Raw genomic sequence first — 140,694 nt, forward strand, 5'->3', positions numbered from 1 at the left:
GTACATATTTTAGTTTTCTAAATTCTACAAAATGGAACACATCCATTGACTAAATTTCATTCCTTTGAGTACTCTTTGGGTTACTTCCTACAGGTAGTGATGTTTGGTTATATAAAGAACAAGTAAGACATTTTCTTATAATTTCCTTGGTTTGTGCCACATGATGGAAAAGTCTTTTTATTTATTTATTTATTTATTTATTTATTTATTTATTTATTTATTTTGAGACAGGGTTTCTCTGTAGCTTTGATGCCTGTCCTGGAACTAGCTCTTGTAGACCAGGCTGGCCTCGAACTCACAGAGACCCGTCTGCCTCTGCCTCCTGAATGCTGAGATTAAATGCATGTACCACCATTGCCCAATGTGTTCCTCGTTTTTTTTTTAATGTGGGGAAAAAATCTCTCCCATTTTAACCAATTTCTCCCTTTAAGAATTCCCAATTTTTGCCGGGTGGTGGTGGGGCACGCCTTTAATCCCAGCACTCGGGAGGCAGAGGCAGGTGGATCTCTGTGAGTTCAAGGCCAGCCTAGTCTACAAGAGCTAGTTCCAGGACAGGCTCCAAAGCTACAGAGAAACCCTGTTTTGAAAAACCTAAAAAAAAAAAAAAAAATTCCCAATTTTCTCACCAAATCTGCCACTGGTGATGATGAAGAAGATGTGTGACTTATTGCTGCTGTGTAGACAGCAAAAGCCTGACAAGGCCACTACCAAGCTTGGCAGCAGTCTGAGAAAGGGGTCCAGGGAAAGCCCAGGGAAAGAAGAAAGGAAAACCTAGCCAGCAGGGCAGTGATTCCATCTGTGTGCAGCTCTGGCCTCTGTTGGGGGCTACGAAGCCTTTGTGAACTCATATCCCAAAGGTTGGGTGCCTAAGTTTACTTAGTTTTTGCTCATTTGTTTGTTTTGGTTTCTTTTTTTCTTTTTCTTTTCTTTTTTTCTTTTTTTGAGATAGGATCCCTCTGTGTAACCCTGGCTGTCCTGGGTCTTGCTGTGTAGACCAGGCTGACCTTGAACTCACAGAGATCCGCCTGCCTCTGCCTCCCGAGTGCTGGGAATAAAGGCGTGCGCCACCACGGCCCGGCTTTTTTTGTTTTTGTTTTTGTTTTGTTTTGTTTGTGAGATAGCGTCTCTTAGGGTGTCTATTGCTGTGAAGAGACACTATGACCACAGCAACTCTTATAAAAGAAAACATTTATTTGAGCCTGGCTTCCAGTCTGAGAGGTTTAGTCCATTATTGTATGGTGGGAAGCAAGGCAGCCTGAAGACAGACATGGTACTGGGAAGGAGCTGAGGATTCTAGATCTAGATCCACAGCAACAGGAAGTGAACTGTGTCCCACACTGGGCATAGCTTGAGCACATGAGACCTCAAAGCTCACCCCCACAGTGACTCCAACAAGGTCACAGCTCCTAATAGTGCCACTCCCTATATATAGGACAGGCCAAGCATTCAAACACATGAGTCTATGGGGCCATACCTATTCAAACTATACAGTGTTTCTCTGTGTAGGCCTGGCTGTCCTGGAATTTGCTCTGCAGACCAGGCTGGCCTCAAACTGACAGAGAGCCCACTGCCTCTACTGGGATTAAAAGCGTGTGCCACCAAATGTCTGTAGTTTGTGTCACGTTTACAAAAACGAAAGCGCTGGCCTTTTGCACAGATCTAAGTTAGCTGGTTTGAGGTACAGCTTGGAGTTTAATAAGAGTCCTTGTAGCTCTAATGTGTAGCAAGGGTGCACATTGGCCAAGCGGGAGAGTGCGGATGATTGGAAGGGCTGAAGGTTGCAACTTTCTGCCTGTCCTTGCTGGCTTCCACCTTTGGCATCACATGCTGCTCAAGAAACCGAGGACCCCCCTCACCTATGGTCTTTTTAAAAGGGCGCATGTGGATTAGAAAAAGCTCTCTGCCGTCATTGCAGGTGAGTGGCTGCGCACGAATCTGAGGGCGGCGGCCCAGCTGGGAAACAGTCCTGAAATAGGCCCCCTGCCACCCCCGCTGCCTCCTCCCAGAATCTGTTCAGGTGAAAACAACTCTCTCCATCCGGGTGCTTCCCCTCCTCCCACTCCCACGGGCAGCTCACACCTGGGCCTGGGTCCTGCTCAGATGTAGATCAGCCGGAGGCCGGCCAGCGCGTGCAGTAAGGACACTTGGCCACGGGGCGGCGCTGCAGGCCCGCGATGAGAGCGCATCTAGGCTCTGCTCGCGGGCACCTAAGCGATAGCTTATTTGAGGGTGGTGGTGTGTGGCCAAATGGGACTTCATCCTGTAGAGGACGCTTAGAACAATTCACATGCTGCTATGGGTACAGGAGGAGAGGGTTGGGACCCTGCAGACTCCCCCCAGGTCTCTATGTTCACCCTCCGGCTGCTGCTTTTGGTACACTTCCGCACTTTCTGAAGTCTAAACTTGGTGGGTACAGGAGTTAACCCATCCACCATGCGCAGAGATAACTGAAATAATGTCACCCTCTACAAGCCAAAGAAACGGGAGGGGCATATAACTCCATCTGCGGGAGGAGAACCACGGACTTGGGTACCTTAAAATTTCCACTTGGGCCTTTAAAGTTGGGGAGAAATTTGGGGGTGGAGAAGGCGTCTGGACAGAGGGTGAGGAGCCCATGTGGGGCTTGAAGACTGTGAGGCTGTGGGAGTCGCTGGGTGCAGCCTGTGGGTCAGCCCAGCCTAGGTTGTGGAACACTGTTCCTCCTCCTCAAACAGGAGACCAAGGCCAGAGAGGCCTGGAGGAGACACAGTCAGTGGGCCTGAGTGCAGGTGGGCTGTGCCCTGACATAGGGTCTCCTTATGTAGCCCAGGTTGGCCTCAAATTAGGTGCTCCTCAGTCCCTCCTGAGCCCCGAGACCACAGATGTGTGCCTAAGTGGCCCTGCCCACTGAGTGTCCCAGGTTCCTTGGGCTCTGTTCTCACGGTCAGGGTTGTCCCCTCTTCCTGGAGAAAGCCTATGGCAGCCTGCACCTGGGCAGGGAAAGCGACTACCTCTGAAAAGGCTTTGGGGTCAGGTGGGGAACCAGGAGGGTCTCCAAGACTCCTGCATCCCCAGGGCAGCCTGAGCACTATACTGAATGGCTGCATGGCTTGGCTTTTCTGGGTCCAAACACGCATCCGAACCAGGAGGGGAAGTGCCGTCTCGGAGGCAGGGAGGGCTTCAGTAAATCAGGTGTGGGAAGTCAGCCATGCACTGGGGTGTGGTGTGGGAGGGCCCTGGTGCTCAGTGGACCCCTTCCTAGGACCCAGGGTGGGTCTGTGTGCCACACAGGCCTAGTGACTTTGACCTGGCTTCGGAGCATCTGTATCTTGAGTGGGCGGTTACACAAATCCCCTGCTGCAGTGCTGCAGGTTGTCAGGGAGTGGCTGGTTCGTGTGGTCTTAGCAGTGCACCCGAAAGCACACAAACTTTCTCTTCTGGTACCCAGTGATACAACTGTCCCAACTCAGCTTCGTTCCATGCCCCTCTCCAGCTGGTTGAAAGTCTATTAATATTTCAGTTTGATGAATTAGAGATTCTTTCCTACCCTCCTTCTGATGTCCCAGGAGGGAATTAAGAGCGCGTCCGATCCAATCAAATGCCATTAGAGTGCAGCCCGCGGGGCAGGCACTGGCAGCGCAAGCCTTTCCTCCCCAGCCTGCTTTGTTTGGGGTCTGCACTGTGGCGGGGGGGGGGGGGCGGGGGGGCGAGAGAGAACCCGGAGGGGTAAGGGAACTGTGGCAGGGTGACTGAGAGGCAGCAGCCGGAGGCGGGAGGAGAAAGAGGTTATCTGGGGCTGGTGGGGAGAGGGTGTGTGTCCCTGCAGCTGTGACCTCAGTCCCTCAGCTCTGCTTCCTGTCAGGACACAGTACCCTCCTGCTCACCTCCACGGGGATTTTTTTCTGGGTCAATTCAGTGTTTCGTGCTGAAGGTAAGCTCTGAGCAGGGTGGAGAGCTCCAGATAAATCTGGATCGATGGCCTCCTCCAGGCTCTGGCAGTGAGCTGTCTCAGGGGCATTTCCAGCTTTCTGTCCATCCTGGTCCTCCACACAGAGGGAGCCACTGTCCAGCAGCTTCCTAAATAGGTCAGGGTTGTAGTGTGGTGGGGGCAGTTGACAGAGGGGGCCCCCAACCATCCATTGGCTAGGCTGTGTGGCTGGAGGACAAGGGTCCCCAGGCCCAATCATGGGGTCTCTTATGTCTGTTCCTTCCTTTTCTCCCCATGCACCACGTGTGTGACTACATCACGACTCCCAGTTGGTAACCAAGGCTGGGCCGGCCCGGGAAGGGCAGTCGGCCTACAACAGTGCTGGGCTGGGAGACCCGATGAAGGGGACTTCCGTGGTGCTGGGAAGCCAGGCACTGCTTCCAGGTCCCTCCCTCTTCCCCACCTTATCTGGCAGGCCTGTGCATCATGATAACTAGGAGGCCGGATGGTGCTCTCTTGTGCCCGTCACCTGGTAGCTCTCTTTGGTGCCCAAGGCCCTGTCACTCAACCGAAAGAGCCACAGAGTGGCTGGCCACCAGGCTGAGGGCGGGAGGAGCTTTTAAATGTTAATTGTATTTTGACATCTGGGCTTGTGACATCCATCCTAATGACATTTGGCTCGCGGCTGACAGCCCCTGGACATGTGGGGAGAGAGAGAGAGCGATGATAAGTAGTTTTAAATTGCAGAGTGGCAAAGAAGCTGGAAAATCCTGAGTCTTGAGAAAAAAGAGAGAGGGAAGGCGGAGGCGAGCAGAAAGGAGCAGGGTAGGAGAGCCGCTCACTGCTGAGCGCCACCTGTATGCACGGAGCACCCACTGTAGAACTGAATGTTGGCAGAATCAAAGGCCTTTGGAGGGTTCAGGTGTGTCCAGCTGTGTTTGCCACACCCTACATCTGGAGCTGTTGTTTTCTTAAGCCTTTGCATCTTTCAAGGCCTCATTCAAACTCTCCCTGCTCCTGAGGCCTCTCTGTCTTGGGAGTCCCCATTCCCAGAATCCTTAGGTGTGAGACAGTAGACCTTCCATAAAAGGTCTAGGTTCTTGGGAGCCTGGGGACCACTGCCTCCTCTCGAGATCTCACTTGGTCTTCTCTAGGCCGCTGTGCCATGGCTGCTGAGGCAGGCCACCCCTGCTCCCAGTCTCCCTTGCTTTTCCTCCCTCATCAGAGGGAAACTGAGGCTGAGGAAAGAATCAGATGCCTCTCTTTCAGACCAGGAGACTCTGGAGCACCAGTTGCGGGGAAGTGCTGGCCTGGGGGCCCCTTCGCTCCCCTTGCCTCCCTGCCCAGAGCTCCTCCTACCCTGGTCCCTGTGCACAGTCTTCTTGCTAGTGGCAGCGGACACAGGCCCTTGCCACCCCTGACCGCTGGTCCTGCCTCCCCTTGCCATGCTTCAGGTGCTAAGGGGCACCTGGCACATTGCTTAACTGCAGCCCATCCTGATCGTCCTGTGGTGGCTTCGCAGAGGTGTGTTTGACACCTTCTTGTCCCACCTTGTGCTGTTAGCCAGTCAGAGCAGATGGAAATTGTGGGTCTGAGTGTCAGGGGCACACTGGGAGCCTGGATGGCATGTTAGGGGTACACAGGCATTTAAGGGACCAGGCGGGACTGGAAGTTGGAAGGCTAACATGGTGACAGTCTATGGGAGACCTGTGGATGGTGTGTAAGCCATGTTGGTGGCACTCCTGTCCTGTTATCACGGAGCTGCAGGAGGCTCAGAGAGCGGCCTTCAGCCGGGTTCTCGTGTCCTGCGAATGCCTCTGAAACGAACAGGCAGACTGCAGCTGGCAGAGTGGTTTGGATTTGGGAGTTACAGAGAGGGGACTATTGTGCTCTGGAGGATTCCGAGAGGCTGGCATGTCTCAGAGCAGATTGCTCTGGGGTTACTCACCTTGTCCCTTCCTGGCCCTGAGACTGGGTGAGGGGAGGCACTGCCTCCTGGAAAGGTATAAGATGAGGCTTGACTCGGCAGCCTCCAGAGTCCCACCAGCCATACCATGTCAGGAAGGCTGAAAACTCCACATCCCGTGGCTCTCGGTACAGGGGACCCAGCCCTGTACCCCTCCCCTCCAGTCTGGTCCAACTCTGAGGTCCAGAGGGTCTGCAATTGGTCTTAAGGGGCAGCAGTTTGAGTGCAGGCCTTGGAGATGTGGGTCCAGCAGAGCCCGCAGGTCACTGGAGGTCACTTCCTTCAAGGTGCCTGGCTTCCTGGCAGAAGCCACCATGGAAGTTCTCTGAAGGGCATGTTTGTCTCTCTCCATGACCAAACCAGTCAGCCAACTGGGGCCCATGTCTGATGGGGGAGTGCTCTGGGCTTTGGTGGTCTGGGGTGTCATGGCTACCAGGCAGATCTCCTCTCTGCTGGGGACCTGTCTCTGGCCCAGCCACAGACTCGGCATCTGCCAGCAACCGTTTCTTTTTTTAATCTCTGAAAAAACCCATAGCCTGCCCAGGCTTTAGCAACACAGCTGGTGGCGGATGGGGAATAATTATGGCCAGAGTGGAGGCAACACTGGGGGCAGGAGTAGGGAGTGGCTGATATAGTAGTTTTGGGTCTATTAAACCATAGCCTGTGTTATTTTCAGTTCTGTCTATCCGTCCAACCAAAGGAGGCAGGGATTACGTTCTGTGTAGGAAGTGCTGTGGCTCCCGCTTATAGGAGCCCAGAGAGGCAGCCAGTGCAGTGGCCTCAATTCCCTCTATGCTGGCTTTGTAGGAGGGCCTAGGGCCGGGACAGCTTGGAGATGGGTGCCTGGGTACAACTGGAGCCTCTGACTCCAGTTCCTCACAGACCACAGCCATGCACACTTGGCCTCGGCGGAGCTCCACCGCCTTTGCATCTGTGGTTGGAGATGCAGGCTGCTGAGGTCACCAGTGGCTCTGTCCGCAGGGGCCCTGTGAGTGAAGCAGGGTCCCTGGTGTCAGTCACACACAGACAAAGCGAAGATGAATAAACAGTCTGGATGCTTCCATCAGAGACTCCAGACTGGCTGGGCCATTACCTGGGACAGCAAGGAGAGAACACGGTTTGCCAATAGTTACTCATTCACCAAACACTCCTGAGCTCACCGTGGTCCAGGCTCGGTGCCAGGCACTGCGTGAAAGATGGTTAACAGATACAGCACGGGCCTTCTTCAGAGCCGGAGGTGCAGAGCCGGCACTAGTAGGGACTCAGGGAGGGAAGCAGACAGAACACAGGGGCTCAGTCCTTGCTCTCCCCAGACTCCCTAGTGTTCCTCTAGAGTCTTTAGAAATCAGGGGTGCAGCAGCCAGGATAGCCGAATGCCCCAGGTGGCTCTCTGCAGGAGAGCCAGGGTGAAGGAGGCTCCTGACCCTCCCCAGCTCTGTTAGCCACCCTCTCCCCAGTCTCCCCAGGACAAGGCTGGGCACTTCTCCGGGCTCTCAAGGAAGCCGGCTCTGTACTCTGGGCCCAGCGTTTGCCGCTCTACAAGGACTGCTTGGTTTGTCCCTGGCTTCCTCAGCCGGCCTCTGACGCATCCTTTCGGGATCACCAAAGCCCACGCGAGGAAAAGGGGGCAGCCAGCTGTTAGCTTCTGGGGCTGAGGGACTGACTCTTCTTGGGGCTAGCTCCAAGCCACCTGTTACACCGTGTTCAGTGGGTCCGGGCCTGAATCGCTCCCCTGGTCTGACTAGGGCTTCTAAGAGTGCTCACAGCCCATGAGACCTGGGACAGGAGCTGCCTCTCTGGGCCTCAGTTTCCTTCCTCGGCATGCTTGTGACAGGAGTGTGTAAATGAGCATGCCACAGGGGGGCATATGCCACGTGTGTGCTCGGCTATGAGAAGCGGCCCTGCGGGTGGGGGTTCCAGTGACGCACCGGGTGGGTGTAGCGCGCCCCTCTGCGTCCCTGAGCTCTGCTGTACTTTGCCGGGTGTGCGCAGGGAAGCCGGGCTCCCTGACCTTCGACCTGTGGGGGTGAGGAGGGGGTCTCCGCCATGTCTTTGGGGTGCAGGGGGTGGTGAGCTGGCGCGCGCATGGGGCTGAGGGGTGGGAGGGGAGGCTTCCTGGAGCGGGTGACAAACGGGTGCGGTGGGAGCGGGAGCCGCGGGCGGGGCGGGCGTGGAGGGGTGGCGAGTCCCAGCTTCCGGAGGTGGAGGTGCAGGTGTGTGTGTGTCGGGGGTGGGGGGGGGGGAGAGCCCGGGCGCTCGCTCTTTAAAAGGCTGGCGGAAGTGTGGCGCGCTCTACCCGCACTCGCGGCGCAAACTTGCGGGCTGGGCTCGCGCGTGCGGTGCGGCAGGGCGGTGGGCGCCGGGAGCGGTGCGGCCCCCTCGGCCCTCGGCCCGCGCTCCCGGCGCTCGCGCCCCTCCCGCGCCGCCCGGCTCCCCGTGCCTGGCTCGCACGCTCTCATTTTCTCCCCGCCGCTGCCGCCGCTGCTGCCGTCAGGTGCCTGCATCCCGGCCGGCTGCGCTCGCTCGCTCCGCAGCCCCGAGCCTCAGCGCACGCAGCGCCCCGCACCGCCTCGCCCGCGCTCTCGGTCTCGGCGGCGGCGGCAGTGGCGGCAGCAGCAGCAGCACGGTGGGGGCCGCTCCCAGCTCCAGCTTCCCGGGAGCTGCCGCCGAACGCCGCGCGCTGCTCCGGGGCTCCGGCCAAAGCGGCCGCCAGCTCCTCCCCGCCGCGCCCGGGACTGCCGGCGGCTCCGCGCCCGCCGTGGTCCGCAGCGTCAGCGCCGCCCGCCCTGGCCCGGGCTCCCGGCACCGAGAGCAGCTAGCGGCTGTCCTCCGCCTCCCTGCGATTCCCGGGCGCAGCCGACCCCTGGCCGCCGCGTTCACCTCGCCGATGCGCGGTGAGTTGTGGTCCGAGAGAACGGGCGGAGGGGACTATGCCCTCCGGTCTCCGGGAGCGCGGGCTGCGGTGGGGACCCCAGGATTTGGGGAGGTGGCCTCTGCGAGCTCCCTAGTTCCGGGAGGAGGGCTCGGGACCCGGGTACAAGGGCTCCTCTCCGGGCTGGGGCCGCCTCTCCGATGCCCCCTCGGGGATGGGGCACATCTGTCTGCGGATCTGGGGGAAAGTGGGGTGGGGGCTGCCCTGATGACAGGTGGAGTTGCCCCAATGGGGACGGCGACACCCGCGTGCTCCCTCTGCGGAAAGGCAAGGTGGTGGGGGCGCGGGCCAGGGTGTGCGCCTTTGCCCCGTGGTCCTCGGCCGGAGGGCAGCTCCAGCGCAGCACTAAGGCTCCCTTCTCTGAACCGCGTCCGGCCCCGGCACCACCTTCGCCACTGGCTGGAGCCCGAGCACCTCCCGCCCGCAACAGCCGCCGTGGTTTGCGGTGGCGCTGCAGGTCTGGGGTCTCTCCACAGCTCCGGGACCTGGGGTCAGGTTTTCCTAACACTTGGGACCATACCATCCCCGAAACCCCGGTGAACCGAGAGTCTCTAAGGAATCTGTGTGAGCGCTCGTGTGGCGGGGGAGGTCCCTGCTCCGGGGTCGGATCCTCGAGCCCGGGCAGCCGTGTCCCCTCCCCGCGCGGGGGCGGGGCCGAGGTGGAGGCCCGACTGTGCGCTGCGCCCCCGCACCTCGCGCTGCGAGGCTGTTTGTGCTGAGCTGGGGCAGCAGCACGGCGGCGGGGAGTCCTGAGCCCAAAGGACGAGCGCCCTCTGGCCCTGGGCGACACTCGCAGACAATCCTTTCTTCAGGGGGCACCTGGTTTCTTCTTGCTTCGCTTACTACTCCTACCCCTGACTAGGGAGAAAACTGGCTTTTGGTGGCACCCTCTGAGCTGGGCTTTTAGGGCTAGGGTACCCCAAGTCACATGTGTGGCAGTGTGGTAGCCATCCTGCTGTGAGTCTGTCGGCAGGCGTGTGTGTATGTGTGCTCACAGTCACCCACTCTACTCTGGATGGTTGGACTTAGGGCAGACAGGCAGGCCAGTACTCTGAGGGTGTCCCTTCTGAGCACCTAAGGGCGCTGGAGCATCTCTGCAGCGGAACCTAACATCTAACCAGCCCTGGGGAGAGGACTTTCCTTCTCCCTTCTCATGCCAGCTCTCTACCTCTCAGGGTGTCTTGGTCTTGGCCCTTTTTCCCCTGGGCTCAGTTCCCCTGTGCACGGGAGGAGGTGACAGGCCTTTGGTGAGGAGCCGAGAACTTGGGAGCTTTCCTGGGCTTCCTATAGGAGCTCAGAGATGGGAGGTGGGGCAGGGGACAATTGGATTACAGAGGACCAACACAGGCAGGGTGTGTGTGGGGGAATTACAGAGGACCAGGACAGGCGGTGGGGTGGGGGTCACAGAGGATCAGCACAGGCAGTGGGGGGGTCACAGAGGATCAGGACAGGCCCTGGGCAGGCTGTAGGGGGCTGTGGACATTAGTCCTCAGCAGAAGACTGCATCCTGAAGTAGGCCCCAGCCTTGGTCAGACTCTTGTCCTGGGGGATGGTGCCCTCCCATCTCTTCTCAGCCCTGAGCTGCATGCCTGCCCACCCCCGCCCCCTGGAAAGACGGCTACCATTTTCCTGGATTTTTCTCACCTGCCTCTCCCGTACCCTGAAAGTTGGCAGTGGTTAGCCTAGAGGGACATCCCATGAATGGTGGGTTTCCAGGCAGGTTCAGAGAGGGCTCACATAGAACAGACCTGCAGCAGGAAGGGCTATAGGAACAGGCCAGGAGCTGGGCAGATTTCCTGGTCTTGGCCTAGCTGAGGAATCTCCCCTCCTCCTCTGACCTGTATCATGGCTTCTGCATCTTTCTGTTGGAGGCATGGTGTCTCCAGGAGCTTGGCAGTCAGCCTATGACTGAATGGTTTGCTAGCCAGAAGAGCCTGGAAGGCTCTGCACAGCTTTGTCCCTGTCCTGAGGGCCCCACAGCCCAACCTTGGGGCTGCTGGGCCATCCCTACCCCACCACAGGGGCCAGCTGCTGGGAAGACGTGGATCAGAACCTATGGACCCCAGAGCCTATAATTACAGCTGACAGGCCTGTCCTCTTCCTGTCAGCAGCCCCTAATTACCACCCACCCCAAGACATCTGCCCACCCCTGCTGTCCTCCTCCTCGCGGCCCAGAACCCAACTTTCCAGTGAGCAGGCCCTGCTGGGAGACTGGGCAGCTCCTGCTGCTGGAAGGTGGTTTGCACACTTCTGCTGAGCCCACCTCGTGCCTCCTGGAGAAGAAGCAGAGGAGCTTGGGGTGGGGACAAAAGCTTCCTGTCACTCCCAAGAGTACCAGCTCTGCCCTAGTCAGCTGGGGTTACCAGGCAATGGACTGTCAGGAAGCAGGAGGATGGCTCATTTGGCAAGCCTCAAGTTCTGAGTTTGGGTGCTGGCACCTGGGTGAGCAAGCCATGTGGTGATGTACCTGTGATCCGGCACTGGGGAGGCAGAGGCAGGTCATGGCTCAGCCAGCCTAGCCTAACCATGGGCTTCCTAGTCAGTAAGAGCTTGTCTCAATGAATAGGGAGGAGAGGAACCGAGGGAGACAGCTGTCGTCCACGTCTGGTCTCCATATGTGCACAAGTGTGCACGCGTATGTGCACCATCCATAGACAACATAGATCACTACTGCTCTATGCGCACAGCAGGACTGGGAGATGTCCCTGCCTGGGCCCTCGGAGAGCAGGCCGCCTCCCCCGTCCCGTGCACCTGCTCTCAATGCAGCAACACCTCCCTCCGACCTTGCCCTTTGCTCCCTCCCCAGGCTCTGGTTCCTCTCTCTGAGCAGCTTTGCTCCTGCAGGGAAGGCGGTGAAGAGGACCCCAAGAGAAGCAACGACTGGGCTAGTCAGAGCAGCCATCCTCTCTGAGCCCTGTGAGGCTGCAGGCCGAGAGAGGCTGCTCTGCCTTGCCCCGGTCCTCTGGTTTCTGGATAAAACCGGCACACCGAGGAGAGGACAAGTGACCCCTAAATGAAAGCTGATCCCTCCCATCCAAGTGCCATCCCACGAACGTCACTGCACCTCAGTCTCATGGTGGCAGCCAGGTGTTAATATGTGTGTCCACGCAGATATTAAATGAATTGGGTAACTTGGTGGATAATGGCATTATCAGGACCCTGTTCAATTAAAGCAGATAATATCTGCAGTAATTGGAAAATGACAGCCCATAATGACAGCCTATGCCATTTTAGGCCTTCGCGAGACAGTCTAGTTAAGCTGTTCCTCTCCTGGAGAAGGTAAGGCCACAATCATTGGGCTGAGAGTGGTAACTACGAGGCCAGGAGAAACCAGCGGCTGCTCCTATGGGTTGTGCCAAGGCTGAGTGTGTGTGTTGGGGGGCTCTCTGGCTACCTCCTCACATTGTTAGGTGACAGAAACCAGCCCTTGTACCTACTGATTGGGGTAGGACTTCTAGGTAAAACAAAAATCTCTTCCCCCGATGCAGAGCCATCTTTAGGTTCAAATATAGAGATGAGAGTCAGGGACTCAGCCTGAATTCTGCAGCTGCTGGCAGGCACTGTCTGTCACAGTTATCAGCATGGCCACTTATGGTCCATGGCCTTTGTGTGGCTGGCCTAGGGATGGAGTCTTGTCCTTGGATGTGGCCATGTCTGAAGCTCTACGGCAGGATGATTCAGATTGGGCTAAGCACCCTGCTCCAGGCAGTTCTTGGGCCTGGGGCATTGGGTTTAGGGAGAGGACAGGACAGGGAGGGGGCACTGTTAGGGCCTTGGCAGCACCAGCTGTTGACTCAGACACCGTGCGCTTGGGTCTTGTGCAGGGAAGGCTAGGGACCATGGCGAGGAGATGGGGAGATGAGTCGGGGAGGAGAGGGCTGGGCAGTGGGTCCTGGGCCTGAAGGTGGAGGAGGCAGCGTGGACTTCAATGCCCCAGAGAAGGTGGCACTGTAGGCAGGACGGATGGCTGATGTCCTGAGCTTTGGTGACACACTGAACTAGAATGGCCCTTTCTGCTGATATGGGCAGCTGTGGCCTGCACAGGTGGCTGTCCTAGGCCTCAGGTTTCTTTCTCATCTTGTCACTGGGTTCAAAGCCCCCATTTCTCTGTCTGAACAGTGGCCGTGGAGTCTGACTTGACCTTAGCCAGTCACCCTCTCTGATTTTGTGTCCCCGCCCCCCCCAGGCAATCCCTCTGCTCCTTCCCTGCCCTCTGGACCTGCTGTCCTCTGGCTCTTCCTTGACAAAAAGCTAAGCACCAACCGTGGGGCCTTTGTTCCTGTGGTCCCCTCCTGGCTTCTGCTCCAGAAGCCCACAGGGCTAATCTGTCTCTGTTTTACTTTCTGTTTGAATGCAACTCAGAGAAAGTTCCCCCATGATCCTCACCCCAAAGGGCTCTTGCAGGTACCTTCCCTGGCCCCCTTCAATGCTGTGTGGCTCTTGTGGGTACCTTCCCTGACCCCCCCAAGTGCTACGTGGCTCTTCTGCCCCCCTCATCTCCACTCAGCTGCACAGGTATGTGTGCCTGAGTCTTAGCGGGGCAGGGCATCCTGACTGATGGGATGGTCATGGCAGAGGGGACTGCAGTCTGTGCTTGGCCACACATGAGGGTCCCAAGGGTTTGGTTGAAGGGCTGAGTCCCCCTCTGTGGACGGCAGGCGATGCTGCAGACTGTCCTGGGCTCTGCCTCAGTGGAGCTGCATGGCTGACTCTGGGCGGGGACCTGTCTCTGCCTGTCATTGATTGAGCGTGTTATTTTGTCTTCTGAACCGTGGATGAAGCGCAGGAGATGTAAAGGAGCTGGTCACATGGGCCCCGAGTGTGCCACAACCCCCAGCATCAGCCTCAGAATGAGCAAGGCTGTAATATCTGCTTCAGGATTTCCTGGGGGAGGAGGGCTCTCGGCTGCCTCTGGAGGGCAGAAGTACAGGACCTCGGATACTATGTTTTCCTCTTCCCAATCCCCACCGTTGTTAAGCTGAGGAGTTACTTCCTGTGTCCTCTCCACCCCCTTCCACACACGTTTCTGCCGGGCTTTCCGACAACCTCAGGATCAGACCTAACCTGAACGGATGGGTGCCTGTGGGTGTGGACTTTTCTAGAACTTGGTGGGTTCCCAGTCTGGGGGCTTCAGCTATTTGGTTTGGGGGCTTCTAGAGTTGGGTACCAGCATGACACTCTCAGTTGCCAGCCTGTGGGGATGCTGAGGCACCCAGACTTTCTTTAGAATAATCTCGGTCAGCTGGGTGGGTGGAAAGTTCCAGTTGCCTCGATGCCTTGGCCTTGCCAGTCAGTCCTGTTTACAGCCTAAAAACCCACCGCAAGATCCACCTTTAGAACTAGCAGTGTTATTGTATTATAGGGTCTTGTGAATACAGAGCCGGGCCCTGGGGAGCAGTGCAGGCCCCTTTTGTCCCTTCACAGCATCCGTTCTTCATACCATGCTGAGAATATAGGGCTGGTATGCCAGGGAGCAGAGGCCATGGAGGGCACAGCAAAACTGTCCTCAGGCAGGCAGGGTTATTGTGGACTTTCTCACTGCTGGCCAGGGGAGATTTTGAATGGCCTGCTTCCTGTGTCTGGGCACAGGTCATGTCCCTTAGGGAGGGTACTGACTCACAAGCTGATCCTTTGCTGAGTGGTGGAGAGAGGCTCAGGCAGCAAGAGGGGAGAGGCCTCTGGTTCCCCTTCATTTTGCCTGTTTGGTCCCCGCTCAGCCATTCACAATCTTTAGCTTTCTGAGCACCTGCCTGGATGGAAACCAGAGGTATCCAAGGTGGGGCAGGTCACGAAGTGATGGAGCAAGGCTCAGGAGGGCTGACGGTATGGAAAACCTCTAGTTTTCCCTATGGCGCCCCAGGGACGGCTTGGTCCTCTGAGTGCTCATGTCTTTCTCAGGGCACAGCCCTCAGAGGATCAAGTATAATGACTCCCACCCTGTCTTGTGACGAGGTACACGGTTACCCCCATTTCCTGCCCTCAAGTCTGGTGTTTGGGTTTTGTTCTGTTTGGTTGGTTTAGAAAAGTGAAAGGCAGCTCAGTGAAGGACGTCTGGACTCTTGGTGAATTCTGGTTCTCCTGGCCTGGTTGTTGCTCTGTGCCCCAGTTCCTCCATGCCTGGGCCGGAAGGACTGAGATCAGAACAGCATGATGGACCTGCTTTAGGGGACTCTGCACTGCTGATGAGACAGGGTCCTGAGTCCCCCTGGTGACAGAGGCCCTCAGTTGGTCCTCGCCCCTCCTGTTGTGCAGCCCACTCCAAGTTACCTTTATACCCCCATTCCCTGAAGAGACTGCTCTGGAAAATGCCTGACCATTGGCCCGTGAGCCAGTGCTCCACGGGGGAGGACTCTCTGCTCATCCTCTGGTACTGCCACTGTCCACCCACCCTGAAACCAGTGCGAGGGAGTAGGGAGGACTAAGCCAGGGATGGTGGGAGGGGAGAAGGGGAAGAGGAGGAGATGCTGAACTTGCAGCCATCCTGGTGGCTCCTTCTGCGGGGAGGTGCCCCTTGTTGCTCCGTTTGAGCTTCCCTGGCTATTTTGAAGTGTGTGTGTGTGTGTGTGTGTGTGTGTGTGTGTGTGTGTGCAGAATCTGAGGCCTGGAGAATGGACTTCAAAGATCCCCCTTCCCCTGCAGGTGGAGACAGATGTCCCCAGGGATGTCTCTGCCTCCTTTCAGGGTATTTTTACTTCCCCCATGTTCCTGTTACAGCATCAAAAGATGGTGTGGACGCTGAAGGGGGTGCGTCCACCAATCCCCTTAGAGAAACTGCAATCTGCCTGGGGACCTGATATGGCCAGAGAGGAAGGAGCCCATGGGACAGGTCCGGCAGCTGGAGAAGTTGCCTTTGGGGCTCCCGATTCTGACCCTGCTGTGTTGGGCCTGCTTCCCTCATGCCCTGATCATTCCCACATGTGGGCGGTGCACTGAGCCTCCAGGAACTGCAGTGAGCCCCCGGAAAGGGCTTCAGGCCTGTTCAGGACTACTGTCAGAAGCTGTGCCTGCATCAATTGGCCCTGGTGTGGCTCATATTCTTTCAGGGTGCTGACACTCATGGGAACGGCTGTGAACTCAGCAGGCCTGAGGAACTGCCCGCCACAGCAGTGGAGTGAATGGAGACACTAGATTCCTGGGCTCTGTGTGGCTCTCAATCTGCAGCTGCTCCCTCTGTGGGACAGGCTGAACGTTCCACCCCACTGCAGGGCAGTGTGCCATGCTCCTCCACTGCCCTGTGGTTGTCTGAACTGTGGCAGTTGCTTGGCATGTCCGTGCCCTGTTGGCACGCAGGTCATTACCCAAGGGCCAGCATGGTGCCCAAACTGGAACCTTGCCCAACTGACCCCACTTACATATCTAAACACAAAAGAGACCCAGGGAGATGTGTCCACCTGGCAGGGCAGGTCAGGGTTCTGGGACCCCCATGGTGACACCAATCTCTGTCCAACTGCTTGTAAACTGCCTAGTGCCCATGAAGCCATTCCCACAATCACCTCGAAAGTGAGAATAAAGCTCTTCTCATGAGGGGTGAACAGAGATAGCCTTGAGACCACCCCAACATGCTGGCCGTGGCTTTAGCCCTGGGTCCCTGGGTCTTGGAGAAGGTGGATCTTCCAGGTTCTCTATGTGTCTGTTTCTAGACCTACGTGTCTTGATGAGAGGGTTGTGGGATGCCTCTGGGCTACCAGAGAACTGGCAGCGTGGTGCTAGGTGGAGTCCTTGCTAGAGGCTTGACTGCCGAGGGCTGTTGCTGATGGGAGATCTAAGGTCTGGTCTCATAGCTCAGGGGTGGAGAGCTTGCCTAGCTGTGCTAGATAGACCCTGGGTTCAGTCCTATCCCCAGTGCTCACTGTGAGGCTCAGAAGCCGAGGCTGTAATTGGGTCTGCCTCCTTCCATTCCCTCCCCTAGGGGCTTCAGTAGGTGAACCGATGAGTTGTGAAGGGGAGGCTCCCAGACCCCTGCTGGGCCTTGATGGAAGCACCCCATTTCTAGGGGGATGTTTTCCATCCAGATTCCAGCTCCTCCAGTGCATGGGAAACCGAGGCACAGAGTAGTCAAAATAACCAGCCTTCACTTGACAAACCCTTGGAGAAGGGGGCGGGGTTGCCTCCTAGCCCAGCCCTGACTCAGCTATCAGCCATTTTCCTGGTGGCCCCTGAAGTAGAGGGGGAAGGCTGCTGGCTTTAGGGGGCAGGCTGGGGGTGTGCACAGAATTCCCAGGGGAAATTAGCCCAAATTAGCTGTGAGAGTGGGGAAGAGCTCTGTTTTATCCTCTACCCTGCAGATAAATATTTAACCACAACAATAACAACAATGATGACAACCGGAGCCCCACTGAGGCAGGGAGGGGGACAGGAGGAGGAGACCTGACTCTGCTTGGGCACTTGTGTGGCTGAAGTGGGGGACTGCCTCTGAACCCCAGATTCCCCCTTCTTCCCAATCTTTGGAGTTGCAGCTCCTGGGCTGAGCCCGGCCAGCACTCTAGCCTTCTTGGGCAGGCCGCTATCCTCCCGGGGTCTTGGCTTTTCCTTCCAGGACTCTGGGTCCCCTCAAAACCTCCATGTTTCTTATTTAGGGCTAAGGTGAGAAAGAGCTTGAGATTTGGCACAGACTTCTGTGGGACCTCAATTTCTTTCTTTCTTTCTTTCTTTCTTTCTTTCTTTCTTTCTTTCTTTCTTTCTCTCTCTCTCTCTTTTCTCTTTTCTTTTTTTCTTTTTCTTTTTTTTGGGGGGGAAGAGGGTTTCTGTGTAGCTTTGGAGGCAGTCCTGGAATGGAACTCGTTCTGTAGACCAGACTGGCTTTGAACTCACAGAGATCCACCTGCCTCTGCCTCCAGAGTACTGGGATCAAAGGTGTGCACCACCACTGCCTGGCCAGTTTCCTCATTCCTGTCATGAGGTTGGATTGACAGAATAGGTATCTTGCTATAGCTTCCCAGAGCATGCTGAGGAACCCATTACTCCCCAGCCATGCTTGCTGTCCCTAGGAGTACTTTCTCAGAGGCCTGGCCTCTGAGGGCGATGGGTCCTGGCCAGCGAAGGTCTTTAAACATGACCCAGTTTCAGCTTCCAGCTCTGCATTTCCTCAGGAGCTGGGCCGCAGCAATGAAAATCAAGTGGAGATTTATGGCGTCTTTGGCGATAACCTCTGGGCTCCCTCTCCCAGTCTCCTGATGAGGAATCAGAATAGTAAATGTCTTCCTCGGGCTGGGTTGATAGTCTCTCTCTCTTCCCAGGTTGGCGGCACTGGTCGGAGCTGTTTTCTCCTTGATGCTAAGATCCTGCCAGGATAGGAGCTCACCTCCCTTTCCACAGCCAGAGGAGGCGATCCGGCCTGCAGGACATGGGGCAGGGGTCTGAGACCTCCTGTAGCTCCGGCCACTTTCTGTCATCTGGGGATTTGGCCTGTGTAGGCCACTGAGCTCCATTCAAGTATCAAAGAGGAGGAGGACAGGTCTTTGGGATGGGCCAGTCCATTGGCCATCTCCAGCCCCCCTGCTGCTGAAGCTGCCCTGCTCATGCGCACCCAGGTCGTGGGACCCAGGGCCTGCCAGGGCTAGGAGTGGGGCCCACTCTTCATGGGTCTCTAGGCCTTCTCGACATGTCTGGGAAAGGAGGCTGGGGCTGGTGGTGGGCCCGGCTGCCCCTCTGCCTGCTCCTTAGCCTTTATGGCTCCTGGGTGCCTTCATCCCTAGGGAAGCCCAAAGGCCACCCCCACATGAACTCTATCCGCATTGACGGGGACATCACTCTGGGAGGCCTGTTTCCTGTCCACGGCCGAGGCTCTGAGGGTAAAGCCTGTGGGGAACTGAAGAAGGAGAAGGGCATTCACCGGCTGGAGGCCATGCTCTTTGCACTGGACCGCATCAACAATGACCCGGACCTGCTGCCCAACATCACGCTGGGCGCCCGCATTCTGGACACCTGCTCCAGGGACACCCACGCTCTGGAGCAGTCACTGACCTTCGTGCAGGCGCTCATCGAGAAGGACGGCACCGAGGTCCGCTGTGGCAGTGGCGGCCCACCCATCATCACCAAGCCTGAGCGCGTGGTGGGCGTCATCGGGGCTTCAGGGAGCTCAGTCTCAATCATGGTGGCCAACATCCTCCGCCTTTTCAAGGTTAGTGTCCTCCACGGCCCAGGGTGCCTGGCCCACGACTCCTTCCTTCTCCTCTACCTGAGAATGGAGGCAGCCCTCTTGGCTCTGGAGCCTGATCCTGCTGTGGCGTGAGGGTGGAGCTGAGGGATGGGGCTCGGCGCTGGCCATGGTTCTGAAGCTGCATCCGCTCGGGCTCTGAACCTTTAGCCCCTGAACCTGGAGTGGGGCTGGAAGTGCGAAGGACACCAGAGAGGCAGACAGACAAATGGAGCACAGGTGGATCGATGGAAAGGCAGACAGACAGAATGTAGGATGGAAACCACAATGTTGCAGATTGCCAGGGGGATAAAGCAAGGCTTCTGTTTTGACATTGTTTCCAAATAATTGCAATTCCCGAGAAAGATTTGTTTTCTTCTGGTTAGTTGAGGAAGCCCCTGGTGGCCCTCCCAGCCCGCCCTTCAGTTCCAGCTAGAGAAGAGTGTCCTTGTTTGTTGGGGGCGGGGTTGTGGGTACAGCCGGGGATGAAGCGAGCAAGGGGAAGCCGGCCTAGTCAACCTTAGCCTAGTTACCAGAATCTAACCTTGGCCTCCCTCCCATCCTCCCCTCTGCCCTCCTATTTTACAGTCCTTCTCATCTTCCTCCCAGCCCCTCCCTGCCCCCTCCACCACCTCCCTCCTTCTCTTCCCGGGGCAAGAGCTGCTGATTTGCAATTCAATTGGAGCCAAGTGCTTGCTAAGCTGCTAAAACAACTGAAAGCTACTGGGGAGAGGGAGAACGTTACGAGCATTTTACCAATAATTATGCACCAGCTCCCCCCACCCCCGAGCTTGCCTCTTTTGATCGGTCTGTGGTGTGAGTGGTGGGAGAGGGGGAGGGGGAGGAAGGGATCAGAAGAGGCCACTGGTCCTCTCTGACTCTGACATCTGGGTCCCTTTGCCTTGGTCTCCAGAGCTTGCTGAGGCCTGGGAAGGGCTGTTTGAGCCACTTAGGGTGTGGGGGAGAGGAAGCCAGTGCCTCTCACCCGGATCTCATCTGTCTCAGTACTGGGGATGGTGTGCTGTGTGTACTCCAGGAGGGGAGAAGAGAGAGGAAGGTCCCTTTTGGTGGGTAGAATTGAGCCATGACTGGTCTCAGATACCCCACTACAGACTGCATGCCCTGCCTCCCTCTGCAGCCATCATAAGTGTGTGTGCACACACGTGTGCACCTGCTGTGCTCCCAGGATGGCCTTTTCCTGGGTGGTTTTACTTGATCTGGTGTAGGAACAGCAGGAACCTCTAAGGAGTCGATGTCCCTGCAGGGGACATTTCAGGGAGTCCCTAGGGACCTCATGATCCTGATCATCTCGTGGGTTCTCAGAGTACTGCGTTGGAGTGAACAGCCTGGTTGGGTCTTCCCTTGCCTCCAGCCTCAGGGAGAGGAGGGGACAATGGGAAAACTGGGGCTGGCTGTCCCAGACCTGTTCCACGGATGGCTGGGACAGCTGAGTCATTCAGGCCCTGCCAGACCTGGGAGGGAGGCAGCCTGGGCCACCCAACTGTGCTCCCTGTGATGTTGGCCTAGCCCCCACTCATTGCAAGTGAGCCTTGTATGAGGCTCTTCTGGTGCTCAAGAGAGAGCCCCCCCCCCGACTTTCTGTGTGCTGAGCCCATAGAAGGGCCTATCTGGGTGCTAGACTTCAAAGTACATTCACAAGACCACATATATCTGGGGGACAAGATGCTCAAGGCCCCCCGAGGTGGGGGTGGCTGGTATTTCTGTGCTGTTCTGCCCAAGGATGGCACAGTTGGTGTGACAGGAGCCAGGGCTCAGGCCACCTTGGTTCCTGGTCAGGTGTGAAGAGGCCTGGCTGCCAGGCCTGCGCCTGCCTTGTGAGGTGGGCAGGCTGCATTGATTGCTGGTCTGGAAAGAGAGGAAGTGGGGGAGGGGAGCAGCCAGAGGTTGTGGTCAGTGTTCCCTGGGTCCCTTTTAGTGATGTCAGTGGTCCAAGCTGGGAGAAGTGTCTTCTTCGCTAATGAATCTGACAGAGCTGAGAGGCTGGCCCAGGAACTCAGAAACCATTTACAGAGGCAAGGAGGTTAGCTTGGGGAGGGTGGGCAGGGCAAGCTCAGACCACACCAGTTGGCCTTCCAGCTCTGGGGCATGTGGGTATCTGTTCCCCTGTGTGTGGAAGGGGGGTGTCACTGTCTGACTCTGCCTCCCCACCCGATGCAGGGGGACCTGGACTCTGCTGCTGTGATCAAAGCTTTCCTCCCCTCTGGAGGGAGTTCCCGGGGCTAGAGTGCCTGGAGGGGGCTATGGGATGTCAGGGGCAGATCTCTGTGCTTCCTCTAGACGGCTTGCTCACACAAACCAGTGCAAAGTGGGATGGGGGCCTGGCCATCTTTGGGGAGCAGATGCCTGACTCTGGGAATCCACAGGCCTAGCAACCATTTACATCCTGCTCAGTCGGCCTTGGTTTGGCCTGTTCTCCCTCGGACACCTTGCCGAGGACCCACAAGAGGACGTGGCAGAGGCTGTGGACACCATGTAATGGTGGCAGCCTTAGGCAAGGTCAAGCCTTAGCATTAATCCTTGTTCCTCCAGAGTCATTACCACCCCACTTACTGAAGCAGCCATTGACACCAGAGTTTGACTGAGCCAGTAGGATCTTCTGAGGACAGACACTGTTGAGGGTGGCCAGAGCAGAGTGCAGGCTCCAACCTGTGCCCTGGAGAGAACTCAGAGGAGCCGACCCTCTCATAGGAGAGTGTTGAGGCCTGGAGGAGAGGCCGGCCGGGCTGACCACTTGGGCATGCTGGTTGGCCTTAGCCTGCCTTCCTTTACAAAGTGCATAGACAACTGCCCCAACCCCCTCAGCCAAGTGGATGGAATTAGGAGGTGAGGTGTGAGCAAGGTCAGCACAAGGCCTGGCACACAGTCAGCCCACGGGAAATGTCACACCCAGCTTGGAGCTGGGCCTCAAGTCAGCGTGAGACACTGCTTCAATGCCCAAGCACTGGGAGCAGGCAGGCTGCAACAGACGGTGACCTTTGAGGCTGATCCCGGAGAGTTCCCGCCATCTGCTGAGCTTCTCGTTTCTTCCTGTGAGGGCCTCGAGCTCGGGGCTGAAGCAGCCCGTGTCTCCACGGGTAGTGACAGGGCTCCAGGTGGGCCTAGTGCCCCAGCCTGGCCTTGAGGGTACTGTCATCGCACTGGGGCTGTGAGTGGCCTCACGGCTCGTGGCTGTTGGCAGGGCCAAGGCGCAGCCCTCAACCCCTGCCCAGGGCTCCTGGAAGTTTTGTGGCAGAGCTGAGACCAGATTTACTGTGGAAGAAACACGTGTTTTCACCAAGTCTCAGGTCGTGGATGAGAGGAGCTTTGAGAGTCCCCAACCATTCATTCCGTTGCCATTTATGTTCCCGGAAGGCATGACATGGCCTCCAGGCCCAAAGTTGGGACTTATGGGCACTGGGCCCTTCCTTCTTGTGAGCAGCGGCTTGGGTTAGTTCTGAGCTCGTCCTGGGCACAGCCTCTCCCCTGCCCTCCCTTCTAGCCTCTCCCCTGCCCTTCCTTCCAGCCTCTTGCTTGTCTCTGCCTCATGCTTCTCCACAGGCTGCTAAGTGTTTGGAACTGTCTTTCCCTTACTCCCTCCCTCCCTCCTCCCCTTCAACAAGGTCTCCAGTGGTTCAGGCCAGCCTCAGACTAGCTATGTAGATGAAGACTAACCCTCTTCCCTCGGCCTCCCCAGTGCTGGACTGACAGGCATCACTAAGTCCTGGGTTTTTTTATTTATTTATTTTTTCCCCTAACTTGACACAAGTTAGTTGTCTGGCAAGAGGACCCTCAGCTGAGGAAATGCCTCCATCAGACTGGTCCGGGGGGCAAGTTTATAGGGCATTTTCTTGATTGATGTGGGAGGGGGAGGGCCCCGCCCCCGCCCACTGTGGGCAGAGCCACCTCTGGGCGGGTGGTCCTGGGTGTGTAGAAAGCAGGCTGAGCAAACCATGGGAGCAGCCAGGACACAGCTCTCCTCCTCGGCCTTGGCATTGGCCCTGCCTTGGGTTCTGCCCTGGATCCCTTCAGTGATGGAGTGCTACCCGAAAGTGTGAGTTCACTTTGGTCACAGCAGTGGAAACCCAAGACACACCCTCAGGCCCAGTTTATGCAGTGCTTTCCTTCTACAGTGCTAGGCAGCCCCCACCCCCAGGCCACATTTCAGCCCCCAGAACCTTTCTAGAGCTCAAATTGTGCCCCCTGCCTCAGCGGCTCAAACCTGGTGTTGACTTCCCATTGTGCTTAACAGTGTCAAGTCCTGCTGGAGGCCTGTGTCACCTGATGCCCTCAGCTACATCCTGTCTCTCAGAGAGCATCCCACACCAGCCATATAGGGTGCACTCCACACCGCCATACAGGATGCACCCCACACCAGCCATACAGGGTGCACCCCACACCGCCATACAGGGTGCATCCCACACCAACCATACAGGGTGCACCCCACACCAGCCATATGGAATGCGCCCCACACCAGCCATACAGGGTGCACCCCACACCAGGCATATGGAATGCACCCCACACCAGCCATACAGGGTGCACCCCACACCAGGCATATGGAATGCACCCCACACCAGCCATACAGGGTACACCCCACACCGCCATACAGGGTGCACCCCACACCGCCATACAGGGTGCACCCCACACCAACCATACAGGGTGCACCCCACACCAGCCATACAGGGTGCACCCCACACCAGCCATACTGCTTTCTTCACATTGCTGAAGACATTGAACGGGTTTTCAACTCAAGGGCCTTTGGCCCCATTGTCTCCTCTATGTGGAATCCTCTATTTATTTAGACAGGGTCTCTCTCTGTAGCCCAGGCTAGCCTCGAGCTCACAGAGATCTGCCTGTCTCGGCCTCCTGAGTGCCCAGCTGGCTCTTTCTCCTGCAGCCCTCAGTTTGGGGCTCCTCTCCCACCTGACCTCACTTTGTCTTCAGGGCACTCCTTGCCGCCACTGTCGGGGTCGTGCGCATGCATGCGGACCTTTCTGCCCGCTCTCCCCTTGGCTCCTATCCGGCCTGCCCCTGCTTTCATATGAGTTACAGAAGGTCCTTATGCCCAGGCCTGAGGCTGCATGGACCCCAGAACAGGTACAAATACAGCTGACCACAAAGTCATAAACTTACTGAGACGTCTTGAGGGGCTGCTGTGTGATATTTTGATTGTGTTCTGACAAATAAAACTTGCTTGGAGTCAGAGGGCAGAGTTAGCCACTAACCACCCAAAATGAAGCACAGAGGTTTTAGAATACTCAAAATAGATAGGACAGGAAGTAGGAAGGTGGGCGGAGAGGGATCTGGCTCTGTTTGGAGGAAGGAATAGAGCAGGTCCGGAGGGTTGGTGACTTCTCTGCTTCTCTGATCTTTCAGGTTCTTACCCCAATATCTGACTCCTGTATCTTTATTGATAAAGAATAATTAGAGTAACACGTTCCTCAAGGGACTGGAGAGACGGCTCAGGCACAAGAACATTTGCCGCTCCTGCAGAGGACCAGGCTCAGTTCCCAGCACCCACATCAGGGGGCTCAGAATCACAGGCTCACCACTTCAGGAGTCTCGGTTGCCTTCTTCTGAACTCTGTGGGCACGCATGCATGCATGTGCACGTGCGTGCACGCGCGCACGCACACACACACAGAGATATATAAATAAGTAATAAAAATATATTGTTAAAATTATGGTATTTTGGGTCAGTGGGATGGCTCAGTGGGTATAGAGGCACCTGTTGCTAAGTCAGATTGCCGGAGTTCAATCCCCAGGGACCATATGGTAGAAGGAGAGAACTGACTCCCATGAACTGTGGTGTATACACACTACCACACATACACATACACACACACACATACACACAAAATAATGTAACTTTTTCTTTTTTTTTAAATTATGAGGCTTGATCTCTGTGAGTTCGAGGCCAGCCTGGTGAGTTTCAGGAGAGCCAAGGCTACACAGAAAACCCTGTCTTGAAAAAACAACAACAACAACAACAAAATTGAGGCTTAAAAAACAAAAACCTCAATTGCCTAGTTATCGTGTGTGCTCTGCTGTGTTACCATGTCCAAAGCTTGGGTATACCTGGAACCCCCAAATACAATGTGTCATGACGTGACAAAGTGTGAGACACAGCCACAGCTGCCGCTTCCTGCTCCTGACCTACAGCTTCAGAGCTGCTGAGGTCCCACTGTGGAGCTGCAGGGCTCCTGGAGGGAGGGGAAGTCTGAGTGCAGCTGAGGTCTGAGTAACTCCCCTGGAAGTTCCTGCAAGGGGAGGGGGTAGCTGAGGTCACCACAGTGCCTCACACCAGGGTCACCATCTGGCTGTGCTCCTCCCCCAACACTCCCTCCACGCTCTTCGTGTCCCACCCAACTCCTGGTCCCTGTGGAAAGGGCTCATGGCCATCTCTTCATAGAGGTGGGTTTCGATAGGGTTTGCTCCGTCATAGCTCAGGGTGACTGAGATAAAGAAAGGGTGCTCCGAGGGCAGGCACACCAGCCTCAACCTGGCCTTCTCTGCGGTCATCCCCCAGTCCCCCAGCAGCAGGCGCTCAGGGGCTGCCCTCCTTTAACAGATGTGTGGACAACTAAAGAGTGTGCTCAGTGTCACACAGGTGACCTGGAGAGCCTGAGTATGCACTGGGCACCTGGACCCAGCTCAGGCCCCTCCCCACCATCTCCTGCCCCCGAAGTGGGTGTGGGCGGCTCGCTGGCAGAACCTGCAGTGTGTGCCCAGAGCTCTTAATGGGGTCTGGAATGCTGGTGTCCCGAGAACAGGTTTATGGATGTCTTACTTTTCTGTTGCAATGAAGAGACAGCATGGCCAAGGCAGCTTGTAAAAGAAAGTGTTTACCTGAGGGCTTCCTCACAGTTTTAGAGGTGAGGCTGACCATCATTGCAGGAAGCATGGCAGCAGGTGGGAGCTGAGAGTCCACATCAGATCCACAGCAGAAGGGGCGAGTGTCAAGCCGCAGAGTTGACCCCCCCCCCCCGTGACACACCTCCAACAAGGCCACACCTCTTAATCCTTCCCAAACAGTTCCACTGCCTGGGGACCAAGCATTCAAATGTATGAGCCTATGGGGGATGATCTCATTCAAGCCACTACAGTGGATGTCTGGGCTGCAGGGGAGGGCAGTGGAGGATGAGGTTCAGGGAAGGCTGGTGACCATTGGTGTCCGGGGGCTCCCGTAAGGGGACCAGTTAAATGGACCCTGTTGTCCTTCCCACAGTGGCTGGCCCTGTGAGGGGCTGGTGACACTGCCATCTCACTGTGGTGTCCCAGCTGCTGTCTCGGGAGCTGAGGGCATCAGACTAGGCAGGCCATGACCCCGCTCCTTAGCTAAACCGGGTCCATGTTTTCCAGAACCAACCTTGGCCGTCTCCGCTCCCTCCTGGGACGTTCCTTTTGCCATCCGATGGGCTAGCTGGTGTTTGTTCAAGGCCCAGCTCAACCTGCTAGAATTTTTCTGACTCTTCGCACCCTCAGCACGTTAGGTGGCAGGATGGAGGCAGCTTTTCCTGGTTGTCCCTCAGGTTTCAGCCCCTGACTGGAGACCAGCTGATCAGTCAGCAGGCAGGGATGCATGGTTTGCAGCTGGGTCAGTGCCTGGCCTGGGTCTTCAAAGTTAGGGCCAGTGCCTCCCTGTCTGCCTCCTCTCTGATGATGTCCGACCTTTCCATGCCCCCAATTTATTAAACTAGCATTTTTATGACCCGCACGTGCTGGAAAGGAAAAGAAACCGAGGTCTGCTCGATGTAATACTTGACCTTTCCCACAGTGCCACTGGGGGTCTTGGAGGGTGAGGGAGATGAGGGAGACGTTGTGGGAGGGGCCGGGAGTCCTTTAACCTCACCCCCCCTCTGTGTGTCCAGGCCTCATGCCTGGCCCTGCCCTCCATTGTTTAAGTGACTCAGTTCCGGGCCATTTCTGGGGTGGGGCACCCGACTCATTTGTACTCCCTACCATGGCTCAGGACACCCCTGATTCCTGTAGCTCCAGAAAGTTCTCCCAGCTGGTGCCTTTGGGGCTGCCTGGATGGCTGTGGAGGGGGATGAGGCTGAGGCATCTGTCCCCAGGTGAGGGAGACAGGCTGGGCCCATGAGCGTGGATCTGCTTGAGGAAGGGAAGCTGCAGCCCGGGGTTTGAATCCTGGCTTTGCTACCAGTTTCCAGGGCCATGAGCTGGGAGAGATGTCATGGCTCACTGCAGTAGAAAGACTGGAACCCAGTACCCAGGTATGCAGGAGAGCCTGGGTTTCCCTGACCCTCTCCTTCTGGAGGCCCTGGAGCCAAGTCCTTCCCAGGCCTCAGTTTCCCTCTGGTGCTGGCGAGAGCAGATGCCCTGTGGGACAGGCCAGTAGCAGCCATGGCCCATTTTGTAGCCTTCCCCTAGGGCATGAGGGAATTTGAAACTTATCCCAGGCAAACTATCCTGAAGGGACAGGAGGCCCACCCTGGAGGAGAGTGACAGGGGAGTAGTGGGGCTCCTGGGCCCAGACAGTGGAAGCTGCACCTATGTCCTGTCCCAGAGATGGTCCAGGAGGGGGAGGGGCAGCACTAACTCTGCCAGGGTCTGGATGGCATGGTACACCTAGCTCGCTCTCTCTCTCTCTCTCTCTCTCTCTCTCTCTCTCTCTCTCTCTCTCTCTCTCTCTCTCCCTGGGCTGTCCTAGAGATCACTGTGTAGACCAGGTTAACTTCAAATTCACAGAGCTCCACCTGCCTCTGCCTCCCGAGTGCTGGGATTAAAGGTGAGCGCCACCACCAGGCCTGGCTTCTGCTGGATCCCTTTGAGCCCTTCATGTGACAGGAGGCTTCCTGTAGGAAGCTGCTGAGAGCGGACCTGTTTACTAAGCGGGCAGTTGGAGGAGAGACGTCAAGCATGACGTTCCTGCCTGGGAGAGCTGACTGTCCCACGTGTGGGATGCTGCCTGGGCTCAGGGTTACGTCCTCTGGCAGCAGGACGTGGGGAACTGGGGACACAACAGACGTCCCTGCCCCTGCCCGAGGGCTGAGGAGTGTGGAGACCAGTTGAGTACCTTGTAAGTGCTTTGATTATTTTAAATTGCTTAAGTGGCTCAGATGGCCCTGAGTATCTTGAGCACCCGGGGACACAGACACAAAACCAATTAGGAAAGTACAACAAACCTAGCAGGAGCCCTCACCTGCCCCACCCCTCAGAGGCCTGGCCTGGAGCTCTGCTGGCCTCTGCTTCTGCTTCCAGCTGGGGTCTTTCAGGCCACTGGAGTACCCTGGGGGTCTCCTGAACAACCATCCGGACATCAGGGAGCTTGCTACAGACCAGCCTGACTTTCTCTTAAAGGGCAGTGTTACAGGGCTGCCTGTAGTTCAACATTCCAGATTTCACAGGAGAGGCCGGCCCCATGGACCCTTGGCTAAGATCTCAGGCACCCTGGGGGATTACATAGAGACTTTCTTCGTCCTCAGGGCTCGAGGGAACCCCTCCCCCCCACACCTGTAGCTCTTATGGGTGTGAAAGGGCCCTTTTCTCTGTGTGGCAAGGTGGCTTCTTGGAACAAGATTTTCTGTCACATGTGCTGGTGACCCTGTCTCCACTCCTGTGCCTATTTCTTTTCTTTTTTTTTCTTTTCTTTTTTTTTTTGGTTTTTTCGAGACAGGGTTTCTCTGTGGCTTTGGAGCCTGTCCTGGAACTAGTTCTTGTAGACCAGGCTGGTCTTGAATTCACAGAGATCCGCCTGCCTCTGCCTCTGCCTCCCGAGTGCTGGGATTAAAGGCGTGCGCCACCACCGCCCGGCTGCTGTGCCTATTTCTGTAGGGCAGTTTTCTCTACACAGGGCCCAGGCTGGACCAGATGGTGCCCGGTGGTGGGCCTTACCTCTGCATTCAACCAGGCAAGGCACTTCCACGTGTGCCCTGTGATTGGTCTCTGTGCGGCCGGAAACAGGGTGTTTTCTAGACCCTTGTAGAATCTAGAGAGGAAAACGGGAGACATTTGAGCAGAAGAAGCAGCGTGGAAAAGCCTGTTTGGGGTACGGAGAGTGTTCTTTCCGACTGCTGGCGCTTCATCAGCCACACACAGCTCCTGTAGCACAAGGCAGAGGAGCAGCCTGTCCCCTTTGGGTGGCTGTACTCCTTTGTAAGTTTCTGAGGCTGTCCCCAGACTCTGTGCCTGCTGTCATATAGGGCTCAGGCACAGCACGTGGATCTGACATGCTCCTGGGCTTCACGGCTTTATTTTTTTCTTAAAGTTAAAAATTTTTGACCTTTTTAAAAATTACTTTTTATTTTATTTTTTTAATGTGCTTGAGTGTTATGTCCAGGGTGCTGGGAATTGAGCCTGACTCTCAACCTCTGAGCTATTTCTCCAACCACTAAATATGTTTTTAAAGAACTATTGTTTTACTTTTAAGTGTGTGTGTGTCTGGGCATGTGCACACGACAGAAGCATTGACTCCCTGGCCCCTGGATACAGACTGTGGGTCTGTCTGCTCTGGGTGCTGGACACTGGACTCAGGTCCTCAGTGAGATGTATGTGCTCCTAATCGCGGAGCCATCTCTCCAGCCAGGGCTCAGGGATCTCTAGTGACTACTGCTGTTATCTGTGATGACATGACGCCTTGTTTTTTATTTAATTTTTATTTATTTATTTGCTTACTGACTTATTCTATATGTAAGGTCTCTATATGTAGTCTTGACTGTCCTGGAGTATGTAGACCAGGCTAGCCTCAATCTCAGAGACCCTCCAGTGTGCTGGGATTAAGGGTGTGCACCACCATGCCTGGGGAAATTATTTGTTTAGAGACAGGATCTCCTGTGTCCCAGGCTGGCCTTGAACTTGTTTAGCTAAGGATAAACCTGGCCTTCAGATTCTTCTGCCTCCAGCACTAAGTGAGTCACAGCCCCAGCCCCCGTGGTCGCTTCTCCATCACTCCACACAACTCACAGAGCCGTCAAGACAGTGGCCTTGTTTTGTAGATGAGAAAACCAAAACCCATAGAAAATGGGGGGCCATGCAGCCAATTAGAGCCACAGCTGGTCTGGGTCAGAGCCTGCTGCTCTGCCTCTGCATGCCCAGAGGTCAAGAGGAGACCTCTCAAATCCAGCACCTCTGTGTAGGTCTGCCCGCCTGAGACAGGATGGCCAGCCCTATGTCTGTGCATGGCCAGTGTCCCATCTCCTTCCTGTTGGGCTTTTAAAGCCTATATATTTGTGGTAGGTTTGGAAGAAAATGGAAGAGAAAGAGCAGGCTGGCCCAGGTTTGAATCCCAGCACCTACATAACTCCCGTTCCAGGGGATCTGACGCCCTCTCCTGGCCTTTGTGGGCACTGCATGCACATGGCAATGCATTAATGCAAACTCTTCCACTCATAAAATAAAAATGAAGCTTTCAAAAACTTGAAAAATATGGTAGAGTAACTGAGGAAGACCTGTCGTATTGATCTCTGATGCTGACAAGTGTACGCATACACCCATGCATACACACATGCACATAATCACACACACACAGAAACAACATAAAGAGGCAAAGAAAGGGCTGGAGAGATGCCTCAGAGGTTGAGAGCACTGGCTGCCCTTCCAGAGGACCCGGCTTGATTTCCAGCATCCATCTGGCAGCTCACAACCATCCATAACTCCAGTGCTAGGGGACCCATCATCCCTCTTCTGATCAGGCATGTACAGATGTCTATGCAAACAAAACATGCATAAACATAAAATAAATCCATAAAATAACAGGGGCAAATAAAGATAGCCAGTTTCCCTTCCAGGTGGAAACCTGATTTGTGCACATTCCCCACAGCCTTCTGTTAATTTAGCAGGTTGAGTTCACATCTGTGGTTAGTGTTTGCACCAACCACGGCGGTGAGCATTTTCTATGTCCTTAGCCAGTCTTGAGACATGCAGTCTGGGGGCTGCTCCTCTGGCACAGGAAGCGTGACAGAATGGTGCCCAGGTGTCTGCGGGAGGTGCCTCGGGGAGGGCACCTATCTCTTGGGAGCAGTCAGTCTTGCAGTTGCTCAGGTGAGCTTCAGGGAGGTGGGATTGAGGTGGGAATGGCAGAGCCTGGCAAGTAGAGCAGAGTGTCGCTGGCAGTGCTTGGGGAGAGACCTCCATATTCAGCTCCTCTTATGAAATGGGGGGCTGATCTAAGGCTGGCAGTGAGGGAGAGGAGCTGAGTACAGGGTGGCTTGCTTGGCGGGAGAGGTGGAGAGGAGGTGAAGTCCCCCAGGAAACCTTGAACGGGGCTAACGTGTTTAGGCATCCCCCTGCAGCTCCCTCTTCTACCTTGCCATTCCCATTAAGGCAGAGCTGCCCCTCCTCTCATTCCTGAACACCTTAGGGTGTGTTGTTTCCATAAAGTGTGAATTGCAGACATGTTACCCCATGAGGTGTGAAGGCGGGCGCATGGATGACCCTTATCACAGCAACTTGTGTGCCCGGGAAGTTCCCTGTAGCCTCTCTGGCCAAAGTCTCTCTCCACGAGGCTCATCTACTGCTGGGCTTGTTTTTAAGCTACTCCTCAGCACATGCAGACAGATGCCTCCACTGTGTGAGATCTGTTCGTGGTGCCCTCCGCTGTGTGTGATCCGTCCGTGGTCCCTTCGCTGTGTGAGATCCGTCTGTGGTGCTTCCACTGTGTGAGATCCATCCATGGTGCCTCCACTGTGTGAGATCCGTTCGTGGTGCCCTCCGCTGTGTGTGATCCGTCCGTGGTCCCTTCGCTGTGTGAGATCCATCCATGGTGCCTCCACTGTGTGTGATCCGTCCGTGGTGCCCTCTGCTGTGTGAGATCATACTGTTGTCTGGGATGCAGCATCTTAGTAATGGAGATGGGTTTCTATGCTGGATCCGTTAAAGTAGAAGCATCAAAAGGCTGTGAGGTAGTTCAGTGGTTAGCGTGCTAGCAATCCAAGAGTCTGGATCAGAGTTTGAATCCCTAGAATTCACATTAGTGCTTGGTAGACAAAATGGCAAGGATCTCCCAAAGCAAGCTAGCCATATTGGCGAGCTCTGGCTTTGATTGAGAGGGCCTGCCTCAGTGATCAGGCAGAAAAATAATGGAGGAAGACACTTGACTTGGGTCTCCACACACATGCACACACATGTATGTGCTTGTGTGTCCCCATTCACATGCAAAGCGTGTACACATATGGACATACCATACACATGTGAAAATGGAAACAATTTTTTAAAAGTAAGGACTCATGGAGGTTTTGGAGTCTGTGGCATTGCCTGCAACCCCCAGCTGCAGTACCCCTACACTCCCTGCAGCACCCCCACTCTCCCTGCAGCCCCCCACACTCTCCCTGCAGCCCCCATTCTCCCTGCAGCACCCTCCTGAAGCCCCCCACTCTCCCTGCAGCCCCCTCCTGCAGCCCCCCCAGTGCTCTCCTTGCAGCTCCCTCCTGCAGCCCCCCACACTCTCCCTGCAGCCCCCATTCTCCCTGCAGCCCCCTCCTGCAGCCCCCCACTCCCCCTGCAGCCCCTCCTGAAGCCCCCCACTCTCCCTGCAGCCCCCTCCTGCAGCCCCCCCAGTGCTCTCCTTGCAGCTCCCTCCTGAAGCCCCCCCACTCTCCCTGCAGCCCCCCACTCTCCCTGCAGCACCCCCTCCCTGCAGCACCCTCCTGCAGCCCCCCCAGTGCTCTCCCTGCAGCTCCCTCCTGCAGCGCTCTCTCCCTGGGCATGTGGCACCAATGCACTGCTCTTTCTCAGCCCGCCCACTCTGTTTCACTGGGCCTCGTGTTCTCATCTGGGGCTAGTGAGTCGGATCTGCTGGGTGACCCAGTTAGCTTGTGACCACAGCAACTGTTGGCTCTCAGCCTCTGCGTCTCCTCTCCGGAATCCGGAATCAGGGGTTTCTGGAATTGGTGGAGGTGATGAAGGCTTCAGAAACCCACCCTGGTGTAAGCCCACTTCTCTGGTGTGGCTCACCTCTTCCCATTTTTACCTTTCCAAAGCCCCTTTTTTCTTTTCGGTTTTTCAAGACAGGATTTTTCTGTAGCTTTGGAGCCTGTCCTGGAACTAGCTCTTGTAGACCAGGCTGGCTTTGAACTCAGAGATCCTCCTGCCTCTGCCTCCCAAGTGTTGGGATTAAAAGTGTGCGCCACCACTGCCTGACTTCAAAGTCCCTTTCTAAGGGCCTGGGATGTGGTTGCTTAGCATGGATGGAGTCCTGGGCTCATCTCCCTACACCACACAAGCCAGGTGTGATGGTGCACCCTTGTAATCCCAGCACTCAGAAGACGAAGATCAGAAATCCAAGCTCGTTCTGACCTCAAGCCTGCTGACACAGAAATTATGAACTATCCAAAGTATGGCTCAGTGCTTAGTGGAAGAGTACAGACCCATTGAAAAGAACCACTTAAATTATAAAATAAAAATTTGTTTAGTTTTTTTTTAAGTTAATTTCTAATGACTGTGACCATCCCTGAGTGGAGGGGACGCCACACCCAGCAATTTTAGGGAGGTCCAGTGGCTAGAGATCAGTCCTACTTCAAGGCTGGGCCAAGCCCCTTGGGAACTGAGAAGGGCTCTTTAAGGCCATTGATTGACTAAGTGGTCCTGGAGGGAGAGGACTGAAATGTTTTGGTGGGCTGAGTCCAGGGTTCTCGACTCCCAAGAATGTCGACCATGATGCAGAAACAAACCTGAAGTGGGAAGCAGAGACAGGGTTGGGGCGCTGACCAGGGTGCTGGCTGCGAATGGAGGCCCTCTCGTCCTACGTCAGTGGGAGTCGTGTGGCTAGGCAGACAGTGTGGGTGCCTTGATATTTTAATTGAAGCCTGGAGACACAGTTGCTCTCTCTACTGTGCTAACAATGTACAGAATAAATAATTCAACCGTGGCTGTGTTGTGCCTGCTGTCCTCGCCCATGGGGGTGGCCACACATGAGCGAGAACACACACACACACACACACACAGAGAGAGAGAGAGAGAGACAGAGAGAGAGAGAGAGAGAGAGAGAGAGAGAGAGAGAGAGAGAGCGCCTCAGGAGTTGGGCAGATCTGCTGTTAGGAGGGAGCCAGTGACTGTGGCCGGACCAGAGGCTAAGCATTTTCATTTTAACTGGGCACCTTTTAACTTTAGAGCCGTGGTTTCTTTTCAGGCAGTGCTTGAAGACAGGTTAGCAGGGAGCAGGCCGCTCGCTCCTGTGCACAGCAGTTAAGTGGAATGAATCTAGAGGCCTGTGTGTCCTCAGAGCAGCCTGAGATGCCAAGTGACCAGGAGACAGGGACCCCCTTAGTGGCGCACCCTCTGTCTTGGGCCCCTGAGATTTAGCAAATGCCATGGGGCTCCAACCGTTGGAGGGAGGTGTGGGGCAGATTGGCAGAGGTGGGGTGTTGGCCAGACTGAATGAATCTGTCTTCCTGGAATGAGGAGGCATGATGTGCTCTTGGATGGTCACTGTGACTGGGAAGGTGTGGGCGGAAGTGCAGTTGGGGCAGAGAGAGCAGCTCTGACGGGGAGGTCTACGGAGGTGGTTTCCTCAAGGTGACTACTCTCTCTAAACAGAGATAAGGCCGGGGCATCAGTGCATGAGGGGCGATGGGATATGTGGGTCTGCTGGGGACACAGCAGGGCTGTCAGGGAAGTCACCTGGAAGGGATATTCAAACGGTCTCAGGTGAGGGTGGAGCCAGGGGACAGGTTCTGTGGGAGGAGAATGCTTGACCTAGCTGAGAGGCAGGGACCAAGGTGGTGCTTCTGGCATATCTTCCTCACTTGGAGCCTGCTGAGCACCAGCCCCCCTCTGATACACCCAGCAACAGGGCCCTCCCCTAAGCCTCCCAACTGATACACCCAGCAACAGGGCCCTCCCCTAAGCCCCCCCCCCCATCTGATACACCCAGCAACAGGAGCCTCCACTAAGCCTCCCAACTGATACACCCAGCAACAGGGCCCTGCCTTAAGCCCCCCCTCCATCTGATACACCCAGCAACAGGACCCTCCACTATCTGCCACCAGCCTTGTGGTTAAGCAAACCAGAGATGGAAAATGGGGGTCCTGACTCTTTCTGCCTGTGTCCCTGTTTGCCGCAGTCCCAGCCTGCACAGTTATAAAGCTGTAGAAGGGCCACTGCCCCATGGGGTGGGGAGAGGAGGGAACAGAGGGCCTGTTTAATTTAATTCCCTGTTTTATTGCTTGTTGGATAAATAACCTTCATTAAGACAGAAAGCGCGGGGCGGGGGGACATGGACAGGGAGAAGTTTGATTAATTTCGAGCTGCTTTCTCATTTGTTAATTTTCTTCCAGTTCAGCGGGATTATTTAAACAAATTACAGACATCACTGTACCCTTCTTCCCCTGCAGGACTGTGGTCCTCAGGGAAGGTCCTGGCTCCCTCGTGATTATTTAAGGGAAACTTGGGGCAGATGAGGAGGCTCCTCCATCTCTTTTGTTCCTCATGTAGAAGAGGCTGGCGAGACAGGACACAGCTACAGTCTAGCGGCTGCCCAGAGCCCACCCTTAGTTCTCTTCCAACCTGCTGCCTCCTGGCCACTGCCCTTCTGGCCCTCACCTACCCACCCATCCCCTGCTTCTGCTCTCTCTTGCTGTCTCCTGCGGGAGAACAAGCTGGGAGGTGGGAAATTACCATCTCAATCTCTCTCTTTCTCCTTTTCTCTTTCTCTCCCTTCCCCACTCCCCCTCCTCTCTCCCACCCCAGCCCTGCCCTTCCCTCCATCCCCTTCTCTACCTTCACTTATGGGAATTGAACCCAGGACCTTGCTCGTGCTAGGCAAGTGCTCTACCATTGAGCTATGGCTCCAGGCCCCCTTTACCCCGTTTTGTGACAGTCTCACTAGTTTGCACAGATTGGCCTTGAACGTAGTCCTTCTGCCTCAGCCTCTTAAGTGTGCGGAATGACAGGTTGTGAACAGGCCTGTGAATCCTCAAAGGGATTGCCAGTTGCCTGCTGTCCTGAGTCTCCGTGTGTGCATGCATGGTATGCGTGCAGCATGCATGCCGAGCAGAGGCATGTTTGTATGCACAGACTGTGGGCGTCATCAGGTTCACCTCTCACAGTAAGCCCGTATGCTGTGCAGAGGGCGCATGTGCGGAGCTCAGCGAGTGTGTGTGCACCCAGGTTCTGGACAGTATGTGAAGCGGTATCTTAGGTGCCCCGCGTGTATGCTCATCTGTATTCTTGAATGTGTGGGGGCGGGGTCTCAGGTGCCACTCTGTCCCTGTCATGCTCTTCTGTCACAGCTACAGACCAGACTGGAGGGAGAGGAACACAAAACAGAACCAGGGAGTGCCATGCCTGTGGGGGCTGGGTAGAGCTGGGGAGTACGGTAGGCCAGCTGTGCTCCCGGTGTGAAGGTCAGATCTAGGACCTCTGAATGGGAGGTGGATTCAGCGCTGAGATGGTGGGCCTGGAACAGACCACCATGAAGCTGCAAGTCACCTGCTTGGAGAAACCCTGTCAGAGACACAGCCGTGGGGAGGGAGGCCAGGGCCAAGGGTCAGTGGTGAGAGTGTCTTTTCAGGGACACGGGTGGGAAGTGCAGAGGGGACTGGGCAGGGCCTTGGGGACCCCTGCTTTTGCTATGCTAGGATGGACTCAGGGCCCTGAACATGCAAGCAATCACTTACCACTAAGCTACAGGGCTCTGGTTTTTCCAGATAGGAGGTACCTGTGTGGCTCAGGCTAGCCCTAAGGACATGTTGTGCCTGTCTCAGCCTGTGGGCTGGGATTCCAGTCGCTGTATTCCGCTCTCATGCTGTCCTTCTCCTGTGATGATTCTCTGAAAGACCATTGTCTGCTGTCACCGCGAGGCCTTGCCATGCCTGCTGCCCATAGCAGCCCCCTAAGCTGTTTCTTGAGCTGGCCTCAGGGGCCCACTTAAACCATATGGGAATTTTGGGGCCCGCAGGGTGAAAAAGGCTCCCTCTGCAGGACATGTCACCTCACACTGGGTGTTGTGGAGCCTGTGGGCACCTCTTGTCCACGCCTACATGATTTGGACAAGACTCAGATGTGCTGGTGGCCTTCATGGACTTGGGGGGAGGCCAGGTGGCAGGGACTGGGCCCAGATCTCAGCAGCAGCTGCCAATGGCACTCCTGGAGTCTCTGTGTCTGCCTTGCGGTTAGTTACAGAGGTGACGGTGGCCGACTGACGGTGACAGGGCAGATTTCTAGGACAGGCCTGAGGTGAAGTTGTGTTGCCTGACTTGGCGGGGACCTCTGGACCCACATGAAGAGCAGCATCAGGGAAAGGGCTGCAGAAGTCTTAATGAGTAAGTCCCTTTGTGGGCCGCATCCTCCACACCAGAGAGGGGCTGCCCGGCACTCTGCCGAGTCCCGGGAGCTGGGGCATGATGGGAGTGTGGCTTGCGGTGCAGAACTGAGTGGCACCTGTGGAGGCTTCCGCAGCAAGGGGTTGGGGAGTAGCAGAAGCGGTGTCCCGTCCCTGGCATTTCTGGCCTGAGGACCGTGCAGGAGGCCTCCTCCCCAGGTCCCAGGGGTTCAGAGGTGACAGAACTCATTCCCTGTGGAGGTGGCAGGTTTTGTTGGCACATGGAGCAGAAGTGCAGGTGGTTCATCCGCTCGCCACCTGGGTGACATTAAACATGATCCTGCACCCCTTGGAGGGAAGGGAGCAGCACCTGTCCCCTTCGGACACTGGCAGCAATTAGTTTTGGTGACAGAATGAATCTGGGCAAATGGCACGTGGCGATGGAGGTCACAACACTTATGGACATGGGTTCTCCCCCACCGTGTGAGCCTCAGGGATCATACTCGGGTTGTCGGCCTCATGGCAGGCGACTTTACCCACTAAGCCATCTTGTGGACGTCCTGTATGAACTCCTCTCTGAGGAGAGCCAGCAAAAGTGGATTGCCGCTCCAAGACACCTGCTCAAAGTCGTTCGTCACGTCCTGGGGCTGTGGTAGGCGGGGAGAGAGGCAAATGGTTCTCCTCAGGGTCTGATGTTCCAGTCGGGAGGCACCCAGTCCACACACCTGTGGGCAGTGTGTGCTGTCGCAAGTGGGAACTCCAGGTAAAAGGCCCTAGGATGTTGGGTAGCACAGCCCAGAGCTGGGGAGCGTGGTGGAAAGGGAGCAGGTGCAGGCAGATCCTACAGGGCCTGCTGGGCTCCTGAGGAGGGAGAAACTGAGTTAATGGGTTTTGTTAGGTCCTTCCAGCTGTAGGCATGCAGGTGTTTGAGAGGGTGAGTTGGGGGGCGGCTGAGGAGACAGGGATCCATCCTGCTAGAGGCATGGGAGTTGGCTTGGTAGGGGCCACAGGACAGAGTTGGTGAGTGGCAGATGGGTTCTGGTTGTTTCCAGAATAAGACCAGCCACACCTGACGCTAAGTCAGGCTAGGGCCATGAGGCAGACTCAGGGTCCTGATGCTGCTTTGGCCTGAACAGCAGGAAGGACAGATACAGCAGCTGTTTTGAGACCTGGCAATTCCTGCTCGGGACCCTCAAAGTCTGACACAAAGTCTGGTGTCCCAGGGGAGGTCAGCTGGCTGGGATCCTGGCCTTCAAGGTTCATCCAAGGGGTGAACAGAGAGGGGCAGCCTGGGCCTTTGTGCTGTGAGCCCTGGGGCACAGGGCTGAGGACAAGGAGGCTGTGGCAGCCGAGGAGGCTGAGGACAAGGAGGCTGTGCCAGCCGAGGAGGCTGAGGACAAGGAGGCTGTGCCAGCCGGGGAGGCTGAGGAGGGCCCCAGGACCAAGTAAGGAGGAGCCATAGAAGTCATCTGCCAAGGTGGGGACAAGCACCATGACGGAAGCCACTTTGGGGAGGGTTTCTGGGGACTCCACATGGACACCTGGCCGGGCACCCCACAGCTGTGCCTGCTGTGCTTTGCCCTGCTTCTGGCTGTCCCCTGCCTTCTCCCAGCCAAACCCCAGAGTCCCAGCGGGGCTTCCTCCTGGCTGCCTGGCCGGTCTGAATATGGCCTGGCTGTGCTCATAAATCACAGGAAGTGATAACTGTGTGACTTTTATCATCTCGTGTGTTCAATGATGTTAATACACCCCATTATATCATCTTATATTAATATAGTGCAGTCCATCACACACACAGCGCTTCCGCTGACTAGGGAGAGTGGTGGGCAGACAGTGGTTCATTTCCTTGAAGGCCAGCCACGCCCCCATTGCTTATACCTCTTGCTAAGTGGACCTCAGGGTATCTGTGCAATGGCAACCACTCTGGGCATTAAACCAAGAGATCCTCCTGGCCCTGCCCCAACTCCTGCAGCCCATGGAGGGTCGCCAGGTTTGGGAGAGGTTTTTATGAGTCCTTGCCTACTGTGCAGCCCCCTCCCTCTGTTCTGGCTGAGGGCCAGGCAGATCATTAAATTCTCACTGAACAGGGCAGGTGCAATGGTGTGAAGCAGACGCTCGGGGTGCAGGGGAAGCAGCAGGAGCGACCCTGGCCCTTATTCAGGCTTCCTCTCAGCCCGGAGATGGTGTGAGGGAAGGGCTGGAAGCTGTGTGTGAACAGCCTGTCCCTCCCTGGTAGTGCCAGGGAGGGACAGGCTGAGACCCCTCAGGGGAAGCCAGACAGACCTGGGTTCAAATCCTGCTGTATAATTTGCTGTATGATCTCAGGACACATTTTCTTATCTGAAAAAGGAAGTAGGAAATAGTAGTCCTATTGTGTGGGGAAGGAAGGAGATGGTCCCCGGGGGGCAGGCACCAGAACACGTTGATTCTCAGTGTGTCACAGGCTCTCAGACTCGGTCACCGCAAACACTGCTCCCCGCTTCACAGGGCTGCCAGGGCCAGGTGTAGCCAACTTCATCTCCCAGTCCTTCCTCCTGCTCTTCCCACTCAACCCTACTCCTAGCGCGGACCCTGGAGTCCTGAGGCCACCGGGCTGGTCTCTGGCCTGGTGACTGGGGCAGCCCTTCCCCTTCTCCACACTGACTTTTCCTCCACTTACAGCGAGGGTTGCCACAGAGAGCAGGGAGGGCCTGCATCCTGTCACCGCATCCCGACAGGACAGTGGTTGTGGCATCTGGGTCCCTTCCCTCTCCCCAGCTTCCTTCCTGCTTATCCTTCTGTTTGCCCCTCACTGTGACCTCCTCAAACACCCGATTCTCATCACGATGCCCACTTCACAGACAAGGAGACTAAGGCGCCGTGAGATGGTGATCTGGGACGGCTCAGTGACCTAGCGACCCGCGTCTTACCTCTGGGGGCTTCGTTTTAGCTCCTTGCACAGAGCCCAGGAGCTGTGGTTCTGAGGGTGCCAAGTTTGGCTTTAGCCCTCCCCACCCAGGCCTCAGCTGCCACCGGCCTCCCCCGAGATCGTCGCTGACGAGGTGGCACAGTCAGCGTGCGAGCCAGCTAAAGGGAGTGTAATTTATTGATCTACATTTTGCTTATGAAGTAGGGCAAGTGCTGATGTGAAGATCTTGTTTGCTCTGGGCCCAGGGCCGGCTCCCCACCCGAAAGCTCTTATCTGTCTCCAGGCCCTGCCTCCGATGCATCAGTGTGGCTCCTTTGTCAGTCGACGCCAGGCGAGCCAGGCGCCCTCCTCCCGGCACATCCCATTCTTCTCAGCTCCCTGCCTCCTGGTGGGGGTGGAGGTGTGCTGGGCTCCTGTGAAAACACGTACTGCTTAAAAGGGCAGGCCGGGACTGAGCACGCGTCTTTCGGGATGTCTCTGTCCAAGGCCCGTTACCTGTGCTGCTGGTTCCCCCCAGCAGAACAATTCATAATAGGAAATTAATCCAAGTGCCAGTGTCCTGTCTTGATAGGATGCTGGGCAGCCAGAGTGGAGGCAGGGGTGTGGGGCAGGGTGTTACTGTGGAATCAGAGAGACAAGGTCCAGCAGAGCCCTGGAGGCAAGGGGAGGTGGGGGACTGGCAATGCCCTGATGTGGGTGCTGTTGTGCGTGGCCCCTTACTGCAGAGGCATCGGGCAAAGGGAGAACTCGGGGGCAGACTCACTGTGTCATAGATGAGGATCCCTAGGGTAGGGTCACATGCACTGCTCTGGGTAGAGATGACCAGCGCAAAGGCCCTGGGGCACAGTGCACCTCAACCCTCAAGGTCTAGAGGGAAGCAGCATGGCAGGAAGCAGAGGCAGTGGACCTCTGAGTTTGAGGCCAGCCTGGTCTACAGAGTGAATTACAGGACGACCAGAACTACATAGGAAAAGCCTGTCTCAAAAAGTGCCCCCCCCCCAAAAGCGAACCCATTCCCGGTTAGCTCTCTCTGCCTCATGCTTGGGGGTCAAGATGTGAGCTCTCAGCTGCTGCTCCAGCGTCATGCCTGCCTGCCTGCTGTGCTCTGTTCTAAGACAGTCACGGACTCACCCTCCAAAGCCGTGAGCCCCAAATAAACTCTTCTCTAAGTCACCTCGGTCATGTTGGCTTCCTCACTGCGACAGAGTAAGATGGTGGCCAAGAGAAAAGAGAGGCCCCACCCATGGTGTGCGCTGTGCTGTGAGGGTAACAGGTGCTTGCCTGACCTGTGGGACACTGGCACTGTAGGGGTGCCCGCACACTGCAGCCAGGCCTGTGCCCTCCTAGAGGACAGTCACAGGCAGGAGCCCCTCTGGCAACCTGGGGCTGGGGTGCTGCTGGTGATCCTAATTAAAAGCTCAGATCCAAATGGCTCGATGATGGAATTTCTAATTAAATCAATTTCATCTCGTCTGGGAAGCAGAGGTTTGCATACGATAAGCATGAAATTAATAATTACGTTTAAAAATTAGCTACTTCTCAAAGCAGACCATTCGCACAGCCCTCTGGGGCCCGGGGGCAAGCTCCACCCTGTCCTTTGTGTTAGAGACAGATGGACCATTTCAGCCCAGAGATAGCGGGCTGGAGAGGCGCGCGGTACACGGAGGAACAGCTTCTCTTTGCTGCTACCTACTCAGTCCTGTGGGAGACACAGGCAGCCACTTGTCACTGGAGGCTATGGCATCCTCGATTTCTATTTAATTTTATTTATTTATTTTTAATCTTTTTAGTTTATTGAGACAAGGGCTCAATAGCCAGACTGGTCTTAAACTCAGTGAGATCTGTCTGCCTCTGCCTCCTGAGTGTGGGGATTAAAGGCGTGCGCCACCACACCTAATTACTGACTTTTTTATGTGTATGAGTGTTTGCCTGCATGCATGTCTATGTAACACATGTGTGCAGTGCTCACGGAGGCCAGAAGAGCGTGTTATATCCCCCAGACAGTTGTGAGTTGCCATGTGGTTCCCGGGAATTGAACCTGTATCTTCTGGAAGAGCAGCCAGTGTTCTTAACCACTGAGCCATATCTCCAGCCCTAGCCTCAGATTCTCCATATGCATGCATGTTCTGTGTGTGGATACATGTGTGTAGACACACTATATACAGAGGAGACTGAGGTTTCACATAGCAATTACTGGTATGGGTTTTGGAGCAAGCCTCTTTGGGTCCAAATCCTGCCCCCCCCCCCAGTCAAGAGCTGTGTGACCATAGGTAAGTAACTTAACCTTTCTGTATTAGTTTTAGATAAGTGAAGATTAAATAGGTCCTCTTATATAGTATACATTCGAGGGTGTTAAGCTTAGGAACCTACTTAGGACAGTAAGGTGTATAGTAGATATCTAATCGGTGTTGGTCTGACAGTGCTCATGAGCCGTGTGTACCTGAGGAATCTAGCTCAGTCTAGTAGTCCCCCACTAGCCTAAGAAGTGTGCTAAGTGTCAACTGGACATTCAAGTTCTAAGGTGGAGAGCCATTATTAATGTATGAGACTCGCAGAATCATGTCACTGCTCACGGTACAAGTCAACACGAGTGAGGTGATGCCGCAGTAACAGCCAGCCCTCAGACCTTCCGCCTGGATCAGTCAGCTCAGGTGAGGCGATGCCTCAGTAACAACTATTCTGCAAACCCCTGGGATTTGAAGGACATAGACTTAGTCACACATCTGTGGATTGGTTAGTGCTTTGTCCTGCCTCAGGAACCTACGTCAGGCTGGAGCCTTGCTGGTGGCTATAGTGGGGGATACATAGACCATGGGGTATCTCTCACCTGCAATGAATGGCATGCTCTGCCCAGAGGAAACATGCATTCCCTGCTCCCAGCTCATCAAGCCGGACGTGTCATGTGATCTGGCCAACGTGTGCCACAACTGTGGGCTGTGATTAGGGAAGCAGCACGTGGCATGAGGTCCCTGTGTGTTCATTGCTTAGGCAGTTGTCTCTGTTTCTTCTGCTGGGATCAGCTTCGCTGAGGTCTGTCCCTGAGTTCATGGCAGGTGAAGCCCACAGCAGGTACTCGGGAAGCCATTACTGAGTGAGTGAGTTAATGAAGAGGCCACCAGGGTGCGCGAGGAAGTGGAGGAGGTGGAGAGTGTGGAGCTGGTGGCCATGGCAGCCACAGAAGCAAAGGAACCTCTTGGATCTTGTGGACCAGATTTACTTCCTGTGACATTGGCAGTTTGGAAATTCCCTTGTGTGCTCCCAGTCACACTGGGGTACCCTGGAGGCCCCAGAGGAGAGAGAGGCAGTTTGTGGAGCTCCCAGCCACACTGGGGTACTCTGGAGGCCCCAGAGGAGAGAGGGGCGCTGTGTGGAGCTCCCAGTCACACTGGGGTACCCTGGAGGCCCCAAAGGAGAGGGGGCACTGTGTGGAGCTCCCAGCCACACTGGGGTACCCTGGAGGCCCCAGAGGAGAGGGGGACGCTGTGTGGAGCAGATTATGGCTCCAGAGGCAGAGGAGGGCCCAGATACGGTGGAGTTTACATGAGAGAGCTAAATGGGACAGGATGCTCCTTGGATAGAGGCCAGGCAGAGCCGCCTGCTGGACCCAGTGAGGCCAGGCTGGGTGTGTAACCAGGCCCAGAGTGGCCAGAGGCTGGGTCTGGCCTTTGTCTGTGGTTGGTGTGAAGTGATGAGGGGCAGGCCAGGTTGGGGGAACCATTCCGGCTGGCCCAGCCTGAGTTCCCCAGGTCTATGGGGAGCAGCTGGTGGCTCTGGTGGGTGTGGCTTCTGAAGGGGAAGGTCCAGCGTGTGGTCATGGAGGCAGGGGTCAGTCTATCTGCCCGTCTGAGGCCTATCATGAGCCTTCCAGAGCCTTTCAGGACTGTTCCTTGGTGACTCTCATCCTGTGGGTCATGACCCCTTTGGGGCCCGGAGGAAAGGGACAAAAGGCTGTTGCCATTCCTGTCAGGTGGCCCTTGAAGGGTCTGTGGGGTCTTGCATGGCTGGCCACTTGGCTCATGTGGAGGTTGGGTGGAGATTTCTCTATCACTCTGAATGATTTTAGAGACTATGGAGACCATATTCAGTGATTCTCTGGGACACTGATAGCTGCTACCCTGGGCTTGATTCTGACACTTTGGAGCCTTTCTCTTGGGCCTGAGCAGTGGCGTGCTGAATTCCCCTGTGTTCTGGCCAGGGTCGGCTTGCCTGGACTATTCGGGGAGAGCCAGACGGCAGCCTGTAGTCCCAAGGACCCACATGCACCCCAACACAGCCATGTGCAGGCATACCAGGTAGGTCCCACTAGGCAGACCAGTCTCCCTCAAATCTGGGATCTGACACCCATGTCACCCCGCTGGGGGCCTTTGGCTCATCCCCTCACACCTGCCTTCTCTTTTCCCTTTTGCCTTCTGATTTTCTTTTGAGACAGGGTCTCACCATGTAGCTCAGGCTAGCCTGGAACTCATATCAATCCTCCTTCCTCTGCCTCCCAAGTGCTAGGTTTTCAGGATTGCCTCCACATCCAGCTCCGTTTGCCCCAGATCTCTTCAGTCCGTCACTCCCCTGCAGGAGACCTGGGGCAGAGACAGGTGTCCCACGGCCTGGCAGTACTCTGCAGTGCAGTGGTAGTGTGCAGCCGGAAGTGTGAAGGGTGTGTCATACCCACGTGCTCAGGAGGCTCGGCACGCTTCTGGAACATGCATGCCTGCACAGATGCCCTGGGATTCCTGCTTAATTGTTGCTGAAGCCCAGAAGCAGCTTTTAATCTTCTTGTGGCATGGACCTTCTCATTATTCCAGGAGTGTGGGGGGCAGAGGGAGAGAAATTTCACTCTTTCTTCTCAGTCCCCTGCATGAATCAGAGCTCTCCTGGGGCCAGCGGCAGACACACTATGCGTGCTCGGCACTCCCTGCTAAGTAGCGCTTGGCCACAAGCGCCTCCTGCCTTGTCTCCTGTCTGCTGGGAGCAGGAGTGTCTGCCAGTGCTCAGGGATGGATGCTCACTCACCTTTACATCTTTCTGCTGACACCGCACAACAGGTGACTTAAACAGGGGACACTCGGTGCTGTGGCAGGCTGAGGGGAGCCTGGAGGAGCCAGGCGGGCTGACTGCACAGTGCCGTACCTGTAGAAGGGTTGGGTGTGTGAAACAGTCCATGGCTCAGGACCTGGGCGTGGAAATGAGCTGTTGAGCCTGGTGGCTGCGATGCTTGTCCCTGTCCCCAGAGTGTAGCATGAGCTGTCCTCAGCACCCAGAACAGAGCGAGCCTCACATCCAGTGGGTGTTTTGCCTAGGACCAGGGCATGGGAGGCTGAGGAAGTGGCAGGAGTCCTTTTGGGCCTCCATTTTGAGATGTGAGTCTCTGAGGAGAATGCTAATGGAGTGTCCTTCCCTCTCCACCTGAGACAGGGAGCTGAGGAGGGCACACAGCCCCATGAATCAGCAGGGCTGAGTCACCTGGTGTGGCAGACTCTCAGATGGGCCCCTTTGCCCTGCAGTGCCCCTGCCCCTCCCCCACATCAGGCTGGGGAAGCGGGAGGGAGGGAGCCTCAGAAAGCAGCAAGCATTCAAGGATGTCTCCCTGGTGGTGATGGGGCTGTGGACGGAGGTGGGGTGAGCTCAGGTAGAGAAGGGCAGCCCTGGGAGGCTCTGTGTGTGTGTGTGTGTGTGGGTGGGTGGGTGGGTGGGTGGGTGGGTGTGAGTGTGGGTGCGCGTGCACGCACGCCCTGCAGATAGCCACAGGCCTGCTCTCAGGAGTACCAGGAAGTCCCCTATTACCAGCACTCCTAATTGCCCATTCTGTAACTGCAGAGCCTGAAGCCTGGGGTGGATAAGGGACCGGTGAGGTCTACCAGCTAGAGAGCAAGAGTTGAGCTCGAACCCCAAATCTCAGCCTGAAACCTTTCTTAGTGGTACTTCAGAACCTGTACTGTGACAGGGAGAAGGGACTGGTCTACTGTCCCTTACCCTGACCTGGTCCCAGGTTAGTATCTGTCCCAGGGCCTCAGGGACTGCTGGGGCAGTACAGCCTGGCTTTCCTGCTGGGTACCATGCAGAAGCCCCATGCAGACCCCCATCTTTGTGGGAATGGGGTACATTCTGTGTGGTAGAGGGCCTGGGTGTGAAGCTGCTGACTGCTGTGGGGGCGGGGCTGGGCTCACTGGGGTTGGGCTCCCAGCCTGACAGTGGGGTACTTGGGTGTCTGTCACTCTTGGCCTGGTTGGGAGGGAGAGAGGATGAGTGAGCAGTAGACTAGCCGTGGGGACAGAGAGTGGGGACCCAGACTTTGGTGCTCATCTGGAGGAAGCGTGGACAGACGGGTCCCATCCCAGTTGTCCCCATATTCATGGTGTCTTGTTGGGGTGGTGATGGGGTTGCAGGGGTTTGGGTTTATTCTGTAGAGCAATCTTTTAGGAAAATGGACATTTTAGATGTTCACAAAGGCCCACATACCTGTCACGGCTTTCACTGAGTGACCGTCAGCTCTCTGTGATTGGTTTGTCCTTCCTCCTGCCCCACGGGGTCCTGTGAGGCAGACCCTAGATGTATCCTTGTCACCCCCCCCACACACACACAGGGTTTCTCTGTAGCCCTAGATGCCTTGCATCTCTAGACCAGGCTGGCCTTGAACACAGAGATCCACCTTCCTCTGCCTCCTGACTGCTGGGATTAAAGGTGTGCGCCACCACTGCCCAGCTTCCTCTCTAGCATTCTCAGTACAAACTTCTAAACATTGGTTCTCGCCTGGGACAGTCGCTCCCCCGGGACCTCTGACCCTCCTGGAGATGTACTGGTGGTCAGTGTAGGATGAGGTGCTCTGGTACATGGGGCACAGGCTGGGTATGGAACATCCATGGGGCACAGGCTGGGTATGGAACATCCATGGGGCACAGGCTGGGTATGGAACATCCATGGGGCACAGGCTGGGTATGGAACATCCACGGGGCACAGGCTGGGTATGGAACATCCACGGGGCACAGCCTGGGTATAGAAGACATTCACAGGGCATAGGCTGGGTATGGACGACATCCACAGGGCACAGAGCAGCCCTGTCTAGGAACCTCTTCCATTCCTAGACTGTGTGGCAGCTGAAAACCCCTAGGAACAGGGGCCTGTGGTCTCCATGGTGTTGGAGAGGAGGGGACTGTGAGGAGATTCACATGGCTCCTTTCTTGTCCTTTGGGATGTCTTTAAACACTAGACGAGGGGAAGGGAGGCAGTGTCTATGGGAGGGGTGACTTTGCCCCATTTATGCGTTTGTCCATGTCCCGCCTTCCCTCTCACCCCTAGATTCCCCAGATCAGCTACGCCTCCACAGCCCCGGACCTGAGTGACAACAGCCGCTATGACTTCTTCTCCCGCGTGGTGCCGTCGGACACGTACCAGGCCCAGGCCATGGTGGACATTGTCCGGGCCCTCAAGTGGAACTACGTGTCCACGCTGGCCTCAGAGGGCAGCTACGGCGAGAGCGGCGTGGAGGCCTTTATCCAGAAGTCCCGAGAGAATGGTGAGTCCTGCGTGGAGATGGACCCTCTACTTCCCGCTTCTCAGCTCTTCCCTGTTTGGTGTCCCCCCCCCCCAACTCCACGTTGCTGTAGCTCCTGCCACGGGTGAAGGCTATGAGGGGCAGCTCTGTCCTTCGTGGGAAGGGAGAGGGGGTGGGGGGCCCTGTTGCATGGCGATCAGCAGGGGGTGCTCAGGGATGGGTGAATGAGGACTGGCGGCTGCTGGGTGCCCTCCACAGTGGGTGTCCGGGTCTCTGCTGCCTTACCCACTGAACAGATGGCTGTTCTCACTTGTCCGGGGGCTCCAGTGGTAAGTGACTGGCACAGCAAGGGTTAACATCTGGATGGGGACTCCAGGGATCAGTAGGGTCCTGAGGGGTGGTGGTGACTGCAGGAGGGTCCTGAGGTGGCAAGCAGGCCCCTGCCCCTGTGGCTTCCTGGGTCCCCTGAGAAGAGGGCAGGGGAGGCCCTGGTGCTCCTGGCAGCCCCATCCTGTGGGCTCTACGTAGCTCGCCGCTGCCCTCGACCTTGGCCAGTGTGTATTTATACCTGCAGGGCGCGAACCTCTAATTGCTTTTCCCAAAACTGCAGTGGCCGGAAGTTGGTGGTGGTGGTGCCCCAGGCGTAATCCTGCTACAGTTCTCTGATAAACCCTTTAATTGTAGTGGGAAAGCTGCCCGGGTTCCACTCTGTGCTGTGGGTTCTGTAATCCCAGGGCTGCTCCTGCCCTGGGCCACAGAGCTATTGAAGACACAGGCTCTGTCCTCCGTGGGACTTGGCAAGACAGAGGGTTTATTCACAGTGTTTAACCCCGCTGTAGGGACCTGGAGGCCGTAGAACATGCGTCACCGCAGGCCTCAGGGGTCACCCGGTATCTTACATCGCGTCACAGTACAGAGGGGCAGGTGTGGCTTCGACCCCATGTTCCAGGGCAAGGAGTGCTGACCCGCTTTGTGTCCCCATCTACTTCGATTTCTGCACACCCTGTCCTCTCGCTGGGGTGTGGCAGGGACACGTGAAAGTGTGTGCGCGGCCTGTAGGCACAGGAGAAGTTGGCGTCTGCCATGTTCAGCCAAAGCAGGGCCGTGAATTGCTTTTTCAAGCACCTAATCGGGTGTTGGGAGTGGGGAAGAATAGTCCACAAAAGATGCTCAGGAAAGATGGCAAAGTCTAGAAAAACAAGAAAACCAGTCCTTCCCTTGCTGGGCCCTGGTTCCTCCAGCCTCCTGTTTGGCAAGAAGTCCTTCACATGGCTACTTCTCTATACTGCCCTGTGCCTGAGATCCAGCTGTCCATCGTAGCCTGACTCTCCCTGTTACCTGAGACCACCTCGTCACTGGGTACCCACCCTGCCCTGTTGCTAAGTGGTATTTGGTTTGGAGGACACCTCATGGTGGGTGGTGAGAGAGAGAAAGGGGGGGGGAGGGAGGGAGGGAGGGAGGGAGGGAGGGAGGGAGGGAGGAAGGGAGAGAGGGAAGGACGGGGAGAGGGTGGAGAGTTCCAGCAGGCCAAATTGAAATCAGAATTGAACATTGGGAGAAAGAGGCTGCAGCACCTTATAGCCTAATCCCCGAGAAAGATTAAAGATGTTTTTGGCCATATATTGTATTGATTTGTCCTCTGAAGTATAAGTCATCTGGGAGGTGGTGGGAGACTCGAGGGGAGGGGAGATAGGGAGGGGAGACAAGGCTCTGCTTTTGGTCACAGGCTGGGACTTCTCATTGTGGTAGTGAGCATGTCAGGCCTCTGCCCTGGACACGGCTCTGGGTCCTTCAGAGGAATGTGATCCCCCCCACCCCCATTTTAAAGAGAAAGAGACAAGCCAGGCCACACAGCCAGATTGGAGGAGCTAGGACAAGAGCTGGAGAATGTTGTCCCATCAGTCTCGTGACACCCTCATCTGTTAACTCATGCTTGGGGCGACCCCATGGTTGCTGGAGCCCAGCCTGTGCCAGTCACCTCCCCATCTCCACCTTGACAATTTCAAATCCTTCGGCACATTGTTTAAGCACACATAGACACTGACGGAAGACTACGTCGGCCCACCTCCCTCGTGGAGAGCTGGGAAGGACCGAAGGCTGCAGGAGAGGGGTGCAGGAGTGGGCACCCAGAGGGGCGCAGGAGTGGACACCAGAGGGGCGCAGGAGTGGACACCAGAGGGGTACTGTAGGGCTTCATCTTTGGGCTCAGGAAGGCTATGATGGGTGCTTGGAGTAAGCCCTGGCTACTCTGTGGGTGGTTCGGTCAGGAGTAGGGGGAGACAGGAGGGGACTGTTGTGGCTTTAGCTTGGAGTATCTGCCTATTTGTGGCTCAGCAGCTTCTGCCCCCCCCCCCCACACAACTGCTTACTCTTTGAGGAGGTAGCCTGAGGCCCATCTTGGAGAATTTAGGAGGAGAGGGGCCCTGCCACATGCCTGTCCCTCCCCGCATCCCAGAAACCTACAGACTGCCCTGAACCTCAGACCCAGCATGTCTTTCATTCGGTGTCTGGGGCCTGACACTGCCCCTGGGACTACCATGATCAGTCCGCTGATCTGCCCGTAGGACAACCATGATCAGCCCTGCTGATCAGCCAGGGGGACCACTATGATCAGCCCACTGATCAGCGAGGCCCACCAGGCCCCAGCTTGTGTCTTTGCCAGGCTGGGGATTGGCAAGGTGTTGGCATGAATGTGGCTGCTGCTGCTGGCCGGGTCAATCCTGTGTGACGAAGATGAACCCCCATGCTTGCACGGCCCGCCTCGGGGACTTTGCCTGTCCGCTCTGATTTCTCTGATGCTCTGGCCTGCAGCAGGGTGTTGACACCTCTCAGGTTGGTGAGTCCCTAGGGCTAGATGTCATCAGGCCCTGGTGTGTGTGCGTGCATGCATGTGTATGCTGTCACTTTCTCTGGTTCTCTCTGCTGGCCTTTGATGAGTGTGCCTTGACAGCAGCGAGAGGAAGATGTCACTTGCTGGGCTGTCCTGCTCTGAGTCTGCTGCCTTCTGTCTTCTGCAGGAAGCCGTGTGCGTGCTGTGAGGAACATGCTGTTTCTCTGTGTAATGGTCCTGTCTTGGAACTCGCTCTGTAGACCAGGCTAGCCTCGAACTCACAGAGATCCGCCTGCCTCTGCCTCCCGAGTGCTGGGATTAAAGGAGTGTGCCACCACCGCCTGGTGATGTTTTGGGGTTTAAAGAATCCCCTTTGGTGGCTTTGGCTTTGCAGTTCACCTCTGGGTGGCTTGGAGCCCAAGTGCTAGGGCAGAAGGCTGAGCTCAGATCCACTGCCTTGAACCTGAACCTTCCACTTCCACTTTGGTCCAACAGGATTATGAATAGTGCGTGCACCTGCCCCTTCCCTCCCCAGAAGCACTGTGAGGTTCCACTTAGAGTCTGTCTGAGCTCTAGACCTGCTGTGGGGATGGTGTGGCCCTGAACTTGTAAGGGTACGTCTCCGAGCCCTAGCTTCTTTGCTGATGTGAAGGTGCGGGGGCGGGGACCTCTGGACTCACTCGGTTGAGTTCTTCCTGTCCCTTAGCTTTCCAGTCTTACCTCACTGGAGGCCAGGTACTGCTGTGACCCTTGGTCCCAAAGCCCAGGTCGCGGGTGCTCCTGCAGCCAGGAGTTCCTTTAGCACCTCCTAATATCTTATCAATCATATCTTTGAATCTCAAAGTCTTTAAGTTTATCTTCTCCCCCAAATCCTCTTGTGTCTTCCAGGCACCCATAGAGTCAGGAGGGGGCTCCTCTAATTGCTTCTGGTTGTTCAGCAGCAGCTGACAATGGCCCAGATCAGTCAGATCAGTGGCTTTCTCCTGTCTGCTAACCTATCTACCCTGGCCGCTCCCTGCTATGGCCCTCCATGCCACCACTAAGCTTTTGGAGTAGCTGCTATGAGCCATTGCCTTGTCCCAGAGGTTGGAGGAACCACAGACAGTTTCCTTGCCTGAGTCCCCTGGGGCCCTGCCCCCTGGCATTGTGCAGCGTGTCAGCAGCATTGTCCTGCCCCTGCCCCATGCACACTTGTGTGACCCTAGTCACACCTCTCCAGGATTGTTCAGATCTTCTTATGTGGGACCAGCACGGGGCCATGTGGGTGCTGGAGCTGTTTCTGTCTGCCTCGTTGTTCTGTCCTCTTCAGAGCACTTGAGGCTGAACAGACTCTGCTGCCTTAGCCAGCCCCTCGAACAGCCTGCCTGTTCTAGACTTGAGACTCCATCCACGGTAGAGCCAGACTGGCATTTGGGGAGAGTCATGAGGGGGAACAGGATGAGGGGAAAGAGGAGGAACCTGGAGCCATTGAGGGCTGTGAACAGAGACGTGAGTGAGGGTGTGCAAGGGTGATGGACTTGTTACACACACACACACCACATACCACACACACTGCATACCACACACACACCACATACCACACACACACACACCACATACCACACACACACCACACCCCATTTTTTTTTAAGAGATGAGGGTTTGTACCATGGGTTCAGATGGAGAGAAGGAAGATGGGTTGTGTTCTAGTCACTGACTGTGGTCTTGGGTTCCCATGGACAGAGGTAGTTGAGCCCAGCCCAAGTTTCAGCACCATGGAGAGTGGCAGCGAGGCCAGGCTGGGCATTCCCGGGCAGCTCAGCTCAGCCGGCTTGGCTCCAGCCAGTAGCAAGCTGCCTGCTCCTGGCCAGCCTGCAGACACCGAGCCAGCCAGGCATCTGCAAGACACAGCCCTTCCCCTCTGCTTTGTTACCAATTTCCTCCTTACCCAAACACATTTATTCCTGGACACTGCTGTGACTAGGCAGGTCTGGCCGCAGCGAGGATGAGATGAAACTGCTGGTCTTCAGCAATCAGTGCGCATGGCTGAAGGGGCTGTGGTTGCAGGCTGGGGAGCCTGGGATGGGAGAGAGCTTCCTTTGGGAGATCCAGGACTGGGCCTGGCTCAGAGGGTGTCCTGGAGGAGCAGGCCAGATGGAGCAGGCTCCTAGGTAGGAAGTGTGCCCAGGCCTGCCTGGTGGCTTTCCCATGTGGTTGGGCCACTGGTCCTTTTGAGCTTTTGGTTTCTCTGAAGAGGTAATTCTCGTTTTTACTGGTTTCTGGAAAAATGATTAAAAAAAAAATAGGCAGACCAGTCTCCATGGGGCCCAGTGAGGACTGGAGGGTGTGGGCCTGCCTCTGTGTGTGCCCACCTAAGGTGAACACTTGATCTCCTGGATCCTCCTCTTCCTGGGTCTCCACCCTCCTTGACTCACGTAGGCTACATCTGGCTCTATTTTACCATAGACAGAACGACCATGCAGGTACTCTAGGCAAATTCTATGCAAATTTTTAACGAGCCAGAAGGAAGCTAAGAGGCCTTGGGACCCAAGAGAAGCCTTGGGGTAGGAAGCAGTGGACAAGGTGGCAAGAAGGGATAGGGAGGGGGGAGGGTGGGCAGGAGGAGCAAGGAGGGCCCTGAGGCCCTTGCCACCCCTTGCCAGGAGGACTTCCTCCTGGCCCAGGGATGTGGGGAGAGGGGCAGGATGACTTACTAGTCACCTAAAAGAAGTGAAATAGAGGAAGGGGCCGGGGAGGGGGAAGGGGCGGGGAGGAGGGAGCACCTAAGTCAGAGACAGAGTGGGCAGAGGCAGTCATGCAGGCTCTGGATCACAGATGGGCTCAGTTTCCTCGTCCACATACCCAGGATGTGAGCTGATTGGGAGGGGCCGGTGGGACAGCACAGGGCAATGCTAACTGTAAGGGGGGCTGTGTGGTCAGGGAGGGTTGATGGCGTGGGTAGGAGGGAGAGAGGGAAAGGAAGGGGGCCAAAGACAGTAAATAGGTAGGGAACACAGGAAGCGTGGGGGGGGGGGAGAGCTAGAGAAGGGGCGGGGCTTCTGAACCACTGTCCAGCTACAACCCAGTTGCTCCTTCTTCAGTATCCACATGCGCTTCGGGATGACCGGGTTGTAGTGACAGGGCTCCTGGGTGGGGAACAGCAAGAGGGAGCTGGGGTGCCCTGTTAGCTCCCTGGAGGACACTCGGGTGGATTTAGGGAAGGGTGAACACAGTGGACTGGAGAGTCGGAGGGGGAGCTGGCTGTTCTGTGAGAACAGGGCCCACAGGGGACGGGGACTCCGTAGCTGGGGCTCGAGTGGTCGGCTGCCTGGGTCTGCCTGGGTGTTAAGGGAGCGCCTGAGGCAGCCTGGTGACACCAGATGTGCACTCCTGGCCCACGCTGGTCAGCCTGGGACAAGCTGAAGTCCCAGGTTTAGATCAGACTCAGGTTTAGATCAGAAAGGAGCTAAAAGGCCGGGTAGTCAGTTCTTTCTTGCTCCTGATGCTCTTAGAGACGTGAGCGATTATCACAACTTCATCTCTAATATTCAGTGTCAGATTCTGGGGAGGGTCCCTCGTGCCATAGCTAGTGCCAGTCTGACACGAGGAAAGTCCCACACCAAACCAGAGGAGCTAGCAGGTTCCACCCACCCCACCCTTCAGGGTGGACATTTAGGCCACCTCTAAGACTGAGGCTTGAAGCCCCTCCCTCCCTGCCTAGCATGTTTTTCTCCTCTCAGGGCTGGTGGCTAGCTTTGGGACTGCAAGCCTTCACCCAACAGCTGCAGGCCTGGGGTAATTTTGAGGGGTCAGTTTCTGATCTGGTTCATCAGTTCTTACTAACTGGAACCCGTGGCAGCCGGGTCTCCAGGTCCCCCCCATAACACACACACACACTCACACACACGGCCTGACCATTAAGCTGGTCAGCTGGCTTCTGCTGCCTGTATCACCCTCATTGCCAGCCACCAAGGTCAGCTGGTTCTCTTTCTGGGGCATGGGTCAACAGCTTCATTTTCCACCAGGAAGCTAAAGCTAAATGGGGTGCAGGGTTTGCCCCAGGCCCCTGGTTCTATTGCTCAGCGGCCGCTGCCCTTTAGCCTGGCTTGCAGAGAGGGCAGGGCTGGCTGGGAGGGCCCTGGAGGACTTCCTTTCCAGGGACTGCTGTGCCAGGCTCAGGGCTGAGCTGCCTGCAGCGAGACATGCTTGGGCTGCCTGCGTAATTACATCTCAACATTTCATTTTGCTTGTCAGTTTCCACTTCCCGGGGATGTGGACTTCTAAATATTTTATCCCAGTCTACAATGGCCCACCCCACTCTGGCCAAACCACAGGGCAGGATCGCTGCTTCCAGCTCCTGACCCCCGCTGCTCTCTCCTGCCTGAATGTTGCTCCTATGGGGAGTGGAATTGACCTGGCACCCCAAGTCTCTCTACATGCAGGAATCTCCAACACCAACCCACTGACTTCCCATCTAGACAGCAAATGGAAATTATTAGTATTAGTGTTATTATTATTATTTTTTTTTTTGAGACAGGGTTTCTCTGTGTAGTCCTGGCTGTCCTGGAACTCACTCTGTAGATCAGGTTGGCCTCAAACTCAGAGATCCACCTGCCTCTGCCTCCCGAGTGCTGAGATTAAAGTCATGTGCCACCACTACCTGGGTGTATTGAACTACTATTAATTGAGCTCCCCTGTCTGATGGGACCTGGAGAGTCAAAGGGAGGATGGTACATCTCTTGAGGGACTCTCATGGAGGAAAGCCAACCTCAGGACAACACAGGGCAGTTTTGCTGTGTTCTTGTGTCAGGCACTGTCCTGTACCTTTACCCGTGTTTGCTTGCTCAGTCTTTCTCTCTTTCCTTATTTCTCTCCTTCCTTCCTTCCTTCCTTCCTTCCTTCCTTCCTTCCTTCCTTCCTTCCTTCCTTCCTTCCTTCCTTCCTTCCTTCCTTCCTTTATTTCCTTTCTCTCCCCCTCCCCCCGAGATAGAGTTTCACTATGCAGACCTGGTTGGCTTTGAATTCAAGGCAATCCTCCTGCCTCAGCCTCCTAATTGCTAGGATTATAGATGTGTGCTACCACACTTTCCTAAATGTCTCGTTCTTCACACTTGATGATGGACAAAATTCAGGGATAATTAAATACCTTGTCCAAAGTTACAGAGCTAAGAAGTGGCACTTGGGACTTGAGTCCTGGCTCCCAGGCTCAGCCCTCTCTCTGATGCAGACAAGTCACACAGCACAAGGCAGGGGTGACCAGTGCCATTAGAGAGGAGGGGCAGGACCAGTCCAAGAGCTGGGAGACTTTTGGGGGGATCAGACCCAGAGGCTTTGTGGGCAAGGTGGACAGGAGGGAGGTAGCGACTGCTTGCCTCAGGGCCGTAGTGGCCAAGACTTGAGGTAGCAGTGGGCACATGACTTGGACGAAGTGGTCCTGTTTAAAAAGCTGGGGTGGGGACGGGGCTGGAGAACCCTTGTGTAACCCTTGTCTGCCTGTTTCTGGATGCAGAGGCAGATGAGAAAGGAGAGGAGGTCTTGTTCTGTGTGTGGTACCCTGGGTGTGGTTGATGGAGACAACCTTGGTCAGACGGGGGGGGCTTTTAGCTACTGAGCCCCCTCTTTGTCCACAGACTGACACTGGTCAGTAGACTGGGGTCTGCACTCAGCAGCTAGGAGTATGTGAGGGTCTTGGGGGAACCCCAGCCCTCTCTGCAGTGGATTTTCTCCATCCATGAACCGTCATTTTGCTGAGGGGGATTTGGGTGGAAGGACATTAGTGGACAGGGCCTCCACTAATTTCTGCTTGTATCCTGTCCCCTTGGTCCCCTCCTCAGCACCTGCCTCTAGCACGTCCCTTTCCGGCCTCATTGTTTCGGAGGTGCTTTGCCTAAATGCATTTATGTTGGCTATTAGGACAGTCACTCAGTGGATTTCCTCCCTAGAGCCCAACACTATGAATAATGAAGCCCCGAGCCTTGCTGTAGGCCAGCCAGGGACAGCAGGGCTTTCGTGGTGGTCTGTGTATCCTCCCTCACCCTGGACACTTGGCCTGATCCAGGCTGGAAATGTGTCACATTTTTACTGCTGGGTGACTTGGCTGTCAGTGGAAGTAGTTGGTGTCTGAGATAGGACCAGGGCCATCTGCGCCCTCTTAGCCCCCAGTGTCACAGTGTCTCACTGGTATCTAATGCCTAGGTTCCTTTATGCCTCACTGTGTATCCCTAACCCCACAGGGACATGGCTCAGTGCCAAGAGAGGCGACAGTGAGGATGAAGGCTTTGCCATAGACCCTGGGGTGCTGTACAGCAGCTCAGATCTGCTCCCAGCTAAGTGCAAAGGCCTAAGCAACGGGACATCTGAGGCCTGTAAGGTGTGTGGGCAGGCTCCAGAGAGCTGCCGTGACCCTCAGCTTCCAGCAGACCCTGGAATGTGTGGGGTCGCGTGGTACCTGGTGTGAGATGGGTGTCCCCCGGGCACTCAGTGAGAGGACCTCCCCGTGAGGAAAGGGGAGAGTGAGTCTACATGCATAGTGAGCATGGGAGACCGGGGAAGCTGTGAGAGAGGGGCTGTGAACCTCGTGAGGGGCCAGGGTGGTCAGACTTATTGTCTGACTGACTAGGGACATGTGTATCTGTGTTGTCTATGTGACAGCGTGTTGTTTGTGTCTGTGTGTTGTGTGTATATAAGAATAGGGCTCCATGCTTGGGTGTCCATTTGAGGCACAACTGTGTGGCCTTGTGGGCTCAATCCATGTCCCGTGGTGTGCACAGCTGTGGTGTGTGGAGGCTGTGACATCAAAGGTGGCCATGTGCCTGCACGTGTGCTGCCGTGTGGTTCCTGCATGAGCTTGCATAGCTGCAGATGGCACAAGGTGTGGCCGCTCAGGGTGTGTGGCCCTGTGTTGGCTCTTCTGTGGGCTGGGGTGGGAGAGCTGTGTCTCTGTGAGGTCCTGGAGTGTGGGACCATGAGCAGTGTGTTGAGTGTGTGCGTGCGTGCGTGTGTGCGTACATGCGCGCGCGTGTGTGCGTGCATGTGTGTGTGCTTGTGTGTGTGCTGCTAACGGCCTCCAGAGAGGATGCTGCTATCACCTTGAACAGCCCTCGTGCTTCTGAGCTGTGGCCCCGCGACTGCCCAGCACCGTGTTTCAGGAATAGCGTATACTGAGTCCAGATCCTGGTCTCCAAAGCTGAGGACCCAGGAATGCTCTGAGGGGCCCTGACCCAGCTGAGTGATGAGTTCCATCTCTGCCCGAGCAGCCCTGCCAACTAAGATCTGCTGCACCTCAGGGTAGTGGCTGCAGTGGGCAGCAAGGGACCTTCACCAGCCCCGCCAGGGGACGTTTGCCTCTTCTCTGTTTTACAGGAGGTCAGAGAGGCTTGGTAACCCATCTGAAAGTTCATGAGCTGCCAGTCTAGCTCGCCTTCCTTTGCCCCGCTTGGTTTCCTTGTTGCATGTCAATGCTGAACACAGGGATTGTGTTCTCACTGTGCACAGACCCGAGTCCACTGAGACCCGACGAGTCTTTCCCCAGGTGACCCACTGCCCACCAGGAGCTGGAGTCATATCAGCCAGGAAGAGGATGGCACCACACGCCCCTCTCTGGCCCAGCTGTCTCATGCTGAGCTGGGACAGCCAAGGGACACTGTCAGCTTGATGTCCTTCTGCCTGCTTGTGTTCCATGTCCCTGTTCCTCCAGTGCTGGTTGCAAGGGAATAACAGAGCAGAAGGCAGGACTGAGAGATGCCCGTGGGCATGTATCTACAAGTGTGTCTAGAACCCATGGGGGCAGACTGTCCCCTTCATGGACATCAGGAACCACAGTGTGCCCAGAGCCTGCGGAAGGCAAGGTGGTAGCTCTGAGGGACAATCACTGTAGGCTCTGGGGGCATAGACACCCCTGAGGGGGGCATGTGGGGCGGCATTCCTCCAGAGCCTGTCACCCATGTTCACCACGGTCCCTTTGCACCCCTGTCCCTTGTTCTTCTAGCAAACACGGACTTCTTCCTTTCCCCAGTGGACCCCTGGGCACGTGTCCTGGGGAGAAGGAACCCAGTGAGGGAAAGGGGCTGGCGAGTAGTGGAAAATCCATGGCCAGTTGGTACAGGGTGCTCCTGGCTAGGGGGGCAACCTGCCCAAAAAGACCCCTTGTAGGGCAGAGGTTGTCAGAGAGGCAGGTCCTGGGAGGCCTGAAGTGAGGTAGCAGCTGCCAACCTGAGCAAGCCACATGGATGTCACCCATGTTGGTGTGTGCGCATCTGCACAGTGTGAACTCAACGGGACAGGTAGGGTGAGAAAGTGAGCGGGTTGACAGTGCCGAGTACAGAGGGGGTGGGGCAGGAACAGGCAGGGTGACAACGGGAGCCAGACCCAGGGCGACCCAAGTCCAGCTCTCTCTCCCCAGCCTCGGGGGTGGGGGGGGGGCGGGATGATCCCCATCCCAAACAGTACTGGAACCCAGTTCTGATACCTGAACTCTACTATCAGAACCCCATCATTTAGGCATGGCCTTGTTCCACGGCAGGACCCTGTCGGCCACCCACCCCTTCAAGGGCCCATTTTCTATCTCTTTTCCTGGGAGCAGGTTTAAGGTTGGGATTGCTGACAGCCTGGCTTAGGAAGGAAGGAGGGGAAGAGAAAGTGGTGTGTGTGTGTGTGTGTGTGTGTGTGTGTGTGTGTGTGTGTGTGTGTGAGAGAGAGAGAGAGAGAGAGAGAGAGAGAGAGATTCCCAACTACCTCCTGCCTGCCTGTTTCCTGCAGGGAGCCTAGCATGGCCTGGATGCCTTCCCCTGCCCTCCCCTCCCCTCCCTGCCCTCCCCTGCCCTCCCCTGCCCTCCCCTGCCTTCCCCTGTCCTCCCCTGCCCTCCCCTATCATCCCCTGCCCTCCCCTGCTCTCCTCTCTGCAGTCTACCATATTCTGTAGCAATATAGGTTTTTCCACTTGACTTCCTAGGGTTTGTCTTTTCATTATTTTTTTTCCGTTTTTTACATTTAAAAGCATTTTTCAGAAAAGGGAAAAGAGAATGAGAGGAGGATCCTGCAGGACCACTACTGTGAGAAACCGAGGAGGAGCTGAGCAGGTGGGGAGGAGTCTGAGCAGATGGGGAGGAGTCTGAGCAGATGGGGAGGAGCTGAGCAGGTGGAGAGGAGTCTGAGCAGATGGGGAGGAGCCTGAGCAGGTGGGGAGGAGCCTGAGTAAGTGGGGAGAAGTCTGAGCAGGTGGGGAGGAGTCTGAGCAGGTAGAGAGGAGCTAAGCAGGTAGGGAGGACTTGAGCAGGTGGGGAGGAGATGAGCAGGTGGGGAGGAGTCTGAGCAAGTGTGGGAGGTGGGACCCCAGCCTCAGGCATTCAGAACACCAGGCGGTGCTCAGCACAGAATGTGGAGGAGGCTTGCACCTGCTAAGTATCTCTAGGTAAGGCGAAGTTTCTCTCTGGCCTTAGATTCTCTGTTCTCCTAGTGTGTACTGGGGTCTCGGGCCCTACGGGCTGCATGTAATCAGAGATCTCTCCAGTGAGAGGCTGTGGCATCTGCCTCTGGCCAGCACACAGAGGCCCTGGCTTGGCTAGGACGCGGGTCTGCAGCTAGCACAAGGTTGGTTCTGGACAGGGATCTGGCAGCCAGGTTCCTGGTAGGAGGGTGAGTAGGACCTGGGGAATGATCTGAGGGATCTCTAAAGGGGACCCATGAGGGCTTTGGGGGGCATGGGAATTCCAGATTCCTTCAGGCCTCTTGGTCGTGTGTCTGCCTATAGCTAGGGACTGGCTGTTTCTTGTCTGTCTGTCTGCCGGCTGCTATTGCTCCATACTGCATTGTGGACAGCAGCTCTTGATGGAGTTCACAGAGCCTGAGGGCAGTGGAGTGGGGAGGGAGACGGTGCTGGGATTGTGGTGTCATGCCACAGAGGAGTGACTTCATGTGGTCTCTCTTAGGTCACAATCAACTTGTGTGGGATGCTCCGTAAATACCATATCCTCCAAGGCCACACACAACACTCAGTTTCCTGTGACTAACATCCCCTTCGATGAGCCATCGCCTCTTCCTCCTCCTTCTTGGCAAGATGAGGCAGGCAGGCCAGGCCAGCATGCACTGGCCCAGGAGTGTATCTTAACCTAACACTTTCTCCCTGTAGGAGATAAACTCCCGCTTCCCACTTCATCCTTGAGCCAGGTGGCCCATCCCCACTGCCTGGACTAGCCTCTTCCTCTTGTCCATCTGTCTCCCCAGATGGGGGAGAAGACACGTCGCCATTGGCCCATTTTCTAACTGGAGAGAGACCATATGGCAGGTTGGCAGGAGCTGAGTACTGCCATCGTTAGAACGCCGCCAGCCAGCGAGGGCAGCTGGCCATTCCCGGGCTCTTTCTGTGGCCCACGGCTGGAAGGGGCGGAGGTCCAGATCAGGACCCTGGGCCTGGTTCCCTTGACCATGTTTGAGACTTGCTGTGTGTCTAGGAGTGATCAAAAGACTACCCGGTCCTGTGTGTGTGTGTGTGTGTGTACACATGTGTGCCCTGGCTGAAACAGCCACCCTCAGTGAGTGCCTTTGCCACTGTGTATGTCTCCCCAGCTGGCAAGCCACCTCCTGCCCTCTCACACACAGCTGTGTCCTCCTGTGGTGTAGCCTCCTGGAGCTGCCACCCCCAGGGCCTCCAGTGTGACTAGCACCTGGGGGCATGGCATCTGTGCAGACAGACCAGGTGGAAGCCCAGGGGACATAGGACAGCAGCTATGGAATTGGCCACAATTTAAGAGATAGGATGCTCCCCAGCCCCATCAGGGGCCTCGAGGGTCTTGTCTAGAGCCCCCAGCTCCTGGCAGGGTAGGGCTGGGCCAGGCAGACTGTCTGGGCTCCAGTTTCCTCACCTGCCCCAGGCAGTGATGACCATAGGTGGCCTTGGTTGCTCTCCACAGGGGGCGTGCAGGTGGGCCATGAATATATGAATGGCATGCACCCACCTGAGAGGCCTCTCCAAGAGCCTCTGGGAACTGACTTCAAAGTGCTCCCTGGTGTCTGCTGGCCACAAAGCTGGGTGTATCCTGGGACACTATGTTCACCCTGGCCCACCCCAGCAGCTGCACATGTAGCCCTGCCCCAGGACCTGTGGGGTGCAGGGTCTCTGGGACAGGGATAGGAAGTGTGCAGACATGGGTGCAGGGACACCAGTGACCAGGGTGGCTATTCTCAGACTCAAGTCTTCAAAGAACCTTCTCAGGTGATACTGATAAAAATAGCTGATGCTTCCAGGTCCTTGCTGGGCAACAGACAGCGGGTTTGCTCATGCTGACTCACAGCCAGTGAACTAGGTCGCCTTCTAATCTCCACTTTATAAATGTGATCTTTGAGACGCAGAGAGGCTGAGCGACTGCCTTGAGGTGATCCAGCATTAACTGGTAAAAACAAGGTTGCAAATAGGCAGTGTGGCTCTTGCCAGCCTCCATCAGGGACACCGAGGTTCAGCGTTCTTCAGTGTTCCACCCACTGCATTCACGCTGTGGTTGGTGTTTGTGACCGTGATGTGGGTCTCTGGGAGTCAAGAGAGGGACCCCAGTCAGTTTCCTGGGCTGTGTTGGAGAAGTGGGGAATCTCAGACTTGGTGGCTTAGGCTGATGGGTAGGGCCTCTCCACAGGAGGCGTGTGCATTGCCCAGTCAGTGAAGATTCCTCGGGAACCCAAGACCGGGGAGTTTGACAAGATCATCAAACGCCTCCTGGAAACATCCAATGCCAGGGCCATCATCATCTTTGCTAACGAGGATGACATCAGGTAGGGTGGCCACCGCAGATGGTAGCCCAGGCATGTCCCTCCAGGAAGATGGAAGGGGCACGGGGTGAATCAGAATGGTTGGACCCCCAGGCTGGAACCAGCTATTCTAGTGGGGCCCCTTCCCCTCTCTGTTTCCCACATCCATCCTGCCAGCCAAGTGACCAGTGGGACACCTAGGGGAGAGGCTGCCGCCTCGTGGACTTGAAACACGCTCCGTAGTCCTAATTCACCTGCTGGAGGTGTGACCTCAGCCAAGTTCCCTAACCTCTTGCTCTCACTGTGGTAGGCGGGCTCCTTCCTAGACCCCAGAATTGGTGACTCTAAGCACAAGGACTGTGGTCTGCCAGTCTCCCGTGTATCCTCCACGCCTGCACAGGGGTCAGGGGTCACCAGCCCAAGGGCTCTCTACCAACTATCCCTGCAGACCCTTCCCAGCTTCCCTCCTTTCCTCTCGCTTCTCACTTGACCCCCGCTTCTAGAAACCCCTGTAGGTCCCTAGGGTTCACCTTTGAGAGAGAACCCTGCTTATGAACAGAACTGAGGGAAGAGGTAGGCCTGATTTCACAGAGGAAAGTGAGCCCCAGGCTCAGTGACCCTCTCCTGGAGCCCCCTAAGGTCAATGCTGGCCCTACTTCCCCCTTCCAACCCATCCCTATACTCTGCTCGGAGCCCTGATTTGCAGCAACACAGAAGACCCTGGGACAATGCAGGAATAGGGAAGAAAGGACCCACTCAGAAAGGGCTTCCAGGCAGATAATGGTCTCACGTGGAACCCTCTGGGACAGAGCAGGCACTATGAACCTCTTCAAAGCACACAGGTCCCCCAGATATTGGCGCCTGAGCTCTCCATGCCCTGAGGGCAATGGTTGCTTAGTGATCGCAGGCTTCTCTGAGTCTTCCCTTTGCCCCCTGGCTCCTCTCTGACACCCCTAGATCCAGCCCTGCCTCCTGCTGTGCATTCCACTTGGGGCCCCCTGCTTCTGAGGGGACCCCAGTTCAGAGAAGCCCCCCATTGGGAAAAAGGGTGATGGTCCGGGTCTTTGTGCCTAGGGGCAGAGCTGGATGGGACTCTGCCGAGCCACATGGGCAGCCTGGCAGGAGGCAGGCTGTTTCTGGAAATCCACGGTGTTTTCAGAAGCGGACTGAGGTAAAAATAAACGCAGGTGATGGCCTGGGTGTGGGATGAGAGCCGTACTCCCCTTGGCTTCTCAGACTCAGGAAGCATTAACAGGACTGTGGCTGAGGTTCCATGTGCCTGCCCCATCTGCCATTAGTGGTGGCCCAAGGTGGGTGGTGGCCTGCTAAGGGGCCAAGACTTGGCAGGGATGAGAGCAGGGACCTCGGGTGACAGTGGGCTGGCTTGGCAGCAGGTTCCAGGGCTTGGGGAGAATATTTCCCCTCTAGAAGTCCAGTTCATACTCTCCCCTAGACTTCTGCATGCCTAGACCTTGCACCCTGGGACCCTGGGGCTGCAGGAGCAGTATCTGGGGTCCTTGTCTCCCACAGGAGAGTTCCCAACTTCTCTCCAAGAGAGTGAGGTCAAGGGATTTTACCCGCTCCTCTTCTTCCCTCTGAAGAGCTGGACTTGAGAGAGACCCAGTTCAAGACCAGTGGAGTGCCAATGGTCTCCTCAGCCCTGTGATGGGCTTGGGCTGTGACCCTTGATCAGTCCCCCCCCCCCAAGAGCAGCGGTTAGGGCTGAGAGCACTGGAGCAGCCCTGGAAGGGTCTGACCTCTGGCGGAGGAGGGTCGGATGGACGAGTACCTTGTGGCATCCATGTGAAAGAGGGTCGTGCTGTGGGGTGGCCTGATGCCGGAGAGCCTGCCTCTGAGAGGATAGGGGTTCAACAGATGTCATCTGGAACCCAAGTGGGGGCAGACATAGATTTGGGGGCGCACAGGTGGTCTTTGCAGAGCCAGATGTAGGCTCACGGAGATAGACCTGGATGAGTAAGGTCACTGTAGTCACGTGGATAGGCATAGGCCAAAGAGCTGGGGACTCCAGGTCTGGAGCACTGGCAGGCAGCAGTGATTGTGAGCCCGGGGCGAGGGGCGAGGATACAGTCTGGGGGTGAGCATAGGCTGTGCGTGGGGTATCCTATGTGGCTGGAAGTAGGGGCAGGCATGGGTTCTGGGCTCTAGAGTGTGGATGGAGGGTCCAGATACAGCCTGGGAGATAGGCGTAGAGGGTGGGGCAGCTGGGCAGCCGTACATACCTGGGCTGGGCTGCTGTGTCCCCACAGGAGGGTGCTGGAAGCAGCGCGCAGGGCCAACCAGACTGGCCACTTCTTCTGGATGGGCTCTGACAGCTGGGGCTCCAAGAGCGCTCCCGTGCTGCGCCTGGAGGAGGTGGCCGAGGGTGCTGTCACCATCCTCCCCAAGAGGATGTCTGTCCGAGGTAGGCCCAGCAGGTGGGGATGACGCCCCGTCCTCCCTCATGGCTTCCTGTCCACTCCCATCCTCTTCTGTCCCCTGTCTTGTCTACCTCTTCATTGGCCTGTAACCGCTTGCATGCAGAGGCCTCTAGCATGACGGAACTGGAGAGCAGGCCCAGGACTGTCCCTGTGGCTTCTTAGCTGCTTTGGGTTGTGGGATAAGCCAGGCATGTGGTCATGACAGAGTCCCTAGCCTGTCCGACTCATCCCTCTCCTATCTGGGACCCTTCCCCTGTCTTGGAGAGGTCTGCGTGGCAGCATGTTTGGGTGGAGCCTGCTCAGGGCCAGTGGCAGGGACTGGGCACCCTGCTCTGTCTTGCCTCCCTTCCTTTCTGCCTTGCCCACACCCCTTCCTCTGGGGTGAAAGCCACAGTCATCTCAGGTCGGAATAAAGCTCTCTGGCCGGAGTCTTGCAGGGTGTGGGGCATGAGGTTAGCATCCTGGTGGTAGTCTGATTTGGTAGCACCCTGTCTCATGAAGGGGAGATGGCTCCCAGGGCCTTCTGGTTACCTTTGTTCTACTCGGTGAAAACCAGTGTTGAGGTGACAGGCCTGGAAAGGACCTCAGGAGCCAGCCTCTCATCTGCCTCTCCATCACTTGCCGAAGGTCACATAGAGTGTCCTCTCTTCACCTTGAGGCCCAGCCAGCACAGGCAGTGGAAAATTCCACACCCCCTCAGTCACACTGAGCCACGATGAGCACAAAACGACTAACCGGTGCCATGCGACAGATGCTGGCCTCTGCCAGGTCCTCATTTGGCCTCCCGGCGGCTCTGCCATTGACTCACAGAGCTGGGATTTGAACCCAAGACTTAAGTACCCTTTCTGTCTGGGACGTTGGGAACATTTTAAGGACACTGATTCTCATCTGTTCTTTTGTTTTTGAGACAGGGTCTCATTAAGTAGCCCTGGATGTCCTGGAACTCACTAGGCAAACCAAACTGGTTTTGAATTTACAGAGATCCACTTGCCTCTGCTTCCCTAGTGCTAGGATTAAAGGTGTGCGCCACCATACCTGGCCACTGGTTCTCCTCTGGAGATATGATTGGTTGTCATAGTAATTGGGTGATGCTCCTGGAGTCTGGTGGGTGGAGGCCAGCCATGCTATTAAACATCCCGTAATAGTCCACCCAACAAAGAGTTGCCCAGCTCCACCACAGGCCAGACTACATTTCCCTCTGTCCCTCATAACTCAGTCCCCTGAGTTCCATTGGGATCCCTGATGGGATGAGCCTAGAGGGTCTCTGGGCAGGGGGAGAGGGCACTGCCCTACCAGTGCCAGCCCCAAGGTAGAGCTGCCTGAACAGGAAGGGAGCTGGGCAGCTTGCAGAGGGCAAGAGAAGCCTGTGGTGTTTGTCGGCAATGGGGATGTTCTAGACTGAGGAGGCAGTGCCGGACCTGGTCTTGTTGTTTGCTCTAAATGACGCCCTGCCTTCTCTGGCCACAGTTTCCTCTATGTGCCCAGGCTGGGCCTGACCCGTGAGAGCATCTCTGCCATGCAGGCTGTGGCTCTAAATTATATGTGCTCCCCGGGACCTAACCCAGCTCTTTGCATTTTGCATGGCACAAAACTATGCCGTGTCTGTTTTTGTTTTTATTTTTTTAAGCTTTGTCTGGGTCCCAGGTCAGAGGATGCTTCTTTCCCTTCCTGGTCCCGGTTATCTGCTTGCCTGGGTGTGTGTGTGGAGGGCAGGGAGGAGGCCCTGACACCCCCATTCCCTGCCAGGGTTCGACCGATACTTCTCCAGCCGCACGCTGGACAACAACAGGCGCAACATCTGGTTTGCCGAGTTTTGGGAGGACAACTTCCACTGCAAGCTGAGCCGCCATGCACTCAAGAAGGGAAGCCACCTCAAGAAGTGTACCAGTGAGCACGCACCTGTGGTGGGGCTGTCGGCAGAGCGTGGGACCGTGGGAGTGGGGATTGCAGGGCGGGGCCCCGTGGCAGGCGGAGCCTGCAGAAGGTGGGGACTGTGGGGGTGGGGGGTGGGCCCGTGGGAGGCGGAACCTGCAGAAGGTAGGGACTGTGGGGGTGGGGTGGGGGCGGGGTGGGGGCGGGGTGGGGGCCTGTGGGAGTGGCGGCAGTGCCTGCTGGCTGCGAGGCCAGATAGATGCTAGGCCCTCCGAACTCCAGCCAATCATGTGGCACCAACCCTGTTCTCTGACCAAATCCAGAAGAGTCAAGAGCCTAACTAGTGGGGCTTAAGGCCTGGTACTCAGAGGCTGCCCCTCCCTTGTGGACATGCGAAGGGAGAGGCCTGAGAGTGGAATTGGTCCGGGCTGAAGGAACAGGGCTATAGCCAGAGTAGGGCGCAGCCTACAGTGACTCTGAGAGCTCAGAGTGCAAGGCCTGCACTGTGTTCCCTCCAAGGGCAGAGCTGGAGGAGGTTTCCCCCAGGTCTCACAGAGGTGTCTCACCGCCTTGGGATTCACTGTGCTGGACTGACCTGCACAGCCGGTTCCACGCCTGCCACTCAGCACCGGGCACCCCCGACCCGCCCGCCAGGGGCTTCACCGATCACTCAGCAAGCCCTGGGCTTGCTCACGGACCGCTTGGGCCTGTTCTTATGGAGGACAGAGAACAAAAGCGCCTGAATCCTCATGGAGTTTTCATTCTAATGGAGAGACAGACGATAAACAAGATAAATAAATCATGGGCTGGGTCAGAGGGAGAGCGCTGTAGAAACAAAATCCATTCGAAAAGAAGCAGGAAGAGCTGTGGGGGAGGGCAGCCGCCCTTCACAGCCACAGGGAGCACTATGGGGGAAACTGAGCCCCAAAGGGATCACGTGGGGGGAGGTCTGAGAAAGGGATCTTAGTTCCCACAGGTGCCAAGGGCCAAGGCAGGGTTTGAACCAAGGCCTGAGGCTCTCCACCCCGAGATTGCAGCCTGACCCTTGCTTCATGTGCATCTGGACCCAGGTCCTGAGAATTCTGGATTTGAGCAGCTCTGCGGCCAGAACCCCCTGCGTGACCTGGGGTTCTGGGCGCTACATTCATGTGGTACCTCACCGAGGGTAAAGGCTTCTGTCTTATGGCCTCTGGAGTGTCCTGGGCAGCTAGTGCGGGAGATGCGGGTGGAGACATGCCTCAAGGAATCTTTGGCCGATTGAGGTTCCCTAGGTGCGGCGGGAGGGAGCTAGATGAAGTGGAGGAGTGGGGGTCGGGAGCATGAGAGATATGCTGCCCTCTGGTGGCTGCAGCCCACAGGGACGAGCAGCCTGGGCAATGTCGTCCTCTTGGGGTCACAGTCTGCAGAACATGTGTGTGGGTGTGTCGGGGGGCAGTGTGTGTAGCTGTGCGTGTGCACGAGTGGTGGGCCTGAGCCGGGGTGCGCGGGGTCTCGTGTGGAGGTTCATGAGTCTGTTTCTCATGCTTCTGCATGTTAGGCTTCTGATTGACAGGATTTCATTTCACCCTCCCAACTCTAGAAACCCTTCCATTTCAAGTGTAAAGGAGGCTATGGAGACTCAGAGAGGCCAAGCAGTGTGAAAGGTTGCACAGCAATGTCAGGCAGCAATCACAGAGGCCGTGCAAGTACGGACATATGGGGCTGGGGCGATGGCTCCGTGGGTAAAGCACTCACCCCGCAGTTGTGAGGACTTGAGTTCCGATCCCTACAGCTCACAGCAGTGAAGAGTGCTTACTGCTCTTGCAGAGGACCCAGGTTCTGTTCCCAGCACCTATAGGGTGACTCACAATTATCAGTACTTCCAGTTCCAGGGCATCCGATGCCCTCTTCTGGCCTCCATAGGCACTGCATGTACATGGTGCACAGACATACATGCAAAACACTCAATACACATAAAACTAAACCATAAATCTAAATAAAAGGAAAAGCCAGGCATGGCTTGCTATCCCAGGGGTGGAGAGACGGGGGGGCACGGGGAGGTGGGAGGAGGTGGTCCCTGGTTTTCTGCACAGCTCGCAAACAAAAGGTGAAGGTGCCCGTGCAGTGACCCCAAGGCTGTCATCTGACCTCTGCACACATGTGCATGTGTGCTCCTCCCCACAAACACGTGCGCACACACATACATACAGAGACGCACATGTCTAGTGACGGGCTGAGCCCTCACGAGCAGGTAGATCACGTGTCCTGTCCACTTGCTCCTTTGTCCCTCTGGGGTGGGAACATTGTGTGAACACCCTAATCATGGCTTCCCAGAGCCGGTTCCCAGGGTGGGTAGGCATGCCTGGAAGTGAGGTGAGATGGACAGTTGGGGCGTCCTGCCTCATCATTAAGGTGAGGATCAGGGCTCTCTGGAGTCCCCTCCTGTCTGTGGGGATTCAGACTCAGCTTCAGACTGAACATGTCTGAGGCAGTGCCCAGGTGCAATCCCAGAGCCTTCACTGCCTGATTGTGGAGCTCTGCTGCGTGCCTGGGGACAGCCCCGTGACCCTCTGGCCTTGGATTGCTCCTCTGAGAAATGGGGCTGATGTGAGCGGCCCAGGGGGGTCTGCAGGAGGAAGGGAGGGCGCTAATGGAAATGCTCTCTGAGCTGGAAAGCGGAAGCTCTGAAGCCTGGCTGTGCATTAGAGCCACCTGGGGAGTGCTGAGGTCCCCATCACGGGTGGGAGTGGCTTTTAAAGCTCCCTTGGTGCCTAAAATGGGGACTTGGGGTGGGGCATTGGATTTGCAGCTTAGTGCACAGGAAACGACCTGGGGGAAACTCATGAATGCTCGGGCAGTCGGGCACTCTATCCCGAGAGCGTCTATCTTGTTTACACGGTCTCTTATAGCTTAGGTTGGTCTCAAAGTCTTGATGTAGTTGAGGGTGACCTTGGACTCTTGACCCTCCTGCCTCCACCTCTCAAGCGCTAGAATTGTAGGCTCCACCACCAGGCCTGGTTTGTTGTTTGTTTGTTTTTGAGTCTCACTCTGTAGCCCACTGGTCTCAGATTTACAGTGATCCTCCTGCTCCCGCCTCCCTACTACTGGAACCACACTATCCGGAACACCAGGGTCTTAAATTCCCCGGGAGTTGTTCTCTGCAGACACCAGGGGCTTTGTGGCGAGGAGGGGGAGGAGGGAGGCACAAGCCGATGGATAGGATGCCATGGAGGGACAGCACCCAGTGGAAGACCCTGGCTATCCCCCGAGTCTGTCGGTACAGATTGTTCTGCTGTAGAAGATGTCATCCTGAGGGCGGGTGATTTAGGCTGTCTCAGGGCTAGAACCCATTTCGTAGAAGAGAAAACTGAGGTCCCTCCCAAGCATCATGGTGGTAGAGTTGGCTGGATGCAGTTTGACTCCGAGTATCATGGCCTTGGAGCCGAAGTAGGCGCCCTACCCTGCTCCATATCTCCCTCTCCCTCCTCAACTCCAGGGCCTCTTTTATCTTCATCCAAACAGCCAGAAGCCTGGTGGGACTTGCATGTCCACCTTCCCACTGCGTTGGAGCCTGGCTTCCAGCCCTTTCCCATATCAGCACTGCTCTGTTCCTTGCAGTGGTCCTGAAGGTGGCTTCCTCTGGAACAGCTTTGTTTAGGATAGGAAAGAAGAGAAGAGGCAGTAAGACAGGACATGCTGGGAACCGTGGAACCCGGCCCTGGGTCCTTGGAGACCAGAGAGAAGCAGTGCTCATTCCATGGGGTCTGTTAAGTGATGGGGCTACCTGGGGGGGCTTGGAGGTCTCAGCATCACTCAAGGGTGCATGGAGGGCTGGCCTGCAGTAATGGGTACAGGCTATGTGGATGCAGATGAGGAAGGCACCCGAGTGCACGGATTTTTCCCAGCACAGCTGTGGGAGCTGTAGACCTGGGTGTGTGTCTCGCCGCCACTTGCCAGCGTGACCTTGAACAGGTCCTCATTTGTAACTGGCATTCTGCCACCCTGCTCAGCCTCCAGAGCCCTGGGACGGGATTGGCCCTCCCTCACAACCTTACTGGGACGATGGGAGCTGGCTTGCTGTGGGTCCGTGGGTTGCCCACACTGACTGAGACGGGTCACGGAGAGGAGCAGTCTGAGGCTGTCAGGCCCAGGAGGGCAGTGCCTGCCACCTGCCTCCTCCGTGCCCAGCCCCTCCCCAGGAGCTCACTGAGCAGGCTTGGGAATTAAAGTCATAAACAAAGCAGATGTGGCATCTGTCTTTTTGACAGCGCTGCCAGCCAGGTGATGGCTGAGTGGAGGAAGGCTCGGTTTATGAGGAGATCGGAAAAATTTACTGTTGGCTGCTCCCAGGGGCTGGAAGTCCGGAGAGGGAGGGCGGGATGCGATGGCAGGGGCTGTGTAGGGAGGCGCTGGTTACCCATCGTGCTAGCTGCAGCCGTAACAGCAGCACAGCCGTCCCTGCAGCCAGCTTAAACTGCGTTCACCCACGTATCATCAAGATCTGCCCTGGGATCTTGTGTTTCGTCTTTAAGGTGACCCACTTCACAGATGAGGAACCTGAGGCCCGGTGAGGTAAGCACTTACTGGCCTACAGTCGTACAGGTGGTAATGACAGAGCTGGGATTTGGACCCTGGGCTCTAGAGATGTCCTGCCTCAGGCTTCTTTAGGATCTTCCTACCTCTTCTCCATGGAGGGACCAAGGAAGTCTTCCTTTTGGGAAAAGTGAGGAAGGACAGTGTTTTGGGAACACCTACTATGTGCCACCTTGCACCCATTGCCAACTCATAGTTGTTCAGACTGTCAGGTGTTTGGTGACCGGAGCATGCCCCAAGCCTTTCTCTGGGTTACACATCCCGGAAATCGCTGGCTTTTATTTAGGGGCTGGCTCTGGGGCTGCGAGACGGCTCAGTCAGAAAGCACTTGCCTTGCAAGCGTAAGCAACTGAGCTTACCAAGCCCGATGTGTGGATGTGTGTGTGCCTGTGATTCCGTTATAGGAACAGGGAGACAGACAGATCTCCAGGCTCGGTGACCAGTCCCTAGCCCATGCAATAAATCTGGGCTGGTGAGAGACCCTACCTCAAAACAGAAACAAAAATAAAAATCCCTATGTGGATGGCTTCTGAGGAATGACATCTGAAGTTGACCTCTGGCCTATACACACACACACACACACACACACACACACACACGGAGACCTAAAAATATGAGCCTATTTTTGCTCCTACCCTGGTAAGTGGTATACTTGATGAAGCTGGCCCTCGACACACACACAGGACACATACATACACGCACACGCACACACACACACACACACACGACAGGGGGAGGGTGAGAGGGAGAGAGGCTGACTGTGCCCGCCTGTGCTCATTGAGCAAACCTGCCTCAGAATGTTCTGGCAGTGTGGTCAGGAGAGTGGTACAGTCTGACAGCTCCAGAGAGGAGAGAACTGGTCCTGGGGACACTGGAGGGAAGCTGGGAGCTCCCAGAGCCTAGATAGCTTGCATGGCTGAGAGAGTGGCGTGTGGTAAGCAGAGAGCGCTCAGGCCAGGTGGAGGGCAATGTGTGCAGAGGGCGGTGTGTCCAGGGGGTGGTGTGTGCAGGGGGCGGTGTGTGCAGGGGGCCGTGTGTGCAGAGGGCAGTGTGTGTGCAGAGGGCGGTGTGTGTGCAGAGGGCGGTGTGTGTGCAGAGGGTGGTGTGTGTGCAGAGGGTGGTGTGTGCAGGGGGTGGTGTGTGCAGAGGGCGGTGTGTGTGCAGAGGGTGGTGTGTGCAGAGGGCGGTGTGTGCAGAGGGCGGTGTGTGTGCAGAGGGCGGTGTGTGCAGGGGGCGGTGTGTGCAGGGGGCCGTGTGTGCAGAGGGCAGTGTGTGTGCAGAGGGTGGTGTGTGCAGGGGGCGGTGTGTGCAGGGGGCCGTGTGTACAGGGGGCGGTGTGTGTGCAGAGGGCGGTGTGTGTGCAGAGGGTGGTGTGTGCAGGGGGCGGTGTGTGCAGGGGGCCGTGTGTGCAGAGGGCCGTGTGTGCAGAGTGCAGTGTGTGCAGAGGGCAGTGTGTGTGCAGGGGGCGGTGTGTGTGCAGAGGGTGGTGTGTGCAGGGGGCGGTGTGTGCAGGGGGTGGTGTGTGTGTGCAGGGGGCCGTGTGTGCAGAGGGTGGTGTGTGCAGGGGGCGGTGTGTGCAGGGGGCAGTGTGTGCAGGGGGTGGTGTGTGTGTGCAGGGGGCCGTGTGTGCAGAGGGTAGTGTGTGCAGGGGGCGGTGTGTGTAGAGGGTAGTGTGTGCAGGGGGCGGTGTGTGCAGAGGGTGGTGTGTGTGTACAGAGGGCCATGTGTGCAGAGGGCGGTGTGTGCAGGGGGTGGTGTGTGCAGAGGGTGGTGTGTGCAGGGGGCGGTGTGTGCAGGGGGCTGTGTGTGCAGGGGGCGGTGTGTGCAGAGTGCCTGAGATGGACCCATGAGAGCCTCTCCCACAGGGCTGAAGCAGAGCAAGACTAGAGAGGGAAGGCTAGGGAGGTCACTAGGCACTCAGCAAAGCCTAGCCAATCCAAGGGTCTTCAACCTGCTGCCTGCTGCCTGGGAAGGAGGCTGCTAGGTGGACGGTGGAGATGGCAAGGAGGCTGGCTGTAAAACAGGAGGGACAGCACAACAGTGGTGAGCACGGGTCAGGTTTCATTGTCAATTTTTCATTGTCACTGCGGAACCTGTGGAAGGCCTTCAGGCCAGGGAAAGAAGACAAGAAGCTGAGGTTGGCCCTCAGCAGGCAATGGAGGAGCAGGATGGAGGAGGAGTGGGCCAAGGACAGGCCGGAGCTTGGTTTAGGATCCAGGGAGGTGTCAGCATACACTGCTGTGAGCATCTGAGTGAGCAGGAGGTTAGGGGAAGGGGGAGGGGAGGAGGGGCTGCCAGAAAATGAAGGAATCCTGGGAGGGAGTGGCCTCACGGTGTGACTCTGGAGGCTGTGCAGCACCCACTGAACTCAGCCAGCTTCAGCAGGCCCCCTCACCTGCGATGTCCTGGAGGTTCCCAGGGAGACAGATCCTGTGATTTCAGCACTTGGAAGGCTGAGGCAGGAGGATCACCCTGGAGACTATCTTGAGCTGTAGAGTATAACCCTATTCCAAAAATCAAACAAAACCTAACTAACCAAACAAAAACATAAACAACGGGCGGGCGTGGAGTCAGGTATAACGCCTGCTCAGCCTGGGAGGGCTGAAGAGGACACGGAAGTGAGTCTCGCCCGCACCTCCTTATGGGGTGGTTCCGTCCAGAGCGAGGAGACTCGTGTGTGTATCACATGTGTGTTTATTTGAATGTCCGTGTATGGGCGTGTGTGTGTGTGTGTGTGTGTGTGTGTACACAAACGTGTGGATCTGGCTGGCGAGGGAACTGGCTCGATTCTGAAAGTGTCTACAGGAATGACACTCAGGATGGTGGCAGGGTGGGCTCACGTGGGGGAGTGGAGAGGAGCTGTGGACTCTGATTATTTCAACCTTGAAAACTCATTCCGATTACAATTTACAACCTGGCGACAAAGGCTGCGGTCTCTGCAGTAACCACCGCTCAGGGCTTTGAGAGAGAAAATCCTCCCCACCTTCCCCGCTGCCTGTCACCCGTGGCTGAGCCAAATGCATCTCTGCCTTACGGTGCCCCGGGACACAATTAGGACATCTTCAAACTGTTGCTGCTGTCACTGCGCCATGTGTCTGGAATTTATTTCCTCCTGTGGCTCTTTGCACGCGTGCCTCACCTCCTCCCAGAGCTGCGAGGCCCCTGCTGGGCCTGGGCTTCTGTGCATCTGTGAGAGAGGACACCTGATTCCCTTTTCTCCTGCCACCTCCCTGCTCTAGACCTGCAGACAGGGGTCCTAATGCTGTCTCTGGCCTGGCTAGACAGGGGGATGGTATGGGGGGGGGTCCGTGGAGCAAGAGGTTCAGATCACCATCCCACTGAAGGGCACTTTAGCCGGTCATTATTACCTTCTGTAGGGTACAGGCCAGGAGTCCAAGGCTGGGAAGGGAAGGAAAAGGAAGGAGAGAGGGAGAGACACAGAAGAGAGAGATGAGAAGGCCCTCACAGCCTGGGCACTCTCGGGTGGCCATTTTAATTTGTAGCTGGGCTAGCATGTTGAGGCGTCGGTGGCCAGCCCTGTGATACTGCCAGTTGGAGAGTCAGGAGGGCTGGGCATGAGTCTGCGTTGAGCCCTTCCACAGCACCCCTGCCGAGACAGCTCCTGGAGGGTGTCTGCGTCCTTAGCATCTCTTTCCCCAGTGACCTATGACCCCAGAGGAAGCACAGAGTGGCCCCGGAGTCAGTGCTCCATCATGATTCTGTGGAAGGGTTCCAGGGGGAGCCAGGGCCAGGAGAGGTCAGGGATATTGCTCCAGAGGGGCTGCTGGCTTGGAGCCACATTTTCTGCTGCCACCTCCTGCTGCATCCGTATCCTTGGCCGTTAACGGACTTCTTACAGAGTGTGCCCTGAGTGAAGGTGGCAGGGGACTGCGAGGGAATGGAGTTCAGGGCCTGGGTGTGGGGTACCAGGAGGGGGTCTTGGCTGGGATATTGAGCTGGTTCTAGGAGAGAATTTTGGGAACTGAGCCCAGCCCCCATCTTCTGCTGCCGTGTTCTCTCCCGGCCTCTCAGCACCCCGTGGTGGAGGCTCTGACAGGAAGATGGGATGGGCAAACTGGAGGATCCGCATTCTGCTGCTCCAGCTGTTTGTGTCTTGACCCAGAACTGACAATACCCTTAGCAGATTAGACAGTGGGGCTCGGAGGAGGCATTGGGCAGTGTGGTGGGAGGAGGTCCAGGCTGGTTCTGGAGATCGGGACATTCACCATACCACCCAGAGACCCCACCCTGTCTGCGTGGCTGGAGCATGCCTCTCCTGGCCTCTGAGGGTAGAGGCAGGCAACCAACTGCTCCCCTGCCCCAGGCTATTGCTGCTGGCATCTCCAGTGTCCACTCTCAACCAATGAATACCTACCCTGGCCGAGCCAAGGATAGTCCTGGCCAGGAATCTAAGTGACCAGCCAGCCACTAGTGGCAGGTGCCATTGCCCATCAGCCCTACCTCCAGGATTCAGGGACCGTGAATGCCTTACTGGTGTGAGGGTATTGGACAGTGGGGTACACACTAGAAATGGCACTGAGCTCTCCCTACCCCAGGTCTGATTTTGAGGTGCCCTGGGCAGGGGGATGGACACATTGACTTCCAGAGTTCCTAGAGAATGGGGGCTGAATGTTAATCCAGCCCATGGGGCCTCTGTGTATGCCCTCCATGTCCTTGGGCAGAATCTGGGAGTGTGGCTAAGACCCAGCCGGTGCCCTTGTTTCACTCCGTGGCTAGGCAGTGTGCAGGGCTATGGCTTGCCAGCTCCCTGGGCTTCCTGGAGTTCCTGTCTACTTTCTCCCTTCTCCTATCAACACCTCTGAGGCCCTGGACCCTCTTTTCAGCCTTCTGCTGCTTCCTTCTCATACCCAGCACCAGGGAGAGGCCTGGGGTTAGAACGCATGCATCTAGCTCCCGCCAGGACCCTGCCTCACCATTGCAAAGGGACCGTGGCATCCAGGGTTCAATCCCGAGACCCACATGGTACAAACAGAGCTGACTCCTCCAAGCTGTTCTCCACCTCCACATGTGGGCTGTGGTATATGAGTTCACACACATAATAAATAATAAATGTAATTCAAAAAATGTCACAAAGAGAAGGGGGATGGAGAGATGGGTTAGTGGCTAAGAGCACTCATTGCTCTTCCAGAGGACCCAGGTCAATTCCCAGGACCCACATGGCGGCTCACAGCCATGTATAACTGTGGCTTCAGGGGATCCAATGCCCTGCTGACCTCCACTGGCGTGCACATGGCGCCCATGCATACATGCAGACCAAAAGCTCATATACATAAAATAAAATAAATAAATCTTAAAAACATAATACTCAGGAGCTGATCCACGAAGCCAGGCACATCAGGGCCCAGCACAGCCTCTGACTCAGGCAAGCTCAGCAGTTCCTGGAAGGTATAGTTTTTATGATCCTCACCACCACACAGAGCCCAGGCCAGGAGCTGCTGCTTCAGAAGCCCCCATCCTGGCCACTCCTGCCTAGGTGACACTGTTTGGCCACCTGCCTGGGCCTCGTCCCTTCACAGTCTCAGCAGGGTTGGCAGACCCACTGAAGACACCCAGACCTCTGGAGGCTCGGGGATTTACACACTGCTCCCGAAAAGAGTCTGGGTGGCCACGCAGGGGAGTGTTGTAAGAAGCCTTCCCAGGAATGTGTAACTCCCCTACCGCCTCCTTGTAAGGTCCCAGTCACATCCAAGGTTTGAGTCTCCCGCGGCTCACCTGGGAGACTGATGAGAGCATGGGGAAGGGGTTACAGGCAGGCGTATGGGCGGCCTCACAGTAGCTACACTGAAAGATCTGCACTTTGAATGACAGCTCCTCTGTGGCCACAGAGATGGAGCCTCCCTCCATCCATGTTCCTCAGCTTGGATGCTCTAGAACCTCCTTGTAATCCAAGGCCACATGTAATTAGGGAAGAATTGTGTTCAAGTGGCTGGGAGAAGTGGCTACAGAGTCAGGCGAGGTCCAGTGACCCTCACGTCCCTTCCTTCCGTGATGGCATCCAGCTGTGAGGAGCTATTGATGCAGGCACAGCTGGCCTGATGAAGATGGCAGCTGTTTTTCTGGGAGGATGGTACCCTACACTGGGGGGTATGTGGAGGAGGTGGGGGTGCTTCAATCTGTGGTGACATGGCTACTGGGGGTTCCCTCAGGCCGCTGCTGGGAAGGCCGTGACTGAACTGGGAAGCATTGCAGGGCTGTGACAACGGATGTCAAGCAACAAGAAGACATTGAGGGCATCAGGCAGCCAGATTTAGCCTCTTTGGGCCTCCTTTGTTTGTGTCTTAGGAAGAGGGTGTCGAGGTCTGGAGTGGCAGCCCACGGAGAGCTACTTCTGGGATACCACGGCCCTTGGAAGAGACACAGCTCCTGTCCTGGCTGCTCCCAAGCCTGTGGGGGTGACTGTTTTCTTGGTGATCCCAGTCAGCTGAGAGAGGGTTAGCACATGCTACAGGGCTGCCTACTGAAGAGGCGGGATCAAGGGGCTTGTCCTGGCTGTTCTGGGGCCTAGTGGGGTACAGTGTAGGCCGTGGACTCACCCTTTTACCCTCTGAGGTCACTTTCTGGGCTCCATTGGAGCACCCTCTCCGTATACACATGTTGATGAAGCAGTCATGGGGAGACCTGGCTGTGCCCAGCCCGGGCCATGCTCCGGGTCCCGCTGCTCTGCTGAGCTCAGAGGGCCTCACGGGTGCCTGGCATGGCGTTCCTTCACAGACCGAGAACGCATCGGGCAGGACTCAGCCTACGAGCAGGAGGGGAAGGTGCAGTTTGTGATTGACGCGGTGTACGCCATGGGCCACGCACTGCACGCCATGCATCGTGAACTGTGTCCTGGCCGCATAGGACTCTGCCCTCGCATGGACCCCGTGGATGGTACCCAGCTGCTTAAGTACATCCGGAACGTCAATTTCTCAGGTGGGGGCCTGGAGCGGGACACTACTTGTCTCTGGGGTGGTCTGGGCCTTGCAGCTGCAGGGTATAGAGGTCTGGGCTCATGAGGGTGGGAATGGCAGTCTCTGCAGATGTTCTGGGCGGGCTTCTTTTCAGAGACGCCGCTGTCTCTGCGCCAGGGTGAAGGCTCAGCAAAGTCCTTCCATGCAGGCATCGCAGGGAACCCCGTAACCTTCAATGAGAACGGAGACGCACCAGGACGTTATGACATCTACCAGTACCAACTGCGCAATGGCTCGGCTGAGTACAAAGTCATCGGCTCCTGGACTGACCACCTGCACCTCAGAGTAAGCCTGAGGACAGGGAGGGAGCATGGGAGGCAGAGTGCAGGCGCCTGGCGGGGTCAGAGGTCACTGGCTGACACCAAGCTATCTGAGAGTGAGTCCCTGGCTGCCAAGACCTCACTAGAAGGCAGCCATTTTACCCAAGAGGTGCCCTTGGGGTGATACCCCCAGCAATGAAACAGTTTTGTTTTGTTTGGGGTTTTGTTGTTGTTGAGAGGAAACATAGTGAGTTGTCTGGGGCTTCGTCTCTGCACTGCAGGACGCGTGTTCCCAGAGGGCAGAGCTTGATACCTTACAGTCTCTTCCAGGTATCCTCTCAAGGCAAGGAGCTCCCGCAGCCTGCCCAGCACAGACCCTCTCATTCCACACCCCAGAGCCTTCCCAGCTGGAGCAAATGTCTCAGGGTACTGTCCCTAGGGAGGTCACCTGGCTTGGAGGGACAGAGCCTGTTCCTGGAACATGGTTCTCCAGGGTTGGACGGAGAGCGGGCGGATCAGGCATGCTTTTCTCAGAGGACAGAGGCAGCCAGGCCTGTTCACAGTGGCAGTTCAGCACGTGCGCACCTCTCTGTACTGCCGTTCTAACTGTGTGATCTTCCCGAGAGGCTGGTAGCTCTGGGCCTTGAAGGCTGGGTAGGTGTGTGTGTAGTTCTGAAGGTCCCCTCTTCCCTCCCTGCCGGTCTGTCTGTTTCCAAGTCCCAGCTTGGCACCCTCCTGCTGCCTGTTCTGCCCCTGATCTAAGGAAGGGACTGGGTCACAGCAGTGAGGTAAGATGAGGGCTGGGCTTTCCAGCTTTCTCCCTGGGTGACTCGGTTTCGGTTGCCCAAGGAGCCACAGCAGGCAATCTTGCTGGAGCTGAGGGAGAGAACCAGGGTGACCAGGCTACCTAAGGAGATCTGTAGGTGAAGGAAGCTATCCTAGTGAGGTCCTACGGGACTCCCTGTGGGAGTCACTGGGAGTGACGAGAGGCAAGGTGACTTCAGACCAGCAACTCTTGGACCAGGTGGAGAGCAGCGGCTTAATGGGTCAAAGTGTTTTCTCAAAGGTGCGCAGCCCCCCGGGCATAGTGCAGACCCTAGGTTCTTTCTGGGAACCAGGGTTTTCCAGAATATCCATCATCGTCCTGGGACCTCATCTTTCCTTCAGGACCACTGCATAGCCACTGCTCCCTTTGGCTGCTGGAGTGATACATTCTATAATATACAGAGCCCACGCAAACCTCTTCATGTAGGTCTCCTTTATGCCTTGCCCTTCCCTACTCCCTGCTACTCAGTTCTGGAGCTCTCCGAAGAGCTTCAACCATCTGAGCACATTCCTGTAGGAGAGGGCATTCAGCAAACACGCACACACATGTGCACATGTTGTCCCATCTGGCCAGGCTTGCTGCTCTGAGAACAAACTAACTGATTGCCCTTGGAGGACTCCCTTGACCAGGGCTACCTAGTTAACCAGACTCCCTGGTCAGCACCTGCAGCTCTTCCTGGCCACACAAATCCCTTCTTACAATGTTGTGAGGGATTTGGTAGCGTGACACATTCCTGGGTGTGACAACACTCCTGTGGTGTGACACACTCCTGGGCGTGACACACTCCTGTGGTGTGACACACTCCTGTGGTGTGACACATTCCTGTGGTGTGACACACTCCTGGGCGTGACACACTCCTGGGTGTGACAACACTCCTGTGGTGTGACACACTCCTGGGCGTGACAACACTCCTGTGGTGTGACAACACTCCTGTGGTGTGACACACTCCTGGGTGTGACAACACTCCTGTGGTGTGACACACTCCTGGGCGTGACAACACTCCTGTGGTGTGACACACTCCTGGGCGTGACACACTCCTGGGTGTGACAACACTCCTGTGGTGTGACACACTCCTGGGTGTGACAACACTCCTGTGGTGTGACACACTCCTGTGGCTCCCTTTGCTTGCAGCAACTGCATCCTCAGAACCCTGCACTGAGCTTCATTTTGAGCTGGATGTAGAGGACTGCTAACCTTTGGGCTCTCAAGTGGCCTCTGATTGCACCCTGCTCCTCCTTTCAACTGAGCAGGACTCCGGAGTTGCTGGGTGGAGGGAGCTCAGGGCTGAGCCGTGAGGCTGTTGTCTTCTACTCCACGGGGCATGAGAACCACACGGGAGGGGCTCCACCCAGGCGGAGGTCTAGGCGGGTTGAAATGGGCACCATGCTTTCCAGGCCTCGGGGTTTGGAAGCCGGGACTCTTGGGGTCTTTGCCCTGCACTGATGCTCAGTATGACTCTAGGGTGTCACTTCTAGGCTCTCTAGACTCAGTTTCTCCAGAGGAGTATTGAGAGTTTCAATTCTAGCTGGGTTAGTGGTGTCTGGGTCACATGGGTAAGTTGTCTGATTCCAACTGTCAGCCAGTCAGCTCTGATGAAGTCCAGGAAGGTGAGCGTTTGGCCAGTGATGGACCGATCCAGGTGTGCAGCCAGAGACGATCTCAGGGTGAGGTCTGGGCGCTGCCAGCATATCCTGAAGCCAACTCTATGGTGCTGTCATTGCCAGATAGAGCGGATGCAGTGGCCAGGGAGTGGCCAGCAGCTGCCGCGCTCCATCTGCAGTCTGCCCTGCCAGCCGGGTGAGCGGAAGAAGACGGTAAAGGGCATGGCCTGCTGCTGGCACTGCGAACCCTGCACAGGGTACCAGTACCAGGTGGACCGCTACACCTGCAAAACCTGCCCCTATGACATGCGACCCACGGAGAACCGCACTAGCTGCCAGCCTATACCCATCATCAAACTGGAGTGGGACTCGCCCTGGGCTGTGCTGCCCCTTTTCCTGGCTGTGGTGGGCATTGCCGCCACGTTGTTTGTGGTGGTCACTTTTGTGCGCTACAATGACACTCCTATCGTCAAGGCCTCGGGCCGGGAGTTGAGCTACGTGTTGCTGGCGGGCATCTTTCTGTGCTACGCCACGACCTTCCTCATGATCGCAGAGCCAGACCTGGGGACCTGCTCACTCCGCCGTATCTTCCTGGGGCTCGGCATGAGCATCAGCTACGCTGCCCTGCTCACCAAGACCAACCGCATTTACCGCATCTTTGAGCAGGGCAAACGGTCGGTCAGCGCGCCACGCTTCATCAGCCCGGCCTCCCAGCTGGCCATCACCTTCAGCCTCATCTCCCTGCAGCTGCTTGGCATCTGTGTGTGGTTTGTGGTGGACCCCTCCCACTCGGTGGTGGACTTCCAGGACCAGCGGACACTTGACCCTCGCTTTGCCCGGGGTGTGCTCAAGTGTGACATCTCTGACCTGTCGCTCATCTGTCTGCTGGGCTACAGCATGCTGCTCATGGTCACATGTACCGTGTATGCCATCAAGACTCGGGGTGTGCCCGAGACCTTCAACGAAGCCAAGCCCATCGGCTTCACCATGTATACCACCTGTATCGTCTGGCTGGCCTTCATCCCCATCTTCTTTGGCACCTCACAGTCGGCCGACAAGGTGGGTGGTGGGTGCTCAGGGGGCATGGCCGAGTGGGGATTGAGAGCAGGAGCCCAGAGCCCAGGCAGCCCCGGGGGACACCTTCTGTTATACCTCACTCTGTTTTCTCTCTCAGTTGCAGGGTTTCCCCCTCTGGGGTTTTTATCTCCCATGCTGAGGGCAGGTACAGGCAGATGCCAAACTTCTCTATGGGCTACTCTTGTGGTGTGGGGCCCACACCCAAGGAAGATGGCGGCTTGAGAAACTGTTTTTGGCATCACCAGGGGAGTGATCTCTGGGGGTCTCTCCTCTGTGTCTGGCAGGGGTGTCTGGGTCGGTTGCTGCTAGACCACAACATGGCAGCTAAGACCTCCTTTTCCCTCACCCCTGCCTACTGAGTTCCTCTCCTCCCAGAGGCCAGACCTCTGCCTTCAGACACTGGGGCCAGCCCTATTCTGGATCCCCGCTCTCCCATCCTGGATCCCTGCTCTCTCATCCTGGATCCCTGCCCTCTCATCCTGGATCCCCGCCCTCTCATCCTGGATCCCCGCCCTCCTATCCTGGATCCCTGCCCTCCAGGGGTAACTTCTTGGTACCTGGAAGGAACTGCTAAGGTGTGTCACCATCGGAGATAACCCCTTCAGAATCCAGACAGGGTGGGGTTGCACTCTGAGCTACATTACAGGCTGCCCTGACCAGTGTGGCCATGCTATCCAGCACTAGCCCCTCTCCTAGCCTCCACATGGAGTCAGAGTGGAGAGACTGAGATTGAAGTCCTTGCACTTGGTACGCAGTCTCCATAGAGGTTTCTGCAGCCATGGGTGTGAAGTTCTGACAAGCCAGAGCTATGGGATACCCTGGTGCAAGGAGCCATGAAATGAGTATGGGAGAGAGAGAGAGAGAGAGAGAGAGAGAGAGAGAGAGAGAGAGAGAGAGAGAAAATGGCCTTCTTCTCATGTGTGCTGATGAGCTATGTCTGAGGTACACAGGACCACCAATGGTCCTGAGGGCATGGTATGAGCTGAGGATTCACAGCTGTCTGCATGGTGAAGGTGTGTGCACAGGGGGAGGTGCTGGTGTGAGCTGCGGGATTTACAGCTGTCTGCATGGTGAAGGTGTGTGCACAGGGGCAGGTGCTGGTGTGAGCTGCAGGATTTACAGCTGTCTGCATGGTGAAGGTGTGTGCACAGGGGCAGGTGCTGGTGTGAGCTGAGGATCCACAGCTGCCTGTATGGGGAGTGTGCACACAGGGCAGGTGCTGGTGTGAGCTGAGGATCCTGCCTGTATGGTGAGTGTGCACACAGGGGCAGGTGCTGGTGTGAGCTGAGGATCCACAGCTGCCTGTATGGTGAGTGTGCACACAGGGGCAGGTGCTGGTGTGAGCTGAGGATCCACAGCTGCCTGTATGGTGAGTGTGCACAAAGGGGCAGGTGCTGGTGTGAGTTGAGGATCCACAGCTGCCTGTATGGGGAGTGTGCACACAGGGGCAGGTGCTGGTGTGAGCTGAGGATCCACAGCTGCCTGTATGGTGAGTGTGCACACAGGGGCAGGTGCTGGTGTGAGCTGAGGATCCACAGCTGCCTGTATGGGGAGTGTGCACACAGGGGCAGGTGCTAGTGTGAGCTGAGGATCCACAGCTGCCTGTATGGGGAGTGTGCACACAGGGGCAGGTGCTGGGGGTTGCATAGAGGTGGCCATGCAGCTGTCCGAATGGATTTGTGTATATGCTGTGCTGGGGGACTCCTTCACCTACAAGCTTGTACATCCGGCAGCCGGGAAGGGGTGTAAGGTGTGCGTGTGAGTTCAGGTAGAGTTAGCAAGAGTGCATGGCTCCCCTGGGTGTCATGTGAGGCAGTCCAGGCTGCTCTAGTGAGCCAGGGATAACGGCTGTGAGGTATGGTGTGCCATCTATAGTGACCATTCTCTTTCCTGTAAGGTCACTGCTCAGTCGCTGTGGGCAGGGTGTGGCTGTAGAGTCTGCCAAGATACAGGAGGTTCCAGTCCCCACTGGGTCAGCCTGAGTTAAGGCCCAAAGTGGGTGGAGGTTCTCAGCTCCCCTGGGGCTCTCAGAGCCCTGGTACAGAGACAGGGGACTGTGACTCACACATCCAAGTCCTGTTATCTGTGCTTTGTCTCCCATCAAACCCTGTTCGCCACTGTGGGCCCGTGGCTGTGGCTGGCAGGACTTCAGAGAGAACTCCACAAAGAAGCTGCAGTATTGGCAGGCCGCCTGCCTGGTAACAGGATGGTAGCATTGGTCCTAAGGCTGGGAGATGGTTAGGTGGTAAGGTCACACTGCAGGCTGTCCCCCACTCTGCTGCCTTCAAGAACACCCTAAGGGCTGGGTCCCTCCCACACTCCTTCCCCTGACTCAGGCACCACCTGAGCTCTAGAGGAGTGTGGCTTCTCTAAGAGGGCTCACCAGCCACCTGCTCCTGGTACACCTGTACACAGGGGACCCCAGAAACAGTGCTGGAGCCAGAGACCAGCACCAGGGTTGGAGGGGAAATCTGTGTCCTGGGGCAAGGGTGGGCATCATTCCTTTACCTGGAGGTGGCTAGGGACTCCAGGGAGCTAGAGAGCAGATCTTCTAGTCTGAGCCGCTCTTTGTGTCTTCAGGGAGACTCCTGGGCTGGAAAGGGAAATAACTCAGAAACAATGACTGTGTGCAGCACTAGGTGCCTCTTACAGACGGGGCAAAGGCACACACAGGCTCCGGGCACATATTACATAGTCCAAAATGCTGCCCACTTTGCCTGTGAGGTCATAAGCCCAAAGAGGGGAGCAGGCCTGCGCAGCATCTCACTGTGGGCCAGGACAGATGGCAGAACAGACGGCCCCTACTCCTCAGGACCCCCGCAGCTTCAGAGAGAAGGGTGGGCTTGTTTCCTGCACCGCAGGGCTAGTGGTGACATGTGCCAGCTGCACATCTGGGGGCCTGGCAGTCTTCCCGGAAGGACGGAATGTCAGCTGCACTCAAGGGCCGAAACCCAGGCTCAGGGGCATTTCCTGTCCCCTCCATGCCAGCATCTGGGGCCCCAGCTGAGCTGAGAGGGGCAGCCAGGGCCTGGATCACCTGCCAGAAAGGAGGAGGCAGGAGAGAACCTGGGCGGGGCTGTGGCAATTGCCGGGCTCTGTTTGGAGGGCTTCCGCCATTGAAGAATGGATTATCCGACACCCAGATTAATGGGCTTTCATTTCACTAAACATCTGTCACCGTTAGTGCTGGCGAGCGAGCATGAAATGAGCTCTGACAGCGCTGTTGCCACAGCCGTCTTCCGCTGGGTGTCGTGGGTGCCCTGCCAGGCCTGTTCCACATGGGTGGCACGTGGTGGTAGTCACTGGGTGAGGGGCTGCTGGGAGCCCTTCCGAGGGACTCGCGGGTGCTCCTGTCACCCACAGCAGCCCTGTGCAGGGACAGTGCCTTTGAAGGTCAGCTCTGGTCCCCAAGAGCTGTGCTGGAGATATTTCTCCAGGTTGGATGTGGGGGTGTCCCATAGGCCTCCACCACTCTATCACAGACATGTTCCCCACACCCTGCACACTGTTAACCCTGCCCTTGCCACAGCCCAGTGAGGTAGGTACTGTAGTTTTCAGGCCTGTGCTGTACACGAGGAAACAGAGGCACAAGAACTGACCTGTCCAAGTTCACATCAGTCCCGGGAATTCTGAAGTCCCAGCTCTAGACGATGATTCCGCCTGCCCGAAGCCATCAGGTGCAGAATGGGCCTATCCCAGCTGTATCTATTCCTCGAACAGTGCTGAGCAGAGCGGGGCGGAGCTGAACGGGGCGGGTGAAGCTGGAGCAGGGCGGGGTCAGGGCCAGGTGGGCGGAGTCTTTGCAGGGAAGGGCGGAACTGACCCCCACCTGCGGCCCCCCACAGCTGTACATCCAGACCACCACGCTGACGGTCTCCGTGAGTCTGAGCGCCTCTGTGTCCCTGGGAATGCTCTACATGCCCAAAGTCTACATCATCCTCTTCCACCCGGAGCAGAACGTGCCCAAGCGCAAGCGCAGCCTCAAAGCTGTGGTCACCGCAGCCACCATGTCCAACAAGTTCACGCAGAAGGGCAACTTCAGGCCCAACGGGGAAGCCAAATCAGAGCTGTGTGAGGACCTAGAGGCCCCAGGTGAGTGTATGTCCTCTTCCCTCTGCCTCCCGGCCCCACCCCCACCCCCTTCTTGCTCAGGCAGCTACAGGCCTCATCACTACCTGCTCTCGGGTAACCAATAGGAGACAGTGGGTGGCCGGTGAGCACAGTTGTCCTGTCTAGTCCTTCCTGGTGGTTTCAGAGAACTTTAGAGGCTCCCTGTGGGCGGCCACATCCTCTGTGCCTAGTTCCTGCAGGTTGCTGAGACCCCACCATATCCCTGTTCCAGTTCTCAGTCCCTTTGGGGGAGGGGCTGCCACAGAGGCCCAGTTCCTGGAGTAACCCAGGAAGGGTCTGAAAGACAGGGACCCGAGAGCATGGCCATCCTGGGGCAGGTGAGCGAGGATGGAGTGGGTGGGTCTTCGACTAATGTCCCCATGGAGCAACATTTCCCCCAGGGGCTTGTAGGAAGTCCCAGTTGAGAGGGTTGTGAGCTGAAGGCCACATACAGCGCCAGTTGGTGGCAGCAGGGTCAAGCTTCACCTGGCCTTGATCCCCAGAGGAAGTTGAGGCTGGCCTCAACAAGGTATCTTCATCTGTGCTATGGCTTCCCTGTCTCTGGGGTCCCCATCCTCTGTGTGGGGCGATATACCAGGTCTCTGACATGGTCTCCCCCTCACCCCGTGTTAGCAGCTTCTCTGCGACATGCTTCCCTGTTTTTGCACTGCCCCTCCTATAGAACCATGTGACCCTTGCCCTCTGATCCTGGCCCTTCCTTCATGTTCCGGCTTAAGATGGGAAGGGGCAGGGCCCCCCGATCCGTGCAGCTGCATCTGTATTTCTGGCCTGAGCGTGGAGACTCCTGGCTCCTTCCTATGGACATCTGCCCAGTCCAGCCCTATTCCTTCAAGGACCTGTGCAGCAGAGCAGAAGCAGCTTTGCACACTGCTCCGCACACAAATGGACAGGCATTCACATGCACACACACGCACATATGCATTCACACGCATACCGTCTATCAAGAGCAGCATGTATCAATGCTATGACTCAGGAGGGTGACAGACACTGTTACACTCAGCAATCAGAAGGGGCCACAGGGTGAGGGTCTTTGCAGCATTCTGATGGCCACAATGACATTGTCCCTCTGCCCTGCTCAAGTCCATTACAAGGTCATAAAAGGAAGTGTGTCAGGTAGAGGGAAGCTAAGCCCCCAACCCTGCTCCTTCAAGGGAGGGGCCAGCACCCCCTGCAGCTAGGGCCAGAGGAGGCAGCTCCTTCTGTCCCCTGTCTCTCAGTGTGACAGGGCTGCAGAGTGATCAGTTCCAGGGATAGCCCAGATGAGGGGGTGTTAGAGGGAGAGTGGGGACATGTCATGTCTATGGAGCAGGGACATTTTTCACCCTGTCAAGTTCAGGCCACATATCTTTAAACAAACAACAGAATAAATAATTTAGAACCCTGATTGCAGGCAGATTGGCGCAGAATCACAGGGTAACAAGCGGTGGTTGTTAGCCTTGTGCCTCAAGCTGGCTCTCAAATCGCCGTGTAGGTTGGCTGGTGACTGAGAACCCTTGGGAGGGCTCTGCCACACCTTCGTGCCTTCTCTCACAAAGGCGGCACTTCTGCAGCGCCAAGTACCCACCCTGACCTCGCTGCCACAGCCCCTGAGCTGAGGGTTTCTCTGTCCCTGACCCGAGCGCCAGCTGCTGTGTTTGTTGTCCTCTGGTTTGCTGGCAGAGAGCCACTGCTCCTGCTTGGGGAGGGTTAATTTGTTAGCAGGCTATACGGCACTTGCTGAGGAGACCCGGATGGTGACCCAGGTCCCTTCCCTGCTGACTGATTTTTTACTGTGTGCCTACTGCTAGCCAACTTGCTGTTCCCATTTCCCAGGTGGTGAGACAGACTTTGACAAAGGCCTGGGGGCCGAGACCCCATTCTGAAAGCTCTGGAGTCAGTGATTCAGGTAGTTTAGAGGAAACAGACAGCTCTGGCTAGTGGGACCCAGATGCCATGCCATGAACTTTTTTCTTATCCCCTTAACAGCTTCCGATGCAGCAGGGCCCAAGGCCTGCATTCCCTGCAGGGGTCAGCTCCCACCACTGCTGAGGTTTCTATCTCCAGGCCCTGAGCCCCTGGAGGATCTTGCGACTGGGAAAGTTTTTATCTGTTTGCACAGGGAATGAGGGAGTCTGGGCAGCTGGTTCATAGCAGCTGGGACAGCAAGAAGGACCATGCACTGTGGTTTTGCTGGGGCAATGGTGTTTAGACAGTGGAAATGTTGAAAGTTTTAGCAGTCCTTTGGGAAAAGAATTCTTGCTTGTTTATTCTAACTATAGGAAGGGAAACTGAGGCTCAGCAGAAAAAGGAAGGAGCCACCGGGGCTACCCAGGAAGGAGGAAGCTCTGCTCTACTAGAGAGAAACTCTGCTGCTCCTCGTCCAGCACAGCTGCCATCCTGCATCCCAGCTTTTTCTCCTGAGCTTTCCCAGTTCATCTCAGGGCCAGGGTGGCTCCCATCTCTGTCCCATCATCCTGCAGTTCTCTTGGTTATCTAGCTCCCTGGAGAGATTTGGGGTTGCTTTGTGTACCACTGTTCTTATCTTTCCCTGAATGTTAGGACATGCTTCCTTCCATTGCACCCAGCTTCTGCTTGATACTTCTTCAGATAGGGAGCCCACTACCACTTCAGGTCTCTTGCCCCCTCCCCCTGGCCAGGAGAAAGTTGTTTCTTTAACTGAACTGAACTCTGGTCTTGGTACCTCTTGAGGTCCCAGAAGAAGAACCAAGAGGCTGGAATCAGGCAGATGTTTATCTCTCACTAGTGTCTAAGAAGATGATGGATGGGCCCAGGTCCCTTCCATCTCATTGCTCTTTTGGCCCCCCAAGGATTGAAGGCTGGCTATCTCCAGTGTTTGCTTTCCTCATGAAACAGAAAAGAAAGGGTAGGCGTGCAGGGGGAGCCTCTGTTGCTCAGACTGTGGTGGAAGCTGCACACCATCATCCTACCTGGCACCTCATTGCTTGATAGACACCATGACCATCAGCAACTTGGGCCGGTGGGGGAAGGGTTTCTGTCATCCTAAAAGTTGTAGTCATCATTGAGCTAAGGCAGGAACGCAAGGCAGGAGCTTGAAGCAGAAACCACGGAGGAAGGCTACTTACTGCCTTGTTCTCTGGCTCATGCTTTCTAGCTTTTTTATACAGCTCAGACCCACCTGCCTGAAGATGGTGTGGCCTACGGCGGGCTGGCCCTTCCGCATCCATCCTTAGGACAATTCCTCACAGACATGGCCACGGGCCAGTCTGATCTGGGTAATGTCCCAACTGAGACTCCTTCAAATGACTGTAGGCTGTGTCAAGTGACCCTAACTAGGACACCATCCTCCCTTGGATTTCATTAACAAGATTTACCACGGAGCCTGCTCACCTCTAGGAGAGGCTGGGAGGCGTTGTCCTTGACTTGGCAGCCATGTGCCCAGTGTAACAGGGATCAGGGAGGCAGCCTTGGACCTTGGTGCTGCCCTGCCCCGTCCCCTCTCTTCCGGGACACGTGTCCCTGGCCCACCCCCATGGGTGTGCCTCCCTTTCAGAGCTGAAAGAGTCCCAAGGGAAACGAGGCAGCTCCAAGATGAGAGCATTTTTTCCCCATCCAAATCCTCTCCACCCCCACCCCAAGCACCCTATCACTGTCCCTGATGGAGACCCCAAACATCTCAAGGCAAGACCAGCCAAGGGTGTGGCCAGCCTCCTCGTGCCTCTGACCATAGAGGCAACCTTCCCTTGGTCTTCCTGGATGGCCAGGGTGGGGAGGGGAGAGTCGCATGCCTCTGAGAGCTGATGCCATCATCTGGCTGGGATCCTAAGGATGCTATGGCCAGGAAGTGAGAGGACCTCAGAGGTCTCAACTGGGATGGAGGACGTGAGTGAGGGCCAGAGTGACCAAACCAGAGAAGGTCTGAGGGGGACAGGCCACCAGGCATGGACAGGATGGGTGCTCCAGGTCTCCAGGATCAGGGACTGTGTCTTGCTTGGGCAGAGGTTGTTGTGAGTCCATTGCTTGCCTCAACTGCTTGCCAAGCAGGGCCCCTCTATGGCCACTGATTCCTCTCAGAGCAGACCCCTCTGATGGCCACTGATTCCTCTCAGAGCAGGGCCCCTCGATGGCCACTGATCCCTTTCAGCCCCACACTACTCCAGGTCACCACTCGAACACACTGAGTTATTTCTCTTCCCAACTGTCTGGGGCTGAACCCTTGAAAGATTTCCCTTGGCGAATGTTTTAAGATTCTATAATTACATCATACATCCAAAGAACTATTTCGAGGCACGATAGAGTTAGGAGATGATAACGGGTCTATAGTGGGGAGGTGCTCAAAGATGGGGTCACATCTGAGTGACATTGTGGGGACGAGGCATGCTCCAGGTTGTGGTTCACCTGAGCAAAGATGGGCTGGGGAATCCTGTGTGGGACCTGGGGTTGGGGCTGGCAAGAGAGGCAGCTTTGGAGCAGCCTGGGCTGGGAGCCTGGTGGAGTGTCATGGGGTAGTACCTCTAGGGACGGAGGCCTTGGAAGAGGCAGTGTTGACGCCTGGCTCTCTGCTCTCTCTCCAGCACTGGCAACCAAACAGACCTATGTCACCTACACCAACCATGCAATCTAGCTGGGCTGAGCCAAGCAGGTCGAAGAGTCACAACCTCTGAGGATGGTGCATTGGGCCAGGGCCGTTCCTGAGGGCCCTGCTGATGTCCTGCCTGCCCCATGGGCATCCACGAATGTGGCTTGGTGCTGAGGACAGTAGAATCCCCGGCCATCACTGCTGGGCAAGCCGTGGTGGGCAACTGGAGGAGGCTGAGTGGCTGGGGCCCAGCCCCAGGGCACAGGGGCTTGGTCTCGAGATCCCGGCCCCCCCGGCCTTTTCTCCTCCTCCTGCCTCTGTCTGTCCTGTTGGTGACCCTGGTTGGTCCTTACCCCTGTCTTTGCATTTCTCTTCCGTCTTTCACTCTGCATGTGTTGTCTGTTTGGGCTTTCTGCTTCTGTGTGTTTCTTTCTGCTCCTGCCTGTCCTCGGCCATCTGCCCTGTCCCATGCCTTCTGCTTCCTTGAGTTGCCCCGCCCCCATCCCATGTCATTTCTCAAGCATTTTGCTTTTCTGTCCCGTCGGCCTCATCTCTCCCAGCCTTTGTTCCCTTTGCTCCATCTGCCAATTCTTCCATGTTGCAAAAGAGAAAAAAGGGGGGAGGGATCGAAACACAAAAAAAGCCCAAACAAAAACTAATCTTGAGTGTGTTGCAAAGTGCTGCGTCCTCCTGGTGGCCTCTGTGTGTCCCTGTGACCTGTGGCCTGCAGCCTGCTCGCCCACCCTACCCGTCTGCCGTGTGTCCTGCCCGCCTGCCCGCCTTGCCCCTCCTGCCAACGACACGGAGTTCAGTGCCTGGGTGTTTGGTGATGGTCCCCGATGTGTAGCATGACTGTTTTTATACCGAGAACATTTCTAATAAAGATAAACACATGGTTTTGCATCCGGCCTGTGTGTCCACTGAGGGCCCATGTTCAGCTACAACAGGTGGCCGGGGGGCTGAAGGTGAACTTCAGAAGGCTGCTGGCGGGGATAGGAGGAAGGCTTCATGGTGGTTTTAGATCTGGATGGTTGGTATCCCAATAAAGTGAGCAGGACACTGAATTGGGGCTGGAGAGATGGCTTGGTGGATACAAGGCATCTTGCAGAAGACCCAAGTTTGGTTCCCAGCATTCACATCAGGCATAGCTCCATGTTCCAGTGGATCTGCTGCCCTCTCCTGGAGCTCTTGGGTACTGTATCCACCCATGCATATAATCTACACATATAACTAAAAATAAGAAATTTCAGCCAGACAGTGGTGATGCATGCCTTTAATCCCAGCACTCAGGAAGCAGACAGGCAGATCTCTGTGAGTTCAAGGCTAGCCTGGTCTACAGATTGAGTTCTAGGACAGGTCCCAAAACTATAGAGAAACCTTGTCTCAAAAAACAAGCAACAAAGAAATCTCTAAAGATGTAAGTACCTAGGGGATTATTCTACTGTTGACATTTCTTCTGGCCCCTGCTCCCTCCAGCCAGTGGTGTCCCTCTCAGAATTTGGTTCAGGCACCAGGGTCCCCCAGATCCAGCCTGACTTTCCTATCTCCCAGGTTCTAAGGTACCTGGGACCCACGTTTTGGTACATGGTGCTGCAGGGGCGTGACTCTCTGCGGGTCTATATATATCTGTCTGTTCTGGATGTCTCCAACTCCTGTGCACACATCTTTGTTGTGTGTGCGGGTCTGGTGTAGACAGACGTGTGTGGCAGGTGTGCAAGTGTGTGCTGTTGTCAGGCAACTCCCTGGCAGGCTGGGAGGTAGGCAGGGGGCGCGGCTCAGAGGCTGGGCTCTGCCAGGAGAAAGTTAGAGAGCTGGTAACAATGAGGCCACAGCTGGCAGTGGGACTCACCCCTGGTTCTTGGCACTGCCCGTACTCCACTCTCTCACCCTATAGCTAGATGACAGGGATGTGACGTGTCATAGCCCAAGGGATGCAGGGTCTCTGGGCAGGGAGGCAGCAGGGACCCGTGTGAGATATGCAGATGAGATCACCTTGTGGTGCACCAGTTGAGGCCCCAGCCCCATGGGAGCCCTTACTCCTGGGGCCAGCTGTGTTCAGCCTCTCCCTCCCATCACCAGGCCTGTGTGTGGCACCCTGCACCTGCTAGTGAAGGGAAGAGTCAGAAGGGCTATCTCCCTCTGACTATCTGCTAGGTTGGCCCCAAGGCCTCTCAGATTAGATTCTGCCCAGCACTGGGCTAGCACGAGGCTCAGTCAGGCAAACCTAGATTATCAGATCACAGATGATTTCTAGAAGCTTCCAGGTAAGTATGGGGGAAGGATTGGATTTGAAGGGAGAAAGGCATCTTCTGGGGGATTCCTACAGCGTCCCAGCCTGGGCACCTTGCCCCTCAGCTCTGAGGCGCAAAGCTAGGTAGGTAGAAGGCCTGGCCCAGAGCTACGATGCCAGCTTGGCCCATGCCCATGTGTGGTAACTTCACCCTTGTTCTACAGTGGTGTCAGCACCCAGTGGGGACTCTGTTCCTCTCACAGTCAGAAGGGGATGGTGGGAGGGGCCAAGGTCAGTCCTCCGTCTTCCCCCGACTCCGTGGGCAGGCACAGGCCAAGGAAATTCACTTGCCAGGGAGTCATTCTTGGGAAGGCAGACTAAACTCTGAAAGGTTGATTCCTGGGGAATGGTGGCAGCCTCATAGTGTTTAGTAGGGAAGCCGTGGGCTGCATGCATTCCAAACCCCTGAACCCAGAGTGTGGGCACAGAAAAGTGGGGGCCGTGGGTCTGAGGCTGGCAGGAGTGACCTTTCCAGGTCAGGCTGGCCAGCTCTATGGGGAGTGGGTAGGGTCCTGTGCTCACCGCTGGAAGACCCGTCAGGGAAGCAGATGGAAATGCTGGTGTGACCTGCTCTGAGGTGAGGGGAGCTCTTCCTGGGCCAGCTGACAGCTCCCATTCGAAATTATACATTAAATTTTATTATCATTTCTTATTGCGCTGGGGATGTTAGGCCTCTAGCATGCTAGGCAAACTTGCTACCGCTGAGCTCCACCCACCTCGGCTCCGCCCACCTCGGCTCCGCCCACCTCGGCTCCGCCCACCTCGGCTCCGCCCACCTCGGCTCCGCCCACCTCAGCAGTCTCCTCATTTTTGTTTTCTGTTCTGAGACAGTTTTCTCAACATTGGCTCTACACTGAACTCTCACTTCTGTCTCCCCAGCCTCTGGGGTAGCTGGAATAACAGGTCTGCACCCCACCCCATGCCCAGCCACATGGACAGGTCTGCACCCCACCCCATGCCCAGCCACGTGGACAGGTCTGCACCCCACCCCATGCCCAGCCACGTGGACAGGTCTGCACCCCACCCCATGCCCAGCCACGTGGACAGGTCTGCACCCCACCCCATGCCCAGCCACGTGGACAGGTCTGCACCCCACCCCATGCCCAGCCACGTGGACAGGTCTACACCTCACCCCACGCCCCAGCCACGTGGACAGATCTACACCTTACCCCACGCCCCAGCCATGTGGACAGGTCTGCACCCCACCCCTTGCCCCAGCTACATGGACAGGTGCCACAGATGCCCGGGATTTTACATTTCAGTAAGACAGGGATTGAAAGACAGGAAGATGGAATCCCTGTAGGGCCTGGAACGTTCCCCTGGAGTTGGGGGGGGCTATACCCCCAGTACCCTTTCTATCCTTGCTTATACAGCACAGCTGAGACACATATAGGCACAGATATGCACCAGCCTAGAGAAGCTGCCCAGGATGGCTGAGGTACTATGGGTTCGTCGTGGACCAGGCCGTGGGGTATATGAAGCCAGAGGGACCAGCATGCCCACCTACAAGCTTGCCTATGGTTCACAGACAAGACAGCCGCTCCTGCCTGGACCAGGGCCGAGAACTGCCAGGTGAGAGGGACAGACACGTGGCACCTTCCCATTCCTCTTGCACCCGGTGAGGCCAGCTGTGGAATGCCCAGCCTGAGGCCTGGTCCTTCCTGCTCCAGGGCTGGTTCTGCTAAATGCCTGACGTCCGTCCTCCCAGCAATTTCTCGGTCTCTGGAATTGGAGGCAAGAGGGCCTGGGGCCCAGAAATAGGACAGAGGGGAACTGATTAGCACTGTGCCAGCTGTCCCTGGATCACCTCTGCCCTCAGTCCTGCCGAGGGAGCCCCCAGGAGGGACTCAACCTGAAGGAATCTGAAGGAAAGGCCTGAGCCCCTTTGTAAGAGTCTCATGAGGGTCCCACACTTTTCTCCTCTCACCCCGAGTCCAGATGTCGTAGACTGGGGTGCTTCTCCGGCTTCCCTCAGCCTCCCTGTACCTCCCTGGTCCTTCCAGCATCACTGGGCCTGTTCCCCAGACAGCTCTGTGTGCTGAAAAGCACACGCGCCAGGATCTCACTTCAGTTGGCAAAAGTAGCAATTACCATCTAATGAGGCTCTTGCTTTATTTTTAGGTAACCTCTGAGGCCCTGCCCGTGGAATTCAGCCCGCCATTGCTGGCTCATAATTAAAGCATGTCACCATAATTTGCCTTTTTTTCTTACAAAGCCCATAATTATGTTTTTATTGCAAGTGAAGGGGGGAAGAAGGGAAAGGAAACAAGGAGAGGCAGGGTTGGGGCGGGACCAGGGCTTGGCTTCCTTGGCCAGGCAAGGCCCTCCCTGCCTTCTGGGTGCCACTGCCCCCAGAACACCCTGAATTTCCCTGGGAACTCCCCGCCTAGCCTGTCCTGACGGCTTCCCCCAGCCACTTCTCCCTGCTTCCCTCACAGGCTTGCTTCTGATTTTCCAGCCCGCCCAGGGGAGAGCAGAAACGCTGTGTCCGAACTGGCGATCCTTGAGTTGGGAGCGGGCACGTGGGAGTTCCTGCCACGCTTCTTCCGCAGATGTTGGAAATTTTCCATAATAAAAAGTTAAATAAAACTCAGCTCCCAGGAAGGCGTGTGCTGCCTGGGGGCCGTCGTCTCTCTAGCAGGGTGGTGAGGGGTGGTCTTTTTCTGTAGTTAACTAGTGCTACCGAGTCGCAGTGGGCGACTTCCTGACGGGGTTGCCTGAAACCAGATGCTCCCGTCCCCCAAACGACTGCTCAGACGCTGGCTTTGGTGCCCCCCACTCTGAAGTTCATTTGCCCAAAACACACGGCTCACTTGGCAACTGTGCTGGAGTCCAGCGTGGAGAAATCAGTCATGAGGGCAAGGGACAGGAAACAGGTATGTTTTAGGGCATTCCGGGCACAGTTCTTCCTCTTAAGGGTCCTAAGGGTGGTTTGGGGAGCTGGGGAAAGCATGGGACAGCAGCACCCTGCCCCATCCCCCCCTAGGATGACGGGCACCTTGAGTGTCAGAAGACCTGAGTTCCAGCCAAGGCTCTGTCACTCACTTTGCTGTGTGTCCCTGGGCAAATTACTTTCCCTTTCTGGTCTGGTTTCTTCACCCTTAAGATAGAGGCGAGTTCTGAACACAGAGCTGAGTGAGCATATAGAATTCTTGCTCGTTGGAAAGGAGAGGAACAGTGCAGAGAAGAGGCTTCAGGGACAGTTGCTATGGCAACTATGCCCCAATAAAGGGCAGGGAGGAGCCTGGGTATGCAAATTAGACCATTCTTCCACTTCTTTGGTAGGCTGGCTGAGACCAGCAGAGGCCTTTATGGTGTGAAGGAGCAGTGGAAGGGGATGGGTTAGCATCAGGTGGCTGAGCGTGGTGCTGCAGGGTGGAGACTGGGCTGCTGGGACCACCCGCTGCCCCATCACACATAGGAATGTCATATAACGGTAGAGTTCTGGGAGCTTCTCCTTTCTGACCCTTCAACTCTTGAGAATGTGGGGGAGTAGTCACCTGCGTACCCCAGCCACGTCGTCATGCACCCTGACCTCCCCGAGTTCCGTGTTCTGTATAAGACAAGGCGTGATGGTTGGCTCTGACTGCCCATGCAGCACAACCTAGAACTACCTAGGGAGCATCTCAGTGAAGGATTGTCTAGATCAGGCAGGAGCACGCGCGTGCACACGTGTGTGTGTGTGTGTGTGTGTGTGTGGTCACTGTGAGGAGGGGATGGTCTAGATGGCCTCGCTGGACACGAGAAGACGCAGTCTGCAGTTGGGTAGTACCATTCCCTAGTTTGGACCTGGCTTTAGACTGCCAGCAAGGCACACATGCATCCACATCTCCGCTCTTGACTCATGTGAGGGCAGCTTCAGGTCCCGCCTCACTGCTCCCCCCCCCCCTCCCCCCCCCCCCGCCACCAAGATGGACGATAATGTGGAATTCTGAGTTAAGTGGCGCAACCTGTTCTCCTGTAAGATGCTCTTCCTCAGGGATCTCCTCACAGCCACCGAAGGAAGCTAGGACTAGGGATTCCGGTGTAGCCTGTGCTTACAATCCTTCTGCCTCAGCACGTGCCCCTACATCTGTGAAACAGACCAAACTAGACGAAGAAAGTGCTTTTGACAGCCAGCCGCTGGGGAGGAAAGTGTCTCGGTGTAGGCTGTGCGTCCTCAGGTCCTTTGTCTCCCGGCCTCCTCTAAGGTTCTGGACCTTCCCTCCCTTACCCCAGATCGCGGGACTCCTCAGGTACTCCAGGCCTCTGTGCATCTTTTGTTTTTTTTCTTCCATTTTAAAGTTCTGGGGTGGGTGAGATGGATCAATAGACAAAGGAGCTTTGCCACCAAGCCTGAAGGTCTGGGCTCACGTGATGAAGAGACCCAATGTATGCCCTGTGGAGTGCGTGGCTGTAGAGCATGCACACGTGCAACGAATGAACATGATAACAAACCCGCAGCTTCAGCACTTGGCAACTTGTTGGCACTTACCTGCGTTTCCCAGCCTGCCTGTGGTGGGCTAAATCATGTGACTCGTGGGACAAGTAACTGTGGACAGAGATGGCACCGGTGGCTTTAGTCTGATGTGTCTCCTCACGCTGCGCCCACTTTGGCAGTCGCCTGTCTTGACGGCACTTGAGAGGAAAACCGTCTGGAGCCCGAGTTCCTGGGTGGAGGGAGCCTCTGCCGGGCCCATGACTGGTCAGTCGTCCACGAGCAAGGCAGTTGATTGGCTTGATGCCTAGGAGAGCCTGCTGCTCTTCTAGAGGACCTGAGCACCCTGGGAGGCTCACAAACCCCTGCTTCTGAGGTCACCTGCAGAAACTGATGCCTGGGCAGACCCTGCTCCACCCCTCCCCACCGCAGGCCTGGTCCCACGACCTTCCTTTCCCATCCATCCTGGCTCCATTCCTACCCCAGCCGTGTCACAGCTCCCTGGCCAGACTTGGGTTTCTAATTTTTATGTCTTCTTACACCTATCTACTGTGGTGCACATGCCATGGCATACGTATGAAGACAGCTGTGGGAGCTGGTTCTCCTTCCATGTGTGGATTCTGGGAATTGAACCCAGGTCCTCAAGCTTGACGGCAAGCCCCTTACCTGTTGAGCCATCTCGGCAGCCCCTGTGCACAGCCATTGCTTCTCTCTGCACAGAGCTCCCTAGCTGTGAGTGACAGCATCTTCAGGACCATCCCTCCCTCTGCTACCATCCTCGTCTGTGTCCTTCATGTCTGTCTGGTTTGTCTGTTTTTTAATACAGGTTTTCTCTGTGTCACCTTGGCTGTCCTGAAACTTATTCTCTAGACCACTTACTGTCTCTAAACTTCTAGGCTTTGCAGTCAGAGATCCGCCTGCCTCTGCCGGGATTAAAGGTGTCGCCACCACCACCCAGCTCCCCCACCCTCTTTCCTGCCGCTGGAGGTGGGCCCCTCTTGTTCTGAACAGTTTGGTGGTATACCGTGGGGCAGCGTTTATGTTGCGTTCATGTTTGCCAAGTTTCTAGGACATTTTAAGATAAACTTCATTGTGTGCGCCCAGCATAGTGCGGGGGGCAGAGCCAACTTGGTGGGGCTTTCTTCAGCCACCTTTACGTGACTCTGGGGATGAAACTCAGGTTGCCAGCTTGCACAGCTCCTTTAGCTTCTAAGCCATCTTGTTAGCCCAGTCTCTGGGCTTTTATAGCTGCCATTATACTTGCAAAGTCTGAGGCCATTATTTCTTCAAAAATGTTCAGGTCGCGTCTTTGACCTCTGTTCCCGAGGCTTCTGCCACACAGGTGCCCCAGGCCTTGATTGTCCCCAGCTCCAAGTGCTTCTTTATTCTTTAAAAAGTTTTCTTTTTATTACGTTTTATTTATTTTGGGGGTTCTTGTGAAGTTAACAAGACAAGGTGTGGTAGTCTGCTCTCTAATTCATGGGTTTCAGGATCAAACTCGGGTGTTTGAGCTTGGCAGCAAGAACCTTCACCCACTGAGCCATCTTGATTCTTGTTCCGTCCCTTTCTCTGTTTAGTCTAGTCTATCTATTTACCTATTTATTTATATCTCAGACACAGTCTCACGTAGCCCAGGCTGGACTCCCACTTGTTATGTAGCCACGGATAACCTTGAACGCCTCATCCCTAGACCTGTGTCACCACCACTGCCGGTCCCGTGGTTGTCTTCTATTCCCTAACCTTTGTGTTCTGGCTCCCCAGTCTGCTGGGGTCACACCCACCACGTGAGCAGCTTCAGCCAAGGGACGTCCCCACTCAGGAGCGTGGTGGGTCCTTTTAGTGTCTTCTGTGGCTCTAGTGACAGGTTCATCTCTGACCTTGAACACGTGTGATGATGAGACTGTTTGGATAGCCTTGGAATCTCTGCTGTCAGGTCCCTCGTGCTGGTCTCTCATTGGCCAAGCCTTCCCTCCTTTGTCTCCCGAAGCCAGACGTGACCCCAGCTCCAGACTCCAGACACAGCGGATGGCCTCCCCTGGTACCAGGTATTTTTATCTACAAAGTGATCTGACTCTATGGGCTGAGCTGGAAACAGCCAGATGCTTTCAAGTCTGGCTTCAGAACTCCAGAAGACACTTGGGAGCAGCCGTCTGCCCAGGGTCCTGTGTGCCCACAGGGAAGCCAGCCTCGTTAGCGTTCCACTGTGCCACATGCTGGGACAGCCCCTGGGGGCCCATGTGAACTAAAGGTAGTTTTGAAGCCAAGGTCCTCACCATAAGGGGGCCCAACTTCTCTCTGTTCCTCTCCTGGCCCTTCTCCGGACCCTGGGTCTGTGTTCCCCCTCCCCCACCCAGTCTGTGGTCTCGCTGGGCTCCAGCAAGGCTCCTGAGGCCTGGAGTGTCCCTGAGCCCTGACCACCATGGATGGGCCTTTGTAAGCTTTGTCTTTCTCAGGCTGCCTGTGTGGCTTAAACTCTTCGGAGCTGCAGCTTCATGAATCTCTGCCCCCACCCTGTCATCATTTCGCTATCTCAGAAAGGCAGCCTGCTCCTTGCTAGGGACCGAATTTGTGTCCAGACCAGCCTCTGCTAGACAGTGAGACTAAGGTCTGGAGAGCTGGCACGGCAGTTAAGTCATCCTGCTCTTGCAGAGGACCTGAGTTCCATTCCCAGGGTCTGTGTCAGCGAGGTGACAACTGCCTGTAACCCACGCTCCAGGGGACCTGAGGCCCTCCTCTAACTGCACAGATCCCCACACTTACACACATGCACACACACAAATAAAAAGCAAATAAGGAATGGGGGCTGGAGAGACGGCGGCTCAGCAGTTAACAGCGCTGGCTGCTCTTCCAGAGGACCTGGGTTTGATTCTCAGCACCAACATGGAATCTCAAGTCCCCTTCTGGCCTCAGAGGGCACCAGGAACATACATGGTACACAGATAAATATGCAGCTAAAACATCCATACATATAAAATAACAAAACAATTGCTTAAATTTTTTCAAAAAGGAAGATTTATCTCCAGGTCCAAACTATGTGCATATTTACTTAGAATGCTGTGTTTAAAGCTCCAATAAGGCGGCTCTAAGGAAAGTTGGGTGAATTAATTACTTGTCTTCTTGCTCTGATAAAATCCCGACTGTCTTAGTTACTGCTCTATTGCTGTGAAGACACAGCACGACCAAGAAGAGTCTTAAAAAGAAACCATTTAACTGGGGACTGGCTTATGGTATCAGAAGGTGAGCTTGTGAGCATCGTGGTGGGAAGCAGACAGGCACAGCCCTGGAGTGCAGTGCTGAGAGCTTCCCAACCTGAGGTAGCTTGAATGTAACTGGTCCCCACAAGCTCACGGGGAGTGGCACTATTAGGAGATGTGGCTTTGTTGGAGTGGGTGTGGCCTTGATGCATGAAGTGTGTCACCATGGGCTTTGAGGTCTCCTGTATGCCCAGTGTCTCAGACCACTTCCTGTTGCTTTCCGGTCAAGATGAAAGAACTCTCAGCTCCTTCTCCAGCCGTGTCTGCCTGTATGCCACCATGCTTCCCAGGAGGTTTTTCCTGGCTCACAGCTCAGGGTGGAGAATCGTGGTGGTGGGAGTGGGAGGTGCTGGTCACACTGCACCTCCAGGCAGGAAGAAGAGACAGCCAGATGTTGCTGCTACCTGGCTGTCTCCTCTCTATTCAGTCTGGGATCCTGGGCCGTGGATACCACCTACACTCAGGACAGATCTTCTCAGTGAAACTCTCTGGAAATGCTTTTACAACAAACCAAGATGGATCTGCTAGGTGACTTCTAGCAGATAGAGGTAAGTCATCTCTAGGCAAATATGAAAAGGAGCCATGAGACTCAGAAACGAAAACAAGGTTGAAACTGAGAGCCCAGTCAAAGGGTCAGACCATATACTAGACACAGCTGAAGAGAGAACTGGGGAACTGGGAAACAACGGAAGAAAGCATTAGCTATAAACGAGCACACAGGGAGAAGCAGAAACAAGGGAGGCATGGGACAGAGAACGAGTTCTAAGACATCAGGAGATTTGGAAGAGGTGAGGTTTATTTTTTAATTTTATTTACTTATTATTTATACAGTGTTCTATCTGCAGGCCAGAAGAGGGAATCAGATAGAATTACAGATGGTTGTGAGCCACCATGTGGTTGCTGGGAATTGAACTCAGGACCTCTGGAAGAACAGTCAGTGCTCTTAACCTCTGAGCCATCTCTCCATCCCCGATAGGTGATATTTAATGGTATATATTGATGAGGAACTTTTCAGAGCTAATTAAAAAAAAAAAAAGACACACTGAGGAGGTGGAGGGATTCTAAGAGAAAATCAAAGAAACCCAGAGCTAAAATCATCACTGTGAGCTATAGAACCCAAGAAGATGTGCTCTCTCTTTTTAACAATTGTGGTGTATGCCCGTGTGTGTGTGTGTGTGCGTGCGTGTGTGCGTGCGTGTGCGCGTGTGTGTGCGCGCGCGCGCGCGCATGGATGTAGAGATCAGAGGACAACTAGCAGAGCTGATTCTCTTCCTTCACTATGTGGGTCCTAGGGACTGAACTCAGATTATTAGGTTTAGCTGCAAGCACCTCTACCTACTGAGCCATCTTGCTGATACCCGAGAAAGCTATCTTCAAAGTCAGACAAACCAGGCAGTGAGGCGCACCTGCCAGGAGGACCAGAAGTTATATTCATCTTTGACTGCTAGTTCCCAAGTCAGTGCACACAAGGCACAATTACCCGTGCAGAGGCAGGTCACCCATGCAGCATGCCATGCTGTTCTGGGTACCAGTGTAGGCTCTGGGGAGCAGAGAAGCTTGAGTCCTATCTCCAGGACCTTAGGCCTCTTGGAGCTTCTGCTGTCCAGGGACTGGATGGTGGGGCTGCCTGCCTGACCCTCAAAGGTCCCAGGAGAGGGGTGATGAGTGGGGTAAGGGAGGAGACTGGGGATGGGGGATAGAAGAGAGGCTGAGAAGGGTACATGAGGACAGAAAACCCAGGGCAATCCTTTCTCGTCTATGCCCCAACGCGCTCTTGCGTGAGCACCTGCGCTCCGCATGCGCATGTGTGCACGCACGCACGCACGCACGCCACACTCCCACATGAACAGCCCCCCCAGCCACATGCACACACAGACACATTTCCCTCAACCACAGCAGCCTTCTCCATTCTTGCCATGAGTTTCTCACCAAACAAGCTCCATTAATCGTCTAATAACCGGATTAATTAAGAACGCTGAAAGTAAACAGCAAGAAGGTAATTTGCTCTTGATTACTGTGTAATTGCGGGAGGATGAACTCATTTGCATATGCAAAGAAGGCTGCAGACAAAGAGTGACAATGGAGGGAAGGAAGTGTGCCTCTGACCTCACTGCTGAGGGGCTTCCTTCTCAGCTGGCTGGCCTCAGCCTCAGGCTCCCAGGGCAGCTGAGAGCCAGCCTTGCTCCCCAGGGCCAGCAGTCAGCCGTCTGGCCCAGGCACTTCCTCCAGAAGAAGGGGATCTACCGACTGGAGAGTCCGGCCTTTGCCCTGTCTGGTATGCTGTGGGCAACAGGTGCCCCGACACAGAGCAGTGTGCCCCCAGGGCCTGGCTGCACATGGGCTGTGAGACTAAAGCCGAAGAGGCCGCCTTCTGCAAACTGAAGGAGTGGGGAAGGGCTTTTTCTGGGTTCATTTCCCAAAGTCTTTCAGACACTGCCAACTCCAGGACGCCTTCCAGAACTGTCCCAGAAACCTGCTTTCTTCTGGTGGGAAGTTGGCTCATTTCTGCAGCGGACTGTCCACGACACAGTTACAACAACCCCGAGGTCTGGGGGGACGGCAGTGTGGCCTAATGACCCTCCTTGCCCCCTCACAAGATAACACGCAGGCTTGCAGGTGTGTTGCCCGTGCTGGGTGTCCTGGCCATTGGGCCTTCCGACGCCAGATTGTTTTCTGATAGCAGAGTCTGTCTCTCTTGAACTCAATTTGCGTTTTCAAAGCGGCTAATAGACGCATTAAAAAATCCATTTTCGCTCTGGATTGAATCTGACTGAGCCGGATCAATCCACAGATGCGCCCACCACCCTTGCACGTAGCCATGGAGACCGCTCTCCCAAGCCCACTGCAGCCCCTGCGGGGCAGGGTTCAATCAGGAGAGGACCCCAATCCCCCCTCGCAGAGTGACCCTTGTCCGCACCCGTGGCTTGGCTCATCTACAGACCTCATGCATCCTCTTCCAAGAGCCCCCGAACCTCTAGGCCCCCGAGGCAGGTGGACACGTAGGTGTCTGCACATGCTCAGCTGGTGCGTGTATACTTGACCATTGTATTTGAGGAGGGCCCACAGTACCTGGGTTCAAATTCCCACTCTGCTTTTGTGGCTAAGGCCTAGGGCGACATCTTTGTACCTGGGCTCTCTAACCAAAATCCACCTCCTTGTAGGGCTGTAAGAGGCTGGGAGGTTCCTCAGATTGGCAGAGATCCATACTTTAGCTCTGGCTTCTTTGGGAAGACTCACTTTATATAAACCCCTTCCATGTGAGTCAGTGACTCCCCTACCTCCACACTGGGAGTCCCCTACTGGGTATCTGCAGATTCTCAGTGTGGGCCCCTAGCAGCAGCCCCCAGATTGAAGTCCCTGATAAGAGACCCCTGGGCTAGCAGTCAGGGATGAGCCGGCCATAGCAGGCCTCTGGGGCCCCTTCCATACTACCTGCTACTGTGGCCCCAGTGAGAGCCACCCACTGTTTCGGGACCTGGGACACACCAGTCGGGATTTGAAGGGGAAGAGGCTCTGGTCTGTGGTGTTATGTGGTCAAAAAGACACTGGGAAGGGGGGCTAGTCAGTAGAGTATGAAAGCATTAGGCGTATCTAGAAATGGAAAAGGAACATAGGCTGAGGCATTTATTTATTGACGGGGTCTTAGGTATCCAGGCTGGCTTCAAACTCCCTATGCAGCCCATGAATTGAGGACTTCTGATTCTCCCAGTTCCCCCTCCTGAGTCTGGGATGACAGGCCTGCACCTCCACCCAAATTTCTGTGGTGCTGGGAATGGAACCCAGGGCTCTGCTGGTCCAGCCATCTTGCTGGCCTTTCTGTGGTTGTCTTGGCTCTGAGGTACTTTCCACTTTCAGGAGTGTTTGAGTATGCAGTCCTGACTCTCCCGCCCCATGCTAAGCACTCGCTCCCACCTCCCCCCCCCACGCAGTCCTGACTCCCCCTATGCTAAGCCCTCGCTTTGCCCCCCCCACCGCATCGCCCCCCTACGCAGCCCTGATGTCAGAGCAGGCTGGTCTACACAGAGTACTGCTGGCATCCAGACATTTTTATCTTCTTGTTTAGGTTTTTGTGGCACAGGCTCTCACTACTTTGCACTGGCAGACCTGGAAGTGTCTCACTTGCCTCGCCTCCCAGAGTGCCGGGGTCACAGACTTGCTTACCAGACCTGGCTACGGATCCTTTTAGAGAAAACCAACACCCTAGCAATACTTACTCTTCTGGTCCAGGGCAGTAGAGCCCTCCCTCCCTCCCTCCCTCCCTCCCTCCCTCCCTCCCTCCCTCCCGTTTTGTTTGGGAATGAATTTCATTCAGTCAACCAAGTTGGCCTTGGAATTTTGCACTACCATAACTATTTTGCGTTTGTGGTGGGTTTGGGTGTGCTCCTGCCACAGCACAAATGTGGAGGTCTTTCCCCCGTCCCAGGGGACCTAGGGATGGATGTCCACCAATCCTTTCTCCCCATGCCCCACCCCCACTCTCTCATTTCTTTTTGGATTTTTTTGAGACTCTTTCTGGGCAGCCCAAGTTAGTCCACAGTTCATTATGTAGCCCACGCCTCCAACTCCCATGATTCCTTCCTGCCTGGGTTTGACAGATGTGAGCCTGTGCTTGCTAGCTGCCTGCTGACTTCAAACTGCTCCTGCTGTCACTCACCCTGCCTTGCTCACGGCAGCCCGGCTTCTCTCTGCCTCGTTTGCAGTCTGACCTTGTTCATATGCTCCTAAGCTGTGTCAGGCCAGATGCCAGCAGGCCAAGGCTGACCCTGCGGCTTCCTCGGCCTGGGAGGGCCAGGCCCGGGTGGGGTGAGATGGGACAGTCCTGCTGGCGCTCCCAATTAGGGCACCTGCTCAGGCTTCCTGGCTGGGCTCCTTAAATCCTGGGCCTCTCCAGCCTTGTCTCCTAGTCTTCGGCTTTGTGCTGACAGAAGCGTTTTCTTCTCAGTCATTCTTAAAGGGGGCAGGCCCTTTCCGAGGGAACATTTTAAACACAATTACATGGACGACAGTGATTCTAAAATACACTTTACTAAGCACTTCCCTTTTTATTTAAAAACACTTGGATGGCACTTGTCAGGGGCTACGCACCTTGCCGATCTCATCTCATTTAATTCTCACACTAACCAGGTCACCGGCACCGCGGGCACCCAGGTGACAGGCACTCAGAAATGAAGGCGCCCGATGCAGCAGCCTGACTCTGCTGGAGGCCTGGGCCCCTTAGGACCCCTGGGCGTCCCTGGGACACTCACACTGCAAATTCTCTGCAGGGCCCCCATTGGCCAGCTCCAGGACAGAGGGTGAGCAAGGCCCTCCCCACCACGCCTTCTGGTGGCAACCCCAACATCAGTTCCAAGCTCAGGCAAGTCTGCCATTGTTTGGTTTGAGGGTTAGCATTTTTGGTACTTGGTTATGGAATGCAGTGGTGTTCTGGGGTCCTGGCTACCTGCTAAGCAGAAAAGTGGTATAGTGTATGTGTGTGTGTGTGTGTGTGTGTGTGTGTGTGTAAATTGGGGGCCTGCAAGAGGAGCCTTGGACCTGATCCAACAGAATACTTCTTCCATGGTGCTGGGAGGGAGTTGAAAGAGGGGGAAAGTGGGGACACTCCTGGCTCTCCCTGACTCTCTGTAGCCTAAGACTGGCCCCTCTGGCTGTCCCTTCCAAGATAGAGCGCACTCCCCAACTCCTGAACTCTGATTACCTAAGCAAGCATAGGAAAAATGTCACTCATCTGGCTTTTATTTCTGTGTGTCTGTTTCCCTCACAGACCGCAGGAGTGAGGCTTTGGCATCACCGTGCCCTTGGTCCCTTCCCACACAGCTGTGTGTGCTGAGTGCTTGCCAAGCCACTGATGGGGGGCTCGCTTCCAGGCCATGTGCTGCTCTGTCTCCACGGCTCTCTGTGGCCAACTCCACCGATGCCCTCACTAGCCTAAGGGGTTCCTTTAATCTTATTTGGGGCCTCAATTCAGGAAAATCAAGGTTCAAGGCTTTGATGAAGAAAAGAATTCCAGGCAATTCCTGTTTGAAGCAGAGTTGGAGATTTTATTAAAGGTAATAAAAATGGGTCCACATCCTCAGTTGCTGCGCCTCCAACTCCTAGCTGCTTCCCAGCCTCCAATGCTGGTCCCATCCCCTCCTTTAAGGGTCCAGTTCATCCTTCAAGCCATCACCAGGACCCCAGCAGTGTCTCAGAACCCTCTTTGTGGAGAGTGGGTCACCCCAAGAGCCACCTAGAAAGGAGGCGTAGGATGAGAGCAGAACTCAGGCAACACAGATGGGGCAGGGCACTCGCTTGTCTTCATGGTCAGCGTGACTGGATTTAGAGTCACTAGGCCACTGGTGAGTGCGCCTCCGGGTGTGTCTGCGAGGGTGTTCCCGCATCCTTGAGACCATCAGAGTAGAAAGAGGCGAGACTTGATTCGTCCGGGTTCACAGTTTGGAAGGTTTCAGTTCAAAGTCTGGGGTCCAACTGGGGTCTGTGGCAGAGCAGCAGGGCATGATGGGAACTTGCGAAAAAGGAAGCTGCTCACTTTATGGCTGGAAGGAAGCAGAGAAGAGAAGGAAGGACTATGGTTCCAGTCTCCCCCTCAAGGACATCTCTCCCTCAACTTCTTCCCACTGCTTCCCCCAGCCAGCAGCACCAGCTGGAGATCGCGCCTTAACATATGCACTGCGGGGATGTTTGGGAGTCAAACTCTTGCAGACCCGATCCTTCTCATGAGCAGCAGAGTGTAGGGGAGAGAGGGCAGAGACAGAGGGCCAGCCTTCACTCAGAGACTGAGATAGCCCCACTGCTGCAGCCTGGGACTACAGCCCCGGGCTCACTCAGCGGAGGAACAAGTAACGCACAAAGCACAGGATGCTGTAAGATGAAGATGGCCTCTGTACTGTTTTAACCTTGGCACCTGACAATGGGACACCAGAGGCTGGGAGGAAGATGGAGAAGGGGCGGCAGACAGGGAGACAGGGAAGCAGGTATTTCCCAAACTCGCTTTACCATGCAAAATTTCACACGTCACACAAAGTGAGGAGAGCTGGATGGAGAAACTGTCCTCTGGCCTGTGAGGTTTCCCCAGTCTGACTTCAGATGAAGTTCGCAGTGAGCCCCAAACGACAGCATGACATTGGTAACGGGGCTTAGTATTTGCTGATGGTCCGTGTGTGTTGTGTGTGTATGTGTGTGTGCAAGGGAAATGCACAGAGCTTGTGTGGATTGCTCTGGAAGCTCTGGAAGGTGACATATCTGCACAATCCAACCTCAACCGAGATTGGAGCATTAGCCACACTCTAGAAATTTCCTAAGGAATTGTCCCTGTGCATCCTGTGTGTGAGCATATGTGTGTGCGCGTGCGCACAAGCACACGCATATGTTAGCACCTACATGTGTACATGTGTGCACATTCGTTCATGCACGGGGCACACACAGGGGTAGGAAGACAGCTCGTGGGAGTCAGTTCTCCCTTTTCACCACCTAGGTTCTGGGACTGAAGTCAGGGAGGTCAGGCTTGGCAGCAAGGGTGTCTTAGGGTTTTTATTGCTGTGAAGAGACACCATGACCATGGCAACTCTTATAAAGGAGAATTAATTGGGTTGGATTGAGGTTTGGTTCATTATCATCATGGTGGAACATGGCGGTGTGCAGGCAGACAAGGTGCTGGAGAGGAGCTGAGAGTTCTGCATCTTGTAGGTAACAGGAAGTGATCTGAGACACTGGGTGGTATCTTGAGCGTTTATGAGACCTCAAAGCCCGCCTCTACAGTGACACACTTCCTCCAACAAGACCATGCCTCCTGATGGTGCCTCCCCCTTTGGGGGCCATTTTCTTTGAGATCCCCACAAAGTGCCTTTAGCCACTGAGCCACCTCAACAGCTCCACGTGGCCTCTTGAGTCTGGATCTCTCACTGAACCCGGAGCCTGCGTCACTGCCTGCATCAAGTCTGATGACGGAGTCCATTCCCTAGGACACATGCAGAAGAAGAGAACCAACTTTCACAAACTGTTTTCTGGCTCCTACATTCTCGACACAGCATATGATGGCACTGGCAGCCATGCACACACGTGCACGCGCGCACACTAGCACTCTAAATTATGATTTTTTAAAAGGTTCAACATAAATGATATGTCTTGATGAGGACTTCTGCTTTCTCTTCCCCTCCAGCGGCTGGTAGTGCCATGGCATGATCTGCTGGTTAGCACACAGTGTCTATGCTACATGGCGGTCACCCGCATTAACAGTGACTGAAACGTCTGTGGGGGTCAGGCCAGCCCCACCATAGCTTCGTCACCCAGCTCTCTGGTCCACACTGCGGGGACTAAGCTGTGAACACTAAGTGCAGAGTCTCTCTAGCCCAAGGCAGAGCTGCCCATCTATGATGGGCTCCCAGGATGGTCTCAGGGTTGGCCTGGTCCCTGCCTGTATTTGTGCCCAGGCTCCAAGTTGTCATCTCTGTCTCCAAACAACCCCTCCACCCGCCGGACTCTGCTGCCTGGGGATGTGGCAACAAGGGCTTATCTGGTACACAGCAGGTGACACGTGGGCTCTGACCCTTGCGGTGACATCACAACTCAACACTCCATGTCTTAATCCTCTTAGACTGGACTCCCTTTGGCTGTCAGATTCTGTCATTCCCCACCCCTGACTTACAAGCTGTTACATTTCCAGCCTGGTCCCCGCACCCCAGACAAGTCACAGGAGCCTGAGGTTTGCCGGTCGCTCATGTCCTGGGGTCCAGAGGTTGTTGGATTTGGGAGTTTTCTGAGAAACCATCCCTCAGAACTCCCTGGGATTTGGGACTGGTAGCAGCCACTAATCACTGTTACCCAGAACTTCTGCCTTCTGGGTACCTGCTTGGTGACAAGTGTCCTTACAAGTTCCCTGTGTCTGCTGATGCAGAAAACCAACTCTCCGCTCAAAGGGAGAAAGGGGCAGCTTGTTCTGGAAACTAAGATGAGTGTCTGTGCCCTGGAGCGCAGCGCCAGCGCACCCTAAACACCACGTCCCAGTGTGGCTATAAAGGACAGGGAGTAACAGCACGAAATAAAATGGAATAGGCTCTGGACCTGCAGCCTCCCGACTCTGCCGTCACGGCCTTGTGGACTCTTATCACGGTGTGGCCTCCCCTCCCCTTGTCTCATAGATGAAGAAACTGAGGCTCAGAGGTATTAGCCAGTCCTGACCACACAGCTCAGTGGAGGCCTGACTCCAGGGCTCTACCCTATGTCACCCAAAGCCCTGCAAAGGTCTGGGGTCTGTGGACAGACCAGCATGGGGACACACGGGGTCCTTTTCCTCAGTGCAGTGTGCCTGTGTCTCTCCTGCATTCTGAGCTCTAGCGGCGCTGTACTCCGCAGGTCCTAGCCCTGCCCGGCCCCCCAGAACCCTGGGCAGCACCAGCCAAGGTGCCACAAGTTGTGAGTTCAATACTCGCTGTGGAGGGACCTGAGCAGGAAAAGGAGGCCCAGGGGCTCCTCAGAGTGAGGTGGTCAAGGGGATGACAGGAGAGACTATAGAGCGGGCTCTGATCACAGAGGTTTGGGTAGAGGGACTTCAGCAGCAGAGAGGGGGCCTGCAAGGCACAGTATGCGATAAAGACAAGAACCAAGGTGACGTCAGAATTTAGCACCTGTTGAAACCACTCCTGACAGAAGATTCCTAGTTCCAGTTGGTTCCAGTCACGGCTGTCCCCCCCTGTGTAACTTAAGGCCTGCTGCTTGCTTCTCTGGGCAGTGGCCCCACCCTCCTCGGAAGCTTCCACTTCCGATACTCCAGGCCCAAAGACCGCCCCACCTGCTCTAGGTGTGGCGGGCAGTGGAGAGCTGGAACCAGGGAGTCAGGAGGAGAAAGGGGATGCACAGAGGACTCTGCTGTCCTTGGCGGCAGCCTGGGGGTGCGAGCACAGAAATTTCAGAACAAACTTCAGGCTGTTTACCTGTGGGCTCTGTTCCTGGTGGTTATTTGCTTTCCTTCAATGCTGGAAGGGAAGGAGCTGGGCCTCAAGGGCCTTAGCACACGGAGGAGAATCGGCAGTGCTAACCTATTCTGTCAGCCACTCAGCCAGCTTGCATCCCAGAGGTCACTGGCTTGCATGGCAGGCGTGCAGGAGACTTGGTTACAGAATGGGGGACGGATGCTCGAGCACCGTGTCCAGAAGCCGTGCCACCACCACCGCCCCTGTGGCCAGCCCACTCAGAGGAGAGCAGAGGAGAGCCTTTCCCAAGGTCTAAGGGTGAGGCAGGAGAAAGAACCTGGGGGAGGAGCTATCAGGCCCTCAAGGTCATGGGAGCTCTGAGCCAGGGCCAGGGTGAGCTCTGCTGCCAGGAACACTGGCTGCTTCTCTGTAATCTGGGAGTTCTGGGGTCCAAGACTCAGTGGACCCCAGTTCTGTCCCTACCATGTTCTTAACCTCTTGGATTTCTGTCTCTCTGACCCCAGTGCAAGCGTCTGACTTTTCTATCGCTGTGAAAAGACACCATGACTATGGCAACTCAAAGAAGAAAGAGTTTATTTGGGGTTCATGGTTCAAAGGCTTGGAGTCTCTGACTGTCATGGCAGGGGACATAGCGGCAGCAGGCAGACGACAGGCAGGCGGGCAGGCAGACAGGAAGGCAGACAGGCGGGCAGGCAAACAGGAAGGCAGACAGGCGGGCAGGCAGACAGGAAGGCAGACAGGCGGGCAGACAGGAAGGCAGACAGGCGGGCAGGCAGACGACAGGCAGGCAGGCAGGCAGACAGGAAGGCAGACAGGCGGGCAGACAGGAAGGCAGACAGGCGGGCAGGCAAACAGGAAGGCAGACAGGCAGGCAGGCAAACATGTTGTCTTGCCACCTCACACGGGCCAGGAAGAAAGGGCAGTTAGCCCTACAAAAGACATCTCTGAGAGCTGAGCCGAAACCAAACCTGATTAAATCCCCTCCCCCAGTGTACAAGTCTTTAACATTCTAAAACCCTCAGGGTGATGTGGAGGCCGCCAGTGAACAGGAGGAGGGAGGCGGAGCTCTAGGCAGAGATTGCGCTCTCTGTGGGACACTCATCACAGGGTGGGGGCCTGGCAGGGGCTGCGTGCGAGAGGGCTCGGGGAGTAAGGGTACCTGCTGCCAAGCCTGATGACCAGAGTTCAATCCCTGGAACCCACATGGTGGAGGAACAGAAATAACTGTAGTTAGCTGTCCTCTGACCTCTGCACGTGGACTGTGGCCTGTGAGTACACACCCATCTCCACACCCCCACAGACAGATCAGAGCTGTTCTGTTTGGGATGTTTGGCATCCATGGTCCTGAAAGAAATAAACAAGTATGTTTCTTTGAGGTAAACACTGTTAGGATTGACTGCCAATGATAAAGTTTGAGTTTTCAGGCCATAATCAGAATTCAGGAAGCAGGGGCCCTTCCGGCTTCTCCAGCCTTGAAAGCCAGTCTCACAAGTGGCCAGGCTTGTGTGGTTACCATGGGAAGCCGTGCTCTCGCGGGAGCGGCGCGAGGACTTTAATATCACCGTGTGCAGAGCGTGTGGTTGCGTTCCTAAGATGCTAGGCTGTAAGCCCTCCAGGCTCTGCCATATGTTAAGGTTTGAAGTGGAAGGCCCACAGCTGGAGTTTCTTAATCTCCTTCACCCAAAACAGCATATTGCTGGAGAGTTGATGCAGAAGGAGGTAAGAATCCAGCTGTCTGCGCATTGTGACACGCATTGGCGGTGGCGCGCATTGGTGGGTACTTTCCTCACTGCGGTGACAGAGCAACTTAAAGGAGGGGGTTTACAGTTTGGCTCCAGGACGAGGGGACACAGTCCACCACGGTGGCAAGGCATGGCGGCAGGAGTGGGGGGCGCCTTGTCACACACCCACGGGACGGAGGCGGTGGATGCTGCCCTCAGCTCACTCCCTTTTTTCAGTCCAGGATCCCAGACACTGGAGACATCATCCAGTCAGGGAGGGTCTTCCCCGCCCCCCCCCCCAGTTAAACCCTTTTGGAAACCCCCTCAAAAGATAACCCCAGAAGTGAGAGAGGTTTCCAAGGCGACTCAAAATCCACTCAAGTTGATAATGGAGGTTAATTATCACCCTCCTCCCTCCTGCTTTTAAAATAATTATCTTTCACAAAAATACATTACTTTATTAATATGAACTTAGGTGATTATTTTTATCTTAAATGAGTTAGTTAATTGAATATTTTAAACTTTTCTTAATTGATTTCATGTGTTTTGCCTGCATGTCTGAACACCAGGTACATGCAGTGGCCACAGAGGCCGGAAGAGGGCGCCAGATCCCCTGGGACCCAAGGTACAGATGGGTGTGAGCCACAATGTGGGTGCTGGGAATCAAACCTGTGTTCTCTGGAAGAGCCACCAGTGTTCTTAACTGTTGAGCCATCTCTTCTGCCCCTTGAATCAAATATTTAAAAGCTTCTCAGTTTTTATTTTGATATATCAAAAACTGCTGAAACCATACAAATCAATACTTTGGGAGTCTTTGATAATTTTTATCTTTGAGTCAGGGTCTCACTGTGTAGCCCTAGCTATAGACCAGGCTAACCTCCAACTCACAGAGATGCCCCTGCCTCTACCTCCTGAGTTCTTCAAAGGTTTGTGCTACCATGTCCACCTCGATAAGGTTTCTTTGTTTTTGTGTTGTTTTTTGGACAAGGTCACAGGTGTCCCAGGCTGGTCTCAAACTTTATTTTCAGTTAAACAACAAGAGCAGCAAAACGACCTTGAACTTCTGATCCTGTTGTAATGTCGTGTGTGCCACCACACCCAGCTTTATGAGGAGCTTGGACGTGGGACCCAGGCTTTTGTGCATGTCATACAAGGACACTGTCCACCCAGTTACATTCCCAGCCCAGGTTTTAAAACACAAAGGATCCTGGCATGCCAGGGTGTAAGAACTGGTTGTCTGGGCACGCGGGAAGGAAACAGGTGTTCTGTAGCCTGGTAAAGGCAGGCGAGGGCTTGTGGTCAGGCAGCACCCTGAGGAGACATGCTGGTGACACTGGGAACATGGTGGACAGGAGCTTGTCCCTATCATTGGGACTGAAAGACTGTCAGGGAGACCCCCACACGGCAGGGAGACCCACACACACAACAGGGAGATCCCCCACATGGCAGGGAGACCCCACACGGCAGGGAGACCCCAGGAGCTGAAGAAGAGGCAAAGACCATGAGCACCTGAACAAGGTAAGCCACTTCCTGTAGACAAAATTCAGGACCCATGTCCCCATGTGTCAGGTCTAGAGGCCCCAGTGTGGTTAACACCCAAGCCTTTGCCTGCTCCTTGTGGCGTGGGTGAAATCTTCTGGAGAACTCTGCCCTTGGGGCCCCTCCATGATGACGTCTCTGGCATTGGTTTGACCCCCCATGCTGGGACTGGAAATCACACAAAACTGCCTCATCCAACTTCACCTTGCACCCCAGCACACACCTAGCTTCTTTTCCAAGCCAACATCCCTGCCGTGTCTCGGCTGCCTGAGGAGCACATGACAATGTCCCCTCTGTCCCTACATCGCCCTGTGCTTCTGTTGTAGGTCTAGGCCAGCCTCCCCCAGTCCCCTGCCCCAGTGTCTTCCCTCGGCCTCTCCTCACATCGGCCCCACTGGTCTAAGGATGGCTTTGTATGGTCAGGTTTGTAGCCGGTCGGGGCTCCATACTCCTGCCTTGACCACTGCCCAGCCCCTCAGCAGTCAGATCGGCTGCTCCTCTGGTCTCCAAACCTCCACGGGGCGGTGCACGTCCTGCCCACCTGCTCTACCCAGCCCCATTCTGGGCTCAGCTGTGCCCATTCAGAGGCCTTTACCACTCAGGTCACCAGTGACTGACAGGTTCATCACCAGGCCCATGGGCATAAGGTGTCCTTGCCACACTTTCTTCCAAAGGGGCTGGGCAGACTGGGGTGGGGGAGTGCTCTCCCAATAATCTTTTTTTTTTTTTTATATTTATTATGTATACAATATTCTGTCTGTCTGCCTGCAGGCCAGAAGAGGGCACCAAACCTCATTACAGATGGTTGTGAGCCACCATGTGGTTGCTGGGAATTGAACTCATGACCTTTGGAAAAGCAGGCAATGCTCTTAACCACTGAGCCATCTCTCCAGCCCCTCCCAATAATCTTTGTAACTGTCTGTCTCTCAAAGTCCCTACTCCTCCGAAAGCCACTTAAGTACGCCTAGGAAACACTGTGCCCCCTCTTCCCTAGGAAGGTCAGATACCATGACTTGACTCTCATCAGGACATCTCCCCGGGGTGTGTGGGGGGTGGGGCAGCTCTAGAATGGTCCTCTTTCTGGCTTATTTCTTGACGTCTGCACAGCCCCCCTGTGCAACCATGAGGGGACAGGTGAATACTGAGAATGTTGGTGGATTGCCAACTTGCGCCCTTGCATGGGTGACATCATTTCTGTGGGTAATGGCTCCAGCCTTCCTGTTGGGTGGCGTCACATGCACGACAGTTTGGGGTTCCCTGGAGCAGAGCTTAAGTTGAGGAAGGACTTGCTCTTTCTGAGGTGAACCCCCCCAAAAGGAGGGTGGGGCAGAGTGAGCGGGAAGAAGGACAAGACAGCCAGTGTAGACCGTGGGCACTGTGGCTCTGTCTCCTGGGAGCTGGAGGAGACCACACCCCGCAACTGTTCACTGGAAGTAGGAAGTTGTGGCTGTGGTCCATCAGCTTCGTCCTCGGCCATGAGCAGTCAGGACATGAACTGCCTTTGGACACCCTGGCTGTCCAGCGGGCGGAGGGTTGGCTGAGGTAGGAAGTGGAACACAGAGATGGCACTCACCCCCCACTCCTGCCCAGCTTCAGCTTCCGGAAGGAGCGCTGCTCCCTCTGTCTTTGGGGGAAAGCCAGCAGAGTCGGGGGCTTCTCCATTTACCACAGGCCCTGTGTGGCCATGACACCTTCCCTTTCAGCTTCCTTTAGAGGACTGTGAGGCCATGCAACCATAGCCAAGGTCCCACGGCTCTGCACGCCAGGCCAGTGCGGCCGCTATTCTCCCCCCTCTCCATTCAGCCACTCACATCCATTCCTCTTCTGTCCTAAGAGCAAGGCCTTTAGAGCCGGCTCTGGACGCTCCGTCCAGGCCCCTTCCCCTCTTGCAGCCTGCTCAGGACAGAACCCAGTAAATAACATGCCATCCATTGATCGGAGGTCACCAGGGCCAGGGCCAATCGATGGCTGCAGACAGCTGGGCAGGCAGGTAATGAAGTCCCTGCTCCTCAGCGGGGTGCTGGCCAGCCGGGACTTAATCCCCTCACCTTCTCCCTAGGCTGAGTGACAGGAAGGAGGCGGGAAGATGGATGGAGGCTCCAGGGCGTGGGAGGGATGAGGAATGTGGAGCCGGGGAACTCACTGGGTCCCACTCCCTGTCTGCCCTTAGGGCTTTGGTCCAATTCTGCCTTCTCAGCACCCTCTCTTAGGTACCAAGGACACAAGCTCCCCTCGGCTGTGACTGTGAAGGCACACTGCACCCACCTCCTCCTCAACCCTGTGGGCATGAAACAAGTTCTTGAAGGACAGAGCTGGGGACAGGGCTGGGCACAGGGCTGGGGACAAGGTTGGGGACAGGGCATGCACACTGTTGAACACGTAGGAGATTCTAAATCTGCACCTGGGTACTTTGCACATCCTTTTTTTTTTTTTTTGACTATTTAAAATTTTTTAGATTTATTTATCTTATGTGTCTGAACGTTTTTTTCTGAATTTATGTCTGTGAGCCACATGCATGTCTGGTGCCCATGGAGGTCAGAAGGTGGCAGTAGGTCCCCTGGAACTGGAGTTACTGAAGGTTGTGAGCTACCATGTGGGTGCTGGGTTCTCTGCATAGCAGCCAGAGCTCTTATCTGCTGAGCAACTCTCCAGCCCCAGCTTTGAGTTCTTACTACACAGTAGGAGGGTAACCTTGAACTGAGCCTCCAGCTCCACCTTGGATGCAGGGACTATGGGTTTGCCCCACTCACTATGCCTGGTTTATGTTGTGTGGGGATCAAACCCAGGGCTTCATGTATGGTGGGCAAACACTCTGCCAACCGAGCTACCCTCCAGCCTCGCTCACGTCAACTCACCCAGCTCCCCAGCTCAGCGTGCTCAACCTTAATGAACTATCCTATGGACAAAGATACCGAGAGGAGAAATGTCTGGCAGTCACCTGACAACGGACCACACACAGCAGTGGGATCCCCCGTTATTCTAGGCATCCAAACAGAGCCAAAGAGAAGTGGAAGGGATTCTGCAGAAGGCAGGCTTCGCACTGCATGGCCATGGGTAATTTCTCTAGCTGTCCTTGTCTTCAGAGAGGCAGAAAGAAACCCCAAGAAAAGGCAGGGCCCAGTCCTTAGTCCCTGAGTGAGATGGGGCTTCCCTTGGCCCCTCTGGGTGCAGCTCTGAGCTACACATTTGGCCCCAAATTCATCATTGAGGCTTGTGTTGGAGACAAGCCCAGCCTGAGGAAGGCACAGCGCTCAGCAAACTGGACGCCACAAGGCAGGGCAGTGGGAAGGCCTCAGGCTCAAGAGTACCTGTGGCTGGCTTCCCTTTGTTCTCTCTGCAGTGCTGGAAGTGAGCCAGGGGCCCCAAGGATGCTGAGCCACACCCTCAGCCTCTCATTGTGGGGCACTAGGCAGCTGCTGTACCTCTGAGCCGTGCCCCCAACCTTTCCCTGGGAGATTCTAGCAGGTCAACTACTACTTAGCCACAACCCCAGCCCTCTTGAATCTATGTTTGATTGGAAAGCATTGCAAGAAGGGGTAGATAGAAATGAAAACCCCAGCTGGGCGGTGGTGGCGCACGCCTTTAATCCCAGCACTCAGGAGGAAGAGGCAGGTGGATGTGAGTTTGAGACCAGCCTGGTCAACAAGAGCTAGTTCTAGGACAGCTAGGGCTGTTACACAGAGAAATTCTGCCTTGAAAGAAAGCAAAATAAATAAAAGAAAAAAGGAGAAAAGCCTCTCATTTACTTGCCAGCAGCTCAGGCACAGATGGGAAGCAGAAGAGTCGGAGCTGCGCCTGACGCAGGAGGGATCTGTCTCTGGCAAGCCTGTGTGTCTCTGTTTTATATTCCCCGAAGCAGCATCGTTCCCATCTTATCTGATGTGTTCTTAATTGCTCTCTCCCATTAGAAGAATGCGGCGCACGTATGAACACGCCAAGGGCATCTGCCCTCGAGGAGTGCGGCCGATTTGTGGCACATGTTGCACGCAGCTCTGTTTAGATTTCATTGGACAAAGAGCTCAAATTGAGTGTGCTAGCACCACCATGGTGGGGGACCCAGGGGGCCACCCCCAGACTTCTTCTTAGAAGGGTGGGGGCAGTAGGGGGAGACTGGGATCCACAGTCTTCTCTTCCACACTCAGGCCCAGCTTGTGGTCTGCAGCTGGAGAGGTCTGACAACTCCCAGGGGAAGAAGGGGTCCCAGCAGGCCTTGGCCACTCCTCTGTGAGGGTGGGGGTGAGCACAGCAGGGCGGCAGTGCTGGTGACTCCAAGGCCATCTGCAGCTCCTGACCCAGAAGGCCATGTACCAGGAGAATGATGAGGCCCCGACATCAGAGGACTCGTTTGGCCAGCACTGGGGTTAAATGAGCAGATGGGCTAGTCTCCAGGAGGGACCGCCTTCTTGTTCTATGTCCATCAAAGAGACCCAGAGACTGTCCTGGGCCCTAAAACTTTCCTACGCCCACAGCTGTGGAGCTGCTGATGCCATTTCTAGGGCTGTGGAGGTGCCCGTTGGTTCGACACCAAAGATCCTGTCTGGGCCCACCAGGCAATCAAGAGCTGTCTTCTAACAGGCCTGGGGTTGACCCTACTTAGGCCAAGGTTAAAGGATCCAATGCTAGCCTTGGCTTCTACCCTTCAGTCCTTCACTGGGGCCCTTCAGTGAGCCTGGGCTTCAGCCCCTCCAGCTGGCCTCCTACCCCAAGATCTTTGCACAGGATGCTCAGATCTTCGTTTGAAAGTCCCTCCCTATACAGCAGCATCCTCTTAGCCTCAGAAGGCACTTCCTGGGACCACTTGACCCAAGACAGTCAACCTTGGCCTGTGACACCTCCCCACCCCACCCTGCACCCCTTGGATTCTCGTTACAGTGTGTCACGCTGCCCACCATCCCCCTGCTTTTGCCTCTTAATCTTTTCTTCACGTCAGAATGCCAGCTCAAGGACAAAGACCACCTTTGCTGTGTCTGCTGTCCCGAGTGCCTTACCTGGCACGTAGGAGGGGCTCAACAGACATTAGTGGGATCTGGGAGTTCACTGGGAATTACGTATGACTTTTTGGGGTGTTTTGCTGAGAAACGGGCTGTCGGAACACTGTCCAAGAACGAATGGGTGTGAGGGAATTCTGAGTGCTTGTGAGGAAACCCTAAGAAAGCAAGAGTCTTGGCACCTCGTTTCATCCGTGCCCCTCTCAGGTGCAGCGGTTGGGAGCAGCTGACCAGATTATTCCTTGCAGCTGGCCGCTCTTTGTTTAGCTGCCTCTAGGAGAAAACAGGTTTTTTGCCACGCGCTACCCGCCACACGCAGGCGGCTTACCCTTGTGATTGGACACTGTGCTCATGTGACTTTTAACCCTCAGCGTATAAATTGTCTGCCCTCTGCCTGAAATTGGCTCTTGTGTGAGACTAGGTGGCCTCATTTTTAGGCTCCACTCTACAAGTTCAAACCGCCAACTAGGCCAGAAAACAATGGGGCAAATTCAGTTTAGAATGTGACCTGGAGCCTTGAGCTGAGACAAAGAACGAGGGTGGGAGGAGAGGGGCGAAGAGGGGCGAGGGGGGAGGAAAGGGGAAAGGGGAAAAAGAGGGAAGGGAAGAGCGGGAGTGGGAGGTGGGAAGAAAACCTAAGCATGGGGCGAGAGTTCTGAGGGACATGGAAACTGACGCCTGCTTTTTCGGAAGCCAGAAGCCAGCTGAAGTTTGTGTGTGGGGGGGTACATGTGTGAGAACCAGATGAGGGGAGAAGCACGCCTGGCTTTGCCCACTGCCTGCGTGGTCCTCTCAATCCCATCTCTGGGGACAAGTGGCTCCTTGTTGAACTGGAGAGAGGGATTAGAAATTTTTGTAGGGAGGAAAAATCTGTAAAAGATCTCCCCTGATTTTGGGGCCATGGTAATGCACACGTACGAGCCAGCACTTGAAGGCAGCAGGGCTGCAAGCGGGACCCCCATCTTGAAACAGTGACGGATAGCCTGGCGGTGGTGCACACCTTTAATCCTAGCACTCAGGAGGCAGAGGCAGGCAGATCTGAGTTGGAGGCCAGGCTGGTCTACTGAGCGAGTTCTAGGGCAGGCTCCAAAGCTACAGAAGAACCCTGTAAAAAACCACACACATAGTGAAGAAGCAATCTCAGAATTAAACTCAGTCATGTTCTGGTCCAACCGTCCTTCCTGGGGTCTAACTTGACATTGTGCCTACAGGGTTGGGGAGGAGGGGTTGGCATAGGGAGGTAAGGCTGGGGGAGGGAGAAGCTGCAGGTGGGGGCCTGGCCAGGTGGTACCAGCCCAGGGTGCGTACACTTTGCAGCTGACAGCATCGTAGTCTCTACCTCATCCCCGGCTCCGTGACAGCCGCCCCTCAGTCCTCTCCCAGAGCCACCCGCCCACCTCCGCACTGTAACCTTGTTTGGCAGCAATTAAATTTTATTTATTTTGTTTTTTTGCGAGACAGGGTTTCTCTGGTTTTGGAGCCTGTCCTGGAACTAGCTCTTGTAGACCAGGCTGGTCTTGAACTCACAGAGATCCGCCTGCCTCTGCCTCCCGAGTGCTGGGATTAAAGGCGTGCGCCACCATCGCCCGGCAGCAATTAAATTTTAAAAGTGCCATCAGTGCACGGGGCAGCCTTTTCCCAGACAGCATTTAACACACGGAGGCTCTAGGGCCCTGCTTGGGGCTGCAGACTACCGTAGTAGGAATTAACAAACGCCATCGCCCTCTGGCTGCCTCTACCAGGTCTCCTGCAGGGCCAGAGGCAGTGGCCTGCAGAAAGCCTGAAAAATCTAGGGACCTTGACAGTGAGCTGAATGGGAAGGGGGACAGCCTGATAGCCTCTAGCCAGCAGGACGGGGGAGGACAGGGTCACACAGGTAACACATGATGGACTCCGGGGCAGGACTTGGTCCACAGCATCCTCTCCCCTTCCCCAATGCCACTGGTGTCATGACTCCAGGGTGACGGACTGTGGTTGAGTGAGCTCCTGGGACTCAGGCGTGGCCATCAGCAAGAGTGCTCAGAACCCACCATCCTGGGTGGGAACTTTGCTCCTTCATGATCCTCAGTGTGCCATGTAGCTCCTTGGCCCGTTTCCTCACCTCTATAATGAATGCTGGGTAGCGGTTCTGTGATCTTCAGGAGATGGTCAGGTCAGCCTCCACCCCAGAAGTGGGTGCCACAGTTCTCAGGCTGGCCTAGGGTGTCCCCCTTGTGCCGCTCCTGTATAACGCCCACCCAGCTCTCATTCCTGGCCAGCACCAGTCTGTTCTCAATAGCTACAATGTTGCCCTTCCCAGAAAGCAACAGGAACGAGGCTGGGGAAGTTTGAGACCTTTTGAGACTGGTTCCTGTCACCTGGAGCAATGCCCCCGAGACTCCTGCACGCTGCTGCATGTGTAGGAGGTCCCTCTTGATGGCTGAGAAGTATCCTCAGCACGTGTGGGCCTGTTTGCTGTTTGAGATGTTTCCACGTGCGCGTGGTTGCAGGCAGAGCTGAGCTGCTTGCTGCGCACAGCTTGGTCTGTAGTTTGTTTTTTTTTTTTTTCCAACCCTGAAAAATGTTTTTTTTTTCCAGGGTCAACACCAGAAGTGGGATTGCTGGTGCACACTCTGCTTTATAGGAAACACTGTGCTGGCCCTGATGGCGATACCCCTGTAGTCCCAGCAGGCAGAGGCAGGGGCGGGTCTGAGAGTTCACAGCCAGCCTGTTCTACAGAGTGAACTCCAGTCAAGGCTACAGAGTGAGACCCTGGGAGGGAGAAGGAAGGGGAAGAGGAGAAAGAGAAAAGGATAAACTGGGAGGCTATCCCCAGAGAGTCTGGGGCAGCCCAGTCCTCCCAGCCATGTGTGAGCAGCCTTAGGCTTTTAACGTTCTTAAAAATTACATTTTTTATTTATTTGTATGTGTACCATGGAGGGGTGTTGGAGGTCAGAGGATAGCTTGTGGGAGTTGGTTCCTTTTCCCGGCACCCCTGGGTCCCAGGAGCTGAACTTGGGCTGGCAGCTCCGCAGCAAGCGCCTTTACCGCTGAGCCACTTTGCCGGCCCGAGTTTTGTAGCTTTTAGACGGTGTGTTCACTGCGAGCCAGTCTGAGTCAGGCGTGGGCTATGAACTGAGATTAACCTTTATTTGCGACGCCTTATTTTGGGAAGATGAAATTTCTCCATCAGCTCCCTCTGCTCCATCAGAGGACAAGGGCAGCACGTGAAAGTCTATTTCGGCCTTGAATCTGCTCTTTCGGTCTGTTTATCTCTTTGCTGATACGCTACCCTTTACCAGTGGCTTACTCAATCTCAGGACTAGTTACTATCAATCATTCAAGTTTAATTTTTCAGCCTAAAATTTTGAGACAGGTTTCATTCTGGAGCTGACCTGGAGCTTACAGTGATCCTCCTGCCTCAGCACTCTGGGTGCTAGATGACAGGCCTGCACTAGTACCCTCAGGGAGCTTCTCCTTTGGCCAAAGTGTGAGCTGTTCTTCTCCTGCCCTTTCTTCACAGTCTGCAGGAACACCTGCTGGGAGGGGGTGAGTCCGCACTCACCTGAGGCCTCTTCGGCACACCTGCGCTGTGCCTCTCCGTTTGGATCTTCCCAATCCAGAACATGTTACTCTGTCTGGGTCTTTCATTTCTTACATCAGCATCTGTTAAACAGGGTCTCTCTGAGCTGGGCAGTGGTGGCTCACGCCTTTAATCCCAGCACTCGGGAGGCAGAGACAGGCAGAATTCGAGGCCAGCCTGGTCTACAAGAGCTAGTTCCAGGACAGGCTCCAAAGTCACAGAGAAAGCCTGTCTCGAAAAACCAAAAGGAAAAAAAAACAGCAAAACAAACAAAACAGGGTCTCTGTGTGTAACTGTGGATGGCCTGGAAGGCACTGTGTAAACCGGCCTTGACACAGATCTGCCTGCCTCTGCTGCCTTAGCTCTAGATTAAAGGCACATAATATTGGAATTCTCCGTCTCCAAACACCCGCCACCCGCTGCAGACATGGGTGGATCTGTGTGTGTGAACCTGACTTCTATGACCTTGCTAACCTCCCTCACTGCTGCGGGGTGGGGCTCTTAGAGGTAGGCTGTCTATATGTTACATAGATAATCACGTGGCCTATGAAACAGTTTTATTTCTCCGTTTCCCATGTGCACGCCTTTTATTCCTTTGCCTGCGTTATTGCTGTGGCTAGCATTTCCTGTGGTGTGTGGCAGGTGGGAGGAGCAGGAGCAGCCCTACTCCTGCCCTTAGAGGAAAGCATTCAGTGTTTGTTTCCCTTCAGAAAGTGGCTGCAGAAAACTTGCCTGGCTTGTTCACAGTAAATTATCAATGTAAACAGTTTATTCATCTCCCAGACAATGTGCCCACTACTCCCTCTCCCCCGTCATAGGAAGCCAGGTTCTCTTCTGATGTGTGGGGACCAACCATCCCTGTCACCCAGGCTTCTGATGTGTGGGGACCAACCATCCCTGTCACCCGGGCTTCTGATGTGTGGGGACCAACCATCCCTGTCAACCGGGCTTCTGGCTGGCTTGACAGGCTTTGGGTCTGCTCGCACCTTCTCTTTCCTGACTTCCACTCACCAGGCTCTCTGTCAGGGACAGACCAGTTTCCAGATTACCCCTCTCTGTTTCAATTAGCTCAGAGGAAACCTGTAGCGAGCTGCGTGAAGCCACACCTGATGGCAATGTAGAGAGCTGTGTGGAGTCACACCTGATGGTGCTGGCTCCCACCCTCCGCGATCCCGAAAGCGAGTGCTGTGATCAACTCCTATGGCTAAAGCCTGACTTATGCTATTATCACGCAATGACTGTCAGCTGCTTGCATATGCGTGGACCTATGGGCAGTGCCCACCTGGCAATCTGAGGTTGGCGGCCCAGGCCTACTTAAGGGCTGGGAGAGGTTTGCCCGAGGGGGGAGAGAGAGATAGATTTTACAATTGTCAAAAGGTCCTGAGTAAAACTGCAGTGAGAAGAGCTCCGGTGTTGCGCGTCCTCCTTGCTGGACGAGGGGGGCCGCGACAGAAACCATCCTCAGATTGGCAGGTGTGGCGGTCACCTTCACCATCACCACACGGCGGCTGTGCTGTCACCACGGCAGACTCTGACTCTTCAAGTGACGATTCTGCCTGTCCTGCAGGGTGACTTTATTGTCTGTTTTATTGAAGGCCATTTTAAATTGCAGTCACAGCCTCGGGCCACGCGTGGCTGGTGGAATGCTTGAGAATGAAGCAGCCTCAACTTCCAGAGGGTCCAAAGAGGCTGCAGACATCCCTGGGTGTCAGCAGAGTGGCACAGCAGCACGTGCTGGCAGGATCTGTCCCTGTCCCCAGCCTCCTGCTACCCACATCCACGCTCCATGTGTGTCCCGCCCCCTGCTGGCCATGCTGGGTGTCCTTGCCATCACCCACTGTTGTCGTCACTTGGAACCCCTCCCCTGGCAGGAGGAGATGCCCCCCCTTGGGTCCTGCAGGCTGCTTCACTCTTCCCCATCCAAGAACCTCTTGGGGACCAGTCCCTTGCCAGCACGATCCCAAGCCTGTAGCACAAATTCTAATTGGTTTTAATAATAAAGACCCCAAGTCACATAGAGGGGTAAATGCTGAAAGATCAGAGAAGCAGAACAGCTAGCTATCCAGCCACTAGTTCTTACCTCTGCCGAATCCCGGACTGGATGAGCAATCCTGTCTCTAGGAGTCCTCAGACTGAATGCCTTCTCTGCGAAACCTCAGACTGAATCTGAGCACTTGTCTCCTCTTGTCTTATACTCCTCTCTGCCCAGCCATATCCCTTCCCATCTCCACCTCCCTAGTGCTGGGATTAAAGGTGTGTGCCACCATGGCCTGGCCTCCAGGGCTAACTAGTGTGGCTAGCCTCACACTCTGATCTTCAGGCAAACTTTATGTTAAATCAAAAACAAAAGATCACCACACAAGCCTGCTTTAGTCTGTCTTTTTTCCCTTATGATCTACTTTGTTTCGAGAATGGGTGTTTTGCTTGCACTATTTATCTGTGCACCATGTATGTGCACTGCCTGAGGAGGCCAGAAGAGGGCGCTGAAACCCTTGGGACTAGCGTTAGAGATGGGAATGAGCAGCCATGTGCGTGCTGGGAACCTAAATTGTGTGCTCTGGAAGGGCAGCCTTCACTCTTGACTGCTGGGCCCCAGGGAGACATCACCTGATGTCCAGGATAAAGAAGCAGAAGCTGCAGAGACCCTCACAGGATCCCAGCTTTTGTCAGGGACAGAGCAGCAGGGGAGGGGGGAGTATTAGTGAGGCAGGAGAGCTGCCTGCTCCTTCACTCGTGGGTGAGATCAGACACAGGGAAGTCTAGTGTGGGAAGTACTTCATGCTTGGGGCAGCAGGAGCCTGGATTGTGACTCACGCCACAGGGAGCTCCTGTGCATTACACACAGGCCTGATCAGATTGTAACTCAGAAGGCTGGTGTGCGAGAGAGCAGCCGAGCAGCAGGTGGGAGAGGATCAGATAGGGAACACAGAGCGAGGCTCTATTCTGCTGGGGCCAGGTAGGGCGCTCCTGCCTCAGCAGATGAGGGGGTTCAGGGGTTTGGGTCTGAGCAGTCTGGGTGAGGAGTGGGGAGGTGTGTGTGTATGTGTGTGAGTGTGTGTGACAAGGCACGCATGTGTACATGTGGAGGTCAGAGGACAACTTGGGGAAGTTGCTCTCCTTCTACCATCTGAGTTCCAGGGATGGAACTTGGTCGTCAGGAGGGTGGCGAGCACTTTGCCTACTGGCATCCTCCTGGCCCCTGTAGCACACCATGGAGGTTTCCAGGAGACCGCAGCAGAGCCCAGCAGTAAGCTCCAAATCCCAAGGGAGGGACTTTGGTTTCTGAATCCACGGTTGGTAGAGGAGCCTGGGCCGGGAAATGCAGGTACTTCCCCAGATCTCACACCCACTGGACTTAAAAGGTAGAAATGTCCCCAGGACTTGCTGTCTCCTCATGGCCCCCATTTCCCCTCATACAGCCCCTGCTGCCATGTAGCCTTGGTGAGGCTGCATTAGGTTGGGCTCAGAGATGCCAAGAAAAGAGGGTTCCGGGGAAGGAGCAGGGACCGTGTCTCATTGCCGAGAGGGGCATGCCTTGGTTCCAGGATGGCAACCAGAACCTGGATAGTCCTCCTGCCAGTAAGTGGGGTGTTCTGTGTCAATCTGAGGGTGCAGAGCTTGTCTCGGTGCCCAAGCTTTTTCCAACACACGAGCTGTGACTTCATGGGGCCCCGGGGTGTGGGGGGCGGGCTGGGACTTCGGACTCCAGAGACCTGTGGGGCTTCATGGGCCCCGGTGTGTGGGAGGCGAGCCGGGTCTGTGCTGTCAGGATCCAATTCAAAGAATCGTGACCAGACACAGAATGCTTGCCCTGAGTGCTAACTTGAACCCTAAACCCTAACACTGTCACAAACCCTGACTTTAAACCCTAACCCTGGCCACTAGCCCAGACTCTAAAACTCTCAAACTCGTTTAACTTCTAACCCTAAACTACAATGCTAATGTTAACACGTAATCTAACCATGACCACTAACTACTACCCCACCCTAACCTTGATACCAACCATTGTTCTTAATCCCTCCCTTGTACCCTAATGCTAACCTCTAACCCTGGGGTAACACGAGCCAGTAACCCCAACCCTACGGGGATGCATGGCACAAGGTTGTAACAGTGACAGCTTTTGCCGTGGGCCAGTTACCCAGGGTCTCGTATTCACTGTCTTTTGATCTCCCTAGCGACCTTTGAAAGACAGGTCACTCCCTGTCCATGTCCTCTCACTTCTGCCCAGGTGTGTGACTGACCCCATCTCCTGGCCTGCCTTGTGGCTAAGTGGGTCATGTAGTCCCCTTGTCTCCTGTGGCAGCTGGACAGGGGTGTGGGAACCACTTCAAGCAGGGCCTTAGGATCGTGGCTGAGGCCCTCTCCTCTGCCAAAGGTACTCTGATGGTAGAGACAGTGTGAGCCATGAGGACAATGGCGGGGAAAGTGAGAGAGCAAGACAGAAAGAACCTGGGCCCTTTGTGACCGCACAACAAGGACAAATGTGCGTAAGAGGCTGCACCTCTGGGCTGCACCGTGAGAGCAGGAACTGATTCCAATCTTGTGCCATGGCACTTGGGTCTCTTACAAAGGCTGTTGCTTTCCTAATGCAGCAACAGGGAAACTGAGGCACCAGCTGCTGAGTAACTACCTAGGTTCACACAGAAAGTGGGTGGCCAAGGTGCCTAAGGTGGCAAGGCTGCCATGCCCTTTGACCTCAACAGGGTCTGATGGTTGTGAAAGCTGAGAGCCAGGCTGTTGGGACTTGGGGGTCTGCAGAGAGCTGAGAAACAGGCTAGGCCAAGCTGGGGGGGGGCACACCGTTGGGGGCCAAGGCAGGAGTCAGTCGGAGAGGGGTGTCAGAGAGAAGGAACTGCTCTGTGGGGCAGCCATACGGAGCTGAGGGTTGGCACTCAAGGGAGTCATGCAAAGATGCTGCCTTGAAGCATGCACTGGGTGACCCTGAGTGAGGTACGTGCTCACCCTGACCCACATCTGGAGCCCTGGGGATCCCCAGGGCAACCCGTTTCCACAGCTGGCTCACGCTGGCACCCTTTTGCCCTCTCGGGCCTCACTTTCAGAGAGATCCTGCCAGCATGCTAACGACCGTGTTCATTAATTAACCAGGCGCTTCATTAGTCAACGGCGTAATTGTTGCTCGCAGTGGATAAATACTAATTGAATATTAAGGGCATATTTGTGCAGAAGGAGCCTCGTCGGGAGCAAGCCATGCCCTTTGTCAGCCAGATGCCTGGCTTGTTAAGGAGGCTGAGTCGTGACTGAGCTCCCTGGCATTTGGGCCCTGCTGTTCGGCATCTGAGAAGACAGGTGGGCAGCCAGGGAGGGGAGGGCATCTCCTGGGACAGGCGGCTGAGGAGCATGTGATTCGCTGTGACTTGGGCAAGTCAAGGCCCTCAAGGGTAGCAAGTCTTTCTCTGCACCACCGGTTCCCAAATAATGACACGGAGACTCATTAATTATGAAAGCTTGACCTTAACTTAGGCTGGCCCCACTAGCTCTTAGAACTTAAATTAACCCATTAATATTATATTAGTCTACATTTTGTCTCTTGGCTCTTTACCTTCCTTTCATTTTGTAGGTCCAACTCCCTCCATGTCTTGTTGACGTCTGACTTGCACCTAGATTCCTCTCCTACTTCCTCTGTCTCTGCCTGGAAGTTCCGCCCAGGCCTCCTCCCTCGCTCTCGGTTGGTCAGCCCTTTATTAAACCAATCACAGCAGTGTATCTTTACACAGTGGACAAACATGCCACAACCCTCAAAACTCTTGTCCCTTTGAAACCTTTACACAGCTGGTTTAATCCTGGCCAGTGCAGCAGGTGAGCGGCCCTATCTCCCCATTTTACAGCGTGGCACACTCCCTCCCCACAGGGCCAGGTGCTCAGCACTCCAAGCCATCTCCACCTGCTTCATCCTCCTGTGTAGGTGGCTCAGGCTTGGCTCCTAGACTCCTGGTTAGCTCAAAGCGGGCAACCAGTTCCTTCCCTGGTTCTCAGAAGCCCTGCCTCTCGCCCCTTCTGTTGGCAGTAGCCTGGCACTTCCTTGGGCATCGCCCCACCAAGGCAGAGGACAGTTAGCAATGCGGCCAGAATTCCTGGATTCCAAGTTTAGCTGTGTCTGGGGAATTGTGGGAAAGGTGCTTGCGCTCTCTGTGGCTCAGTTCTACGTTCATACAACAGAACCAGTAATTGCTTCATAAGCAGTTTGGTGGCTGCACACACTGGGTTTTTAAGTAAACTTGGAAAAGCCCCTGTGGTGGTTTGAATGGGAATGGTTCCATGGTTCATATGTTTGGGTGCTTGGTCCCTAGTTAGTTGAATTGTTTGGGAAGGATTAGGAATTATCTCACTGAGGGTAGGATTTGAGGTTTCAAAGCCCATGCCATTCCCAGTTAGCTCTTTCTGTGTTATAATTATCAGCTTAAGAAGTGAGCCCCAAGACCTGAGGATGATAGTGGAGCAGCTAGCCACACCCCTCTCGTCTGCTGCGTGGTAGTGAGGGCAACTTCATCACAGGTGGCAGGGGCGCTATCCTCCCCCTTACCAGCTGCAGCATTTGAGAAGGTGGGCACTGCACCATACTTGGGCAACACAGTAGAGCTGACCTGATTGCTGGGGTGTGGGAGATCTGCTTCCGACCCCTCATCTGCCATTTGGAGGTATGGGCAGGGGGCGGGGGAGGGGGAACATGTCCCCCCATCCCTTGCTGCCCTGCAGGTGGGAGAGAGGGCCCTGCGGTCATAAGAGCTGGAGAGCTGTCCCTGCCTCTTGCTCCATTGGGTGAGCTAGCCTAGGGGACTGGGGCTCAGAGTGCTGTCAGGATGGAGCCTGGCCCCAGTGCAGGGCTCTCTAGGGAGATTCCTACAGGAGCTCCCACCACAGAGCCCCAGGGCCACGCCCAGCAGTCCTCTCCACACGTGTGAGGACCTCATCTAAGGGGGGTGGCAGCTGTGTCCAGGTGTTGGCTGGGATACTAGGGTCTACATCAGCCACAGCATCACAAGGAAAACTGAAGCTCGGCCCCCGGATCCGGGGTTCAGTGGGGTGGGTAATGAGTGTGTTGTCTTTCCCGGATGAGACGCCCCGGAAGTGAGGGCCTCCCCTCACAGGCAGGCAGGGAGCAGTGCAGAACCCGGGGGACCTATAGCTGGTGTGCCACCCCAGGGACTGTGCTCTGGCTGAGTGGTCTGGGGTGAACCCCTTGTAGGCACTTCAGTGGGGCTCAAGCCTTGGTCACAGGGCATGCACGGAAAGGTGACCTCTTACGCCTCAGCCTCAGTCTCAGGAAACCACCGGCCCTGAGGTGGCAGACAGAGCTATTTGTGTGGCAGAGGCAGCCTCCTGCCCTCCACTCTGCCTGCCTTCTGCTTCCCTGCTGGGGCTCCTCCCTGCGACTGTGCAGCCTATATTAGGAGTGAGGCAGATGGGAGCGGTAGGACCCTCCCCCAAGCTCAGGAGCTGGGCACGTGCCATCCCCTCCCAGCCTGCAGGAGTCTGGCCCACACCCTTCCAGGAGCTCCCAGCAGCAGCCTGGCTCCAAGGAACCAGTTGGAGGTGGGGAGGGGCGTCCACTGAGAAAGGGGTACTTTGGTGTGAGGTAATGGAGGAAGAGAGGGAGGGCAGAGACCTGGGGACTTGGGAGCAGGAAGGGGGACATAGGAGGTTAGGGCCAGGTATGGCACACGCAGCAGAAAGGAGGCCGGGGTCTCATGGCCCCTGGCATCAGCAGGTGGAGTCCATTAGAAGAGGGGCCACACTGGTGAGTGGATTGGGAAAGGCTGATGTCCACAGAAGCTGTGCGAAGAAACAACTTCCTCTACATAACGTGCAATGAACAGGAGTGGCCCCTCTCCCCACAGCCTCATGGTGTGGTGTGGAGACGGCTGGCAGGCCTGGACTGAGCCCTAAGGAGAGTGGGTGCTGAAGCTGGGCTGCCTCAGGCCTGACTGGGTGCGGGACTAACTTAAGTCACCCTCAGTCAAGACCTCCCAGCCGCGAGGGCACCACACTGACCCATCCAAGTGGAGCTCCCAGAAGGCCTGGCAGTTCCAACTTCGTGCCCTGCCTGAGTCCTATCTCAGGGTCTCATTGCCCCCTCTGCCAGGGAGACTCCATGTCCTGGCTGCTCTGGCGGTCTCCTGCCTCTGTTTCAGTAGTGTTCTCTGGTTTTGGGTACTCAGAAGATGCAGAGACTGAAGCACAATTTGCATTTTAATAAAGAAAGTTGGATTTCAGTCATTTGCATTTAAATAAGGTGCTGCTTCCTTCCCTGCTGTTGGCACCTTTGGGAGAAGGTTGCCAGGCCTCCCCAGAGAATCTGGGTGCAGCCTCCTCATCCAGGCAGCTCCAGGGAAAGGGAAAGCTGGCAGCAACAGCCCACAGCTACTACAGCTCTCTACAGAGATGCTACCCCAGTGTGCGCATGCACACACCCACGCACTCGTGCATGTTCCCACAAGCATGCCCGTATGCACACCTAGTGCACATGAGCGCCCGTGCACATTACATACACTGTACACTCACAAGTGTGCACTGGACATGTAGGCACACCCATACCCGCCTACTTATTTGTGTGGATACGCACAGGCACAAGCAAACCCGTGGGCTCCAAGATGCCAAGTGCTTGATGCAGGTGAGTAGGTGCCAACAGCAATGAGCTCGAGGGATGGGCGGTCCTACCTCCTTCCTGGAGGCCAGCGCAAGGAGGGCCATGTGCTTCCAAGGCACTGGCAGGGCTGCCACTTGCTCTTCTCAGCTGTCTTCTGTAGCAGCAGCCCAGCCCACCCCCCTCCAGTAGCTCTCCGGGTCCTTAACACCCCTTTTCCCACGGTGCTATGGAGCAGCTATGGCCGTGTAGAGCAGGCCAGGCTGGACTGGGGGGCTGACACTCAGCCTCAGTCCCCTTATCTATCCATGGGATATCTGGGACTTTGACTTGTGGAGACTCACAGGTCACAGTCACACTTGGCCTGGAATGGAGGCTTGTTGAGTGTCCCTGCAGAACCCCTAAGTCCACAACGACAGGGCTTCAGAACCCATGAGTCTGCTCTAAGCAGGCACTGCTGCACCAGGCTGAGGCTGGCAGAGGAACTGCGAGGGACGCTTGAGGTCTGTGCAGAGTGAGGACCTAGGGCTGGGCCACCTAAGCCCCAGAGCCTGGGACTCTACCTGTGGAATGAGCGAGACATTCAGTGCTTGGGAAACAGTATGTGGGCGGCATCCCCTAGAGACCCGAGGGCCAACCCCTTGCTGGACAGACATCGGATCTAGGACAGCAGGGTGTGTCTGCCTAACAACCAGGAGTCTCTAGCAGAACAGGCCAGGGCCTCAGTCTCAGGTTTCTGCAATGCCACCCCTTCCTGGGACTGTGGTGCACCCAGCAGGGCAGATCTAAAGTCCCTGGGGTGCTCAGAGCTGCTGCTCTCATCCCTTGACTCGCTGTACAAACACCCAGGGAGTCCCTCACACAACTTTCTCTGCTCCATCCGTCCGCTGTCAGGGACATCCTCTGTACCCATTTCTCAGGAGGCTCAGAAACATCCTCGACCATCCACGACAACACTTCCCTCCTCCAGGGAGCTGCAAGATCAGGAGCCTTGGTCTCAGACACAAGGCGCAGCTGGAGGAACAAGCTTGTGAACTTGATGAGGCACAAAGGAGTTGCAGAGACCCCCGTCGCTCCCCTGCTCTTATTCCTCTTGGGTTTGCTTATACATCCCATGGCAGGGGTGGGGAGACAGCTCAATTATTGAAATGTTGTCCATAAAAGCACGAGAACCTGCATTTTATCACCAGAACCCACCCATGTGCAGAACAGGGTGGCAGAGGCTGGTGTGCCCTGGCCTTGCTTTCAATCCAGTTCTGGTCAGTGAGAGACCCAACCTAAAAACCCAGGGTGAGGTTGGGCATGGTGGGGCCCACCTTTATGAAAGGTGGGGATAGACAGATCTTTGTGACTTCTAGGTCAGCCTACTCTACATAGTGAGTTCCAGGCTAGCCTGGGCTTCACAGTGAGACCTGTCTCAAATAAACATGGAGGTGAACAGCTGCTGAGGAATGGCATGTCCACACATGCATGCGCACGCACACACATGCACCTATATACAAGGCACACAAAATACAAAATTTTAAACGGGGAACGTCCCAAGCAGCAGACGTAGCCATGTCCCTCGGAAGTGTCGGGAGCTGCTGTTGTGCATGGTCTGGGCCTCTGACAGGACCCGACCTCTCAGCTGTCTCTCTGTCCCCTATGGGCCTTGCTGCTTGGCCCCTGGGTTCTTTCCAGCATGGAGCTCCATGAGGGAACTTTTGACTCCCCTTCTATAAGAAGCCACAGCCCAGGAGCATTCATTCCCAAGTCCCACAGGCCCAGACTTCATGTCTGAGCCATGCCTGTGGCCACAGCCTACCCTCACTCAGTTTTGTACAGTTCTGGAGCTGAGAATGGCTTTTATATTTTTGAATAGGTGACAGAGAATTCCACTGAGTATTTGTGACATGCGAAGTTGTATGAAATTTGGATCACAGACCCATAAATAAAATTTTATTGGCACATGGCCATGCTCATTTCATGCCAGGCATCTGCAGTTGCTCTCATATTGCTCAGCAGCACAGGGTTGGAGGGTGTGCAGGCTTGAGTGAGCCAGGCTCAGACATTCTCTGATCCTTCCCAGACTGAGGCTGAGGACTCCTGGCCTGGAGCACCGTGGCCTCTGGGGTCACTGTGGCCTCTGGGATCACTGTGGCCTCTGGGATCTGGGTTCTAGAGTCAAGGGCAGGTCACCATCTGCTTGCTGGCTATGGAAACGTTCTTCAGCCCTTCCTAGCGTGTCTCTACATCGTGCCTTCTGCTCAGGTCACTGAGGCTTTCAGGAGAATGGTCTTGGTGGCACCTGACATGTGGAGGAGGGACATGGTGAAGCTTTTCAATCTCCGGGAGTTGTCCTCAGCAGGTGCTCTCCCCAAGTCGCAGGGGCCACAGTGGGTGGGGAGGGGAGCCTGGCACAGAAACAGCTACAGTGTCTGTCCTAAGAGGCATGGTGGCTGGTGACGCCTCTGAGCCTCAGATCAGTAGACAGTCACCAGGTTGGGTGGCTGCTATCTGCCCAAGGGCGTGCGGGGAAGGGCAATTCTCACTGACATCAAGGGCACAGATACAGCCCTCCTGCTGCAGGCCTGCAGATGGGTGGCCCCCGGCTCTCACCTTTATGTCCCTGGCATCCACTACTTCTGTCCACCACCCTGCAGGCTGTCCTAGGAGCCAGTCCATGTGCCCTGTGGGAGATGGTCCCCCTCCCTCTGCCTCCCACCATGGCTCTATTAATTGTTTATACTGCAGTCTGTTAATTGGCAATAACCGGCATGCTGAAGTGTCTTTTAATCAGCCCCTCTCAGCCCCCGAGGCTGTGAGGATTGGTGGATTCAATAAAGCGAGAAGGAATTAGTGGCCCCTTCCCTTAATTATCACAGTTAGATAAGCTGCCAACACCTGTCAGCAAAGGCAGAGAAGGAGCCAGCCCCTCCCCAGGCTTCCCTGTCCCCCCTTCTGCCAGCCAGTACTCAAGGAGACAAACAGGAAGCCAAATGCATACCCATTTATACAGGGCACAAATGCACACAGCCACACGAGAACACACGTATGCACGCAGATACACATGCACAGAGGGACGCTGACCCTGTGCAGCTCTGGGGATGCCACGCAGCCATTTGGGAGCACACACTTGTCGACCGCCTTGACGGGTTACTTTGTCTAGGGTTTGTAACCCGCCTGGCTGGTCAGTTATTCCAGGGTCACAGAGAGGGACCACCTGAAAGACATAGGCTGATAAGGGGAAGGAGGCTAGGCAGATTTGTCGAAGCCTCTGTTTATTAGAGTCATGGTTACAGCTTATATAGCCCCGGATGAGGAGCTTGGGGGGCTGGGGCACGGGACCTTGCCATGTGGTCCATGCCCGTCATGTAGGCCAAGAGGTTGCGATCAGTCAGGTCACGATTCCTTGGTCAGGAAGTCACAAGTTGACACACCTAGTTCTCTGGATAGTTTGGAATGTGAGGCAGGTTCCGCTAACAGATAACTCTATTAACAGTTAATTTGGGTGTGGGATAGGCTTTGTCAATAAAACTATTCTCAATACAATTGAGAAGTAGAGCTCTCTGTAAAACTCCTCACGATAGTGCTTCCTATAATAATTTGGGCGGACATGGCTCCTGACACACACTGTCATCTGTTCACCCTGGAAGAACTGTGGCCCCAGAAGGGACTAGACAGGGTTGCACAGTGTCACCATTACCCCAACAGAGGCCTCCGCAGGTGGCTGTGGAGACAGCCCAGGGAGGAGTTGAGGATGCTGGGTCTAGAGTTGGTCCATGCTCCTGTCCTGGAAAGGGTGGCCCCACTACCTTTCTTGTCATTTAGCATCTACCCAGGCCACCCGAGGACCTGCAGGTGAGTGGGTGTGCTCTCTCCGAGGACAGAGGCTCTGTGTTCCCCTCTTCTCCTCCAGAGCACTCCAATCCCTTCCTGCAGAGGTGACTGCGTCAGCCATAGGGCCCCTGCTCGCCCCTGGCTGGTTCCCTCCAAGCCCGCCCACTGCAGCCCCAGCTGCTCCCAACAGCTTACTCTCCTCCCGAGATCCTCATGCCATCACTGAGAAAAGTCCCTGGGTGGGGTGCTGTGCTTTAGCCTTCTCAAGGAGCTTAGCTCTCTGTCTGTCCGTCCATCCATCCATCCATCCATCCATCCATCCATCCATCCAACATGTCCTTGTTTGGGGGCATTATATTGGGGCCCTACCTTCTGGCCTCCTGTGGGAGCCAGAGCCCTGGCTTTTCTTCTCAGCATATCGAATCCACGAGGTTAGTCTTACTCTTGGCTCTATGTGGACACCAGGCTTCAGACTGCAGTTCATCTACACGTGTTGGAGAGGGGAGTCCTGCAGCAGCTTTCCAGCTCACAGAGGAAGATTTGGCTGGAAGTGAAGCTAGACGCCTGGGTCCAGCCATACCTGAAGCTTTTCCTCAACTTGAGCCAATAAATGCACCCCTGATATTTTAACAGAAAATTTGGTTAACACAGGGTTGACAGAGTCACCAGTCCGCGTCAGGTTTATAGTTAACTCCCAAAGGAATAACACATGGGAAGGACTGTGTTGGGCCACCAGCTCCGCCCCAGCTTGGTCTCACCTTGGTCTCCAGGTCTGCCCCTTCTCTATCCAGGTTCCCTTTCTAACCTGAGCTACTTGCTCTCTCCGACTTCCCAATGCATGTGGCACCCACCCAACATAACCAGAAGCCTTTTTCTCATTCTGGCATTGCCCTCCACCACACAGGGAGTCCACCCCGAGTCTCGCCTGCCCTCCACCACACAGGGAGCCCACCCCGAGTCTCGCCTGCCCTCCACTGCACAGGGAGCCCACCCTGAGTCTCGCCTGCCCTCCACTGCACAGGGAGTCCACCCCGAGTCTCGCCTGCCTTCCACCACACAGGGAGTCCACCCTGAGTCTCGCCTGCCCTCCTGACCCTGTCCTAACTGACCCACTTTGCTTCCTTCGGGTCCCAGCCTCTACCCTTCCCTCCGCTACAACTCCTTGTTCTGTAGATTTGGCAAAGCCTGTGCCTTTGATCTGGAATAAGAACGGATGGACTGGGGCAAGACCTGAAGGGATTGCATGTGTGTCTGTGTCTGAGTCTGCGTGAGTGCACACGAGCGTACATGTGTGTGCACGTGTGTGTCTATGCCGGAGGCCCCTGAGGGTGGAACATTCCATAGAGAATATCCCATCCTGCCTACGGTAGGTTGATTACCCCTCATTACCTCTCTTTCCTGATAGAAGAACACAGATTCCCTCCTGACATCAGGGGTCAGTCAGATGAGGGCCCGAGGGACCCTGCTGGAGACAGAACTGCCTCCAGGGAGCAGCAGGGAGAGCATGCTCAATAAAGCCTGAGTGAGCACCTGTTCCTCATGCCGCAAGCCCATTAATCCCTGAAAGTCCTGCCCCTAAATGAAAAGCCATTAAGTGAAGAAATATTTTCATTAATTTTAATGAAAAAATTACCAAGAATTCAATCCCAGGCCGTGACAGCCAATTTCTCAGACCCAGGGAAAACATGGCCATTGAACAAGGCAAACACAGCTACACATGTAATCACCAGCTGCCTGGAGTCAAAGGCCCTGGCTTTGGGGTTGACAGGGAAGTGAGGTTTCTGTTTCCACAGAGGAGGGCAGAGCCAGCAGCCTAGAGAGTATCAGTTCCAGGCGGGGCCTCTGGGAGCTCACAGGGGCGATAGAGTTAGAGAAGAGAACAAGACCTTTGGGGCAAAGGGAAAGGGAAAGTGACGACAGCAGGGGAAAGATTTCACAGAACTGTGATCTAGTTGAATTTGTTTATCTTGCAGAGGAGCTGGGTTCAGGTCCCAGCATCCACATGGTGGCTCACAACCACCTGTAACTCCAGTTCCAGTGCATCTGATCCTCTCTTCTGACCTCCATGGGCTCGGCATACACATGGCCTACATACATACAAGTAGGCAAAACACACATACATAGGATTAAAATAAACACTCTTTAAAGGAAGAGGAAGTCACACACACACACACACACACACACACACACCCACTCTGCACGTGGTATCAAGGCTCAGCGGTCTGTTCAAATTTGGTGTGATTCAGATGGAGCCACAGGCCTACGACCTCCCCGGTCAGCCTCCATCCACAAACTTTCCCCTGAAATCAGAAACACCTCTGAGAATCTTTAATTAGTGGGTTTCATGACAAACAGATGAGGAGACCAGAGTTGTCTGAAGTGGAGTGAGGCTCAGAGGGTAGACTGCTTGTCTGTGGTGTAAGTCTGCTCCACTCTCAGTTCTGCATGAAACCCTGTGTGGAGGAGATCCAGGGATGCCAGGACTCAGGGAGCAGGAGTTCAAGGTCATCCTCAGCTACTTAGAAAGTACAAGGCCAGCCCAGGATACATTAGACTCTACCCTGTGAAGTAGTTTATCTTTTTTCTTTTATTTTAAGGCAGAGTCACAATGGAGGGACCAGAGGGAAGGGCCCGTAATTTCTGAGAACTTGCTTCCCAGTCTGTTACTAGGGGAGAACTCGATGCCCCCACTGTCCAGAGGGCTAGAGGCTTAGGGAAAACGTGGACCAAAGGGTTGGCAGAACATTTGCTTTGGGACAGCCCCCCCCCCCCCCCGCTTCCCTGGTAGGCACACTTCCACACGCTCACCCTTCTTCATCCCAGTAGGGACACCCAGGGAGAAAAAACCAGAAATATGGCCGGAATCGGAGTCTTGAAACATTCAGCCGAGGTGTTGGAGGGACAGCTCAGTAGTTAAGAGCACATACCGCTCGCTCTCACAAAAGACCAGCGTGTGGTTGGTGCTTAGCACCCACGCTGGGTGGCTCACAGCCACCTGAACTGAACTCCAGCTTCGGGGCCAACACCCTCCTTTAGCTGCTGTAGGCACCCCATACACATGACATATACTCACACCTAGACACATACAGGAGAGAGAGAGAGAGAGAGAGAGAGAGAGAGAGAGAGAGAGAGAGAGATGAAAAATAGATGTTTAATCATGACCAGGTCAACTTAAAAAAGTTTATTGGGGCTTATGAATCCAGAAGGTTAGTGTCCATGACGGCGGAATGGAGATGGCAGACAGCTGGGGCGGACAGACAGCTGGGGCGGACAGACAGCTGGGGCGGACAGACAGCTGGGGCGGACAGACAGCTGGGGCGGACAGACAGCTGGGGCGGACAGACAGCTGGGGCAAGAAACTGGGAGCTCACATCACATCTTGAATCCCTTGCAGGAAGTCAAGATAGTGAACAGGGAACAGTGCTGTGGCTTAGAAAACTCAAGGCACACCCCCAGTGATGTACTTCCTCGAGCAAGGCCACCCCTCCCAACCTTTCCCAAATAGTGCCACCAACTGGAGATCAAATGCCCAAATGCCAGAACCGATGGGGGCCTCTCACTCCAGCCCCCACACTGGGCAAGCCTGACGGTCCTGTTTGTAGCCTGCTGCCTGTTGGGCCCTGTGTCCACACTTCCCACCTTCTGGAGGGCCAGCCCTCTCCCATTCTCTGCAGTCTGGATAGCTCCGTCTCCCAGCCTCAGGCATGAATCTCACATCTCACCCCCACCCCCGATCCTCAGGGATCTGATTCCTCGAGTCGGAAATTATTTTTATTTACCAAAAGTTGGAAACCCACAGGGACTCTGTTTTATGATCCGAGACTACTTTGAAAATCCAAGCAAGTCCTCCCCCTAACATACTCCTGCTGATTTTATGCATGAAGAGAACATTCCAGTCGGCGACAGTCCACTGGACCCTCAGGATCCTCTCCGAGACTTTGGGTCCCCAGCTGGATCCCTGTTGCTCTCACAGATCAGCTCTCCCGTAGCCCACTGATGACTTCCATTTGTCAGATCCGTTGTACAAATCTTATCAGCTTCCCTGAGTTTAGCCTCAAGGATACCCCCAGAGTTGCGTTTCCATGGTGATTCTGTTTCCAACAAGTTTTAACTGAGGAGGGAAGACCCACCCCAAATATAGGTGAATCAGCCCATTGGGTCCTAGACTGAACAAGAAGAAAGTGGGTTAAGGGCCAACACTCATCCCTGTCTGCTGACTGCGGGTGTCATGTGACCAGCTAATAGTGGGTGCCATGTGACCAGCTGGCTGGGTGCCTGTGGCCAGCTAACAGTGGGTGGGTGTCGTGTGACTAGCTGGCTGTGGGACAATTCTGTATTTTGTCAATTATGTTTTAAATAAATGCTGATTGGCCAATAGCCAGACAGGAAGTATAGGTGGGACAACCAGACAGGAAGTAGAGGTAGGGCAATGAGAACAGGAAAATTCTGGGGAGGAGGAAGCTCATTCCTCCCCAGTCCTGTCCAGACACCAAAGAAGCAGGATGTGACCTGCCCCCGCTGAAAAAGGTACTGAGCCATGTGGCTAACATAGATAAAAATAATGGGCTATATAAGTTAAAAGAGTTAATAAGAAGCCTGAGCTAATGGGCCAATCAGTTTATAACTTATGTAGACCTTCTGTGTGACTCTCTTTGGGATTTACCGGCTATGGGAACTGGGCAGGACAAAAACCCCAACAACAAGCCAGCCCTCATGTTACACTGAACTGTACCTACGAAGCCAGAATGAGCCCTTCCCCAGTAAGTCACTTCTTTCAGATAACTTGTCTTGACAATGAGACAGACTCTCAGTATGTTGCTGTTGATAGATGGCCCTGGATTTCTCAGGGCTCAACTTGTGATCTTCGGCTTCCTGATGCTGTGAGAGCTGCCTGGGTTCGCTAGAGACAGCAGTGCACTTTGTGAACATTTTCCCAGGCTGCAGTGGAGGTCATATGCTCTCCTGCAGCGCTGGGCAGCAGCACCCCACAGCACCCAGCCAGCTATGTGATCCGGAGGGGGACAAGATGCCCAGGTGAGGGGTCCGTGGTGGATGCATCAGAATGACCCCAGGGGTAGTTAAGGCGCCTCTGCCCCAAGCAGAAACCTTTACTGAATTAAATCCAAGAGCATGGGAGTTGACTTGACTGCAGGAGGAACCCACAGGCCTGGAGCCCGCCTTACCTCCAGTCCAGGTGTCAGCAAGAACCACCCTGGCGCTTTCTGTCATGCTTTCCATTTTCCAGATCATCAAACAGACACAGAGACAGTGGCTGGAGCTCGCAGGACCAGACACTGCTGGAGGGCAGTGGTGGGGCATGGGGGTGATGTGCCCCCATGATGACCTTGCTGCTCCTGCTTCACACTGGCCACCCATGGGTCAGAACTATCATGGCGACATTTCTGTGGTTTGGCACTGACACTCAGTTCCCTGGTCCCTGGGAGCAGGCGGTCACATCTATAGTACCTGTAGTTCTGAACCCACACCTAGCTTCCTGCCGCTTCCTAATAGGCCATGGTGCTGTGGCTGGGAACCCCGAGGGTTTTCTGTTCCCCCTGACCTCAAGGGTAACCACAAGGGGAGGTCATATGGGGGGGTGTCTGAGCAATCGGCTGCCAGGCTGCCCTCCATGGCCCAGCAGCAGTCCAGTTCCTGATGGGACAGAGATAGCATAGGCAACTATCCAGTCGCACATGTCCCGTGCACGTTGTCACCCAGGTGAAGGGCCACACTTTCCGTGCATGTCATCACCCAGGTGAAGGGCCACAGGTATATAAGCTGGAGGACTAGACACCATGTCCTGGGTGTCACTGTACAGGCTCGGCTCAAAGGCTCCACCTGTCCTACCTTTGAGAAGCCCGGGGCTGCCAATGCCTGGGGTGGGAGGACCCAGGGAACAGTTGTGCAGGCTAGCCAGTGTTCATCAAGCCAGGGTGTATTATTGCCTCAGTCAGGGTCACACCATCCCAGGTCACACTAGCCTTCTGTTTCTATGGACAACCAAGTCCTACGTGGGGTTCAGACTCCTTCCCTGTGGCTCAGGGCTTCCCCAAGGCCTGACTGATACGTTTGCAAAGCCTCACGAGGTCTTATACTTGCCTGGCTTCCATCATCCCCTCTCCTTCTCCTGTCTCCCCTCTGCCCTGGTGCTGACACAGGGACTCAGGCACAGCCTCTGCCTCATCCATGTTTTCCTACA

At 55.5% G+C, this 140,694-nt stretch overlaps 1 protein-coding gene across 4 annotated transcripts; it reads left to right on the forward strand.

The window, feature by feature from the left end:
• The first annotated feature begins 7,162 nt into the window (after positions 1-7,162).
• Grm4 (glutamate metabotropic receptor 4) lies at positions 7,163-91,280 on the forward strand. Of its 4 annotated transcripts, none has more exons than XM_057794365.1 (11): positions 7,163-7,899; positions 18,042-18,925; positions 47,352-47,568; positions 61,981-62,116; positions 64,360-64,514; positions 66,277-66,417; positions 77,707-77,907; positions 78,094-78,230; positions 80,756-81,691; positions 85,555-85,801; positions 90,373-91,280. In XM_057794365.1, exons 2-11 carry the CDS (start codon positions 18,407-18,409, stop codon positions 90,420-90,422), a joined length of 2,739 nt encoding a protein of 912 aa, XP_057650348.1. In that variant the 5' UTR covers positions 7,163-7,899; positions 18,042-18,406; the 3' UTR covers positions 90,423-91,280. The 4 variants fall into 4 exon arrangements, with proteins under 4 accessions (XP_057650348.1, XP_057650350.1, XP_057650347.1 ...); XM_057794364.1 differs by lacking the exon at positions 7,163-7,899 and adding an exon at positions 8,121-8,767; XM_057794367.1 differs by lacking the exons at positions 7,163-7,899; positions 85,555-85,801; positions 90,373-91,280 and adding an exon at positions 8,116-8,767 and having other exon boundaries at positions 80,760-80,994.
• Positions 91,281-140,694: the final 49,414 nt, after the last annotated feature.

Source organism: Chionomys nivalis, chromosome 19 (assembly GCF_950005125.1).
Source record: "Chionomys nivalis chromosome 19, mChiNiv1.1, whole genome shotgun sequence".
NCBI classification, from domain to species: Eukaryota; Metazoa; Chordata; class Mammalia; order Rodentia; family Cricetidae; genus Chionomys; species Chionomys nivalis.

Excerpts from the sequence above, each read along its gene's own strand:
- Grm4 (XM_057794365.1), top strand. The coding sequence starts at position 18,407 with ATGTCTGGGAAAGGAGGCTGGGGCTGGTGGTGGGCCCGGCTGCCCCTC. Across the intron at positions 62,117-64,359 it reads GCTAACGAGGATGACATCAG|GAGGGTGCTGGAAGCAGCGC; the intron begins GTAGGGTGGCCA and ends GTGTCCCCACAG. Across the intron at positions 78,231-80,755 it reads CTGACCACCTGCACCTCAGA|ATAGAGCGGATGCAGTGGCC; the intron begins GTAAGCCTGAGG and ends TGTCATTGCCAG.